Source organism: Euprymna scolopes, chromosome 42, assembly GCF_053919585.1.
Source record: "Euprymna scolopes isolate OS-2025 chromosome 42, ASM5391958v1, whole genome shotgun sequence".
Lineage (NCBI taxonomy): Eukaryota > Metazoa > Mollusca > Cephalopoda > Sepiida > Sepiolidae > Euprymna > Euprymna scolopes.
This window is the reverse complement of record NC_136523.1, coordinates 59,108,189-59,252,367: the sequence shown is the minus strand read 5'-3', so window position 1 is coordinate 59,252,367 and position 144,179 is coordinate 59,108,189. Positions and strand designations below refer to the sequence as shown.

The 144,179-nt window shown below is 33.7% G+C and overlaps 1 protein-coding gene across 1 annotated transcript; it reads left to right on the top strand.

Annotated features, from left to right (window-relative positions):
• The first annotated feature begins 100,108 nt into the window (after positions 1 to 100,108).
• Positions 100,109 to 101,592, top strand: LOC145267220 (uncharacterized). The gene is made up of 2 exons (XM_080123284.1): positions 100,109 to 100,976; positions 101,329 to 101,592. Exons 1-2 carry the CDS (start codon positions 100,515 to 100,517, stop codon positions 101,398 to 101,400), a joined length of 534 nt encoding a protein of 177 aa, XP_079979410.1. The 5' UTR covers positions 100,109 to 100,514; the 3' UTR covers positions 101,401 to 101,592.
• Positions 101,593 to 144,179: the final 42,587 nt, after the last annotated feature.

Genomic DNA, 144,179 nt, shown 5'->3' with positions numbered 1-144,179 from the left:
AACTTAAGACAAAATTAGCCCCCATACTTACAAAGCTATTTTAAGCGTTGTTTGCTTCTCAACAGTATGCATCGCATTAAAAAATTCAGGTAATCGGTTATCTCCCTCTTAGTACCGACCAATAAGCCTTCTTTACGTCACGAGTAAGTTGCTGAGATCTGTGTTAAATAGAGAAGTAGTAAACCACCTCACAAATAATAAACTCTTCAGTGATATGCAATATGATTTCTGTTCTGCTAGGCCTACAGCAGTTATATTTTGTAGGATTAGCAACTCTCTCGACCGGGGCTTCCTTTTTAGGGCAATTTTATTTGACATATCAAAGACCTTTGATAAGGTATGCCATACCGGTCTACTCTACAGATATCAAGCTACGATATTATTGGGCATGTCTTCTAAATCATTAAATCATTTCTGTCTGATAGGTTCATAAGAGAAGTGGTTGATGGGCAGAAATCAGTAGCTCGCTGTATTAATGCTGATGACTTTAACTGGGCCCGACTCATTTCCGGATTTTCATCAATAGTCTCCTAAATCACGTCTTAAGATCATTCGTTGACATTTATGCTGACGACACGACCATCTATTACAACACTGCAAAATTCTCTCTGATCTTAAACACGTGGTGCAATGGGGAAATATTAATTGCTAATTTTAATGCATCCAAAATTAAGCTTCTATCGTTACATCATCAATGCTCTGACCCCCACTTGGGATCAATGAATGACTCTTATCTTGTGGAGGCTCTATTATTTGACAAGCTTTTGGGTCTAAATTTTACTTATAATCTGAACACGTACATCAAATCACGTCGTTGGAATTCTCTACCTGTATAAAAGTCAAGTACGCCCTAGAATTGAGTCTGTTGCCACATCTGGGCAGGGGTTGCTAGAAACTCCCCATCCTTCCTTGACAGAATTAAAAATATACTTGGTAACCTAATGGGGGATGTCATTTACTTGTCCCGTCAACCTCTGTCCCACAGTTACGAGCCTGTCTCTTCTCTACAATTATTTTCATGGCAAGTGCTCATCTGAGGTGCAATCTATTGCCCCCCTCGCTAAACTTTCTTTTTCCACTACTTCAGGGCAACTCGTCTTGCTAGAACCACTATCAATAATTTTCACCATTCTTTATCTGTGCCTAACTCTAAACGTAGATTCCATGAACAAAGCTTCTTTCTTACAACTGCCTATGGAACTCTCTTCCGTTTTCCTCCTTTCTAGCTGACTACAATATCGTTGTCTTCAAGCCCAACATAAACAAGTTCTTGATTATTCGTTCCTCTTAAGTAATCCAATTTACCTAATTTCCACTACTAACGATTACTACAATATTGTCCCATTGACTACCGTATACTCATTAACCTAATCCTGGGGTGGCTCCGGGCTTTGATAAAGGGTGACTACTTTGCTATACGATATCTATATTTAAAAGCAAATGAGAACGCTCTGAAAAAGTCCGCTACTCCTTAAAAATGAAACTATACGTTTCAAGCGATTAGACAATTTAAAATGGCAATAAGTAATTGTATCGGAATCAGGAATAAATATTTTCTATCGGAATAGGAATTTTAGAACGGAATTACAAAGTTTTATCAGGATAAAGTATTCAGAACATAACTTATCATTTTTATTGGAATCGGAAATATAGAACAGAATTAATCATTTTTATGCTGGTCAAAAATAATGCTTGAATTGTTTTGTCACTAGCTCTGAAACCGCAAATTCACGCGTAGTGTCATGCGTAGATATCGTGGATGGTGTTTGATTGAACTTCAATCTTTGGTTTCTCTTTGTAAGACATCTATCGCACGAACTCTCCCTCCTACCACAAGTGAAAAACATTTGCTCTGATTTACTTCATCTTCCTTGCGTTTAGGGAATTTCAATGGGCAGAGCTTCGTTATAAATAATCTTTGTTTGTGGAACACATTCCAAAGAAGCTGTTTCATTGAAGACTACAACATATTATCTTCAAATTCAATGCCATAACGCAATGCTCGTAAATTATCCTGTTCTTTTTATTTAAAGGGCAGTTGCTTGTGTTCATGTGGTTTTTATGTCCAGCTAAATGTAAAATACTATAAAACAAAGATCCACAAAGTTGGTTTATATTTAATCAGTGATATCATTAAATGAATAATATCTAAAAATTATGAAAAAATATAAATTCTCTGCGCGTCAACAGAGCTAGGTTTAGTTGAGAGTGATTTGTAGCCATTTTATTAACTAATTTGGAAAAAAATAATGGCATATTCTTTCAGGAAGCTACTATTATCTAAAAGTCGCCATGTGTGTGAGAGTTCTTTCGCCTAGTTTCCGAAACGGTTGATGCTATTTTATAATTTATATTTCTAGCAGTGTTTTTAGATTTATTTCGTACAAAAATTCATCCGTTTAAATCGCTCTGGAACTAGGCAAGGACATTAATGAATGCGAAACTATGAAAGAAGCTTATGTAAAACAAATATTGCCAGCGTAAGCAAGCACGCCTAAAGTTGACTGCAACCATCTATTTTAACGGTTACTTATACCACTGTTATTAGACGGAGGACCATACATGAGTGCGTAACTCAAATTAGGCTACTACAATGAAATTATTATTGTATGTAAACAAATACTTTTTGTAACACGACCAACTAAAGTCGAATATAATTGACGAATCAATGTTGGCAATAGCTAAAAAGCTATGCCGATGAAAAAGCTAGAGCATATAATGTTATACCTCATATATGAGATATACTAAAATTGTGTTTTAGTTGGTATTTTTCTTTACAGCATGTAAAATAATTCAGATCGATTTATAGATGAAACAATATGCGTTAAAAAAAATTCTACCCCAAAACAAAGCATATTAAACCTGGACGTGAAGGGCTATTAATCGAAATCATGTCTACGTGGGACCATTTGAGAAAATGGGCAGAGAAATATGATATATATAAGAAATATGGCTGTCATGCTTTAACCTACTAAAATTAAAGACAAGTCAAATTGTATTAAAGTTACGAAAATATATCTTTAAAAATAAAGTATCTATTTAAGTTGAAAACTCTTCAATGATTTGCTTTAATTATTTTCTATCCGTTACATTTTCGAATTGTATTGCTTTCTAGAAAATTCATTTTTTATATACACTTTAGCAAGTCTTCATACAAATTACATTACCATCTTATTACTTTGTCTGATCCAGACAAGGTTAATTACAGACAAAAAGTTGTTCTAACTTTCTGAAAATTTGCAAGAGACGCTAATCAGATTAATTTCCTCAAACACTGCTTTAAACAAACCGTCATACCGTACACCATAAGAAATATACCCGGCCGACATGCTTTAATTTACCTAAACAAAACACTAATTCGTATGGCTAATTTACCTAAAGAACAACACACACTCTCACATGAGTATAGATAACCAACGGCATAATTACAAACAGAATACAGCAACTTACCTAGTACATTTCTTAAAATTTAGTAACACAAGACATATCAATAACACAACAAAACTCAGCATGAAAGCAGTTTTGCAGGACAGCATACCTCATCAAATCGTTGGCTGCCATCGATCACGCCACACACGACAGCGTCATAGTTGAATTCACTTTATATTCACTTGATCACTCATTACATTCGCCACCGGAAAACCGCTAACTAGATCTGAAATTCATGAACATATTCTACATTATACAACAAGAAAAAGCCTATATACACTTAATTTGCCAAATATCTAAGAGTAAAAGAACACATCTTTCTTACTCCTTGATAAAGTGAACGGATTTTATGTTATCTTACGTGCTAAATATGACGCACTTGAATCTACCCACCTTAACAATAACATACTATACACACCAGTTTCCAACATCTCCTCTGAACATATTGAACACCACCGAAGCCTAGCTTGGACTCACTTGCAAAAGGAGAAACATCCTTAGTAACCATAGACACAACCTTACTATGAGAAATACATTCTACCACATCACCAAGACTGGCACCACCACTCCATTTAGATTCATAATATCAAGCGTAGAGTTACCGTTCTATAAAATTTACTGACTGAAGTCCTATCTTTTAAACCCCGATTCTTTCAACATTCCCCGAACACGAGCGTCTCAGAAAAAAGTCCCCGAACACGAGCATCTCAGAACAAGTCATCCGCAAATTACATTTATTATCACCAGGATGACTCAAACACAATCAGCATTAATACTGTCGCCCCCTACAATCTGCCCCTGGCCAAACGGCAATAAACATAATTATTGACTGTATTTCCTCCAGTGACCTCTATTGCTTCGGTCTCTTTTCTCTTGAAATCAGGAGCTCCTAAAAGAGAATAAATACATACCAAAACCCATACAAACAAATAGCAAAACTTTCTATGGAACCAAACATATCGGGATTGCTCGCTATCGCATTCATGGAAAAATTAGAACAACATACCCTTATCTTCTATATTCGTACATCTTTTTTTTTTAGCAAATACCTGTACGACGTATATAAATGAGTTACGCCCAAGAAGCAGGCGAACTCAATTTGCAACACACACACACACACACACACACACACACACACACACACACACACACACATATATATATATAACACAAACCCGCATATTGAGATCACTATTGATAGTTGAAGATCTTTTGCACTTCTAGACTTCAGTCCTTGTATCGCTTATCAAGATAAGATAAAACTAAATTCCATAGAATGTCCGTCTTTAGAGACATTTTCATACATTACAGATCGACCTTTCCCCGTAATGTGATATAAGCGATGCAAAGAACGAGTTGACGATCAACCAAAATGAATGCAAAATAAAAAAAAAAAAAACGCTGTCAAAACTACTTGTAGCAATAAATTCTGTTAGGTTCTAGAGACTAACAAATGCTCTAAACAAACTATTGGAAACTTCGACGAATCTCGAAAACGGACACGGCATACGCTTTCTAATATTTGCTTTTTAAAGCTGCCGCACAGGATCACTAGAACTATCCGTAAGGTCATGCGTATGAAGGATCTAGATATGCAACTAGTAAACACTGAATTCAAATTGTGGAAACAACTAACAAAACCTAACACGCATCACAACAATACAACCTTCATCCTAGAAAACCCTCACATAAACACCAATAGTTTATGCAACACACAAACATTGTATATCGCATAAAATGCACTACATGAAATAAATCATACATCAATAGAACAGTAGGCTCATGCACATTTGGATCAAAGAACACATGCAAACACATAATTGTTCACTTAACATGAACAACCACACTTGCAACAACAATTACAAGACTATTAAAGTGGATATAGACAGAGAAAAGGAATGTTGGTAACCTTGGAATGGGAAATCCATTTTGATAACAAAATTACATCATGAAATAAATCGTCGACGCTAATTAGTATTCAAATGTTTAGTTGAATATACACAGCTACACATAACTTGAAAATTAAAGAAAATATTTACAAACAAATAAATATGAAATATAAGAAAAACAAAAATATAAATTTAAAAAAAAATGACAGAAACTAATAAATCAAGAGCATCAATAGCATAAAACAGTCAAATAATCGAATGCCAAGGGAACACCTTCAAAAAACTGAAACAAAAATAAAAAATGTTTTATGTTTTGAGAGATTTTGTTATCATTGGTTTGTTTTTATTTTAAGTCATACTAAAGTTTTAGAAATAAGGAATCAAGAAATCATTGCACTAACACTTGCACTCTCTTAATCTCTCTCCCTACTTTCTCTCCTCTTTTTATACATCCAGATGTTCAACAAAATTGTTTCATACCTTTGAAATTTGATAGCTAGTGAAGAAGTAAAAATCAATTATTATCCTCTTTTGAATTCCCTAAATTTATATGTGATAGAATATATTTTTTTTGTTTCAGCATCTTATCAGATTCTAGGATAAGAATCTTTCTACTGTAATTAAGTATCTGTTAGTTGAAGTAAAATCACTAGAAGATGGTTTTAGCCAATGGATTGACATCTTACTTAGGATTCGATTGCAATGTTATTTGGAATGTTTATTTACAGTTTTCTTTTGTAGTGAAGTGTCTTCATATCAGGTCTCCTGACAGAATTCTGTACAGAGAAACCGAAGACACCCCAGAAAGACGACTAGTAATGCATTAAAAATATTTTACCCAGTCTAAAGAGCGTTCCTCATCCATATATTTCTGGATCATTTTTTTTCAGAAAATACTTAGCATGGACTGGTTTGCTCATTCTTCCAGTTTGTTTATATAATGGAAGGTCTTAGTGCATTAGGCAACTTTGGGAGTTATTTTCAAAGCAAGATGTTTTGTGTATCTATCTTATTTAAAGGACAGTATTGTCTAAAATATTTTGCTAGTTTTGTGATAGAAATTGTTATGTGAGCTCTTGTTTCTTGATGTTGATATCCTAATATGATGTTTGAAGTTTGGTATTTCATCATGTATTGACCCGTGCTCGTAGTGTTAATGATCGATTTCTGAGAAGCCCGATACACGCTACTCATTTTGGGACATACTGCCTAGGAAAGCTAAATCATTAAACTCAAGGTTGAGGATTTGAACTTTTAAAATAATGAACTTGCATCACCTGATGAGATCTTTCAGTTTGTTATGACTAAGTAATCGAAACATTACCATGATCCTGCAGCGACATTAAAATAATACGTATTTGAATATAAACAATAGTATGCTTAGCTCTATTAATTGTTGATCACTATTATGTAAGCCTCGTTTAATACTTTGATTTTATTTCCCATATGATTAATTCTGATTTGTATATATATATATATATATATATATATATATATATATATGTGTGTGTGTGTGTGCGTGTGTGTCTCTCTCTCTCTCTCTCTCTATATATATATATATATATATATATATATATATATATATATTTGGGTAGAGCACTGTCTTAAATAATCTCACCCGCTACTTAATTGGCTAAAAATGCGAAGCTCGTTGTTTGTTTTTTTACGAACAGACGATTTGAGCACGATAAAAGTGGTAGCGGGTGTGTATTTAAATAGACATTCCGACGAGTTATTTACGGGTGTCGATTCCATGGTCGAGTGGGAGAACTGCCGACCGTCAACACGACGTTTTTAGGTTCAATCCATGGCTTGGGAGAGATGCTAGTCTAGCGGCACTGATGAGTTGTGATACAACGAAACAGGACTGTATGTCGATAACTATATATATATATGTATATATATATATATATATATATATATATATATATATATATATATATATATATATATAGATGTTCCATTAGACAACAGGGATAATTTCTGTTAGTTTCCCTTGCGACTTGTCTTTTTCCTATTTGTCAGGCCAGTGTTCAACGTTCGGTTCGTGTGTAAAAGGAAATTCGCCAGATCCGCGAACGTTTTCAACTCTGATTAGTCTGTTTCAAGTTCGTGATGATCACTTAAACTATTAATCAACTATTAATCAAGTTCGTGATGACTTAAACTATTAATCAAATTTCGAGTTTTACTTTTACGGATGACTTTAGTCAGCCGTTATAAGTATTTAACAGAAATAACTTGCATTTATAGCTTAGATTTGATACCGCCTGAAAACGGGATTACAAATAATTAATTAATAGTAAATATTTACTAGTTATCATTTACATTAATATATGTTTTTTTTTCACGCAGAGCTCCATCAATTGCCATCTGAGACTCGAAAACTAGCTAATATTACTGGAAATCCTATTAAAAAAAACACAAAAAAAAACAGCACGTATTTTTTTAAATCGGATTTGAATTAATGTGTGTGTACATTATTCAGCCGTACTGGAGCAGCGAAACGTATCTTTTCAAACGCACTTACACCAAGAAACAATGGTCTACGTGTGTGCCAGGGTTAAGATGATAAATGTCAACGATGTGTTTATTGTGACCTACGTGCCCTTGATACGTTTACTGACCTCGACCAAGTATTACAAAAGGTCAGTTTGTTTCACAGTACACTCTGTTTACTCTAGAAGATAAGAATGCGTCGATTTAGTTTGTGCGTTTATCACTGAAAATACAATATAAAACAAATCAGTGGAGAACTAATTAAAACATTATTGAACATTTAAAAAACTTACAGTATATTTTAAATGCAAAAAAATGTGGCCTTTTAAAAGAAGTGTTAATTAGTATCGTGATTCTTCCGACAACGGTTCTCATTTTGATTGTTATTTTTCACAACAGTTTGACTGCTTTAACCTCTGACGTCCTTTATGTGTATTTAATCAAACTCGGGAATCTTTTTTAATTAAGAAATCTTTCTGCCATGGAAAGTGAAGATAACACTAATAATCGTACGAATACTACGAAAATATCTATATACAAAGAATGCATAAAAATGTGAGACGGATTGAAGACTGAGATAGTACAAGAACAAGCAACGACGGAATCATTAGTAAAACTCTGTAATACAGAAACCAACTCACATAAACTGCTGACGCAAACCAGGTGTTTGGATTCCGCAACAGAAAGAACATGATCATAAGGAAGCAAGAAGATTGGAACAGCAAAATACAGTGCCTTCTACCCCACCATAAAATACAGTGCCTTCTACCCCACCATAAAATATAGTGCCTTGTACCCACCATAAAATACAGTGCCTTGTACCCCACCATAAAATACAGTGCCTTCTACCCCACCATAAAATACAGTGCCTTGTACCCCACCATAAAATACAGTGCCTTCTACCCCACCATAAAATACAGTGCCTTCTACCCCACCATAAAATACAGTGCCTTCTACTCCACCATAAAATACAGTGCCTTGTACCCACCATAAAATACAGTGCCTTCTACCCCAGCATAAAATAAAGTGCCTTCTACCCCACCATGAAATACAGTGCCTTCTAACCCACCATAAAATACAGTGCCTTCTACCCCACCATAAAATACAGTGCCTTCTTACCACCATAAAATACAGTGCCTTCTACCCACCATAAAATACAGTGCCTTCTACCCCACCATAAAATACAGTGCTTTCTACCCCACCATAAAATACAATGCCTTCTACCCCACCATAAAATACAGTGCCTTGTACCCCACCATAAAATACAGTGCCTTCTACCCCACCATAAAATACAGTGCCTTCTACCCCACCATAAAATACAGTCCCTTCTACCCCAGCATAAAATACAGTGCCTTGTATCCCACCATAAAATACAGTGCCTTCTACCCCACCATAAAATACAGTGCCTTGTACCCACCATAAAATACAGTGCCTTGTACCCCACCATAAAATACAGTGCATTCTACCCCACCATAAAATACAGTGCCTTGTACCCCACCATAAAATACAGTGCCTTCTACCCCACCATAAAATACAGTGCCTTCTACCCCACCATAAAATACAGTGCCTTCTACTCCACCAAAAATACAGTGCCTTCTTCCCCACCATAAAATACCGTGCCTTGTACCCCACCATAAAATAAAGTGCCTTCTACCCCACCATAAAATACAGTGCCGTCTAACCCACCATAAAATACAGTGCCTTCTACCCCACCATAAAATACAGTGCCTTCTTACCCACCATAAAATACAGTGCCTTGTACCCCACCACAAAATACAGTGCCTTCTACCCCACCATAAAATACAGTGCCTTCTACCCCACCATAAAATACAGTGGTTTCTACCCCACCATAAAATACAGTGCCTTCTACCCCAGCATAAAATACAGTGCCTTGTATCCCACCATAAAATACAGTGCCTTCTACCCCACCATACAATACAGTGCCTTGTACCCACCATAAAATACAGTGCCTTGTACCCACCATAAAATACAGTGCCTTGTACCCCACCATAAAATACAGTGCCTTGTACCCCACCATAAAATACAGTGCCTTGTACCCCACCATAAAATACAGTGCCTTCTACCCCACCATAAAATACAGTGCCTTCTACTCCACCAAAAATACAGTGCCTTCTACCCCACCATAAAATACCGTGCCTTGTACCCCACCATAAAATACAGTGCCGTCTAACCCACCATAAAATACAGTGCCTTCTACCCCACCATAAAATACAGTGCCTTCTTACCCACCATAAAATACAGTGCCTTGTACCCCACCACAAAATACAGTGCCTTCTAGCCCACCATAAAATACAGTGCCTTCTAGCCCACCATAAAATACAGTGCCTTCTACCCCACAATAAAATACAGTGGTTTCTACCCACCATAAAATACAGTGCCTTCTACCCCACAATAAAAAACAGTGCCTTGTACCTCACCATAAAATACAGTGCCTTGTACCCCACCATATAATACAGTGCCTTCTACCCCACCATAAAATACAGTGCCTTCTACCCCACCATAAAATACAGTGCATTCTACCCCACCATAAAATACAGTGCCTTGTACCCCACCATAAAATACAGTGCCTTCTACCCCACCATAAAATACAGTGCCTTCTACCCCACCATAAAATACAGTGCCTTGTACCCCACCATAAAATACAGTTCCTTGTACCCCACCATAAAATAAAGTGTCTTGTACCCCACCATAAAATAAAGTGTCTTGTACCCCACCATAAAATACAGTGCCTTCCACCCCACAATAAAATACAGTGTCTTGTACCCCACCATAAAATTTAGTGCCTTGTACCCCACTATAAAATACAGTGCCTTGTACCCCACCATAAAATAAAGTGTCTTGTACCCCACCATAAAATACAGTGCCTTCCACCCCACCATAAAATACAGTGCCTTGTATCCCACCATAAAATACAGTGCCTTCTACCCCACCATAAAATACAGTGCCTTCCACCCCACTATAAAATACCGTGCCTTGTACCCCACCATAAAATAAAGTGTCTTGTACCCCACCATAAAATAAAGTGTCTTGTACCCCACCATGAAATACAGTGCCTTCTACCCCACCATAAAATACAGTGCCTTCCACCCCACCATAAAATACAGTGCCTTGTACCCCACCATAAAATACAGTGCCTTCTACCCCACCATAAAATAAAGTGTCTTGTACCCCACCATAAAATACAGTGCCTTCTACCCCACCATAAAATGCAGTGCCTTGTACCCCACCACAAAAACGAAAAAATAACGCAATGGTGGCGTTTACATTTGATGACGTCACATGTTATGAACGGTCCGGGAGGACCAAACAGGAGAAGACTAGCGATATATCGACTGGGCGAGTATGAACAGCACTGGGGCTTTGAGGAGTCTGTTTGGCACTTTAACACCGGGGAATACCAACCGCCGTTGCTAACGAGAAATAAAAAATAAGCGACGGTTTAGATAACGTGAAGTCACCTTTTGATGTGGAGAGTACTGGATTTATGTGAATACATGTTGTCACTCTGACCCCATGGATCATTACAGCTTTTGTAATGAGTTATAGTTGTTGATGTCCTGTGTGAAAACTCTTTGTGACTACTACTACTACTACTACTACTGTTACTACTACTACTACTGTTACTACTACTACTACTAATAATAATAATAATAGTAATACTAATAATAATAATATTTTTTCTTATTGCTTTACTTTTGTTTGTCCTGATTTATCAAGAAAGAATAAGTTGTACATTTCAAGAAGGTTAATTTAACATTTCTGTCCTTGATATAGCCTAAATAACATCTTTACTTTTAATCCCCAACAAAAAATAACAGGTTAAACAATACTTTTAAAAAGTCAACATATTATCTCCCCATAGAAGTAAAATTAGAAGTGTTTCCTGTCATATATCTAGCTGTAAATAAAATTCTATAAGAACAAAAAATTTCTTCCCTCAAACGATAACACATATAAGAAGCTACCCCCTCCAAAAAAAAGGTGCAGTTTTTCATCCAAGTCTCTACTATATATTGATAATCATCAACTATCAAGGGCAGACTTTTTAAGTTAGCTCTAGTGACTGTTCGACTATCACAGTGTGTATGCCTTAGGAATGGATGGTCACCTCCAATATTATTGACAAAGACGATTCTAGTGATAGAATGGGCGATTTCCGTAAGCACGCATAAGAGATTTTTTCTAATTTTTTTCTCTTGTTTTTTTTTTTTGTCCTAATTAATCACAAAAATCAAGTAAGAAATACGCTGCTTATTTAAGGCAGATTAATTTAATTTGTTCCCTTTGGTGTTACCACTAAGATCTACAGTTTTATCTATGTATAAGGACAAGACAGTAACTTCCTATATCAAATCTTATTTTAGTTATTTACGAATCACTATAATTTAGGAAAACAGCCTTTCTACCACTAAATTACTATAATTATTTCCTATTTGTATACTATGTGAGAAAAAGAAAGGAATATTAATTTATATATATATAAAAGTGAAAATGTCTGTGTGCATATGTGTATATTTCCCTAGCTAATAACTCTGTCAATTTTCGGTTTAGAGACCCGAGATTTGACATAAGGTGTATTGAGATTTGGGAAAATATTATTATTCGGTTTGCGACGATAAATTTTGCTGTCATGGGGTCATAGTTCAACGATTTGACCTTTGAAAACTCTACCAAACTTCTCCGCCAATTTTGGGGTTAAATATTTGAAATATTAAATGTAGGTTACTTGGACATGGATCAAACTTTTAATTTGATTTGAGTCCAAAACAATAATGGATAAGGGGTCAAAATTGGGGTCAAAGTAAAAAATAATTTGACCTCTGAAGTCTGTACCAAATTACTCAGCAAATTCTTGCTCTAAACATTTGAAATTTTACATAAAAGGTATTCAGAGATAGGGCAAACTTTTTAATCGGTTTGGGTCGAAAATTTGAGTTGCCAAAGGATTCAAGTTCAAAGAGTTTACCTTTTGCGGTGTCTAGCAAACTACTCCGCCAAGTTTTTATCTTAACATTTGAAATTTATACATAACGGGTATTCAGACATGCAAACATTTTAATCAGTTTTGGGGCTAAATTTTAGCTTCCAAAAGGTCAAAGTTGAAATTTGCCGATTCTACAACATTCTTCCGCCAATATAAGACCTAAAAATTTTAGATGTACGTAACTTGGAAATGGGTAAAACTTTGATCTCTGCGGTCTCTACAAAATTACTAAGAAACATTTTTATCTAAATATTTGAAAGCTTACAGAAAGTGTAATAACACGTAGGGTAACTTGTGAACAGTACATAGGGCCCGAGAAATCCGGGCTAAATTACTAGTAAGTAAAAATTTTAAAAAAAAATGGAAACAAAATAAAGACTAAAGCAATAAAGCTCTTCTCTAACAGCGACTACGCACACCTGTGTAAGGAAGACCTATCTTCACAGAGCATAGATTTCGACTAAATAAATATTTAGTTTTGTTATGTCTCGTTTTTTTTATTTTTTACATGGAGGTCACCACTTATCAAGGTCAAGAAGCCACTCGAGGATAAGAGTTATTTTGTGTACAGAAATACACAATCGGATAGTGCTGCAGTATTCATTAGTATTGGAGATTTGATAAAGTGTCATTACTTAAGGGGGCGGTTCATCAGGAATTTGTTTATGTTGGACTTGAAGAAATCCAGGTTGAAGTCAGGAGGGAGACAGACATGCGGTATGGAGTTTCATATGCGTGGACTTCTAATAAATAAGGTTTGTTCATGGAATCTACGTTTTGATTTAGGCACAGATAAAGAGTGGGGAAAATTATTAACAATGGTTTCAGCTAGACGGATGTTTATCGTGAAAGATTGGCTGGGAGGGGGCAGAGATTGGAGCCCAGAGGAGCACCTGCCATGGAAATAACGACAAAACAAAGATAGGCTCGCAACGTCTCTTCTGTGGGAGAGTGGTTGCCCCTGCAGAGAAAAGACACCCCCCCACTAAACCACGAAGTCTATTTTGTACTCTGTTAAGGCAGGATAGGCTGTTTTTAGCAGCTCCTGCCCAGATGTGGCAGCAGTATTCCATCCTTGGACGTACTTGGCTTTTATATAGATAGAGAATTGCATCAGTAGTGAGATATCTTCTAGAGCGGTTTGTACGGCCTGTTCATGTTCTTTATGTACGTGTGATAATGTATAATGCCGCTCACCTACGTGACAGGCAAAAATATCCCTGTGACAGACCAGCAGGTAAAAGAATTCTTGGCTTGGTGTTGCCACAAACACCACGCAATTAAATATGCCGATCACAGATAATTCGCAACGTGGAACTCAGAACAGCATGTGCCCCCTCAATGTCCAGCATAGGGGGCTTGGTCGTCATCTTGTTAATGTCGACGTCTCTTCTAATTTCAGAAACAATATACCCCGACACAGAACATGTAAGTATCCCTTCTAATTTCAGGTACCAAAACAAATTAGATAAGACACAAAGTAACCAACACCGACTCAAAAACCGAAGGGAGAAGTGGACAAAAAAAAAAAAAAGAAGAGAATAGACTGGTAATGGAACGCTATAAGAGTAGTCACAAACGGATGAAATAGTTATGGGGCATATCCAGTGACTACCATACACGAGAACAAATAATTGCAGACCAAGCAAAACTTATCCTAAACTAAGGCTGGCTTTCAAATTTAGAACTGAATGAAATACAAAAAAAAAACCCAAAAACAAATGATGGAACGGATGAAGAAACGCCCTTGAGGAAACCCCAAACTCAGGAACTAAAGATGCAAAAGAACTGCAAATCTAAGATACAAGAAACATTGAGAGCGAGACATATGAAACAACAGAACTTAGCGAAAATGAATTAGCTGAAGTAGAAAATATCACGAAACTTATAAGGAAAAAACAAAACTCATATTTTTAAGAAATCAAGAGTTGATAAATAACCTTAAAACTGAAACACAGAAGGTGAACAAACACCTCCCAGATATCCCAACAGATCTAAACAATTTAATCTTTGCAGTAATGCCAAAACAGTAAGTATCAAGTTTAAAGAAAAAAGACTGAGAAAGAAAAAAATGCCAACAAAACCTGGATTTAAATTGAGGTTAAACCTCAGATGAACAAACTAAAAAATAATTCAAAGCAATAAACAAGATGCAAACAACTAGAAGAGGATGGAAAAGCATAAGTGCGATCAGCAATGGTAGGCTAATCAAGAAAAAGGAATATGTAAAGGAAAAGTAGCAGCAAAAGAAGCGAAATTTAGACGATACCGATACAAATCGTAACAGTGCAAGCAAAACAGGACATTTGAAAATAATGAAAGCCAATTTTACCAAAAATGTAAATGCACGAAAAACAAAAACAGAACAACTGGACCCAGTGGAAGCAAAACGCTACTGGGGCCAGATATGGGAAGAACAAAAGGATCATGATTGAAAAGCGGAATGGTTGAAAGAAATGAAAGCAGAATCACAGCAAATCGAAAGAAACAGAGAATGTAATCAGCAAAGAAATCCTAAAAAAATCTTACGATAAATTGCCAACTGGAGAGCACTAAGTCATGACGGACTCGGTTTAAGAAATTCACAACACTATATGAAAAGCTAGTTTGGCAACTGAAAAGATCCAGCCATGAAACACAAGCACCCAAATTGATGACCAAATATAGACGCACACTGGTGCAAAAACACTCATCAACAACAGACCTATAACCTGATTTCTTACAACATGAAAAATACTTACTGCACAACTGTGAGAACAAATTTATCAGTACCTTCATAACCGCGGAACAGAGGTACAAAATGGATGGCAAAAAAGTAAAAGAGGAATACATGACTTATTATGCATAGACCAAAGGAATCTGAAGGAGGTCAAAAGTAGAAAAATAACTTAGCAATGGCATGAATAGACTATATAATAAAGCATATGATAGAACCCTGCAAGTATGAATTATAGCATGCCTGAGAATGTTCAAAATACCAAGTAATATAACCAATCTGGTAGAAAATGCAATTAGAACATGAAAACTTTAACTGACAGCTGATGAACAATGATATAACTGAAATCAAGATACAAAGAGAGATCTTCCAAGGTAATTCCCTATCACAATTACAATTCACTATAGCCATGATACCCTTTAACAACATCCGAAGAAAATACCAAACCGGATACAAGTTCAAAAACACAGAAGAAAGAATGAATCACCTAATGTGCATGGATTACCTAAAACTGTTTGAAAACCATAGACAGAACAAGAAGCACTAACAAACACAACCAGAATCCAAATTGATTCGATATGAAAAAGTGTACACTATTGACAATGAGGATGAGAAAACTAGAAGTAACTGAAGATGTACCACTGCCAAATCATATAGAAATAAGAGCACTACATGACAGCTACAATTTGTTTCAATCTTCATCCCAAACAAGGCAAGTGCCACTTTGAAGTAGCGGGCTACTATCGGGGACAATTTGCGGGGGCATTATGAAGGGAGATGAGTAGAAAAATGTTTGTTCACATTACACTTGCACTTCTGCATATCAGTACAGTTCGGGAAAGTAGTATCCCGGAAGGGAGTTACAAACACTTGCATTTCTGGGGAAGAAACTATTGGAGTAAAAGGCTCTCTTACACCTAGGGATCTCTACTGTAAAGTGATGGGACTTAGCTGCTTGTCGAGTACGTCGGGGGTAGTCATGTCGAGGAGGTACAAGTGCTTGCAGTTCGTCAGAGCAGCCACCATTAAAGCATTTGTAGAACAGGCAGAGGGATGCAACATTTCGTCGATGGGACAGAGGCTGAAGCTTAGATGACAGGTCAGGACCTATCAGGTTGGCTACTCTCTTTTGAACCCTGTCCAGGAGTGAGAGACAATCAGCAGATACACCAGTTCAAATGTGATAGCAATACTCCATACATGGGCGAATGATGGCCTTATAGAGGTGCAGGATACTTTCAGGCGTAAGTAATTTTCTGGTACGGTAGAGAGAGCCTACCTTTTTGCAGCTGCCTTGGCAATGCCCTCAATGTATATATTCCAGTTCATGTTCCCTGTAAACGTTAGGCCGAGGAGTTTAAAGGAAGTAATTTCAGGCAGTGTATTCTAAGCCATTGCTATTGGTGATAGAAAAGGTTTCTTGTAGTTATTGAAGGAAGCAAGCTTAGTTTTGATAGCATTGAATGTGATCATCCATTTTTGCCCCCATTCCACTACAGATTGGAGGTCATCCTCTAGTGATTCTGCCATTTCCTTAGATATGTGTTCATTTGTTTTCCCTTCATCTCTGTTATAGAGGGTGGTGTCATCGGCAAATATACCCATCTCCGAAACAATTTTATCAGGGAGGTCATTTATGAATATCAGGAAAATTAAAGGTCTAAGGATAGACCCCTGGAGTACTTCCGCATTTGTATCATATTGTTTAGATGTACGACCGTCGAGGAGTTTTCTCTTACTTAAGAAGGATTTAATTATATTGTATATTCTTCCAGTGATACCATATGATCTAATCTTCCTTAGAAACCATCGTGCCACACCCTGTCAAAAGCCTTAGATATAGCAAGAGCTAACGCTCTACCATCCCCTGTTTTGTCCAGTGAACGGTATATACGTTCAGAGACTACAGTTAAGATATCTGCTGTTGAACGAGCTTGCCTGAATCCATATTATTTGTCGGTCAGGAGTTTAGCATCTCTTAGGTGTTGGACTAGGGCTTGATTAACTAAGGATTTACATATTTTGGCGAAAAGTGGGAGGAGGCAAATGGGGCGATAATTTAATGGGTCAGTTCTTTCACTAGAATTCTTGGAGACTGGTACCACAGAAGTTGTTTTCCAGCAGTCGGGAAAGCAAGATTCGCTAAGGCATTTGTTTGGAGAGAACTGGAGCAATCTCATTTATTAGCACAGCCGAGATGAGATCTGGTTAACATGGTTTTGAGGTGTCTATGTTTTTTTATGATGCCATGCACCTGAGATGGGAGTTATTTTCAAATCGTCTAGTGTGGCGTCTGTCCGCAAAGGAAAGTCGGTGAGATACTGGAGAGTGCTGGAAGCGGACGCTATCAAAGCAACGTAAATGAAAAAAAAATAGGAAAAGAACAGCTCAGAAGTACAAGAAAACTCGAAACAAAATTAAATAGTTGAAACCTAATTAAAAGAATAAACACGTGGATACTCTGCGCCGTTTATAAGCTGAACCCCCCCCCCCCCCAAAAAAAAAAGAACTAAGGATTCTCGACCAGCAGACAAGCAAATTCAAAACGAAGAACAATGCATTACACCCGATGGACGATACTGACAAATTACATGTAAGAAGTAACCACGGAGAAAGAGGACTGGTCAATATAGAAGAGTGTGTACATAACACGAAAAAAGAATTAGAAAAATACGTAATGCACAACACCGAAAGAATAATTACTGCAGTAAGAGACACGGAAGAAACCAAACAAGATAGAAAAAAAAGACGATGAATCAGATAAAGAAAAGAAGAATGGGAAGAGAAACAGCTTCATAGACAATTCATAATGATGACAAAAGAAGAGACTAACGGATACACTTGGAAATGGCCACAAAAAAGAAAACCTAAATAGAGGAACTTAACTAATAACAACTGCATAAGATAAATCAATTAGAACCAACCGCATCAAAGCAAGGATCGACAAGTCGCAAGAAAACAGCAAATGCAGACTCTAGAGACAAAGATGCGAAACAATTAACTATATAATAAATGAATGCAGCAAAGTAGCCCAAAAAGAATACACAGATAGATACGATTTACTGGGGAAGACATTACATTGACAAATATGCAAACAATTGCATAGTGAACACACAGTCAAATAGTACAAACAGAAAGCCGCAGCATTAGTGTAAAAAGAAAATTGCCAGATCCTATGGGACATGGAAAAAATAACGGATAAACCCATCCAAACAGGAAACCGCGTATCAAAATAGTTAACGAGAAGGAAAAGTCCTGCCAGATCGTAGATTTTGCGGTTCGAGCAGAGGAAGGAGACTGAAAAGCGGAGGAAATACACGGAACTGGGCAGACAGCTCTAAGGGATCTTGAAAATGAAGAAAATAAAGATAACACCACTAACCGTAGGAGCCCTAGGACCGACACGGGAAGACTTTTAAAAAAGAATGTGAGAAATTGGAATCAGAGGGATAGCAGAGAAGATACAAAGAATACCAATAATGAAAACTGCAGAAATATAAAGGAAACCCCTTTACTGTGGAGACTAACGCCACATATAAACTACACACAAAGTGGACAAAGAAATGGCTACAGGTGCAAACACAAAGGAACATCACATGGAATAATGAAAACTGAAATTGTAAGACTGTAATATACCGCCTCCCCCTACTTTTTGGTGAATGTCACCATAAACGGGCACCACACCAAAGAATGAGGTTCATGGAAGATGGAAAGACAGAGGAGAAAAAGCACTAACCAGACCTCTGCTGGATGTGTGCATAGAAGACTGGAACCTCGGGAGGCTTATTGCCACATAAATTTGGAATAAAGACGAATGGTCGCCGCAAATGAGAAAACGATAAGAAGCTGTTGGGATAACGCAAATTCTTTTGCAAAAAAGGTGGACAATTCTGGAAATCTGGGGAGCCTTGTTTTTATTCACATTCCAGGGAACACCGCAAGTTGTTTTCTAAGAGCAATCTTTGATGATGGCTTGTATGACTACTTCTAATGAATAAAATAGTAATAAATGCAATAATAATAATAATAATAATAATAATAATAATAATAATAAATGCAATAATAATAATAATAATAATAATAACAACAACAACAACCACACTTATAAGAGGTTAAAGAGTTTACTTAAAGCATTGTCTAATGCATTTAAGAAATAATTTAAATGTATACAAGGCAAAACAAGGCAAAAGTGTGATGGATAGACTCAAACTGACGCAAATTAAGATGTAATTGTGGAACCAGCGATACCGTTTGACTTCTATTGATTCAATTCAGATGTATACGCATAACCATATATATATATATATATATATATATATATATATATATATATATATATATATATATATATATATATATATAAATATATATATACATATACATATATATATATATATATTGTTTTTAAAATATAATTATCCACTGACACGTGTTTCCTTGTCTACGACTCATTCTCACTAGACTCAGTCTCTCTGATGAGTCATAGACGACGAAACACGTGTCAGTGGATAATTGCATTTTAAAAACAATATATATATATATATATATATATATATATATATATATATATACACCGCTCCCCTTGGTTAAAGGGAAAATTATTCGGAACTCGCATTTAGGTAAAAATGCACTTTCGAAAATAATGGAATTCATTTAAAACGTATCTCAAACACACAGACACACACACACTCACACACACACACTCACACACACACACACGCGCACACACACACACACACATATATATATAATATTTTACATATAGGATATATTACTTGCGTCAGATGGTCAGATGGTGTGTCCGTGATACTATATTTCGGGTGTCTTCCCATTCTTTAGGCGTGTGTTCAACTTTCGAAGGTGAATGGTAGGTTTTAATGTAGATGGAGCAAGTTAACATAAATTGGAAATTAATTTATCTGTTTCAGAAGCATAATTTATTAATATCGGACGTGTGTTAGTACTCGATATTGTTATTAGGAAGTTTATTTTAAACATTTTTTCGTAATTACTTATCTTTAACTAGTATTTGTTGCTTTATTTTATGTATTTGTTTGCTTGTTTTTCTGTGGCTCTTCTTGTATCGTTGGGCATTTTCATTTCAATTTTCTTTTATATTTGTTTATGATTATCGTGTTTTTGCATTCGATAAAATTTATATTTTTAATTAATATTTTACCTTAATTACTTTTTATTATTAGCTAGTCTTTATTCATTTATTTTATTTATTTATTTCTTAATCATTTTCTGCGGTTCTTTTTTTTATTTTTTCTGCGGTTCTTTTTAGGTGTTTAGTGTACTAACGTCACCATCACTACTACTACTCTTAATACTATTATTAAAAATAATATCAATAACGACGGCAACGACGACGATGACAATAATAATAAGATTAATAATAATAATTACTATTATTATTATTATTATTATTATTATTACTACAACAACAACAGCAACAGCAGCAGCAACAACAACAGCAACAGCAGCAGCAACAACAACAACAATAACAATAACAATAACAACAACAATAATAATAATAATAATAATAATAATAATAATAATAATAATAATAATAATACACGCTGTTTTTGACATAGAGTGAAAACTGGTCGGATGAATAGCAAAATATGGTTTAATTTCATTTAAGATTTAAGTTTAATATATGCGAACAATAATAAAAACGACATTTCAAATTGTAACGGGACATACATCCTGAATACGTGGCCTTCGGGACAAGATCAAAGTGTAGTATCTGTTCCGGCAGATACTGCAAGCTATGACTAGCTATGACTAGCAAAGACCAGATGTGGGGGCAACCCCACATGTCTGACCTTTAACCAGCTCCCATTTCCCACCTCTCAGGAGCTGGTCCCCTTTTCCCCTTCCCCCTCCCTTCACTCCTCACATTAAAAATCGGCCTTGTGCCTTATTTGCTCGGTGGGGGAGCAAATAAATACCATCTGTTCCGGCAGATGCTGCACTTAAGATAATTTGTACCAGTCAATGGAGGGGAAACCCTCTATACTGGGACAATTATTATTTTTGGTAACCAGAGTGCCCCCTTTTTGCCTACTTTTAGGGGAGCTGGTTTTTACCTCACATTAAAAACGGCCTTGTGCCTAATTTGCTCAGTGGGGGAGCAAATAAATACCATCTGTTCCGGCAGATACTGCAAGCAAAGACCATATGTGGGGGCAACTCCACATATAAGACCTTGGTCAATGTGGGGGCAACCCTTCATACCAATTGTCACTGTCCAGCTCCCCTAGTCCCCGGGGAGTTGGTCCCCATTTCCCCTTCACTCCTCACTTTAAAAATCGGCCTTGTGCCTAATTTGCTCGGTGGGGGAGCAAATAAATACCATCTGTTCTTCAGATGCTGCACTTCAATTTCTTGTTCTCTGTTAGTGGAGGAGAAATCCTTCACGACTGAGATAATTTTTATTTTTGTTCCTTTTCTCAACGTTAAAAAACGACCCTGGTGTCTAACTCTGTCCCGTGGCGAGGCATTGTAAATAGGAACATAATGGTCAACGGCCGACAGACAAAACATTTAAAAGATACGTGGGGACATGTTATAAAAAAGAAAGCAAAAAAAAAAAAAATGATAGTCTAGCAAAGCAGTTTTGAGTTCGTGATTGATAAACTTAGGTCAACGGGTCACAGCAAGTCAAAAGAAGGTCTAATCTAATCGCTCGTGATGTAGTTCTGTTTAGGGACTGAAGTAGTCAAGCCATTGTGACTACAGTTAGAGACATGTGATACATTAAGTGACCCCAAAAGAAAACAAGAAGAAAAAAAGGGAGAAAGAATCACGAAAAGTACACAATGTTTTCTTTATCAATTTGAAATCAAGTCATGACTGATGCTGCTATGATTTCGTACACTTGGGGGAGGGGAGAGGGGTTTTCTGGTTCAGCTGCTGGAAGCTTGTGACTGTATATGTTCACGGCAATCAATTCGACGGAGTCAGTTGACCCTGATCTGTCGCGGTGGGTATGTTCGGCGGCGGCGGGGGGGGGGGACTCAGACAATATAGCAGGGACCAAATATACGTTCTGGAAACGTGGAATGAGCCAAAGGTAGAACCACAAAGGTATGAACACTGAACAATCGAATTTACGTAAAAATGGCACATGTAAAATGGCACGTGCAAAATGGCACATGCAAAATAACACGGTTAAAAATGACACAAGAAAAATAAATCGCACATATATTAATGACACTGGTAAAAATGGGACCAAATAGCATGATGAATATGACACCGGTAAAAATAGCACAAGTTGAAAAATTAAAAAACAAACAATCGCAAACGGGAATAATATTGATGAAAATCTTGCAATAAGTTTATTGCAGTACTAGCAGTTGTGCCCACCTTTGCTCTGACCCTACGTACTGTTCATAGCTTTATGTGCATATATATATATATATATATATATATATATATATATATATATATATATATAAACATGTTTGAGTCATGTCCAGATACCCTACATCTAAAATTTCAAATGTTTAGACCCCAAATCGGCGAAGAAGTTTGCTAGGGTCTGCAAAGGTAAACTCTTTCAACTGTGACATTTTGGCAGCCAAATTTTCGCCTAAAACTGATTTAAAAGCTTGTTACATGTCTGAATACCCTTTATGTAAATTTTCAAATGTTTAGACCAAAAACGTGGATAAATATTTGCTAGGGACCGCAAAGGTAATTTTTTTTTTACTTTTACCTCATGGAAGCTAAATTTTTGGCCAAAAACCGATTAAATCTTTTTGTTTTCTATCGTATCCTTTATAGAGCGATGTGTCAGCAGTAATGCATACTGTACATTAATTAAATGTAATTTCACGCCGTATGAATGAGTCTTCTGACGGTAGTTTCATTTCATAAGCAATAGACATTGATATATCAAAGTCATTTGATAGAGGTTGGCATAAAGGTCTACTTAACAAGTTATCAAAGCTACGGAATATCTAGAAATGTCCTTTCAACCATCAAATCCTTTCTCTCTAATAGGTTTATAATGTAATCATCGATGAGAAGAAGTCTATTGATTGATCGTCGATGGTTAACAGTTATCAAAGTGGTCGCCGATGGGTAGAAGTGCACGTGCGTTGTGGATCCATTCTGGACCTAGCTCTCTTCCTGCTCTGTATCAATGATCTCACAGATAACAGTACAAGCGTATTTGTTGACAATTATGCAGACGACACTATCCTCTAGGTCAACACTTTAATAGCCGGCAATGTTCAAAATAACCCAGTTCGATCTCTTCCAACCTCTTGTGTATGGTGCAATGGGGAAAAGATTGCCGCTTACTTTTAATGTATCTTTAACCAAGCTTCTATGTTGGCACCACTAACATCATCAATTGGCCTCAATCCAAAAATGGTTCTCGTTTTAAGAAAGAACCTTGCAATCAGAAGGTAGAGGGAGTAACTTTTAATCCAGATGTGCAATGAAAGACTTACATCAAATCCATTAGCAAGGTCGGCTCATTCCACTTCTCCGTAGCGTATATCTATCTTCTTTTGTAAGATCCAAATAGGTCGTAAGACGTAAATGAGTTAAGCCCAAGAAGCTAAGAGTACCCTTTCCTGACTCGACATGGTATAAAACCGGCTTCAGAATCTAGTGGGTATGTCCTTTTCGTGTATGATCAACTTCTTTCACGCAAAAGTGAGGATCCGCGTTTCATTTAACTTTACTGTATAATAACAGATACTGTAGTTTATTTAATAATTAATCTTTATAAAAACATGAATCTACGACAGGAGTTTTATTTTATTCGTTGCCTACGGATATCATGGCTTAAATATAAAACGAACACCATCTATTTTTGTTAATTTCTCTCAGAAGACATCAAGTAGAAAAAGGGCAAAACGTTGTTTCCAGACTCTGGTCCGTTGAATTCCTATTTTCATTTAGATTTGAAGTTGTTTCGTTTATTTTTCCTTTTTTTATTACTTTTTTATTTTGTTCGTTTAATTACGGACCACTGCTGAAACAAGGAGTACTAGGGACTGCGCATCCAACCCCGTCATCGTATAATCGATCATGACCACACTACTGAACTTTCTTAGGCATTCCGAAATCGAAATCATCTAGAACTACACTTACGTACGGGTGAACACTTCGGAGTTCTTCAAATTATTCTAAAAAAAAGTTAGCTTACAAAAATTTGGGATTGAATAATCGTCGATCGGCATATCTTTGACGTAGCCCAATAAGTATAAAACTTTTGCAGCAATATTGTCAATGTCTCCAATGTTGTAATTCATATTGCCTGCGAATGTTAAGCCAAGGAGTGTGATAATCGGTGGTTTAAAAGTTTTTTTTTACTGCTTGCACTTGGAACTTTTTTATCTGATATGTTTCCCGATTGCACCAACATACAGAAATCTAAAATATGTTTCTGTGAACTATTAAATCTGGCACCGTATCACAGTATCCATTTTCCTTCAAATTATTGATATGCTGGTGAGTGTTGAATAAATGTAAAATGCACAGAAAGAATTTTGGATAAAATATATGAATTTAAAAATGTGAAAACAAAACAGAAAAAGTCGAAGTGAACTTAGTTAACAACAAAATAAATATATGGAGATCGTGTAGACTCATCTCGAAAGAGGCCCTGTCGCTAAACACGCAAAATCGATGGGCGTATGTTCTTATATTGTTAAATAGACAATTAAAGAGTGGATAAATATCGACTGACAGGTGGTCTACACGCTCGACAAATGGGACACGCGGGAGAGTAAGATACATAGACAAAAAAGAGCATTCTAGAGAAAGAGAGTGAGAAAGAGAGCGAGGAGGCATAGATAGATAAGCAGAAGAAGTCCAGTCTATCACGATTCAAATAAAGGTCAAAGTAAAGATAGGTAGTCTGCGGACATTATATCTCGGATCACAAAGGCAACAGAGATTAGACCAAATCTGTAAATTCCTGATTTCTGTTACTTGTGCCGTAGTATTCATTTTTGTGCAATCCTAGGTGGTCCACATTCCCATGCTTTGCCTTCTCTCCTTGGGGTTAGTTTGTTGCTAATTGGCTGATACTCCATTGGGATGTCCAGACACTTTTCACACAGCGGAGTGTCTCTTCCAGGAGGCGCTGACTTCTAAATCCCACTCCCTGACTCTGGCGTTATTGCAGTGGGAGAGAACTGTAATTTTTCTGTGGACATTATATATACTGGTATATTTGCGCGTGTATGAATACTGTATGGAGAGGAGAAAATGGAGGTTTGGCTTATTTTCGACAGCTTCGTAAATCTCGTATCGCTTCTTTTACCCTTTTAGACTCCACATCCTATAAGTAAGGTTTCTGATAAATGAGGACGTATTGTCATTTTCTGAGGTGATAATCCACATATTTAACCCTAATCGTACATTTTAACTTAATTTTGTAACTTTTAATCTCCTTATATCAGTCACCTTATATCATGCCTGGAGCGAATATTATTTTTTTTTAAAAATGTTTAATTATGAGCAGACAATTGTGACAAATTGCTCTCGACGTACGTTAAAAACCCTAAAAACGAAATAATGCATGGGAGTATGACCATAGTATCGATTAGATTGTCTCGATAAACCTCCAAATAAAATCGTGCAACAAAATTTTATTTCTTATTATTTGGAGCCTTCGGACTAATATTCTTTTGTTATGGTAAAATGGTAATAGTAAAATGGTTATCGTATAATACGATGGATTATTATGTTTTAATTTATGATGATTTATTATTATCGAGTAAATTTTCCATATCATATAGTACTCAATATATATAATATTGATTTCAAAAGTGAAATAAAGAAAATCTGATGAACTATAGAAACCAAAACATTCTAACGTTATTCGCTATCATCTATACTAAGGCAACATGCATATCAAACTTTTACAAAAAATAACTTAAAGATATGAATGCATATTTGCGCATGTGTCAACGATACATACTTACACATACCAAGTTGGGATTTAGAATTAGTTTCATAGTCTCAAATTTCAAGTCTAAAAATGACAGAGTAGTTTGGTAGATACCGTTCCACAAACACACAAATGGACACATACAATAGTTATATATATAGATTTATATATATATATATATATATATATATATATGTATATATATATATATTATATGTATATATATTTATATATATGATTGTGTGTGTTTCAGTGTAATTATATATTTAAAAATAATACTATCTACATACCGGTATACGAATGGGTTTCGTGGTTTTCTCGGTATCATCAGTGTGGGATATAAGTTTATTATTTGTCACATAACCTTAACGTCCGACACAGGTCAACATCTCAGTTCTGTTATAATCTTATATATATATATATATATATATATATATATATATATATATATATATATATATAATATAAAGCTGAATGTCTGTGTGTGTGTGTGTGTGTGTGTCTGGTCACGAATAGGCTCCTATATGGTTGACTATTTTAAAAAACTTATTACATATAATCATAGAAGATGTATCGAGACACAGGAATGGGTATGTTTGATCGGCAGAACAGTGGTTCAATAAAATTGTGGGATCTGCGTTCGCGCCTGGTCCACACAGTATGGAAATAAAAAATTTAAAAATTAAAAAAACAACAACGTTTACAAGTGTTTTTGATATAGATATACATAAGAATATTTTGATAAGTATTTTTTAACTTAAATAGGGATAGTAAAATAAAATTGTGGGGTCTGCATTCGCGCCTGGCTTCCATAGAATGGAAATAGGCACACACTTTAATAAAGACTTTTCATATTTATCTGTGTAAGCATACTTTGATAATTATGTTTCTGTTTGAAGAAATATGGTATAATAAAATTATGGGGTGTTCGTTCGCACCTGACCTCCATAGAACGGAAATACGTCACAAAGTTTTACAAGGTTTTTTAACATAGATCCACAGAATATTGTGATAAGTGTTTCAGTGTGAACAGGTATGGTATAATAAATTATGGGGTTTATTATTTATTATTTTGATTTGGTTTTGATATCCCAAATTCAAACCAAATGTAATCCCTTCCTTTTCATAACCTATCATACTTTCATAAATCAGAGTCCATTTTCTTTATGCTGTTTTTGAACCCAGTCAACGACGGGTACTTTTGCTAGTGTGTATATACTTTTGCTAGTATATATATATATATATATATATATATATATATATATATATATATATATATAACTATTTTTGTTTTTTTTTATTAAATTTACACCCCAAACAAGGCACGTTGCCACTTTGATGTAGGGGGCTACTGTCAGGGACATACGCTACAGGGGTACAATGTAAGGAGTTGGACAGCAAGATGTCGGTTCACATTACACTTACACTTCGGCATGTCAGTACAGTTGGGGAAGCAGGGACCCGGAAGGAAATCCAAACTCTAGCGGTTCTGAGGAAGACTACTACTTGCGTAGACGGCTCTTTTACATCTAGGGATCTCTTCCGTGAAGGGGTGAGATTTAGCTGATTGTCGGGTTTGCCCAGTTATTTGCAGCTCGCCAGAGCAAGCACCGTTAAAGTACTTGAAGAAAATGCAGAGGGATGCAACATTTCGTCGACGGGACAGAGGCTGAAGTTTAGGTGACAGTTCATGACCTATCAGATTGGCGACTCTCTTTTGAACCTTGTCTAGGAGCGAGAGACTAGTAGCAGATACACCAGGCGAAATATGACAACAATACTCCATAGATGGGCGAAGGTGGCCTTATAGAGGTGCAAGATACTTTCGGGCGTTAGTAGCTTTCTAGCACGGCAGAGATAACCTACCTTCTTCGCAGCGGTCCTGGCAATATTCTCAGTGTAATTGTTCATACTCGTGTTTCCTGCGAACGTTAGGCCGAGAAGTTTAAAGGATGTACTTTCAGATAAAGATTCATTGGCCATTGCTATTGGTGGTAGGTAAGGTTTCTGTTAATTATTGAAGGAAACAAGTTTAGTCTTGGCAGCACTGAATGTGACCATCCATTTTTGTCCACATTACACTAAAGATCAGAGGTCATCCTTTAGTGCTTCTGCCATTTCCTTAGATATGGGTTCATTTGTTTTCCTGTCGTGTCTGTTATAAAGCGTGGTGTCATCAGCATATATACCCATCTCACAGACAATGTTTTATGAATATTAGGAATAATAGAAGTCCAAGGATAGACCCTTGAGTCACTCCCGCATTTATATCATATTGTTTAGATGTACGACCATCGAGGGCAACTCTTCTTTCCCAGCATCATAAGTGAAGTATCTCCCTTCTATATATGTTAAAGAACTGAACACATCGTACCTCTCAGTCTCTGTTATAAAAAGTATCATGTCATCTAGCAGACAGAAGAATCTACACACTTGACGATATATACACTCCTCGATATATGCACACCCACATACTTACATACTGAGATATGGTTTCAATATGTCAACACAGGAATATGCACTCTTAATATATGTTCTTAAATATATGTACACAAACATGCATACACATACATGCCCGCATTTATACATTCATAAATACACCCATAAACACACAAGTATATATATATATATATATATATATATATATATATATATATATATATATATATATATACAACGCACAGAACATAGATACGCTTATACATAGACATATACATATATATATATATAAATAACCTACACACACATAAAAAACTACACACACACACACATATATATACATACATACATAGACCCACATAAGGACAATTATATACACAAATACAAATAATAGATGCTACTACCGCTTCCACCACGCCCACCGCCACTACTACTATTACTACTAATAATATTAAATACCTACTTTCTATTGCGTATTTAGCTTTTTTTTTAATTTGGTAAGGATAACATTTTCTACATATAAATACTGTTATTTATATTAGTTTGAAGATTACTATTGCGTATATCAGGTAAACACTACGTCCATTTGATTTCATTATATATATATATATATATATATATATATATATATATATATATATATATATATATATATATATATATATACAATAATAAGCGAGATAAGACACTGATAGAGTTCAGATGAAAAATCCTGATAGATATTACTTGAAGTAATAATTTCAATTTGGACTTCATCAAACAACACACACTCAACGCAACAACGAATAAAACTGCCCCGTATACTTTTCGAAAAATCAATAAGGAGCAATACGCTTTCGCTATATGGGAACATCATTTTCTGCCCACATGGATTTTTAACCCTGAACGACATTGGACTTCTTCCGATAATGGATTACCCAGGTTGTATCAACTTCTCTTTTCGTATAATGCTTTCCGTATAATTATTCACAACCACTCAAAAACTATTTTCAATAATTGTGCTGAAAAGCAAAATTAACTTCCATTCGCAGCTGAAGATTTTGCTAACCGCATTTCATTTCCTCTGATGATATGATCCATTGTTGAAATTCCATGGATTAAGGAAATTAAAATAACCCCTTCTATATACTCCTTTTGTCAAACAATAAATTCTTAAACAGAATATATGTCTCTATACATTGTTTTTTCAGAATTTAAAATTTAACCACGAAAATTTATATATATATATATATAGATAGATAGATAGATAGATAGATATTATTGCAATAGACGGGATAACGATCGTCCGCATTTATCATTTCCTTTTTATTTTAATTTTTATCAGCCGATGAAACAGGCGGCAAATCTTTATCCCGTCTATTGGAATAACTTGTAATGAATTAAGTTAATACACTCGAGGTTTAAATAATGAAAAGAATTCTATTTAGTTCTACAAACGTATTGAGCACTTTCTATCCTTGTTTATTTTTACCAAATATACCCCTTAATATATATATATATATATATGTGTGTGTGTGTGTGTGTGTGTGTGTGTGTGTGTGTGTGTGTGTGTGTGTGTGTGTGATCCATATATTTATACATACTTTCATCCCCAAACTCTGTACGACAAAACTATTTCATTGCCACTTAAAATCAATTCTGAAAAAAAAGTGTCCCACAAGCAAACGGACGTGTTCCTAAGATTATAGAATATAATCATAATTGTTCTCTTAAATATTTTCTCTATATTTACAAACAAAAATGAAAGAAAGTATTCATGATATAATTACTTATATCATGAAGACTTTCTTTTATTTTTGTTTGTGGCGAAACGAAAATAGCACGTTCCAAATATCACGTAAATTTATTAAGTAGTTTTATTTTTCAAATGAAATTACATTTCAATCATTTATGTATATTCGTAGACATTACAACATAAATCTAATAAGTATGAATTAATATTGACTTACCTCCCTTTCATTGCTTAGATTACCTTTTTTTTTTTTTTGAAGTGGAAGGCATCACAGTCAATTCTTGGATACTCATGATTAATTTCTTTTTTTTTTAATAAAACTATTTAATCAATTGACGTTATTTAGCTAATTTGATATTTTCGTTTCGTCACGGATACGTGCATCATACAGATCTTTCTTATTTTCATTTTCTAATATAAAGTGGGATTTTGGAGCAGAGCCTAATAATTTATATACAAACCATAGAATCACCGACGTAATTTTATGATTATAGATGAGAATTAATGCGAAGACTGTCAACGCAATTCATCTGTCTGTCATTTTGGACTGAATCGTGCACTCGCTTTATATATGTATGGAGATATAGGGAGAGTATAATAGAGAAAGAGAGAGAGAGAGAGAGAGAGAGAAATAGATAGATAGATAGATATATAGAGAGAAAGAGAGAGAGCGTTAGTTTTTAGAGCGGGTATGGGAGAGTTTTATGTTAGGGTTCAATTAAAGTTAAAAAAGAATTGACTTGAGAGGTAGTGGCTCTGCGAAGTAGAGACAGTTTGAATTACGAAGATAAACTTACCGTTGCACTGCGACGAGGTATGGAGTGGACTTATATACAGAGTTGCTGGTATTAGTGCGATGAGAATATTAGCTCCAGCTCACCTAAAACCGAAAAATATACAAAAAAAGGGGGATTTATTTAAAAGCAACATCAGTAAAACCTATATTTTTGTATATGAAAATATATATTTGTTTGTATCGAAATTGCAATTTATTCTTTTCTCGATCTCGAACTAATTAATTTTAAGCATTTTTCCCTTATCTGTCTCCCCCTCCTCCTCTCTCTATAACTTCCCTTCTCCTTCTCCTTCTCCTTCTCCCTCTGTATATATATATATATATATATATATATATATATATTCATGAGAAGAAGGCTATATTCCAAATTTCAAATCTATCTTACCTTATATTTCTTTTAGCATATTAAAATGTTCAATTCTTGATAGCAGCTGTTTCATAACACAGAATTGTTCATACAGTACAATATATATATATATATATATATATATATATATATACATATATATATATTGTACTATAAAATTAAATAAAATAGACGTTTTTTTTTGTTTATTAATTTAGTTAAAATTCAACAATTACTGATCATCACGACTTTGTTACTCCGTCTATTTGACACTCGTTAATACTTCCCCTCGAGTGGCCTTTTAGATTTGATAATCTATTACCCGGAAAAAAAGAACGTTATACAAAAAAAAAATCATCAAATATACCCCAGTTTAAATTTTTTCGAATAAAAGCAAAATGGAATAAATAATAAAAGTGGTTAGTGCCCAACTGTCCACGAATATATCTACTAACACCATAAGACACAAAACATCATCCATTTTACCATTGTTACGTAATATAATGTTTCATTAGGTTTTAATAAAGTTTCATGCACATGAAGCCAACACAATAGACTTGATTTTTATTGATAGTGAAAGGTTTTCTTTTCCCAAAAATATGTGTATATCTTGCATAGATTTTATTTAAAAGCTAATAAAGGTTATTTATAAGCATTGAAATTTGTTAAACAAACATTGGAATGGGAGAAAGTTGTTGATATAGAAGAAATCTAATAAAGTTTAGATTACAAAAACATTACAAAAACATAAACATGAAGTAAAAATGTAAGATTTATGTTTCTCTGTTTTGAGCCTCGTGATTAAATGTAAAAGATGGCGGACAAAAAAGGTGGGAATAAAGCGGGAAAAGGGATGATGGCGGAAAAAGTGTAGATGGCGAGAAAAATAGAATATGGCGGGGAATAAATGAAATGGCAGCGAAGACGTAGAAAAAGAAATGAAAACATAACAAAAGCGATAGAAAAGAATACAAAACTAATATTGAAAAAAAAATGAAATTCTTATAGTTATGAAGCAAAACTGTTTATTATTTCTTTGTTTCAGTTTATGTATATTCCTTTCTGCCTTCCATGTTTATGGCGGAGAATATGTATATGAGAGTCGTATAAAAAGTACACAGACACAGACACACACACACACGTATATGCACATAGTCAATATATATATATATATATATATATATATATATATATATATATCTGCAATTTCCGTTTTAGTCTTTACATAGTCCTATCTATCTAATATGTCAATCTACCTACACATTCATATCCTGCATGTATATTTACTTATATTTTATATATGCATTTACTTACATACTTATTGCTTTATACGGAATTTGCAGATATCGGCCATTCTCTTCCCTTAATTTGTTTTATTTTTTATTTTATATATATATTTAATAATTTATTGTTTATGAATTTATTTATTAATTTATTTTATTTTTTCATAACTCTTACTGACATTTTCTTAAGTAATAACCTGTACATTACAGTTGACCTCTTTTTTGCCAAATATTTTTCGCGCCTTTTAACGTCATTTTGTCTGAGTCATTTTGACATTTGCTTTTCTATTTTATATTTAATTCTGTCACCATTTATTTTTTTACCGTCTTCTTCACTGATTTTTTCTCATCTTATTCTCAGTTTTATTAATTACACTTCGTCTCAGCAGTTGTGTCAAACGCATATCTTATTTTCCTTTTATTAATATTATTGGAATTTTCTTCTTTTCCTTGTACATATTTGTTAATTATTCCACGGATTTCGGCCTTTTGGATTATTTTGGACCATCTTCCAATTACGTGATTTCCTTGGATTTGACTTGTGCGAATTGAAATTTAATTAACTTTCTTGGTTTTATATTTTTGGATTTTACCGTCATTTGATAATTTACCTTTCACCAGACTATCCATTCACGTGAAATCACCTTTTTCTTCACCATATTCCCCCTGCTCCACTTTTTGTTATCAAGTAAGATCTTTGACTTACTCGCAGTTTCATCAAATACTTATGTATGCAAAATCTGATCCCGAATTTTGCTTATTCCTATCCCTGATGAGAAGGGAAGTATTCCTTTGAAACTCCGCGGATTAAGGACTATCCACTAATTAAGTGTTTCCTTTTCAGATTAAATATGCTTTTAATTCTTTTTCAAAGTGTTTTAACATGTTTTATTAACTATTTACCCTTATGTGTGTATATATAAATATTCAATATAAATATTCGTTCATTTTTAATTCATAAAAAACATACACATATGGACTGATACTAAAATTGCATGCGGACACTATGAAACTGCATTAAATGTACATGTGTACATATATTATACGTTAATGTTGTTTTATTGTCCATTTTTTCATTGTTTTCGCCCAACCACACACACATGAACCCACACCCACCCACCCACACACACACACACACACACACACATATATATATATATATATATATATATATATATATATATATAGTAATGAAAATATGCATGACAATTAAGCTACACAAATAATTCCGCGTTTCATTCTCGTTATAATTCGTACGGCTTATGCGAAAAGTTGTGGCTATCGGGCGTTTATATGTACGTAACATGCTATTCAATTTTCTAGTAAACCAATTAACTTCCTAGTTGCCACCGCGCTCATCCTAATAAGCTAATAGGTGGGCACTAAAAGGAAAAGCGCACAGTTGATCTTCAATTCACCCCTTATATTTGTGTGCATATGTGAAAGGTAGATATCTTTGTTATAGTAAGCTGGCCTACTTTTAGTCTAGGTTAAATTAGATATGTAATTTGGTGGTAAAGTCTACATTACGGATCATATGTTAGTTTATATATATATATATATATATATATATATATATATATATATATATAGGCTTATTCATAAATATTTATGTTGATTATATTTTATCTTTAGTTTATGCATTTATTTATTTTCTGTTGTTATTGTCGATTTCAAATTTCTTATCCTGGAGTAAAGAATATCCTGTGCACACAGTTGTTCGCTATTTCTCAACTACAGTGTAATATATGTTGCGATTCTTTAAAAATAAGATATCACATGTTTCGTTCAGGCATAATCTAAATGGATCATCTTGGTCCCCACATGTACTTGCCTGTCTTACTATTTTCCAATCGATTATCGGCGAATGTCCACTTCCTTTGAGTTTCCAGTATTGGTTTGCCAGTGTTGTTTTCATTCTGTTCTATGTTTTTTGTTTTTGAACGTATTTTATTGTCATAATAGCAAATTTTGAAATCTAAGCCTGTCATACCTACGTAATATTTCTTATTATTCGTGATTTCTTTTCTAATATCGTGGCGTGGTAAACTATGTTTTTAGTTTGAAATTTATTTTAAAGTGGGCAGATTACGTAGGAGCTGCAGTTGCATTTACCTTGTTCAATAAGTATATTTTTATTTCTATTAAATTTGTTGTTTATCTTTGGTTTATTATTATTATATTTTTATTAGTTACATTATTGTTTATTGTGTTAGATTTATTTTTATCACGTTAAATTTTTTATTTAGTTTGTTATTGTTTTCATTGCTCTGATTAAGTATTTTGTTATTATGTGTTTTCATTATATCTCCAAATTTTCGCAGCAGCTGTATGATTACTTTGGGTTATTTTTATTGAAGATTTAGTAACGGATATTTGTTACGGGGAAGTGCTTTTCGATGAGGTTTAGACATTTCCTGCTAAGTTTTGTTTTTAACATTTGATTGTATGGCGGCGTATACCGGATTATATTTCTTTTTGTTCTATTTTTAATTTTATTATAGTGACAGGTTTTTTATCGGTATATTTTTGTACCCACTATTTTAAACGTTGTGTCGTAGATGTTGATTTATTTATTAAATGCGGTTATATCATTTGAATTATTGCTGAGTCTACTTACGATCTATTTTATAATTGATGGCTAGTGATTTGACTTGGGGTTTACATGCATTGGATTTGCGTTTTTTTTTAAAGTAGGATTCGTATCTATTTTTATATAAATTTAACTTGACGTCAAGTAAATTTGATATTTTTATGCTGGCTAGTACGTTTTCTTTTAGGCATGAATTTTCATTTCTTTGTATATGCTTTTCTTAAAGTTTTCTCTCTTGCAAGATTCTTTTTCTTTCTTGCATATCTATATAGGCCGATATCTGTAGTATCAAATAGACTTGTGGGGGAATATAGAATGAACAATACCACAAGATATGTCAAGTCAAAGAGTTTCTCACCATTGTTTTTTTATCCATTGGTGATTGTTATTTACTAGAGCTTTAATTATGTGGATTTCTTCCGAGCAATTATCGGTATATACTTTGGCAAACTCCACGGCAATGTTGCAAAGTTCTTCGGATACCGACGGATAGAAATCCATGATGTTGAATTGTAAAAACGTACATTTTTTTCTATTTTGTTAAACAAAGTGATTGCTTAGGTAGTATTTGCCCACTTGTTTGATTCTAGGTCTTGTTTCATTTGTTTGTTTACCCTAGAAAGTATTGTTTTACTAATTCTACACATTTCTGGCTTATATACATACATACATACATACATATATAAATACATACATACATGAATACATACATACATACATATATACATACATACATACATACATGCATACATACATACATACATACATACATACAGCCTTTGAGACTTTACATGACCGGTCGCCACAGTCAATTGAAAATTTTTGGGGCGAAATCACTCGCCCGCCAGGCGATAAAATTTCTTTAAATAAGAAACGGGAAAACCCCATTTAATTTATGACCCTCAAATATGCGGTTACTTAGAATGGCCTATTTCTCACCATTTTGTTAATTTTCATCTTTAGCTGTGAGACCGTTAGAATATCATATTAAAAAAGAGTGGCCACGCTAAATGTCAACAAGAGGTCAAATTTACACATTCGGCGTGTAGTCAAAATGTTGCGTTCATTAACCTGCCTGATTTTTAAATTCATTGTTAAAAAATATTCTTCGACCCGGCAACTACATACACTTCATGCTTACAAAAGTAAAGACGAACACTTGAAAGATGGGGAACACGCGTCGTTCCGGCAAGCATGCGAAGAAATGATTCTTATTTCTATGGAACAATATAGGCACCGCCAAAACTGGGGGGGCAGGTCAGTACTTTTTGACGGACCGTCTTTTTAAAAATCTACCAAAAATCAGGTAATTATCCGATCAATACGAAATTTTCAGCGATTATTAGGAGAAGAATGAACTTTATAACAGTGTACTTATTTTTCATAAACGATATTTATATATATATTTTTTTTTGCTTACAAAACCCCCCCTTGTTTTGAAGTGGGAACAAATATGCTTAAAATAATCATCTGAAACTGAACAAAACATATTGTGTTGTTGTAAGGGACAGAATTATAGATTAAAAAAAAAAAAAAAAAAATTGTTTGCATACCTTATTTTGACGTCTGAATATCAGAACTTCGATTGTGTTTAATTATCCCGCTTTTGAGTTTTGAAGTGTGAAATTCGGTGAATATGTTAAGTAAAATAATTAATTTAAGTTAAGCAAAACAAAAAAAAAATTTTTTTTATATTAATACGAAAAAAGCCATTTTAAAATTTTTGATAAATAAATTAACAATTTTTTTTTAGCGAGCCGAATAATGCATGACCATTATTAAACAGAGCATGCTTTGAATAATCGATACAAAAAAAAAAATCGATAAATATTGTGCCCTTTGTGTTAAAAATAGCATCATTTTTTTCGATCTCGTTTGAAAACGTTTGCCGCCTTTCGACTACGGTGGACCAAACGCGCTGAAATAATTTTTTTTTATTCTGCTTTAAATTGCCCCTCCCCCCATTTTTGGGAGCCTGGCCCCCACACACATACACATTAAAAACCAAACTCATACAAATGGTCACCCATCTGGTACTGGCCAGCCTCAGCTTAATAATACATTGAAATTTTCGTCACTGAAAAATAAGTTTTTTTGGCCTGTTTAGTCTTCTATAGTTTTCGTCTCATCGAAAGAAAACGTAAACAGAGTCGATCTGAACTCTTCGGCGACGCGAAATATCTGGTTACATATATGAATAAGTGGAATTATTTGAAATTCAGGTACTAATATTATAATATTTTTGCATATTCTCTTAGAAAATCATCCTAAATCTTAGTTAGACAATAAATGAATAAATAAATTATTTCAAAAACCCTTTTTTTTAAATATTTAAGTACGTTTTTTGTGCAAGACAAAAAATAACAATTGTTAACTTTTTGGGAAAATTTAACATTTAAAATTGGATTAAAAATAGTAGAAAAAGTTTTACATTATTCTGTTTTCTATATGATAAAATTCAGGGTTTTATCTTTCTGAAAAAAAAAAGTTACTCAGAAATAATGGATTTTAATAAATGTAATTTAGTTTTAAAAAACAACAACAACTTGATTTTGCGGCCATTTTTGGCGGTGCCTAGAACAATAGTATGACTGATGCTATATTAGTCCTCACACGAAAGAGCGGGACACAAAATGTTACAAATAATAATAATAATAATAATAATAATAATAATAATAATAATAATAATAATAATAAAGTCTTTCACTCGCGAGAACTACTATTGAGCGTAACCAGTTATACGGTCCTTTTTGAAATTTTCATCTCTATTTTTCTCGTTATCTACTGAATATTTTTAATGAAATCTATATGAATATGTTCCTTATTAAATTGTAAAGATTTTCTATTCTGAAAGAAGTTAGAAAAAATTAATCTAAAAAAGTTATTTTAAAGTTTTTGTTAAAAAAATTCAGACTTTCTTATTACTCAGACATGTATGACAAAGAGGAATTGCAAAAAAGAGTTGTGGTGTGAGGAGAAATACAAACTGAAACAGAGAGAATATTCAGACCTGCAATAATACAAAGAGGGGGTTGCAAAAATGAGTTGTGGTGTGGGTAGAAATACTAACGGAAGTAGAGAGTAGGATAATTTTTATAAATACATGCAAAATCACATTCATTTTTTCAAAATACAAATTAATAAATTAAATAAAATATAGTCTTAAAAAGATACGATACAAGTTAGAAAAGCATTTAATCCAAGGCATGAAAATTGTTAAACAAAATGTTTTTACTATAGGCTTGAAAAATATAAGTACAAGATTCAATTTGAAATTTATTTATCCTACAAAGTGCACTTTTATACATTTTACAAAGTAGGGCATTACATTTTTAGACCTAACTTTGTAAAATTTATGGAAGTGCACTTTGAAGATAAATAAATTTCAAATTGAATAGTGTACCTATATTTTTCAAGCCTATAGTAAAAACATTTTGTTTAACAAAATGTTCATGCCTTGGACGAAATGCTTTTGTTTAACACAATTTTCATGCCTTGGATGGAATGCTTTTCTAACTGTATTTTAACGTTTTGTTGAATATTTACTGAAATGTTTGTAGTAATAAAATAGTTGATTTACTAGAGTTAAACAAACATTTTCTTGTTAGATCATACCCTCGGTAATTTCCTGAATTGTTGTAAAATTATTTACTATTATTAACTGAAACAAAGACATAAAGTCGGACGAGTAAAAATATTTTGGGCCGAGTAAATTTCCCCTCACACTCGACCGGTGGTCGAGTGATTTTTTTTTTCAAATCTCAAAGGCTTTATACATACATACATACATACATACATACATACATACATACATACATACACATAAATATATGTGTGTGCGCGTATATATATATATGTGTGTATGTATTTAAGTCGAATATAAACGTAGGCTTAAAACTTTGTCTTTTATTTTATTACGACGCAATTCCAGTTGCAGTAGTGATGTAACTCTTTCATTTATATTTTAAGATAAAGTAACATACACACACACACACACACACACATATATATGCATATATATACATATGATTATACATATATATATATATATTAAAACATATCACAATTAATATGTACATGAATGCAAGTAATATATGTTAAAATGCACATGAGCATGTATATTTGCATATATATATGTTTGTATGTATATATGCATTTATAAACACACACACTCACACACACACACATACACACACACACCCACACACACACACCCATATATATATATATATATATATATATATATATATATATATATATATATATATACAAGCACACATGTGTAATGTGTAAAAAGGATAATAGATTCTTAGCACAACCTATATGTAAACATGTATCGTATTCTTCTGAGAATACGTATGGGAAAATGGATGTCAATACATTTATATTTTATTAATAAAGGAAAACACACGAACTTTCGTTGAAAATTGAAATATTTTGCTTTATTTTGTATATTTGCACAAATACAAATAAACCAGCTCTTTTCGCAAGAAGACAATAAAAAATTATGCATATGCATTCTTTTCTAGATGAAACTATATGTAACCATATAAATATATATAATTATATATATATATATACTTATTATATTATATATATGCACATATCTACATATATATGCATATACGTATGCGTATATATATATATATATATATATATATATATATATATATATATGCAACGTAGATCTACTTTGTTTTATTTAAATCTGTCTTCGAGCATTGATGTAAACAATATCGTTTGATTACTTAATATATTATAAATAAAATGCGGATTTTATTTTAAAATATGTGATTCAATAAAGGCTTCATATTTCAAGGACGCGAACAAAGATATGTATATGCATATATATACACACACATACATATATATGTATATGTACGTGTGTGTATATATATATATATACATACATACACTCCTATATATATATATATATATATATATATGCATATGTGTGTGTATATGTGTGTATCAATAAATTATATAGAAATTGTAAAGAGTCTACACGGATCTATCAACGTTTTCACAGTTTCTTGTCTCGTCAGAACTCCACAATTGAATTTCACAGTCAGCAAATTAAAATAAACAATTTCCAGGAAGTCCCACAAAAAAAGCGTAAATAGTGATCCTACCGTTATCTACCATCTGACTTCATTACGTGAAATGTGTGAAATTGAGCACTTTGAAGAAATATCATTTTTTAGTTTATGTTAATGTGTGTGTTTGTGCGTGCGTGTGTGTGTTTGTGTGTTTTACATGAGATCAAAACCATCTCGGTATCGTTACTTTCCAATCTAAACAAAGTGGGCCAATATATGACCGCATATGTCGTACTCTCTTCGGCGCCCTTTTATGATCTGTCTCTTTAAAATTTATTGAATTAACAAGGGAGATAACTACAAATTTTGAAAATTAAACTAAAAATGAAAAAAAGACTTTTATTGATTAACGAGAGATACTTTCTAAGTATTTTAGGGATTAAATATTTATTATTATAACTCTTAATATTGTTAATTCAGTAAATTTGCAATTTTGGCGTCACAACGATAAAAACTGATCAACCGTACATTAGAACAGCGTTTTAAAGTAATATAAACGATGAGTAATTATTCTAATTAGAAGACAGAATATAATAGCGCGCCAAAATATAGACTTATTCAAATTTAAACAGATTTTATAATGGAGATAAAAAAGGGTATATAATATATATATATATATATATATATATATATATATATATATATATATATATTTAAAACATTTTTTTCTTTTAACCTCATTCATAATTTTCTATTTTACTTTATTTTAATTCATTTATTTATCAACATAAAATTAACAACTTAGTTTTTATTGTATTTTATTTAATTTTAATTTAATTTTTTAAATATTTCCAGGAATATCTGCCATACACACGACTAAAATGCTCGTTTTATTTTGGTGTCTTCAACTACACCTCTCCCTCCCTATTTTTTGCTGATGAGGAGCCTTTGTTTTAAAGGACGAAACTTTTGTCAAATTATTGTCAATTTTTATTGTTAATTCAAATAAAATGAACATCGTTTCGAAAACGATCGTACGATCTAGTGGATTTTGTTTGTTTTCCTTTCTAACCAGATTAAAAATTATGAATCATTATACTCAATATATATATATATATATATATACATATATATATATATATATATATATATATATATACATACATACGCATGTGTGTGTTGTGTTTGTGTGTGTGTGTGTGTGTGTGTGTGTGTGTGTGTGTAAGGACGTTACATTAGTTGGATTTATATCAGTGCTTTCGGTGTCACGGGACACTGGAAAGTCAATACCGAATGTTCAAGATATAAGACCTGTGCAAGCCATAACTTACGTTCCGATACTAGATATGTATACTTGTTTCATCTGGCTTGTCGCATTGGGTGTTATTATGTATTCGTAGACAACAAATCTAACAACGCATTCAATGAGCTTTCCTTATTTCTAATGTAGAGACCGGGAGCTGCTGGATGTGATTTATTGTTCAATATTAATTTTGATTTCATAGATGATATGCATGAGTAGTTTATTTTAATTGAGTTTCTGTTGAATTGATTGTGGGGTTTATTGTGTGGCAAATACTGGTTGCGTTAAGAATCTTTTGTCTTTGTGAGATTTGTGAGAGTTGAAGGTGGATAGCTTTCATTTTTAGTTGGGTTTGCTTTAATATTATTGTTGCATGTTTTACTATATATATATATATATATATACATACATATAAAACTACTTACTTTACTCACATAAAATTAATATACGAAAGTATAGATTTATGCGTAAACATACATACATTATATACATTATATACATATATTATATACACGCATATATATATATATAAATATTTATGCGTAAATTTTTAAAAAGTATAGATATATGCGTAAACTTTAAGTATTTACTTTAAAAGTGCTCAATACGTAGGTAGAGCTAGTTAGTAATCCATAAAATATATATTTTATAAATTACTATATATATATATATATATATATATATATATATATATATATATATATATATATATAATTCCTGTTTGCTTGTTTGTTTGTTTACAATTTTGTTAATATATACAAAAACTTCATTACTTTAATATTTCATTTATTTCTATATATAGTATTGTTCTTTCAAAATATACGATTAAGAGGTCACCCTATTTGCATATATATTAAATAACGATTTTATTAAATAGCTATATGTTAGTTTAAGTTTCTAGCGAGAGAGTTATTTTATAAGTTTTATTTAACATTGTTATTTCAACTTTAAATAATAATTATATTGATAATATATTTAAATTTATTTGGAATTATTGTTTCCGCCATCGATTTTTTAGAAACGGATTGAGTTATTTTCCCTGACAAGGTTTTTTTATATGTTCCGAAGTTCGAAAGATAAAAAAAGAAACTCTTCCCCATAAAAAATAATTTAATAATCGCAATAAGTTTCTAGCGTAAAAAATGACACCGTATAGACTGAAAGATGTTGTGCTTTTTTTTTTAAATATTTAATAAATAAATAAATAAATAAAACACTTACGAAATAACAAAAATATCTCATTTGTTTGTTTTTATTATTCTTGAAACGACTATAGAAAATCGTTCAGCGTTCCTGGAATTGAACTCCACATTCGAAAATTTCTTTTATTTACAAAAAAAGCCTGTCAGTGAAACAAAAACAACACCAAAAAACAAAAAACAAAACAAGCCAATAAAAGTAATTCCATTTTGTTCTTAAACTTTTAAAATGGCTTTAATGTATAATAACTTTATTATTTCTAGAGTGGGGAAATTAGCTTTTCCCTTTATTCGCTTTTCAGGTTAGTGTCTGCCTACACGGCTATTTTTTTCGGTCGTTCCGGCACTCGCTGCTATTTATATTGAAACAAAAGTTGTTTTGATTTATTTATTTTTCTTTTATATATTTATTTATTTATTTTATCTATTCATTTATTTATTTTTTTACAGTGGTGGGGTCCAGGGAAGGAGCAAAGATAGTTGCTCAATATCTGGAGAATAGCTTTTCTCCGGCGAAAGGGCATACCACATTTCTTTAACTTTTGTCCAAAGTTCTTCCTAATTTGAATGTTAACCTCTTGACATTGCCAGCTTTGTAAATGGGAGCATTATCCTGCATGAAGATGGGATTATCATCCAAATTCCTACCAAAGTGGATAGAAAATGCTCAGTCAACATATTAATCTACTTGGTCGAATTAATTCGCCCTTGCAAGCGAACTATAGGCCTTGGACTATTGGTACTTATAATGCCCCACACAAAAAATTGAACCTCCACCACCTTGCAGCGTTGAAACTGTGCACCTAGGGTTAAATTCGTCGTCTTTCCTCCGACACTGGCTAGACTATTGAACTTGCTTTCGTCGCTAAAAAGCACTTTTGACCAATATGAAGATTCATGATGATCATTGCATCTGACGAAGTCCAGACGGCGCTTTCTGTTCTGTACAGAAATCATTCGCTTGCGTCTTGCAACATATCTCGCAAATTAAATTCCTTTAATCTGTTCTAGAAAGTAGAAAGAGAGAACTTTTAACAAGATTGCACTGTTGTGTGATTTGGAAAGCCGTTTCAAATTTGTTTCTTGGGCTGCGGATCTTGATAGCATTATCTTCCATGTTAGAAGTAACTCTAGTACGACCAGATTTGGGGGCATCACGAACACCGCCCGTGTTTTTGGTGCTTTTGCAGTCACATTTAAATCTGCGGCCGATTTCTCTATTGGAGAAACCAGAAAGGTGGAGATTAATGAGCACTTGACGATCACTAAGAGAAAGTCGTGGCATATGGACAAAATGTTACATTGTATAACCTGGAACAACAACATTTACGATAAGAGATCCTTTGTTGCCTGTTAGTGGATATTTTAAACTGATTTAGGGGGAATAATTTAAGCTGGTTTTAAGTAAATTAGTTTTGTTTTTGTTTTTTTTACATAGGCATCAGCACATTATCAAGGCCAAGATTCCACTCAAGGATAAAGGTTAAAGAGTGTACAGTAGAAATTGGACAATATAGTAGTCATTAGTAATGAAAATTTGGTAAATTTGATAACTTATATGGAACGGCTCATCAAGAACTTATTTACGTTAGACTTGAAGACAACCATATTGTAGTCAGCCGGAAAGCAGGAAAACGGAAGACAAAAGCAGGAAAATGGAAGACAATTCCACAGGCAACCAACCCGTGTGCCCGACAATGACGGCCAGTATGCGAGCCTACTAGACCTTTTTCTCATACCTTGCCCTGGACTATGTTCAGTTTCTGTTCTGTCGCCTCTTGGATCTTCTGACCACTCTGTTGTATCAATTAAGATTAAAATGAAATGTAATAAGTCCCCAGACGTACCTCTCCATCGTACAGTATATCGATACACTAAGGCTAACTGGGATAGCTTCCGTACATTTATATCTGATCGACCTCTGCATTCCATGTTTAAAAAGAATGTGTCCTCTATAGTATTAGACCTGACGGAATGGTTAATTGTAGGTATTGACCGTTTCATACCCTCGAAAAGGTTTCAGCAAAAACCTAACAGCCAGCCATGGTTCTCTCCAGAATGTGCTGCTGCTATTGCGCACAGAAATCACTTTTTCCACTGTTTCCAACGTAATAGATGTATGAAAACTAAAGCCGCTTTCAGTACTGCCAGCAACCATTGTAAGAAAGTAATAAAGAATGCAAGAGAGTTGTATGCTCAATCTGTTAAGTCCAAAGTAGCTGAACAGCGGCTTGGTTCCCACCAGTTTTGGCAAATAGCAAACAGAATCCTGAACAGAAGCGTATGCTCAATCCCAACTATTATCAATGGACCTGAGGTAATCTCGTCAGTATCAGACAAAGCCAAACTCTTTGTCAAGAACTTTGCAGCTAATTCTACCCTTTGCGATCAAGGCCGCCAACCCCCAATATTTCCTCCTTTATCAGAAAACACGCTATGTGATATACAAATATCTGTACGTGATGTTGCCAAGCTAATCAAAAACCTTGATTCCAGTAAACAACTGGCCCTGACGGTATTCCAATTATAGTACTCAAAAAACTTTGACCTGAATTAGCGCCTATACTTACAAAACTGTTTAAACGTTGTCTTAAGGAGAATAGTTTCCCATCTCCCTGGAAAATCTCATCAGTATCCCCTGTATTTAAGAATTCAGGTGATCGCTCATCCCCCTCTCAGTACAGGCCAATAAGTCTCCTGTGCGTCATGAGTAAGTTGCTGGAAGCTGTGTTAAATACAGAAGTAATCAACCATCTCAACAAAAATAACCTTCTTAGTGACACTCAATATGGTTTCCGTTCTGCTAGGTCTACAGCAGATGTGCTTACAGTTATATCTCATAGGATTAGCAAATCTCTCGACGGAGGCAATCTTTCTAGGGCAATTGCTCTTGACATATCTAAAGCCTTTGATAGGGTATGGCATAAAGGTTTACTTCATAAGATCTCTAGCTATGGTATTGCTGGAAATGTCTTCTCAATTATTAAATCATTTCTTTCTGATAGGTTCATAAGAGTAGTAGTTGAGGGGCAAAAATCAGAAGCCCACAGTATTAATGCCGGTGTCCCTCAGGGGTCAATCCTGGGCCCAACTCTTTTCCTGATCTACATTAATGATTTTCCAAATCACATCCTTACATCATTTGTAGACATTTATGCTGACGAAACTACCATTTATGGTAGCACATCTAAGACAGTAAACGATCAAGTTCTCTCCAATTCTCTCTCCTCTGATCTTGAGCACGTAGTACAATGGGGTAAGGAGTGGTTGGTTACTTTTAATGCATCTAAAACCAAGCTTCTCTCTTTACATCATCTACATTCTGATCCACATCTGGCATCAATTGAAATGAATGGCTCTCGTCTTCAGGAGGCCTCAAGTTTTGACAAGCTTCTTGGCTTGACCATTACTCCTGATCTTAAATTGAACACGTACATCAAATCTGTTGCCAATGCCGCTGGAAAAATGGTGGGATCTTTCTATCGATCCGGTAGATATCTCACTGCTGATGCTATTCTCTATCTATATAAGAGCCAGGTACGTCCAAGGATGGAATACTGTTGCCACATATGGGCAGGAGCTGCTAGAAAGGAATTGGCCTGCCTTGATAGAGTTCAAAATAGACTTCGTAGCCTCGTAGATGTCCTTTTCTCTTCCTTGCAACCTCTATCTTACAGAAGAGATGTTGCGAGTTTGTCTCTGATGTATCGTTATTTTCATGGAAAGTGTTCGACTGAGCTTCAATCTATGGTCCCCCCTCACCAAACTTTCACAAGAAACACTCGTCTAGCTGTAAACACTGTCAATAATCCCCCACTCTTTATCTGTGCCTAAACCTAAACGTAGATTCCATGAACAAAGATTCTTTCTTAGTTGCTGCGGGTTTTCTTTTAACCTCCTCAATTTGAAGTTTTTTTTTTTAAATTCATGTGAACACTAGAATATTTCAATTAAAAGTCATATATGAATATGTGAAATTATAGAGGAATAAAAGTCGAATCGCATGAGTTATAGGTTGTTTAAACAGTTACATTAAATTTAGCTTAATTTGCAGTTTTTGAAAAAAAATAACAAGTGCGGACTTACTTTTTGCCGGCAATATATATATATATATATATATATATATGTGTGTGTGTGTGTGTGTGTGTGTGTGTGTGTGTGTGTGTGTGTGTGTGTTTTAGGACGATTAATCGGAATCGGAAAAATCTACAAATTTGGGGTATCATAATCGAAAAAATTGGTTCCTATTTTTCGATGCCAAAACGACTTTTTAATTTTCTTTTTTATTTGATTTATTTCAAGCAAATCTTCCATTGCTGGTAACAATGATAAAATAAAAATATGTATTGATTTTATAATACCAGTAAAGCTACAATCGATAGATGCTTCTCCACTCATGTAATTAGATGTTCAGGACAATATCTGCACATTTAACATGTGTTTTTACATAAATCAGAAAAAAATAAAACTTTTCTTTATTGTCTTGCGGGAAATAATTCCTACAAAGTGCTCGATTACAAGGAAAAGATTCTTCAATATAAGAGCGTTATATTTATTTATTTAAAATAGTACAGAAGGTCAGAAAAACATGTTAGGCTTGAAACCGACGGCACCAATGTTTTTTTTTACCGCGATTTAAAAATATATATTTATCTATATATCTATAAAATTGTAAAGTGTCTGTATGTCTGTGTGTGCCTGTCTGTGTATATTTTCCTACACAATTTTCAGGCTACAGATTCGAAATTTGATTGAGATTTGGGAAAATCTTTGTGATCGGTTTTCGGCAAGGAATTTGGCTGTTAAGGGGTCCAAGGTCAACGATTTGACCTTTGAGAACTCTATCAAACTCCACCACCAATTTTGGATCTCAACAATTGAAATGCTGGATATAGGTTCCTTGGACTTGGATCTAACTTAATCACTTGATATGAGCCCAAAAACAATAAATGTTAAGGGGTCATAATAGAGGCCAATTAAAATAAAATTGACTTCTGGGTTCTCTACCAAATTGCTCAGACATTTGCAACTTTACATAAAGGTTATTCACAGATAGGGCAAGCTTTTTAATCGGTTTGGGTCGAAAATTTTAGCTACCAATATATAAATGTATGTATGTATGTTTTCATTCCTGCCTAACACTTTCGACAGAGGTGACGAATTTTCACAATGTTGGTATCGTTTTGAAGCTCGACCTTTCAGAAGACAAATATCGAAAAATTGGCTAAAAACATTAATGTCTTCACTCTCAACTGGATACTTTTCTATAGGGATGGGTCGCTTTTTTGCACCGAGGTTTTGTAAAGTCATTCACTCTTTTCAATTGTCTTGCTTTAATTTAAACCTACGCCACTTCCAGTTTTGCGGTGGTCGTAACAGCAAAGGCGTCACGTTTTCCCCCGTTCTTTTCCTCCTTCGCGGTAGGTGTTCGGACCTGTCTTCCTACTACCACTTTTTTTTTTGCTCAACGCCACCTCCAAACACCCGGACAACGCCGGGAACCAATGCTAGTATATCTATAAAATTGAAAGTGTCTGTCTCTGTGTGTGTCTGTCTGTGTGTCTGTCTGTTTATATTTCCCTAGACAATAACTCAATTTTAAGTCTACAGACTCGAAATTTGATATACATGATATTGAGATTTGGAAAAATCTTTGTAATCCGTTTTAAGCTAGAAATTTGGCTGTTAAGGGGGCCAAGGTCAACGATTTGACCTTTGATAACTCTACCAATCTCCTCCGCCATCTTTGGGTATAAACAATTGAAATTGTAGATATAGGTTCCTTGGACATGAATCTAACTTAAGACCATGGATTTTACCCCAAAACAATAAATGCTAAGGAGCTATAATAGGGGTCAAATGTTTAAAAGATTTAACCTCTGCGGTCTCTACAAAAATACTCAGACAATTTCTGGTCTTAAACATTTGAAATTTTACATAAAAGGTATTGAGATAAAGCGCAAGCATTTTAATCGGTTTGGGACGAAAATTTGAGCTACCAGTATATAAATATATGTATGTTGGCATGCCTGCCTAAAACTTCCGACTGAAGCAATGGATTTTCAGCAGATAAATATCGTTTTGAAGCTCGACCCTTCGGATGACAAATACCGAAACATTGGCTAAAAACATTTATTTCTTGATCTTCAACTGGACACTTTTCTAAAGGGAGGGGTCGCTTTTTTCGCCGATATTTTCGAAAATCATCCCCTCTTTTCGAGTGCCTTTCCTTAATTTAAACCTACGTCACTTCCGGTTTGGCGGTTGTCGTACCAGCAAAGACGTTATATTTTCCCCGTTCTTTTACTCCTTTGCGGTAAGGGTTCGAGCCTGCCTTCCTACTACCACTTTTTTTCTTCAACACGCACCTCCAAACACTTTGGCAACGCCGGGCACCCAGCTAGTATATATATATATATATATATATATATATATATATATATATATATATATATATATATACATATATATATATATATAACATTTATTAACAAAATATGAGTTATATATATATATATATATATATATATATATATAAGTAGGTTGTAGTTTGCTTGAAGCATTGTTGAAGAAAATTATAAGATAAAATTAAAAGCCAAGAACAATGCGAGATTTTTTTTTTATATAGAGTTAAATTTTAAATATATTGAGATTTACAACACCATTGAATACAACAGAAAAAACAAATTACTGTTGTTTAGAGTTAAAATTTGTGTGAAAAAGAAAAAACAAACAACAACAAAAAAAAAGAAACTTATTTCTTTTGTTTGCATTTAATTTTACTCTATATAAAAAAAAATCTCGCATTGTTCTTGGCTTTTAATTTTATCTTATAATATATATATATATATATATATATATATATATATATATATATATATATATGTTTAGGCATTTAATGCGCGTATGGTTTTAATTACTTTTACCTTTCATGGATTCCTTTATAATCATATAAGTCCTGTTTTTATTTAAAAGCTGCAGACCCCAGATAAATATATTAATCATACAAATATGTTGTCGATTTTACCTATTAATTCTTGGCTTTTAAAATTTAAATACAATTCTAAGGATATGACTTCATGGCTCGCGTGTATATGGTGTGATCTAAATATTCGGTTTTCACAAACTCTTTGCAATAAATTAGGCTGTATTTCAGCAAGAACGCGTTTTATGTTGTTTCCAAGCGGACTATTTTGCCTGCTTCATTAGCTTAGGCATGTGATTTTTCAGATCCCAAACGGAATTAATCTAATTAGGTTAAATGCCACAGACGAGGTGTGCATTGACATAACTATTCCCTTAAATTATTCGTTCATGTTTATGTGAATTTAAAAAAAAATATTCAATTGGCAATTAGCAGCTTGTTTGTCAAACTCATGATGATGAATAACTAAACTAAGCTGAATACAAAATAACCGATAGTTGATAAATCTGCAATTAAATAGAGTTAGCAATTTTACGTTCATCTTCTCTAAAACACCCTAAAATATATAAATGAATAGATACTACTGCATATAATATATGTTGACATTAATTTTACAAGGTGGTTCAACTTTCTATAGACGAATGATATAAACACAAGTAGAAGAAAAAACAAACACTTGAGACCAATGACAAGCTTACTTTTGTAGAAACTCGGACAAGTATTAATCTGCGATTAGTCTAAATGATTTATTTTGTTAGACGTTTTTATTTATTTCGTCTTTCCCAATTATCTTTTTGTCCTTAGTCTGAAAAAAAAAAAAAACTGGAAATGCCTTTACACATGAAATTCAACGCTTTATTTTATTTTTGCATGTCATATTTTGTTAATAAATGTTATATGGCAACCTAAAATTCTTATATCACTATTAAAAAGGAAAAAAGAAAAAAAAAACATCACAGTATGTTTCTCAAATGGTCGAAGAAGACTCATACTATTTACTAAACATGTAACTGAGTTACACTGATAGTTCTCTGTAATTTTGGTCATTTACATTCTAGAATCAGGTGTTTGCCTATCTATTAATCTACCCGTCCACACACAAACACACCCCAACACACACACATACATATATGTATATATATATATATATATATATATATATATTGTATTTTGTGTACAGAAAGTTGTTAGATAGATGAGTATTGGCTGAAGAGAACTTGGTATGGATATCTGAAACGATCCTAATTATCGGGCTTGAAACCGACGGTACCAATGACTTTTCTCATCAAACTACTTTCTGTACACAAAATACAGAATATAAATACGCTCTTATTTTCCGGATTTCCCTCATAATTTAGCACTCTGCTGAATTTCTTTTTCCAAAAAAAACTAATCATAATTATATATATATATATATATATATATATATATATATATATATATATATATACACCGTAAATAGCTGTATGTGTGTTACCCCCCCCACCCCAAAAAAAGTACTTCAACTATTGGTCACATTGAAATTTGCAGAAATAGGATTGTTTTAACGATGAAAATCCTTCTTTGGATGGATAAATAATATGTATAGAAATATGTCGGCAAGTTAAAATGCAAAATCTTTCGTTCAGCTCGTCTTACTATGTTTATTAGTTTTACGCATGCGCAAATTCATAGCCATTATATTCATAGCGAGAACACATTTATTTTAGAATATTTATTCCCTCTATATCGGGTGAGCTACAAACGGTAGGCAGCGCGGTTGAAGCGCAAAATGGTTTGGTTTCGAGTCTAGCTGATGTAAATCAAGTCAATAATATCTAATTTTTGAAATCAGTAATGCATATTAAGTACAATATAATATCCGAAAGAGTGTTGGCTCCGTTATAATAAATAAAAAAATGTGCATTAATATATTAGTATTTTACGACCGGTAAGATCGAGGGCTTCCCTGAAATAAAAATCGTTATGTAAGATTTAGAATTTAGGAGGAAGTTTATTTAATAATTGTCTTCTACTTCTTGGGGGAAGACTCATATTTGACGCATTACTCTTGTGATTAATTCTTGGTTATGGTGATATAGAAAATAAACAATGCAATGCACTTGCAATTTGAATCAATCCCTTTTAAATTTGCCTGATATTAAGTTTTATAAAAATAACAATTGTATATATATATATATATATATATATATATATATATATATATATATATATATATATATATATATATATATGAGAAATTGAATGCGGTGTTTACCTGATACGAGCAAGGGTAAACTTCAATCTAGTATAAATACCAGTATTTATATATTACTGCCAATCAAATAAAAAGGCTCAATACCGCCACAATAGAGGGTAGATTAAGTGAGAGAAAAAATACAAAATGTAAATTAAAAGTCCTTATACCGCGAGGTGTCAACGAATGCTGGTCTTGCTATTCTTCTCATCAGAGGACAAAAAGAAATTAACAAATTATTATTGTAGCTATGCTAGAATTCTCTGATTGAGGCATGAGATGAAACTACAATGTATGATCGTCATAATTGCAAAATATCCATGTCTGTTAAGAAACCTATAAAATGTGAACAAAATGTGGGAAATGTTAAAAATAACAAAAACAAACCGGGTAAAACATTCCTGCTTATTTGAAGACTCTTTCAATGATAAACCGAAAAAAGAAAAGTAACTTTTCAAAAGGAATCCAACAGTTAGAATTTAAAATCCATTGGTAATATAATACGGTAGGAAAAAATGATAAATTCAATTCTAATTGATAAAAATTTTTCAGTCAATCAGTATAATTCAGCAAGGTTGATCTTCAGTTAAATAGAACAGAGTAAAATAGAGATAAAAAACCAACAGGTCTTCTTCCATCGTTGGTTAAGAAATGCACACACACACACACACACACACACCACAAATATATATATATATATATATATATATATATATATATATATATATATATATATATATATATATATATATATATATATATATACTGTAGGGTGAAAAAATATTCGTACACAGAGGAAATTGTATTTTAATGTACGTAAAACACTTAACTGAAATAAAATTCGATAAATTTATATAAATAAATACATACACCTAAATTTTACCTTTAAAATCTTCTCGTAAGACTAGCAATTTAAGGAAATCTCTGATAATAATATACTATGGTTATTTATAACATTACTCAAACATTTTACCACCCTTAAATATTCCTTAAAATTTATTTGTACGAATACTCTTTTTCAATCCTTAAAATGAAAGCAATGCATTAATTTCTGTTAAAATAAGAATAAGTTTATTTTTATATTTTAGTAATGTGTATTTTTATATCTGTACTTATATTAAATGTATCGAATTTTATTTTGATTAAGGGTTTTACATACATCGAACTGCAATTTAATTTTTAACTAATAATTTCACTGTCCACGGTCGTTTATCTAAAAAACAATTCTCAGTAAAATATGTTTTACAAGAAATGAAATATTTATTCGATTTATTTATTATAACAATTCATCTTTTGAATAAATATTTTTTTTAAACTTAAAATTTGTCAGATAAACATCCGTTCAATAAATCATAACCTAACATAATATTTATGTTGGAGATGGTATAAGAATTTTATTCTTCGCGTCTTATTCAATTTTAAAACGATGGATATTCAAGGAGGTAAAATAAAATTGTCCGTGTATAGCAATAGCAGAAATTAATATATATATAATATAAAGCTAAATGTGTGTGTGTGTGTGTCTGGTCACGACTAGGCAACTATATGGTTGACTATTTAAAAAAAAACTTGTTACATATAATGATAGAATATGTATCGACACACAGGAATGGGTATGTTTGATCTGGCAGAACAGTGGTTCATTAAAATTGTGGGGTCTGCGTTCGCGCCTGGTCCACAAAGTATTGAAATAAAAAAAAATTAAAAATGAAAAAAACTTTTAACAAGTGTTTTTTTTTATATATAGATGCACATAATAATACTTTGATAAGTATGTTTTAACTTAAATAGGGATGGTATAATAACATTGTGGGGTCTGCGTTCGCGCCTAGCCTCACAAGAATGGAAATAGAGCAAAACTTTAATAAAGACTTTTCATATCTATCAGCGTAAGTATACTTTGATAATTATGTTTCAGTTTGAAGAAATATGGTATAATAAAATTATGGGGTGTTCGTTCGCGCCTGACCTCCATAGAATGGAAATATGTCACAAAGTTTAACAAGATTTTTTAATATAGATCCAAAGAATAGTGTGATAAGTGTTTCAGTGTGAACATTTATGGTATAATAAATTATGGGGTTTCTCTATTTTATTTTTACTTTCATCATTTTGTGCTTTGGTTTTGATACTCACAAATTCGAAGGTATCTCTTTACAACCCTTCCTTTTTATAACCTATCATACTTTCATAAATCAGAGTCCATTTTCTGAAGGCTTTTGAACCCAGTCAACGACGGGTACTTTTGCTAGTATATATATATATATATATATATATATATATATATATATATATATATATATGTATATATATGTATATATATATATATATATATATATATATATATATATATATCCACGGCCAAACAACGTCGAAGCCTACAAAAGCCATGACAGCCAACAAAAAACCAAAAATTATATATATGTATATATATATATGTATATATATGTATATATATATATAACACATAATATGTATATATATGTGTGTGTGTGTGTGTGTGTGTCTATGTGTGTATGTGTGTGTGTCTTTCATCTTTTGCTCGACGATCACATATTAAAAAATAATTTTTCTTCGTACTAATTATTATCGTCTCTTAAGATTCAGAAATACACCTTCTTTATTAAAATTCCGTTTTGTTCGTTGATACAAGAGGAGAGAAACGAAATTCTTTGGTGTGATTATACGAGTATCTGAAATTGTGTTTGTTGAACACACACGAACACGCATGTGTAAGACGACGATGTCGCTATGTGTTCCCATGTCGACACGCGCTTTTTTTATTTAACTATATATTCTATTTTTATTGAATGCCATATTAATATACAAATTACAACGACGATAGAGTTCACTTATTGCAATAAAACAAGAATCATTCTACTAAAAAATTTTGCAATGCATTCAAAAATTACTTGCTAACATTATAGTAGAATACATACAAAATGGTTTAAATCAAAAATTAAAAAAAAAACTATTATAGAATAAATTATTATTGCATTATATGCCCATGTTTAAAAAAGTAGCGTCCACTGCTCACAATAGATAACTAGATATATATTATCATTTATTAGCGCAATTTGTATGCAGCCTAAAGTATTTAACATTATGGCATATTTACGAGGGGCGTGCAATAAGTAATGCCCCTGACCCACTTTCAGTTGTCTGATCTAGCTGAAATTTTGCATATGCACTGATTTATATCCCTACGGATTATGTGGAAAACTACAGCTCTGAACTAATTGTGGTTTCTGCTTTACAGGTGTTTGAACTGAGTCAGGTGTGAAATGGAGCCTGTTGAATGTCGAGCAGTGATCTCGTTTTCGTATTTGAAAGGACGCACACCACAGAAGACTTTTGATGAAATGAAACAAATTTATGGTGATAATACCCCATCATATGACCTTGTAAAGTGCTGGCATCGTAAATCCAAACATGGCCGAAAATCTGTGGAAACAGCTTCCATACCTCGTCGCCCCCTTCTACCATTCATGAGGCATCTGTCCTTCAAGTTGAGGCCGCCATTTTGGAAAATCGGCGCATTACTATTCGCCAAATAACTCAAGATGTCACAGTTAGTACAGGGTCTGTGGAAACTATCATTCATGACCATTTGCATATGCATACGGTGTCTGCCGGATGGATTGCTACGTTGCTTACACCATTCCAGAAGCGAGAACGCGTCGAGTGCTCGAGGATGAATTTGGTGATTTATCGAAAAGATGAGTCAAAGTTTTTCAAAAGACTAATTAGAGAGAATGAATCCTGGGTCCATCACTTTGATCCAGAGACCAAAACCTCGTCAATGAAGTGGAAGCTCTTGGACTCACTACCTCCAAAGAAGACAAGGGAGCAGCCATCCGCTTGCAAGGTCATGCTCACAGTCTTCTGGGACCAGGACGGAGTAGTGATGACAGATTTTCTGGAAAAGGGTACCACAATTACAGGAGTCTATCATGCTTCACTTTTGAGGAAATTAAGGGAAGCTATCAAAATCAAGAAACGGGGCCAGATCAGCAAAGGTACCCCCGACTGCTGGACAACGCTCCGGTCCGCAACTCGCATGACACCAGATCAGAAGCACGGACGTGTGGTAATGAAATTCTGCCCATTGTCCCTACTCTCCTGACCTTGCACCCTCTGACTTTCACTTCTTCCCAGCCATGAAGTTGTTTTTGAAAGAAAAGCGTTTATCAGATGATGCAGCCCTGATTTCTGAAGTCACGTCGTGGTTGAAGGACCAACCTGGGGTGTTCTACAAAACGGTCACCAGAGCTGCATCAAACGATGGGAGAAATGTATAACTCTGAGTGGTTCCTATGTAGAGAAAAACTAATAACTGTGCCAAGTTTCATTGGTCTACTGCTATGGAAAGTGCGTCAGAGGCGTTACTTACTGCACGCCCCTTGTATGTATATATATATATATATATATATATATATATATATATATATATATATATATATATATGGATATATATATATAAATAGTTGAAAGTAAACACTTTATACACACATTTAAAAATAAGAGGACATCTTTTTAGAACTCTGTCGACTATTATCTAATCAAATGTGTGTTCAAATGTGTGTATATATATATGTGCGTGTATAATAGATATCCGAAAATATTGATGAAACTTTTATAACAAAATAAATAAGTATATAGATATATATATATTTACACACCCACACATATATTTGTATATATATATATATATATATATATATATATATATATATATATACATATGTAGGTTTCCTTAATAAAATTTATCCAGAGGAAGTCTCGAAATAAAGACGAAACATTGATGAACACATAACTCAGTTTGTTCCTTTGTATTTCTCTATATACATATACCTATGCATACATATATATATATATATATAAATATATATATATATATATGTATATATATACATATATATACATATATGCATATATATATAACTATATGTATCTATGTATTTTTGTGTGTGTATTCGTTTACGTTAAAACAAGATCATTCAGAGATAAATGGTGACTGCTCTATTGATATTCGTGGTGAAACACTATATACCTAATTTAATTATCGTATTCATGAACAATAAATCCACGCGCGCACATACACATATATATGCTTTTTGATTATATATATATATATATATATATATATATATATATATGTACATATATATATATATATATAGATTATAGACTTATATGTAATTATACTGAGTTTGTGAAATTCAGTAAATTTTCATATACCACTGAGTTTTAAGCCAACATTGTTGACTTAAAGACTAAGCTACAAAATTATCAAAACAATTAAACACAAGGTTTCGGTGGCAATTGTTTACATGTCCAGTTCGACAATTTCAAACAATATGTCGTTTGAAATTATTGAAACCAGAATTTCTTCAGACTTGATGAATTAGCACACTTTTGGCAATGAAGCATTTTTAAAAAAAATTAAATGGGATTTTCCGTAACCACAACAAAGGTAGATGTTTCTCGCATGCCTTTCTAGCTAGGGATTCCTCTTCCGTCCTTCCCTTTAAAAAATGCTCCGTTGTCAAAAGTGTAATTATTCATAACGTCTGAAGAAATGCTGGTTTTGAAAATTTTTAAACGACACAATGCTTGAAATTGTCGAACTGGACATGGAAACAATTGTAACGTAAATTGAAATACACTTTTTGTTGCCACTGACACCTTGTTTTGAAGGCTTGTTTTTGCTTACACAGTATATATATATATATATATATATATATATATATATATATATATATATATATATATATAGTGAGAGAGAGAGAGAGGATGGGTCACTAACCTTGTATATTTTGTAACAATATTTTATTATTCCGTGTTTTGGTTTTTCATTGAAAATTATGTGTAGAGCATTGTAATAATGTTTTTAAATCATTGACATCGTTTTTAACGCGTTTCAGACACTCTGTGAAGCGTCATCTTCAGAAAGTATTTAAAATATAAAATATGTAGAAAATACTCAAGATGTGTTTAAAATGAAGAAATAAGAATATTTTCGTAGTTCATTTGAAATGTTACCGAGCGGTGAATTATTCTACTTTTCATTCGTATGTTCAATTTTTATTACTGGTTCGTTGGGGTGGACCGTGGTCACTGCTGTCTGGTGTTTCTCTCTTTTTCTCTCTCTGCTTGTGTTTCTATTTATCTTTCTTCATTTTTTCTCATTTTTTTCCTTTTTTACTCTTACTGGAGTGGAGGTGAGAGACCCATTGGTACTTGGTTAACTGGGTGAATATGGTAGGGCATGCGTGTGTGTGTGTTTGTGAGTGTATGTGTTTTCTTGTATTGGTTTGAAGAATGTGTGTTCTGTTTTATAGTATTATAAAGTTATTTGCTTCCCTAGAAAGGCAACTGTGATCCAAGTCGGTACTAATGTGTGTGTGACGAGATGGCGACCAGCTCCTCTGAAACAAGGGTAGGGGTGTTTTCATTCAATTTTGATATTTATTTTTTGGGTTCTTAGATTTTAGTATCTTGATTTTTCGTTTTAGTCTTAGACTGTTCGGGCATTCTTAATATTATGTTTGTTTAGATAAAGAGGTGTATTTATACGTAGGGGATTTTTTAATGTTTCTATTTACTTGTCTCCCCCTGTAAGTATGGCCAGATCCAGCATCGGTTCTTAGTGAGGGGTATAGGTATTGGAGGAAGGATGATAGTTATCTCAGTCATGGAGGATTTCTCCTCCACTGACTGAGGGGGTGCGAGGTGTTAGAACAGGTACTACGCTATGGTTTTAGGTGTTTCCTAGTGTCGTTGGGATTCGAGGTAAAGTAGAGTTGGTATTGTTCAATGTGTTGTATTAAAGATAGGGGGGTTATGTCTGCGTGTGGCTGTATGCGTGTGTGTCTCTGTGTGTGTGTTTTAATGCGTCGGTTCTGATTTATGTGTGGGCGTGTATATGTATATGTACGTGCATGCGAGTGTGCCTTGCATTTCATGTTTTTGTGTGTTGATATTAGGCTCTGCTTAGTTCGGGAGTGAATCTTATGATATCTTTTTCCTGTGTAAGTATATATATATATATATATATATATATATATATATATATGTATGTATGTATATATATGCAAATGTAATATAAGACAAGCGTATTTTCTCGTTTCGCATTTCTTTTAATTACTGTGCCAACTAGGTGAACAAGTTTTTTGATCTCCGGTGCTTGTTCATAGCATAAAGAAACGCGAGTTTAATCAAGCGCTTTCGATCGTCTCTATAGGTTGTTTCCATTATTTTTCACTTTGTACTTTTTGTTGTCGTGTATTTTTAATTAATTTCCCGGCAGTTTTGATATAATAATAAAAAGAGGGTATTATGGTGCTTAATGTGTTTGGCCTGGTTACTTGTTCGAAGAGATTAAATCAACTACTATGAATTTTTGCGAGGGTTACATTAATACAGGATAACCTAGGACAATCTTAAGAAAAATATACCTAGTTAATGTGCTGTGATTGAAGAGATGGTCAAAAGTTTACTACTAAAACAAAATGTGCTAAAATTTAGGAGTTTGAATATAGGAGGTAATGACGTCACGCAATCTTAGAAAGAAACAAAAGAAGTTTTAAAAGTAAATATGGAAATGTGAGATCGACACAATGCGTCCGACTATGTTGCAAGAATCTAAGCGAATATTATATCAATGTCTGCCCATTTGTGCCTCTAAAATTTCATCTTTAAATTTTTTTAATAACATTTTCAAGGTAAATATTAATGAATTAATTGATCATATTGATTTCTCATCCTGTTTATAATATTTCTCTTAATAAAACTTTTAAAACTCAGTAAGTTGACATTGTGTTTTCCCCTTAACTAAACAGCAGATTAACAACCACTAGACGATGCAACCACAAAGAAATTGCCAGTCATTATCCGTGGTATAAAATCACGAGTTAATGATGCCACACTTCCAACATAACGTTCTGCTATCAAGAACTTTCCAACTGCAAAACACAACATCTAACACAACTCACAACTTCAGTAGTCAAATTCAGAATCCGCTTGCAAGACTCAACGCATTGCTGACACAACTCAAATAGTTAAATAGTCGTCCAAAATGTAACTGCAAAAGACACAACCGACACAACTTGCCATTGCAAAGTCCAAAATCTACTCACTCTGAAGAATCAGGATCTTGTTTTATATTCAATCGGAAGCGTCTCATTTCGTCTTGTTGCTCATTATCCCTCTCATTCGCTGTATGTCCCCCAATCAAGCTAATGTGAAGAAAATGCATTGATACACCGTCCACCTCGATATTGTTATGGGACTAGTAACTAGTTATTGGTAACCGTATCATTTGTCCATTTTGTTGTGCAGCGGGCCCCAGACCGTTTAACCCAAACATTCTTTCCAATTCGTATGGACTTTGACCCGTCAGTTTTTCTATAAACACTCTAATACTAGGGTGTGGCTATTGGTACTTAAATCTCGACCTATGTGTTACTGTTCCCTCTAGCTATCCAGATTTAGGGGTGCTATTGAGCCAAAACACTGCTTCTGAAAATGATATTCCCTTCCCCTCGAATATGGTCTTTATAGTTACACTAGCGGGCATACCCGGCGTTGCTCGGGACCATATAAACAATGAGAAAATTGAATTTGATTTTGAACATATTTGTTATTCTTAGGAGAGAGGAATTTTTAATGTCTATCTGTCATTTGCTATTTCAAGAAAAAGAATATTTTACCTAGCTAGGACGGGTATATGAAATAATTGTATCTTACTAGGGTAGATAATTTGCTGCATGTATATGAAAAAAATCTTACCTTTGCAAGGAGGGTGAATATACAACACAAATTTAAAATAATTTTACCTACACTAATATGGGTAATTTAAATACATATATGAAACAATTTCACATACTTTTTTTAAACCTCAAAACGGATATTACTTTCTCAACCCCAACCACCAAAAGAAAATTTAAAAATCTTGTTTCTACCCACCTCTCCAACTCTCACATCATGCCCGGATTATAACATTTTTTTTTTTAAATATAGATCACCCACTATAGAAACTGGCCTAGTAAACTTTCATAGTAAATCAACAATATATATGTATTAATCTAATTTTGAGATCGTAAACTGTTTAAGCCATATCCGGAATCGACTTCACAAATAAAGTAATTTTGAGATAGAACATTGTTTAAGCCATTTCTGGTACAAACTTCATATTCTACCACACTAATTTAATCCAGAGTAACGCTAATTATTCTGCTGGTATAAATCTGCCCCTATTTCATTCAATACGGGGCAATGCATGGAATTCAGCTAATAGATATTTCCAGCAATATCCTTCAAATCGGGGCGACGCCGGGGATATTGCTAGTATATTTTCTCACCTATCTCATTCAACCTTGATCGATGCCGGGTATTCTGCTAGTGTATATGTGCAGCAATCTTATACAATCCCGAACGACGCCGAGTATTGGTCTATTCCGTATTTGTACCTATCTTATTCCATCCCAGGCGATGCCAAGTATTCTGTTAGTATTTATTTGAACCTGCCTTATAAAATCTCGGGCGACGCCTGATATTCTGCTTCTATATATTTCCACCTATCTTATTCAATCCAGAGCGATGCAGGGTATTCTGCTAATATATATTTCTACATATCTTATTCAATCCAGAGCGATGCTGAGTATTTTACTAGTATATATTCTAACCTACATTGTTCAATCCAGGGCAACGTCGGGTATTCTGCTAGTATATATCTCCATAAATCTCTTTAAATCCTGGGCGACGCAAGGAATTCTGCTAGTATATATTTCAATCAATCTCATTCAATCCCAGACAATGCCAGGTATTCTGCTCGTATACATTTGCATCTATCTCATTCAATCTCAAGCTCCCTTGTATTCTGTTAGCATATATTTGGGTCTATCTCGTTGAATCCTATAATTCTTGGAGACTTTACTAATTTTGACAATCATTTTTCATGATTTAACCCACATTATCACCCCGCTCTTACTAAAATAAAGACTTCCATACATTGTCTGAACTGTTTATTTTATTACACACTCACCAATAAAATAACTCACATTTCATTTTTTTTTTATTATTCTAGGATATGTTATTAATTTCTACCATCATTTTTAATGATTTAATCCACATTATCGCCCCCTATTACTAAAATAATAACTTTGAGACATTATCTGGGGTGTTTATTTCCTTAAAAACACACCAATCATATAACTCACATTTCATAATTTTTCTAAATTCTTGAAGATGTTACTAATTTCGACAACCATTTCTAATGATTTAATCCACATTATTGCCCCCCCTCTTACTAAAATAATAACTTTGATACATTGTTTGGGCTGTTTATTTCATTGCAAACACACTAATCAAATAAGTCGCATTTCATTATTTTTTCATTACAAACACACCAATCAATAGTCATGTTTACTCGTTAACGGTTTCTGCGATTTCCAGGTCTGTCTTCATATCCCTCAATCCACTGTTAAAAATATACATGAAATATTCCCAAGTAGTTACCCATCTGATAATGACCAAGTTCATTGTTGCTTAACTTTGTTGATCTATATAAAGCATTTTCATCACTCGCATTTTATGAAAATGATTTATATTAATCTAATGCTATTCGACAACGAAGCTACATCCAAGGCAGGTCACTCGCATATTATAACAATGATTGTATATTATTCTAATGGTATTTGACAACAAAGCTACATCCAAGGGAGGTCATTTACATATAATAACAATGATTGTATATTATACTAATGGTGTTCGACAATAAAGCTACATCCAAGGGAGGTCACTCGCATATTATAACAGTGATTGTATATTATTCTAATGGTATTCGACAATACAGCTTTCCAAGGGATGTAACTCGCATATTATAACAACGATTCTATATTAATCTAATGGTATTCGAAAACTAAGCTACATCCAAGGGATATCACTCGCATATTATAACAATGATTGCACATTAATCTAATGGTATTCAACAACAAAGCTACATTAAAGGGAGGTCACTTGCATATTATGACAATGATTGTATATTATTCTTATGGTATTCGAAACTGAAGCTACATACAAGGGAGGTCACTCGCATATTATGACTGATTATATATTAATCTTATGGTATTTGACAATGAAGCTACATCAAAGGGGGTCACTTACATATTGTAACGATGATTTTATATTATTCTAATGGTATTCAACAACGAAGCTACCCCCAAGGAAGGTCATTCGCACATTATAACAATGATTATATATTAATCTAATGTTATTTGACAACGAAGCTGTATCCAAGGGAGGTCACTCGCATATTATAACAATGAGTGTATATTAATCTAATGGTATTCGACAATGAAGCTACATCAGAAGGAGTTCACTTGCATATTATAACAATGATTGTATATATGTTCTGATGACATTCGACAATGAAGCTACACCCTCGGCAGATCATCCGCATATTATAACTATGTATATTAATCTTATGGTATTCGACCCCATTTATCGTAGTTAGCAACTGAGCGACGTTTATATCATGTGATTCACATTTCTTTCTTACCCATGCTGCATCGTTGAGTATCACACCTTACGCTAGTGGCCATGCTATTTGCACATACACACTCGGGCAAAAGTACACACACGCACACAAAAAACACAAACACGCACCGCACGCACATAAACACACGCAAGAACACACAAATGCACAGTCAAAACGAACTCACGCAGACACGAAAAAAGCACACGTACTCACAAAATAAACACAACCACATGGACGCACACACGCACAACCAAACTCATGCATACACGCACAAACAACGTCACGCACACACACACACATACACGCGCACAGACACGCACCCAAACACACACACCCTCACGTAAACAGTTTAAAGGCTTTAAAATCACACATGAGGATATTTTGAAGTACGTTAAATGTCAATTTACGGTTATGATGACATGTTAGAGTCAAGCAATATAGTTAACGTGTAAAGAAAAAAAAACAGATTATAGCATTCCCGAGTGTTTGAAAAGGATACTCGAAATAAGAAAAAGAAACAATGCTAATCGTGAATGTTAGTGTTTTAGGGATTGTATGGAATTAATTCAAAGTAAAAAACAAAATTTAAAAACGGAAAAGTTAACGTCCCATTACAAAACAAACTAAAATAAAAAAGCAAAAAAAAAAATAATCATAATAAAAAATAAAAAATGAATAATAATAATAATAATAATAATAATAATAATAATCGTAGACTTTGCTGCCGCAGCTGACCACACGATTAGTATGAAAAAAAGGAGAAACGAAGCAAATACACAGAGCTAGCCATAGAGTTAAAAGGGATTTGGATGATGAAGAAAATCAAAATAGTAACAATAATAGTAGGAGCACTAGGAACAATTCCGAAAAACTTCAGAAAAAGAATGGCAGAAATTGGAATCAGGGGAATAACTGCAAAAGTACAATGACTAATGATAATGAAAACGACTTAAATATTAAGGAAAACCCTCGAATGCGAAGAATAATACAAGAAGACAATATAACGTATAAGCGTCACAGGGAATGAAGAACACCGAAGCTGCATATTTACAAGTTCTACACCCCCGTCATGCATTCCCCCATTGTTTCATCACCACTCCCCCAATAAAAAGTGATACCAAAGAGCCGAAAAGGGTCAAGAAGGACTGAAAGACAAAGGAGATAACGCTAGCCAGACCTCAGCTGGACAAGCACAAAGAGAACTGGGACCTTGGGGAGGCTGATTGCCACTCAAATTCCAGTATAAACCAATGTCCACTGCCAGCGAGAAATCAATGGTAAGATGTTGTTGCGAAGATGCAAATTCATTTGCAAATGTTATCGAAGGAGGTGGAGAGAGCTGGACGTCTGGGGAGATTTGTTGTCACTCAACTTCCAGAGAACACCAGGGTTTCCAATCAGATCGTTTGTTGACCTGTGTGAAAGCTCCATGTGGGCCAACAATAATAATAATAATAATAATAATAATAATAATAATAATAATAATAATAAATAATAATAATAATAATAATAATAATAATAATAATAGCATTGCTGACTGTTTGGTACGAAACATCGAAGAAAAAAATCAAAGCAAAGTATAAATGTTAATTATGAGTCAGATTTTTTACGGGAGTTAGTTTCGTTGTGACAATGTCTGCATTGTAAGCGGTAAAGGTATTAATACGTAAAATTACGATTATTAGCGGTTAAGTCTTTTGTAGTTGGTTTGATATTCATAAAACGATAGCTTCGTGTAAAGAGAGACGCAATGTTTGTGATAGGGCTATGCGTTCGCTCTTTTAAAATAAGTTGTTTATTCCCGAATAATGGATCTTTCAGCTCTCAGCCAATAAGAGAAGCTGGGAGTTTCGAAGGGAGAAATTATTTTGTAATCAATAACTGGAAGGTAATGTATTGTATATGAGTGTATGAACCAGTTACAAAGGTTGCCAGGGAAAATATGTATAAGGTGTGCATATAGTCCATGTGATCAGTGGAGGCGGTAAAAGACTGTAGGTTTAGAGGGAAAAACATAAGAACTATCTCGAAAAAGCTCTTGCGATTGTGATCATGTTGTTCCTAGCATGTAATGTAGTATTTTATTATAACGACCAAATGTGTTTAAAATTATGTTCTAAAGTTACAGAAGATAGGGTCTAATAATCTAGGCATAATCAATTTGTATTGAGCATATGTTGTTACAAACCTGCGGTATTTTGGTCCAGAGGAGAATTTCTGCAATCATGTTATTGTATAGTGGATATATACATATTATTATAGTATATTTATTTTAGTTAGCCTGTGTTCTGTTCAACTTTTTTCTCGGAAACTGCTAATTTTGAATAGCGGGTGTACATATCGGAGGTATATAACCGAAGCTGTGACATTTATATAAGGCGTATAAAGCGACAACATTGACAATAACAACTACTTGTTGTGTGCATTATTTGTAGCAGAAGGGACATGTATGTGAGAGTGGACTGTTCTTTAAAAAATGGAGACTGGAATTCATTATGGTTGATGAGGGTAGACAGTTACTCTTTTAGATTGTGTTTCATATAAATTTCATTTTACAAAGACGATAGACAAAATTATAATACCTTTTTAGATAGATGAGAAAGGAAGACAAAAGGCTTAGTTATAACGTAGCGACATTTATTCCAAATATGATGATGATAAGGTATTCGATTGCCTTGCAGAATTACATTATCTTCTCTCCCGTTCTGGGTCGCTTCTAAAAGAGCTTAACAAACTCAACTTTCTTCTCTCCCGAGTCTCCTAGCTACGACTCTCAGCTGTGTCTCTGAATGCTGATTGATTTCGAACCTTCTTAACTGACTATATTGAATTTATCTTTCTTTGTGACGTCAAAACGTGCTCAGACACGTGCATATTTCTCAAACGAAGACACAGCTTATAAATTACATGATGATATTTATTATTCCAGCTGGATCAGATGGTCATTATACAGACAGTTACACTTTTAGAGAGAGTTTCTTAGAATGTTTATTTTACAAAGACGATAGACAAAATAGCATGCCCTTTCGGTGGATGACAAACGAAGACAAAGCTTACAAATTACATAATATTTATTATTCCAACTGGATGAGATGATCAGGGATTCGATTGCCTTGCAGAATTACATTGTCTTCTCTCCCTTTCTGGTTCGCTTCTAAAAGGGGTTAACTAACTCAACTTTCTCCTCTCCTGAGTCTCCTACCTGTGACTCTTAGCCGTGTCTCTGAATTCTGACTGATTTCAACCCTCTAAACTGACTATATTGAATTTATCTTTCTTTGCGACGTCAAAACGTTCTCAGACACGGGAATATTTTTCTTGTGAATTTTGCATATTACGAATGTTTGAAACATGCTTTTTGCCAACACAAAGAAAATTCCTAAATTGATGGTTATTGTCCCAATTCTGACCTCTAGTTGTATCGTTATTCTATGCTCAACATTCCTGGGTTGTATTTAAATTGCAATATGTAATCTTTTTAACTTTTTATTTAGGTCCGATTCTATCCTCTTCCTTAATTAAAATGTTTTTTTCAAATATATTTACGCTGTTTCTCTAATTACTGGGATTTACACAACACTAACAAATACATATATCTACATGAATTTATTTGTTGTTTTTTAAATTTTATTATATGATTAAAGATTAATATTTATTTATAAATTTCTTTTATTATTTCTTTCACTTATTGTTAAGCATATATTGCATTAATAAGATGAATTTGCATGGCTTATTTCACCATTAATACGATATTTGCTTCTGTTTGTGTCTATCAGGTACACATCAGAATTTTATCGTTTTTATTAATTTACATTTTCTTTTATATACACTGAAATGCTTTAAGCAAACTACATTGAATTGATATATGTATATATATATATATATTATATATATATATATATATGTATATTTAGAGAGAGAGGGAGAATTGATATATATATATATATATATATATATATATATATATATATTTAGAGAGAGAGGGAGACAGAGAGAGAAAGAGAGTGACAGAGAGCAAGAGAGAGCAACAGAGACACAGAGAGAGGGATGGAAGATTGATAGATACATACACGTGTATGCATATAATTGTGTATGGATAATTCGATTAGCATTATTTTTTGTAAAAATCAATTACTAAAAGTTTATTCACCAACTGAACTTGTTTACCCTCTCATTTTTAGGATAGCAAAGACATATCATTTATTCACAATTTCTTTTACATTGCAACGTTTTTTTTTTCCATTTTTTTCAAATGTGAGTTTACAAAAACTACGCACTCAATCGTTCGCAAACAACAACTACAACAACAAAATAAACTGGTTCGAAGCAAAGCAATTTTAAAAGTAATATTTCAAATAAAATATACTATTAAATACTCATATTGAAAAATGCAGAAAAAATAATGGCAGAACGAAAATCTTTAATGGCTGTCGCATCGGAAATATATTGGAAAGGTTTCAGAAACTAGATCTAACAAATAATAAGATTTTTTTCGTCTACGAATAAATCGAATATTTAGTGCACTAATGCAGGAACTGTTTGGAATTACAAAAATGTTGGCCCATGGCACAACGGATATGATTTTGCTATTATGACTGGGATATGATATTCCCAAATTGGAAAGTTCTATTTATAGGCACTGCTGAAAGGATTTGACATATCAAATAAAGCCACGCTCTCCACGCAGCAATCAGGAACTAAAATTACTAAAAATAACTCAAGAAAATGCTGGATTTTTTTATAATTCCCGCACATGATTTTTAGTGTCCACCACGAGAGGGAATTTGTTCTCCGTCTGAAGATTTTTAAAATCCGACACTTGTACAGATCGATTACCCAACGGAAAATAATATTCTTCATGTTCCTTGGTTTTGACGACTGTCATTTTGATTGGAACGAGATTGATTCGGTTTTCTTTTTTTCTAAAACAAAAAAATGGCTTTCAATTAAAAATAAGTGTTTAATAATAACCAAGTCTAAATTAAAGAACGAAATTAGGCATTTTCGTTTTTATTATTATTATTTATAATAATAATAATAATAATAATAATAATAATTATTATTATTATTATTTTGTTATATATTTTAACTGTATTAAACGAACAGACTACACATGTTTAAAGTAATTATTCATTTTAATAATTCATTTAAATCAAAACTTTTTGCGTAATAGTAAGACGAGAGAAATTATTAAAAAAATTGTTTTTATACAAGTTCTCCAGAATAAGTATAAGATGCCTAGTATTTTTCTATGGAGCCCTTAAAAGATTTCTTGAGTTTTAACGATCTCTTACATAATGTATATGGATTGGGCCAAACATCCAAATATATACGGATCGTACGAAGCCTCAAATAATATATATTTTTTGTTAAGTTTTGATCAATCCCAATATAATATTATATAAATGTTACATACTAGTGGTGTCTAGAGATATTGATTACAACTTTATTATAAATAATAAAAAGTGTGAAAAGAAAACAATCAATGAAGTTAAAAAGAAAAGAAAATTTACTGAAAATAAAAGTAAAAGTAATGAAAACTATTTTGCAGTAAACAGTGTGATCTAAGGTGGATAATTAATGTTTTTTTCCGACAATTACTCCAAGTCAAAGATACTTAAATAACATTCACAGATATATTTACTTTGGTCAATATCAAAATTCAGAAAAATCTATATGTTGCCCGTTGTGGTTTGTTTCAAGAGTGTTTTTATTTAATACTAATTTCATAATAAGTCAGTATCAGAAAACCGGTTTTTAGAGGGAAACAGTGATTGCAGAATACCAAGCAATTGTCCGTTGGATGGCAAATGCTTAACTTAAGAAATAGTGTACAAATGTGAGATAAAGGCTGAATATAATAAGAAAATATATCTTGGAGACACGGAATGCGTCTTTAAGGAAAGATTCAGAAACCATATTGCATCCTTCAAAAATGAACCGAGGAATGAAACTAATAGAGAAACTGATAATGATAGAAGGGGAGATGGAACATTAGAAAAAAATAGGAACACAACTGCATTAGGTGATTAGGTTAGGGAACTTAATAAAAACAAAATATTTTGAATTAAAATGGTTAACAGTAGATAAGGATAGAAAGTATACACCTGGTAAATCAGAAAGATGCAACCTGTGTTTACTGGGCGCTTACTACATAGTGAATTCTAAGGAAGAAATCTCTTCTTTCTCTCTATCTAACTTCTTCTATTCTTTCTATTCTATCTATTTCTATCTTCTTCTATCTATCTTCTATCTTCTCTTCTCTCTCTCTCTTCTATCTATCTATCTTCTATCTTCTTCTATTCTATCTTTTCTATCTTCTTTTATTCTATCTTCTTCTATCTATATTCTTTCAATAAATCTATCTATCTTCTATTTATCTTCTTCTATCATCTTCTATTCTATCTTTTCTATCTTCTTTTATTCTATCTTCTATTCTATCCTCTATCTCCCTTCTATATTCTATTTATCTTCTAACTATTTATTTTCTTCTTATATATATATATATATATATATATATATATATATATATATATATATATATATAATGAACTCACTTTTTCACCTCCGAGTTTGACCGTAATAGAATTAAAAACCATGACATTACATGCAAATGTAAAGCGTACAGACTGTAGCACATTATCTAAGGTTTGCTATAGGCCTATTACCTCTACAGTTCCTCGACAATGGTACATTCCTATATTTTTTCCGGTTAGAGTCCTCTGTCAAAAACGCTTAGATTCAATGGAAGTTGCAAATTCTTTTCTCTCAATTAGATTCCTTCTTCCCCTTTCCTCATTTACACCGCAGCGGATGCGTTCAAAAGGAATAGTAGGAGGAAACACACCGGTTTGGAATCGTACTAGGTTACTTATTCCGTATTTTTACAAAAATCTTTTTACCCTGATTTATGCGTTCTGTTTTTTTTTTTCATAATAAGAACAAAAAAAAATTAACAAAAAATTGAGAAAACGCGATTACTATTATTGTTTTCTTTTTGCTTTTTTTTTCGTTAGACGCAATCTGCGAAATTAACCAGATTTTACTTCCGGTTTTAAGGACTCTAACCGTGAAATCTTACTATGACCTTTATTTATTAGTACTTTCAACTCAACATTTATTTTTACACAAAGATTACAACGCAACGATATCATGAATTCACTTGCATTACACTTACATTAAATTTAAAACAAATAAATTCATTTAGAATTCGAGAAAGCAAAAACATTCATTTAGAATTCGAGTGTGATGTAACTACTGAAGCTAAACCAAAAAAAAACTTCACTGCGGAATTGATGTTTGACCTAATTCACTTTTTAGTTAATTCACCGCGTTTTTTTTTCCTTTGGCGCTTTCAGTCTTAATGATTCGAGTTTGACCCCCCCCTTTTCAAATTATATGGGATTTTTCAAACACACGGGCACCGCTGGACCGTTCCTATTGCAACACGTTATTTTTTTTAATTGTTTTTTTTTTACACGATTTTTAAAAATATTTTTACCATTGTTTGTTTTTATAATATTTAAACAGGGGTATGACTTCGCTTTGCTTTCATTTTACCACCAGCCCCAACCACACACGCCTCTAAAAACCAGGGTAACGCTGGGCAACGGCGGACCCCCCCCCCCACCGCTAGTATTAAATAGAAGGCTGGATGCTATACAGGGATTTCCTCATAGTAATAGATTGTTGCTATCACGTCTAAAAGGTAACTGAGAGGGGAAAAAGTTAAAATAGAGTTAAATAGTTAAAATTGGAGTAAAATAGATGTGATAAATGATTTAAATTTAGTAAGCAAATCTGAAATATAAAACTCAACACTAGAAACACATTATAAGATAATATTAGAATTAAGAATGGTGAACTATTAGATACATACTTTAGAGCAATAAAACAGCTCAACAACGATTAGTAATTATAATTCAACACTAGAAAAACAATATTAGTAATAAATAATGGAGACTAATGCATACCGTTTTTACATCAGTAAAATTTCAAAACTCCTAGCTTATTACACAATATTTTTGTTTTGAATTGTTAAATTCAAAAACCAAGGTGGACCTCCACTTTCATTGGAGTAAACTGTAGTGAAGCTAAATAATATATTTATTAACAGAATACTTATGAATAGGATGAAAGAACTTAAATCCCGAATTAATATTACTGGCATGAGAAAAAATTATCTATCTGCAACCTCAGAAAATTATGGCCTTGTGGCAAACTTAGGTTAAAACTCTTGAAATAAATCAGAATCCCGGTAAAGATAGTATAAAAAGCATTAACATTTCGAACTTATAGAGTCACCTCTATTTCAACGTCAAAACTAACAGATAACCGTAATCAAAATGGATTGGAACGAAAGAAAATCAAAAATAAAAACATTTAAATCCAAAATTTAAAATGAAAAATGCGATTGCATTGAATAAAGAGTTATATGGAATAAATTTAAACAACGACCATTTTTTGAAATTACACAAATAAGTATTTCGATATATTTGTAAATAAACAAAACACATTCTAGATACGAAACTAACATAGAATCAAAACAATATGGCAGGAACATAGTTGATTAGTCCGTGAGTAGAAAAAATAAATGAAATAATAAAAAAAATTAATTTAATAAATTAATGAAATATATTAGTAAAATATATTAAGTGAACATAAGTAGCAGTAGCAGTAAGTGAACATTAGTAGCAACGTTAAATGATAATCAATTGAAGAAATACGAAAATAGGTAAATAAAAAAATCTTTAACAAACAGAAAACAAAACATTGGAAGGAAGAGATGCAGGTAAAAAAGTTTTCCTTAAAACATAAATGGATTCCATATTGTTCATTGTAAAATGTTTTTTCACAACGTCTGATGATAGTCTGTTGTGAAAATTTTCGAACGATATAGGGTTAAATTAAATTCTCCAAATAGTCTTGAAACAATTGTAATGAACGATGAAATACACTATTTATTACAATCAATCCATTCTTTGATGTATTAGCATATGCATACGGTGTCTGTCAAATTGATTCCCAGGTTGCTTACACCATTCCAGAAATGAGAACGCGTCGAGTACTCGAGAATGGATTTGGAGATGTATCAAGAAGATGAGTCAAAGTTTTTCGAAAGACTGATTAACCTGCGTCCATCACCATGATCCAGAGACCAAAGCCCAGTCAATGCAGTGGAAAGACTTGGACTCACCACCTCCAAAGAAGACAAGGGTTCAGCCCTCTGCTGGCAAGGTCATGCTCATAGTCGTCTGGGACCAGGACGGAGTAGTGATGACATATATCCTGGCAAAGGGTACCGCACTTACAGGAGCCTATTATGCTTGACTTTTGAGGAAATTAAGTGAAGCTATCAAAATCAAGGAACGGGGCAAGATCAGCATAGGTACGCTCCTCCAGCAGGAAAAAGCTTCGGTCCACAACTCGCATGTCACCAGATCAGAAGCACGGGCGTGTGGTTATGAAATCCAACCCCATCCTCCCTACTCTCCTGACCTTGCACCCTCTAACTTTCACCTATTTCAAGCCTAAGTTGTTTTTGAAAGGAAAGCGTTTCCCAGATGATGCAACCTTGATTTCTGAAATCACGTCGTGGGTGGAGAACCAACCGTGGGTGTTCTACAAAAACGGTCTCCAGAGCTGCATCAAACGATGAGAGAAATGCATAACTCTAGGTGGTTCCTATGTAGAGAAATACTAATAACTGTGCCAAGTTTCGTTGCTCTACTCCTATGGAAAGAAGGCCAGGGGCATTATTTATTACACGACCCTCGTATATATATATATATATATATATATATATATATATATATATATATAGTATTTGAATTTTTTAACCTTTAAAACTATACAAAAAATTATTTTATATCATTCGTTAGAAAACCATCTAGTCAGTAAGTCATTTAATCACCTGCAATCACTGCATCAACTCGCTCTCGAATTTACTATAATACCAATATTTTATTTTTCAAGGGATCATCAGTTGTTTACCATGAAACACTGTTTCGGGGATTTATGCATATATATATATATATATATATATATATATATATATATATATATATACATTAGAAGGTAAAAGCGCGTGTAAACTATGTCGCTACACATTCATAAGCATGTTTTGGTCACTCAGACCAACCATAACTAACTATATTGCTTATACCTAGTCAGTCATTTGTAGCGAAATATTAATTCCTATGTAACACCAATAATATATATCTTGCCCTACTTCTTTATTGAGCACTCCTACATTAACCTCGTTGAAACTTCATTGGTTCCTGCATCTTTAAAAATATTGCCCTATAATTAAATTATATATATATATATATATATATATATATATATATATATATATATATATATATATATATATATATATATTAAATACCTACAGACACTAGCGTTTCATCCTTTGGTGAATCATCAGTGTAGAGTGTCACGATTAGAGCCAATCAAGAGATTCGAACCCCGTCAACTGAAGTCAGTAGAAAGGAACCGGACCACTAGGCTACCGCAAACCGCGAGAGATACAGTTGAAATTAAACATTTATTTTTATTAAATGTTTTTAGCCTCATTCAGAGTGATCTTATCATTATATGACGATCTGCGCGTATTAACTGAGTTGACAGACTTTATTATAACTGAAAGTGCTCAACGATAAGAAACAAGTTTCTTAAAGGGGGTGATATTATTATTTGCTATGATAATTGTTATCTATATTATCTATATAATATATTATGTACTTTATATTATATATATATATAAATATATATATATATATATATATATATATATATATATATATATATATATATATAGTAATTTATAAATTAAATATGGGGCGATTAAGCTAGACTGAATATTCTGCGTTTCATCCACTATAGGATTCGTCAGGCTTATGCGCATAAGCCTGACGAATCCTATAGTGGATGAAACGCAGAATATTCAGTCTAGCTTAATCGCCATATATATTTTATAAATTACTAACTAGCTCTACCTACGTATTGAGCACTTTTGAAGTAAATACTTAAAGTTTACGCATAAATCTATACTGTCGTATATTAAATTTATGTGAGTAAATGAACTAGTTATATATATATATATATATATATATATATATATATATATATATATATATATATATATATGCGACGTACCTTAATAAATTCCAAACGTTTTGTACAGGCGTTTACAATTATCCTAGACTCTTGAAAATTCAGTATATTATTGCTATACATTTTATGAGATAACCGACTAATTTGTATGATTTAAGATTTAAACGAACATCAATAGTAAGAATTGGAATGAACCATACTAAAGCCTGATTGTCATGACTGGTGAATTTCAAATATGCAATCTCAGCTTGAGGAACATTTAGAAGAACGATAGGAAATAAAATTTTGTACAAAATGCGACAGGAACCTATGGATGCTATAAACTTTTTTTTTTACATAGGCATCAGCACTTATCAAGGCCAAGAGACCACTCAAGGATAATGTTAAAGAGTGTACAGTAGACATTGGACAATATAGTAATCATTAGTAATGAAAATTTGGTAAATTTGATAATTTATATAGAACGGCTCATCAAGAACTTATTTACGTTAGACTTGAACACAAAGATATTGTAGTCAGCCGGAAAGCAGGAGTGCAATTCTAAGAAAGAAGGTTTGTTCATGGAATCTACGTTTAGGTTTAGGCACAGATAAAGAGTGGGGGAATTATTGATAGTGTGTACAGCTAGACGAGTGTTTCTTGTGAAAGTTTGGCGAGGGGGGGGACAATAGATTGAAGCTCAGTTGAACACCTTCCATGAAAATAACGATACATCAGAGACAAACTCGCAACATCTCTTCTGTAAGATAGAGGTTGCAAGAAAGAGAAAAGGACAGCTCCTACGAGGCTACGAAGTCTATTTTGAACTCTATCAAGGCAGGACGTCCTTTCTAGCAACTCCTGCCCAGATGTGGCAACAATATTCCATCCTTGGACGTACCTGGCTCTTATATAGATAGAGAATAGCATCAGCAGTGAGATATTTACCGAGTAATTACCGAGATATATTGGCCGAGTAATTTGGAAGAAAAAAAGGAAGTTTCAGGAACTCTACAAAGAATAATTTGAAAGTCTTACAAATCGTCATCGACACATGCGGAGAACTTACTCTGCAAAGGCTGAAGTGGCGAAAGCGTGTACGTGAAAGTTGTTATGCTCTAGAGAAAATAAAGCAGGGCCACAGAAATCTGAAGCGAGAGCTTCGCAAAGGTTTAATTGACGGTCTTAACCATGGCACACAGAGCTGGAAATGCGACACGTGAACGAGTGCTTTTGTCAAAAGCTGGCTACGTCAACCACCTTAAGTCGCACAAAACTCCTGTTCGGGTTAGCTTTACGCCGATTAGTTCGAACCAAACGATTTGTTTTACATGCAGCAAAGTTTGCAAGTCTACTACTGGTTTCAGAAGATATTTCATTGTTCATAGGAATACCCTTCAACCTCCAGAGGAAGTCAACTCGATGGAAATTGCTAAATTTGTACGTCACATCTGTTTCAAGATGTGCAAATCTCCGTTTAATTGGTACTAACCAGACTCAACGTTGCTTAACTTCGGTTATCTGACGAGAACTAGCGTCTAAACTTTCATGCCGTACACACACACACGCACAGACACACATATATATACACACATGTATATATATATATATATATATATATATGTGTGTGTGTGTGTGTGTGTGTGTGTGTGTGTGTGTGTGTGTGTGTGTGTGCGTGCGGTCTCATGTAAGCATTAGCCGGGAAAAATTCGATTTGTTGAAAATCAGTTAAATAAAAATGAAAAATATTCAACTTCATGTTGCGCATGCGTACATAAACAAATAATCAACGCGACAATAAAACGTATTTTACTGTGTAAGTTTTCAGCGTCACAATTGTTTTGGTTTTTTTGCGTTTAAATTATCTAAATAAACAATTGTTAATACTGTCTGCATTTTTTTACGTCGTTCATTTCCATATTACGTTTAAGTTATTTTAACGCAATTTTCTTACAAATAAATCTACTTAACCCGTTGACAACCATAAGAGCAGTTTACAACGGCGATTTCATTTTTATTTAATTTATTCTCCATTTTTTAATACAGGTTTCTTAAAAAAACATTTATACATTTTCTTCTACACTAACAACATGAATAAATAACTCCGAAAATATGTTTTTTTTAATTTGCGTTACAAATTTCGATATATCTATCAACTCGACAATAAAACGTATTGTTTTACTGTGTACGTTTTCAGCGTTCCAATTGTTTTTTTTTTCGCGTTTAAATTAAAATATATATCAAAATTTGAATTTAACTTTAAGTATTATGGTATCTGTTCCGTGCACATTTTCCTATAAGTATGGCAAACCACTTATAATTCAATGGCTGTAAGTTTTTTTTTAATAAAATAAACAATTATAAACAGAATACCTCATAGAAATCTTTTTATATTCTGTTTTCATTTTAATATTCTTTCAAAGAAATGTTTCTAATATGTCACAAAAAAAACTATTTTCTTTACGTCACAAGTGTCACCCTTATACATTAATTCCATAGCTAATATAACATACGGACCCAACGGATCACGGGTAGTATATATATATATATATATATATATATATATATATATATATATATATATATACAAATAGAATTCTATAAAAGGTTGTTTTGTTGCTATTTCATGAGCACGTTTATTATATGTGACATTTTCTGTTGATTGCCATTATCATAGAAAGGCAATACACTGCAAGAAAACTGATTGGGATGGGATTTGCAGTTTCCTATACGATGTTTCATGGGTCCTATCTCGGATGATACGGATGATGTTGCTTAGGAGAGAGGTTACTGGTTGGCTTCTTTTTAAAATTGACATTTTCATTCCTCATCGCAAATTCCAAACCAAACCTAATCTGTTCGTGCTACTGCCATTCCTCCCGCCAATAAGTATCCTCAGAATGCTCCCGAGGCTTACAGATAAACATACAAAAAAAACCTGGCAACTTTTGTAAGAGAAAACTTTTTGTCGTTAACTTTAGCTATTTGTAAAGACCTCTATCTCATACTAAAAGACTGCCTCTTATTATATTTGGATATATACCAAAGTGTCATGTTTGCTATTCCCCTCTTTTTAATCCGCAGAGAAGACTGATATATTTGCTCGCCTTTACCTGATAATTTTTCTCTTGTGTTGTCATTCCTTTTTTTTTCTCTTAATACTTATCATCCTTTTGATTCCGTTGTAACAAAACGCTAACGGCTCTCTGTAAATACCGAGCCGTGAGCCAAATGACTTAACAGTAAAGAAAAAATAAGACTATAAAAAAGAAGAGCGAGCGGAAGTACGTAAGAAAAAACAATCACATTCGAGACGTAGTTCACGTACGAGAGCACGTTTGAGAAGATCATCACGTGGGTGACGTCACAGCCGTAACACGGTCACACTTAGCGGGAGAGTGAAGAGATAAACTTTATTGTTACGAAAAGAGTTATTATTTGAATAATTATTGTCTGCTCTCTCTTTTGCGACTGAGTGTGCAAAGTGTGGGTCCCGGGTGTAATCGTGTACAGTGTTACACTGTTATTACCGCTTCCAAGATGGTTGTTATTTCTAATTTTAATTAGTCTAAGAATTCTAATTCTTATTCAATTTCGGTTTTCCTTCTCAATCTCAGTTTCTGTCTATCTACTGATCTTTGAACTGTTGTAAGTGAATCTATCAGTTTAATAGATAATTCGGGAGAGGGTAGCACCATTGAGATTTACTTGTCGAAGAGGTTAAACAGAGTGTGCAATTCTGGTTTCCTGCACAAAGGGTTAAGGTATTAGTGGTATATTGACATTATAATGTTGTTGTTTTTTTTCTTATCGAACGTTGCTAGTATCTCTGGATGGAGTCCTTTCATTCTCTATTCTTATCAAGTTTGGTGTTCCACCAGGCTATATTTTTATTCTGACACTGTTTTTATTTTATATCAATGATTTTTCAGTGAATATTACTCAGAAGATTAGCAGCTATAATGATGATATCACTTTTTATTCTCATGTTGTTTTTCACCGTCTTTTCATAATTTTTATCGGATCAAAACATGAAACATGCAGCTGATCTAAAAATGGCGCTTCGTTCAGATGTGGATTGATATAAAAATTAAATAGATCTGTTTTTTTTAATTCTGCCAAGTCTCAGCCGATGTTTTTCAGTCCCTTTTCGTTCTGAAATATTCATAAAGGTCTCTGCTCTTTAGGTGAAATCGCTTTTAAAACGGTTTTTGTCTTTCTTTCTCATGAAATCTTTATTTCGGTTCATACGTTTCATCCCCTGCTTTTTCTGATTCTCGTAAAATCTGTTCTCTATCGCTCCATACAATTTCCAACACCTGAGGCTATTCTCCATTCATATAAATTTTCTATGTATCCACATATCGGGTATTGCTGTCATATTTGGTCTACTGAATCTATGTTCCATTTGAGGGTTCTTTATGAGATGTAAAAATATATTTGTAACTAAATTACCTCACCCTTTCTTCATTCTTTACCCTCTCAATAACAAATGTGATGTTGCTAGTCTCAGTTTTTTCTATTATTATGGCTTTAGAACCGAAGTTTACCCTTCGGTGTCTAAAATAAAAATGCGTAAACTCATTTGTGCGCACATCGTCTGCGCATACACTATCCTGAATAAAAACAGTTCTATTTTAGACCAATAGGAAAATTGATCCTTTTCGGAGTAAATTTTATCTCTTAAAAAACCAGCGTTCATCAATATACCAGTTGACTCGAAATCCACGCACCGGCTCCCTCGATTTTTTTTCCGTCATGCATATTGAAAAAACAAAACAAAAAAAAAACACTACACACAACAACAACAAAAAACTAAAATAAATATGAAAAATATTAATTTCAAATTTTAACTCTAACTAATGACAATGCTTAACACCATTTTTGTCGCAGTTTTTGTTAATTTATTTATTTATTTTATTTTTCATGAAAACATCCTGAAAATTCTTACACCTGTCGTTATATCTCTTTCCAGTAAAAAAAATACAATAATTAAATGTCTACAGACATTGGAGTTTTCCATATAAAGCATTTGGTCCTCTTTAAGAAAGGGCATTCGGAGCCCGTCAACCTTACTCACGGATCAGAGGGCTATATGAAGCCCACTTTTGGCACCTATGCTTAAAACAAACGTCTCCGACTTTTTCAATATGTCAACTAATGAATTTTCTTTGTTTTACAAGGAAATATTCACGAGCATTCTATGTTTTCCAATTTGCTGTAAACTTCCATTTTAACATACATGAAATATCTTGTGAATATATGCCTTCTGCAATAGTAATCTGTTTTGTTTGTCGCATAAAATGCCTCTCGTTTTTCTCACAATTAATTATAAACCTCGATTTTTTTTCACTGAAAATATTTCCTCGAACCCTGCTCATTGTAAAAATACATCCACCAAATTAAAACACGTTAAGAAACCTTTAATTCCTTTAAATGTCTTCATCAGAAAACTTTATTAAATGAAAATCATCGTTAATTGCCTTAGACGTCCTTGCCCCATAAGCATGCACTTTTTGTGGGACATGGTACCCTACCTCTGCATCCATTTGTTTTTTATCTCCATTTCGCGACGTTGTGCCACATTGCCATATGGGTCTGAGAAGGGTCATTCCGCATATATGTAAAGAATAAGAATAAGAAGAGAAAAAAAGAAGACGAAGAAGAAGAAGAAGAATGTGTATTCAACGTATACCATACTCCCAAGATGAAGTTAGTCACTAGAACTGTTTGTAAAAGAAGACATCATTGAAAATCAAAGTTCTTTTCGTTTGAAGAAAAAACAAACACTTTTAACACGATATTCTTTCAAGTTTTTTTGTGGAGGTCACATTTTCAAAGCACGAATGTCTATTGTCGGAGCCTCACTCTGAAAGCACGAAGTTTGTGGCCAGCTCATTTCTATTAAAGCACGAACTCTCTTTTCGACATCGTGTTAAAATAAATGTAACAAAAACAAAACACAGGAAGAAAAAGAAAAATACAATGGCAAACTTTTGAAATATTCATTTATTAATTGTATACTCCTAGCAGTTAACATGTTCTATGAAACTGAAGCGTGACAGACCAACGAAAATTGTATCTAAGCTTATATCTGGCAGACTAGGGATGCGCCCATTTGAACAGAATATGGAAAACCAACTAAAATTCGATTTCGAATTTGCTACGGAGAAACTGAATAAACCGTTAATTTCAATGTAAATCTGGAAAACCAACGAATAAATATTTAAAACTTGAGCATGAAGGACCTAAGAAGCCTTATTTATAGCAAACTAGCAGGGTTACTAGATGTTACCTGGGATAGAATTATGAGCAATCAATTTGTCAAAATCCCATACTTTTATTGTAAACAGAATCGGTGAACTCGTCTATACTTCAATCAAATCGATTAATTGCCTGCACAAGTTGGGGTACCATCGCGGTGCACCGGGAGGGAGCCCCAAATTTCTCTAGCAATGACTTAGCCCACAATAGATTGTAGTCTACATTCTATTGTACAGAATACTGTTGATTTCATAAAATTATTTTATATATACAGAGTGAAACGATAAAAGTGTCGCTCTAAGAAAGACTACATGATTTAATATTCGTTTGATGAAAACGGGTTTACTTTTTTTATTGGAGACGATCTACTAGTTGGCCAGTGGTGTACAAATTCCAAGAGCGATAGGAGCCTTCTGAAAGTGATACAATGTTCAACGAGCAAGATCAGAAATGCGCTGCTGTCCAAATCATCCTCTCTACCGATCCAAGATAAAACAACAGGACAATTGCTAGCACTTTCTAAATGCAAATCCAGAGGGTTCAACGTTTGGCGGCACAGCTTAACGCATAGGACGACACACGGTTATGGTCTTTAATGTGGTTTCAAGTGAGGGCAACGCAATGCCACTTTACATTTCCGAAGTCGGCTTGCAAATCGACATCAAAGTGTACCTAGATTTGCTGAAAAGTATGCCGACGCCCTGGTGCAAGCAGGACTCGGCGTCTGTCTGCAAGTCCAAAGAGACCCAGTCATGGCTTCAGAAGGAGTGCTACGAATTTGTACGATTCTCTCACTGCTCCCCTCCTCCTTCAATCTGAACACGCTGGACAACTTCGTTTGGCCATACGTCGTGAATATCACCAACATGACCTCCCACAACACCAAAGCTAGCCTGAGCGCTGCCATCCGCCGAGTATTCGCCGAGCACGCTTACATTTGTGAAAAAAACATACTCCCAGTTCCGGACCCGTATCCAGGCGGTGATTAAGATTGAATAGATGTCAGCTTTACTACATAAATTTACCTGAATTGATTTTTCAATCAAAGTTTTAAAATAAATTTGCAGTGTTGTTTTCTTTTGGGCGACAATTTTATCGCTTCATTCTGTATATATAATTATTTTCATATATAATGGCTTAAATGAAAGTTTAAAATGTAAAAGTTAAGTATCATTGTTCAACTGTGCTCTAAACAGAAAAATAATCATTTCGAATGCCCCGCTATCAAATCAAAAATCCTACTGTTGATTTTACATGCCGGGCCGTACCGCTTGTGTGGTAATAAAACTTCTCAAATGCATTTGTGATGTTAGGTTGTATTAGGTGTTTACTTTGGTCCAAATGGCCCGTTTTTCCTTTGCACAGATTTCTTTCGATTATCGATTATCGATATTTATCGAAAGCTATTCCGATAGAAACCCTATCTAAGAATGCTGCCAGTCAAATGATGTAAATTAGCGTGAAATTTTATTAAAATTAACCCAGTCGTTTAGGAGTCCATAGGAAATGAACTCACACACTTACAAGCAAACTCTTTGTATATTACAGTAGAGATCAACGAAAATACTATTGTAAACTTGAACTTGACTGAGATAAACGTTATTAAACGCTTAAATTTGATAAATCGATAGCAATGCATATAGCATATGTTAAGATGACAAATCGACGAAAGCGTTTGTTCAAACTTTGATGGGGTAAATGAAGGACTTATACCAACAGAAGGAGTATTTCAAACGAAACGAACAGGCGGGTAATATATTGAGATTCGTGAGAAACGTCTATTTAATCTGAGTAAAACGACATTTAAAATTCAAGTTCCAGTCAGGCAGAAATTACGAGGAGAGTTACAAAAGTAATGTTTCTTATTTTTATTCCGCCCGAATGGATCAGTGGTGATTGAACATTTCATTGCTATGGTGACTGGACGTATGCATTAATGACCTGAAAGTTTCGTCTCTTTGTTGCAGATATTGTCGGTGTGAGATTCTAACAAAGGAATTCCTCAAGAAGAAGAAGAAGAAGAAGAAGAAGAAGAAGAAGAAGAAGAAGAAGAGATACGCCATTGAAATCCTTCCTGCATAAAAATTGAACCGATCAACGTTCACGGCATTTGTTGAACATTTACGAATCCAATGCAATTGATATCAACACAGTTAGGAGATAGATTCGTCGATTTCAGACTGGCAACAGAGATCTGAGAGAAAAAACGCGCTCCGAGCATTCTTGCACATCAATCACCTCATTGCTGGCAAAAGTGTATTAAAATTTGGTAGAGAATATATATAAAATTATATGATGGATAAGAAAATTTCACTCGTTTTAGTGGTAGCGCTCCTGTTTTCGTAGCTCTTAAACTTTTTAGTTAAAGTATAGCATGCGTTATTTTTTAGAATGACCCTCGTATCATTTAAAACTTATGTGTGCTCGACCGATAAAAGTGTTATTTCAAAATAATGTGTGACAGACCAACGAATATACTATTTTAAACATGCCTCTGCTAGACCGAGTAGAATTCAAAATCAGATTGTGAAAGATCAACAAAAATAACATTTTACACTTATGTGTAACAGACTGACGACATTTTCTATTAAATTTATGCAATGAATTTAGACTATTCGGACTAGTATTCTTATTTTGAAAATAAAATTTACAAAGTGTTGGCTGATATAATACCCGATATTCTTGAGGTTATTCTAATCGAACTCAGTAATCTCTACGCAATTTTATACAGAAACCTTTATTTTATCTTGAAAGGGTAATATTAAGAATATATTATGACATTATTTAACGCTTCTATCCGACCACGGTTGATTGAAAGGCAACAAAATGTATGTATTATTTTAATATTTTACCGTTTTATTCTTAACTGGGAGCAAAGATTCACTTTGTTTATCCAAAAAGTTCGTTTATTGACGACATATATTTACTTATATAATCAATAAAAAAAGTTTTTTGGACGATCATAATGAGATCCTGGTTATAGTAGAAAAATAAAGCGCTAAAATTATAAAATAATTCAATAATATTGCACTATATCTATATCTATACATACATATATATATATATATATATATATACACAAGCATTTCAGCCCGGCGTTGCCTGGGTGTTTGGATGTGTGTTTTGAGGGGGGAAAAGTGGTAGTAGGAACGCAAGCTCGAGCCCGTACCGCGAAGGAGGAAAAGAACGGCAGAAAATACCTGACGTCTTTACGGTTACGACCACCGCCAAATCTGAAGTGACTTATGTTTAAATTAAGAATAGACAATAGAAAGGAGAGGATAACTTTCACAAATATCGGGGGAAAAGCGCCCCTCCCCCTGCGTAGAAAAGTGCCTAGTTGAAGGTAAAGATATTAATGTTTTTAGCCAATTTTTCGATGTGTCGTCTGAAAGGTCGATCTTAAAAACGATACTGATCTTGATAAAATCCGTTGCCTCTGTCGCAAGTTTTAGACCTACATACATTTATATATTGGTAACTAAAAATTTTCGACCAAACCGATAAAAAAAAATTCCCTATTTCTGAATACCCTTTATTTAAAATTTCAAATGTTTAGACCAGAAATTGTCTGAGTGATTTGGTAGAGACCGCAGAGGTCATTTTTTTTTTAACTTTGACCTCTATTATGACCCCTTTCCATTTATTATTTTGGGCTTAAATCCAGTTATTAAGTTAGATACATGTTCAAGAAACCTATATCTAAAATTTCAAGTTTTTATATTCAAAATTGTCGGAGGAGTTTGGTAGAGTTCTCAAAGGTCAAATCGTTGAACTTTGACCCCATAGCAGCCAAATTTCTGGCCGAAAACCGATCATATAGATTTTTCCGAATCTGAGTACCCTGTATATTAAATTTGTGTAGACTATAAAATTGACAGAGTTATTGCGTAGGGAAATGTACACAGACAGACAGACAGACAGACAGACAGATGCAGAGATTTATAGATATACTTGCATGGGTGCCCAGCGTTGCTCAAGTCTTTGTAAGTGTATGCTGAACAAAAAATAAAAAATAAAAAGAAAAAAAACGGGTAATTTTTAAAAATTTAATCCCTATTATGACCCTTAAAATTTATTATTTTGGGCTCCAATCACGTTCTTAAGTTAGATCCATGTTCAAGGAAACAGTACCTACAATTTCAAGTGTTTAGACTCAAAATTATCCAAGGAGTTTGGCAGAGTTCTCAAAGGTCAAATCGTTGAATTTTGACCCCTTAACAGCCAAATTTCTGTCCGAAAACAAATCACATAGATTTTCCCAAATCTCAGTACCACGTATATAAAATTTCGAGTCTGTAGACTGAACATTATTGCGAAGGAAAATGTACACAGACACACAACCAAACAGACAGACACACAAACACGTTCACTTTTATATATATATATATATATATATATATATATATATATATATATATATATATATATATATATACGAAAAGATTCTTAAATTGTCGGTATATTTCCCTAACCAATAACGCTGTCAATGTTTAGCCTAAAGACTCGCAATTTGATATACAGGGTACTGAGATTTGGGAAAATCTATGTGATCGGTTTTCGCCCAAAAATTTCGCCAAAAATTTGGGTGTAGAGGGGTCAAGGTTCAACGATATGACCCTTGAGAACTCTACCATACTCCTCCGACAATATTAGGTCTAAACACTTGAACTTTTAGAGAAAGGTTCCTTGGACATGGATCTAACATAATAACTTGATTTAAGCCCAAAACAATAACTTTTAAAGGGTAAAATAGGGGTCAAAATTTATAAAAAAATTACCGTTTTTTTTTTTTTGCTCCAAACCACCGGGTAAGGCCGGGCACCCATGCTAGTCTATTTATATATCCATAAAAGTGAACGTGTATGTGTGTATGTGTGTCTGTGTGTCTGTCTGTGTGTCTGTGTACATTTTCATTTGCAATAACTTTTTAATCTTCAGTCTACAGACTCAAAATTTTATTTGGGAAAATCTACGCAATCGGTTTTCGGCCAAAAATTTCACTGTTAAGGGGTCACAGTTCAACGATTTGACCTGTTAGAATTCTACCAAACTCCTCCGAATATTTTGGGTCTAAACACTTCCAATTGTAGATAGAGGTGATCGTGTCTGTGTATCTGTTTGTCTGTCTGTGTTTGTACATTTCCCTACAAAAGAACTCTGCAGTCTACAGACTCGGAATTTTATATACAGGGTAATGAGATTTGGGAGAATCGATGTGATCGGTTTTCGGCCAAAAATTTGTCGATTAAGGGGTCACAGTTCAACGATTTGACTTTTGAGAACTCTACCAAACTCCTCCGACAATTTTGGGTGTAAACAGGGTACTGAGATTTGGGAGAATCGATGTGATCGGTTTTCGGCCAAAAATTTTAACTTTAAGAGATAGGTTCCTTGGACATGGATCTAACTTAATAACTAATTTGAGCCTAAAACAATAAATGTTAAGGGGCCATAATAGGGGTCAAAGTTTTTAAAAATTGACCCTTTTTTTTTCAACATGCAGCTCCAAACAGCCGGGCAACGCCGAGCTGAAATGCTAGTATATCTAAAAAGTGAACGTGTCTGTGTGTCTGTGTGTCTGTGTGTCTGTTTGTGTGTCTCTGTACATTTTTTTACGAAATAACTTTGTTTACAGGGTACCGAGATTTCGGAAAATCGATGTGATTTGTTTTCGGCCAGAAATTTGGCGATTAAGGGGTCAAAGTTCAACAATTTGACCTTTCGGAACTCTACAAAACTCCTCCGACAATTTTGGGACTAAACACTTGAAATTTTATATATAGGCTCATTCGACATGGATCTAACTTAATAACTTGATTGGAGCCCGAATCCATAAATTTTAAGGGGACATAATAGGGGTTTATATTTAAAAAAAAAAATTAACCGCTTTTTTTTTTTTGCTCAACATATACCTACAAATCCCCGGGCAACACCGGACACCCATGCTAGTATATCTATAAAAATGAACGTGTTTGTCTGTCTGTGTACATTTTCCTACGCAATAACTCTGCCAATTTTTAGTCTACTGACTCGAAATTTAATATACAGGGTACTGAGATTCGGGAAAATCTATGTGATCGGTTTTCGACCAGAAATTTGGCTATTGAGGAGTCAAAGTTCAACGATTTAACCTTTGAGAACTTACAAACTCCTGCGCCAATTTTGGGTCGAAAAACGTGAAATTTTAGATATAGGTTTCTTGAACATGTATCTAACTTAATAACTTGATTTGATTCCGACGCAATAAATGTTAAGGTGTCATAATAGGGGTCAAAGAAATTGACTGTTTTTTTTGTGTTTTTGCTCAGACTACACCGTCAAACACCCGGGCAACGCCGGGCACCCATGACAGTACACACACACACACATATATATATATAAATAAAAAAAAATGAAAAATTAAAAAAAAAGTTTTTAAGTATTTTTGATATAGATGTACATAATAATACTTTCATAATATGTGTTAACTTAAATAGGGATAGTATAATAAAATTGTGGGGTCTTCGTTCGCGCCTGGCCTCCATAGAATGGATTTAATAAAGACTTTTCATATCTATCTGCTTAAGTATACTTTGATAATTAGGTTTCAGTTTGAAGAAATATGGTATAATAAAATTATGGGGTGTTCGTTCGCGCCTGACCTCCATAGAATAGAAATATGTCACAAAGTTTAACAATGTTTTTTAATATAGATCCACAGAATGTTGTGATAAGTGTTTCAGTGTGGACAGGTATGGCATATTAAATTATGGGGTTTATCTATTTTATTGTTTCTTTCATCATATTTTGCTTTGGTTTTGATACCCCCAAATTCGAAGCTATCTCTTTACAACCCTTCCTTTTCATAACATATCGTACTTTAATAAATCAGAGTCCATTTTCTGTAGGGTGTTTTTGAACCCAGTCAACAACGGGTACTTTTGCTAGTGTATATATATATATATATATATATATATATATATATATATATATATATATATATATATATCCACGAACTGTTTAAGAAACTCTTGGTATTAAACAAATACTGTGTAAATTCTGTACGCGTAGTAAGTTTTCATATGCGTGGATGCTTTTCCCATTCCATCTTAGTGGGTCTATTCGCTTAGGAGAGTGATTGAACTTTGTCTGACACTTGTAGGCACCACCATAAATTTGACAGCTATTAAATAATACATAATATATGTGACAGCCTTCAAAAATAAACACCAACAGAAACGCTCGTCAAATCTACCAAAGTATAACCCTTTCACTTTTCACATATGGATCTGCACTTATCCTGTCTTTTCCTTGCCAACGCCTATTTATTCAACCACTAGATCCATCCTCTGCCTTTCTTGAATAAAAAATAACACGACATAACGAACAGGTTTTTAACCAACTATTCTGCTTAATCTTATCCATTCCAGAGCTACTTTCAGCCTCACCCATTTTCATTACAATGCCCCGTTATTGCTCTTACATAGATGCGAAATTTGGACACATTTCTAATATAAACTCATTACCTAGTTTGCTATCAGTATGATAATATACTAATGGGACTTGTGGAAATTCCACAAGGGACTCATTTACATGTGATATATTGATGTTGGCATACTGTAGATGTTCAGTGCAAATGGAGACGCTCTGATATTATGTTAGCTTTTTTGTTAAAACTGCAAAAGTATTTATAAAAAATAGCACGAACGTTCGGTAAAGTTCGGTCGTCAAGTACGCTTAAATGCGATACTTTACTTCTTGCAGATTTCGTATATATTATTATAGTGTTAATGTTCTATCGATTTTTATATGTTATAAAGTTGCGATTTCCAAAGAAAAAGACACCCTATATCCGTATGGCTTGGGTGCATTAGCTTGAATCGAAACCGTAATAAAAAACTTATGAAATATATATATATATATATATATATATATATATATATATATATATATATATATATATATATATATATATATAACTTAAGCTCCTTCAGCCATAATTGAAACCGAAACCAAAACTTATGAAAATTGTTGATAAAATTATTCAGAAAAAAAAATAGATTAGTTAAATGTCATCAGTTATAGTTGAAACGAACCCCCAGACTTATGAAGAATTCTTGGTAAAATTATTTATGACAAGAAATAGAAGAACATAACAATTAAACGACCCGGATGTAAGCGTAACACAAAAGAACACACACGCTATCGTATTAATATATAAATAAGCGACTTTTTACAGACTGTATTTGCCTATAATATTAAAAAGGAGTATAAAAAAGAGCACCACCATAAGTTAGAAATGTGATTATGATATGCCCTGCGAAACGGGTATATATCGTTGCCTACAGTTCGAGTAATGAATCTGGTAACTCACTAAGCGAGTGTTCGTAGTTGACGCCAGTGTTATTATTGTGATAGCTTGCATACCTTTCGATATCTGTGCTACGAGACGATACTTCTATCTAAACAGCAATCACAATCTTGGAAAAAAAAACCCAAGAAACAAACAAAAAAAAATAAATAAATAAAAACCCAGATGTACACTCTTCGTGTTTCATATTACTGTAAAGTTCCATTTAAAACATACACTGCTTATTTTAAGGATAGACCCAAAACTCTTCCGACTTATAGTTACTAATACGACAATCTAAAAGGTTATGGTAACAAGAGGCTGCATTCAAAAAATTTATTTTTAAAATTTACATTTTTATTAAATTAGGCTTTTTACACATGATCAAAATTATGAGACCAGAGACAAAAATTCTATTTAATTGTACAAAAACGGTGTGAAAAGTGTATGAAAACATTCAACGATCAAACTTAATAGTGAGTTCTACCTTCACTTCTTTTGATGACTTCAAAAATTTCTTTGGGGCATGCTAGAAATAAGGGTTTTCATTAAAGTGCGGAGGATCCTGCTCCAGTTTCTGAAGATGGCTTCACGATATTCGTTTTTTGTTGAATATTGTTTGCCATTTCGATAAACCTCTCTTGTCAGCCATCTCCAAACATTTTCAATTGGGTTCAAGTCCAGTGAGATAGTAGGATGTCTCAAGAGATGGACTCAATTTTCTTGTAGAAAGCTCAAAGTCTATCTTTCAGTGTGGATTGCAGCATTATCCTGTTAGAATAATCCATCCCCACACAAACGATAATCCTTCATCATAAAATATGCTTTTTGTAGCATGCTAACATAACCAGCTTCTGTCTGACGATCCTGCCCCACCTGGAGCTCCATCGTCCCTTTGTAAGAAAAGCCACCCATACTATAACCGAACCTCCACCACTATGACGCGTGAAAAAAGAATTCGAAAGGCATGTTTTTGTCATGCCAATATTGCTGGAAGCCATCAGGACCATCTAAATTGAATTTTTCTTATCAGAAAACAGGACTTTCTTCCACTTCTCAATTTTCCAGGTTTGGTATTAACGACCAAATCTTAAGCAGTCCACTTTGTGACGTGGAAGCAACCGGAGAATTTGTTTACGCTTTTTATTTACCATGCCTTTTTGTTGTAGGTGTCGTCTGATGGTTATTGGATTGCAATCAGCATCTGTGACCACCTTAATTTGACTATAAGGAAATCCTCTGTCATTCATAACAACCCGTCTGATTCTCCTACTCAATGCAAGAGAAATTTGGGGGGCCTACCAAAGGATTTTGCTTTTCCATAATTCTCAATATTCTTTAGAAAGTTTCAAATAACAGTTTTACTGCGACCGTAGCTGCTATCGCTCGCTGTGGCAAACCTTGCTTATGGAATTCTAGAATTCGAGAGCGCTCAACTTCGGTTAGTTTCTTGCTTTAGGCATGGTAACACATTTACACCCTGATTGCTGATACTAACTAAACTAAAAACATTAGAATTACCATAAATGTAACAATTTATACCCTTGGTCTTATCATTTTGATCATGTGTAAAAAGCCTAATTTAATAAAAATGCAAATTTTTAAATACAATTTTTGGAATGTACCTTTTTTTTCCATAATCTTTTAGATTGTAGTATTAGTAACCTTAAGTCGGAAGAGTTTAAAATCTATCCTTAAAAAGGTTTCTTTTAAAGATTTGTAAGTGGTTTAAAATTTTTGATCATCAGTGTATATCATGTGAACCCATAAGTTATGTCCCATTTACGAATAAAGGAAAAAAGTGACGCAATGTTACCTTTTATTAAAGATTAAATAATCAGAATACATCCCCTGATTATCTCTTTTTTTTACACAGTGATCCCCACTAATCAAGGCCCGGAAGCCACTTAGGAATAAGGGTTATTGCAAGTACATTACGTTAGTGTGGAGATTTGATGAAGTGTTTACTTAAGGGGGCGGTTTATTAGGAACTTGTTAACGTTGGTCTTGAACACATCCAAGTTGTAGTCCGGTGGGAAGCAGGCAGACGGAACAGAGTTCCACAGGCGTGCAGTTCTAAGAAAGAAGCTTTGTTCATGGAATCCGCGTTTTGATTTAGGCACAGATATAGAGTGGGGGAAATTTTTCACAGTGGATTAAGCTAGACAGGTGTTTTTCGTGAAAGATTGGCGAGGGGGGACCAGAGATTGGAGTTCCGACGAGCACCTGCCATGGAAATAACGATAAAACAAGGATAGGCTCGCAAAGTCTCTTCTGTGGGAGAGAGGTTGCAGGGTAGAGAAAAGGGCATCCCCCACTATGCCACGAAGTCTATTTTGTACTCTGTCAAGGCAGGATAGGCTGTTTTTAGCAGCTCCTGCCCAGATATGGCAACAGTATTCCATCCTTGGACGTACTTGGCTTTTATATAGATAGAGAATTGCATCAGCAGTGAGATATCTTCTGGAGCGGTAGAAAGACCCCACCATCTTTCCAGCGACCTTGGCAACAGACTTGATGTACGTGTTCCACTTCAGATCAGGAGTAAAGGTCAAACCCAGAAGCTTGTCAAAACACGGGGCCTCACCCAGACGAGAGCCATCCATCACAATTGATGCCAGATGGGGATCAGAGCGTTGATGATGTAAGGATAGGAGTTTGGTTTTCGATACATTAAAGGTAACCAGCCACATCTTCCCCCACTGAACCACGCGCTCGAGATCAGAAGAGAGAGAATCAGAGAGAACTTTGTCATTTACAGCCTTTGATGTGTTGCCGTAAATGGTCGTGTCATCAGCATAGATGCCAACGAATGATTTAAGTAGGTGTTTAGGGAGGTCATTGATGTAGATCAGGAAGAGAGTTGGGCCCAGGATTGACCCCTGAGGGACTCCAGCATTTATATTTCAGGCCTCCGATTTTTGTCCATCTACCACTACTCTTATGAGCCTATCGGAGAGAAATGATTTAATGATTGAGAAAACATTTCCAGTCATACCGTAGCTGGAAATATTGTGAGGTAGACCCTTATGCCATACCTTGTCGAAGGCCTTTGATATGTCAAGAGCAATTGCCCTAGAAAGGAAGCCTTTGTCAAGAGATTCACTAATCCTGTGGCATATAACCGTCACCATATCTGCGGTAGATCTTGCAGAGCGGAAACCATATTGTGTGTCACTAAGAAGGTTATTCCTGCTAAGGTGGTTGACTATTTCTCTATTTAATATGGATTCCAGCAACTTACACATAACACACAGGAGACTTATTGGTCTGTACTGAGAGGGAGATGACTTATCACCTGAATTCTTAGATACATGGCAAACTGATGAGGTCTTCAAGGGATTCGGAAAGCACTTCTCCTTAAGGCAGCGCTTAAATAGTTTCGTAAGTATGGGAGCAAGTTCTGGTTGAAGCTTTTTAACACTATAATTGGGATGCCATCGGGGCCAGTTGCTTTACTGGAATCTAGGTTCTTTATTAGCTTGGCGACCTCATGCACGGATATTTGTATGTTACCTAGCTTGTTCTGTGTTATAGGGGGAAATATGGGGAGTTGATGGCCTTCGTCGCATGGGGTAGAATTAGCTGAAAAGTTCTTGACAAAAAGTTTGGCCTTGTCTGACGCTGACGAGATGACCTCTGGTCCATTGATAATGGTTGGGATAGAACGCACACTTCTGTTCAGGATCCTATTTTTTATTTGCGAAGACTGGTGGGAACCAAGCCGCTGATCAGCTACCTTGGATTTAACAGACTGGGCATATAGCTCTCTTGCATTTTTTTATTACTCTTTTACAGTGGTTGCTGGCAGTCCTGAAAACAGCTTTAGTCTCAGTGCATCTATTACGTTGGTAGCTATGGAAAAAGTGATTTCTTTGCGCGATAGCAGCAGCACATTCTGGGGAGAACGATGGCTGGCTGTTAGGTTTTTGTTGGAATTTTTAAGATAGTATGAATTGGTCTATGCCTACAATTAACCATTCGGTCAGATCTGATACTATAGACGACACTTCCTTTTTAAACATGGAGTGCAGAGGTAAATCAGATATGAATGTACGGAAGCTATCCCAGTCAGTAAAGTATCGGTATACAGTACGGTGGAGGGGTACGTCTGGGGGCTTCTTACATTTCGTTTTTATCTTAACTGATACGACGGAGTGGTCGGAGGATCCTAGAGGAGAATGAACGGAACATGAACATAGCTCAGGGGAAGTTGAGAGAAAAAGGTCTAGGAGGCTTGCATATTGACCGGGTGTATCGGGCACACTGGTGGGTTCGCGAACAATCTGAGTGAGGTCATAAGACATGGCAAAATCATGACAAAACCTTCCCTCATCATCTGTCTTATTTGAATGGATCATCCATTCCACGTTATCGACGTTGAAGTCACCACATATGTGGATGTTAGCCGAGGGATGTGAAGACAGTATGTTGTCTATTTTCTCAGATATGCTCTTAAAGATAGTAACTCCGCTGTTGTGGGGCCTATAGAGGGAAAATATAAATGCAGTGGTGTTAGCAAGTGCAACCCTGAAGCACATATAGGGTAAATTAGGATCTTATCTAGAGATATCCCTGCCACACGGGAAGTCATCCTTAATGTAGGCACATATTCCATGCCCATGGCGATCTTGGGTGTCAGATTTAGCTGTTAAATTAGAGTATCCGTTAATTATGAACTCATCTAGGGAAGTGGTCGGCCCTATTCCAGTTTCACTTAGAAATAATATGTCCGGTTTCGTCTCCTGTAATTGGGTTTCAACCTCTGGAAGGTTGGAACGTAGACGCCTGATGTTGGAGAAGGAGACCTGGTAGTAGGTGTCTACGTTGGAAGATGGGGTTCTAGGTTTAATCGAGTTTTTATTCTGGAGATATTTCATGTTGAGGTTTTGGGATTTGTGGAATAGGTCGGCATACTTGGTTAGAGCAGTACATAGAGGGAAAGTAAGAGAGAAAAAGACAGGAATTTTTTTTTGTAGCACACAAAAATTAACTCTAACTGCCTTCCATCTATTAACAAGCTTATTAATATCATCACTGTAAAATCCTCTTGGCTTGACTCACAAATGTCAAGTTTCAACATGTTTCTACAGAGCAGAAGGAGAAGGGAGAGACAGATACTGTGAACGAAGAGTGGAAAAGGAACGAGAAAAGAAAGCTCATGTACGAGAAAGGGCGGAGAGAGAAAAGATAGAGAGAAATAAACCGTAGAGAGAGATTGACCGTATATATAGAGAGACTATAGAGAAAGAGAGAGAGATCGTGTAGACAAGCGACAAGACGTAAGTCAGCGAAGGTCGGGGTGGCGAAGCCGGCGAAAGGCGACGGCAGTGTTGTAGCAGCGTCGCGGAGGTAAATATCAACGACTTAAGCCGATGTTGGCGCGACGGCAAAAACCTGTTTTGATCAGCGGTCAAAGTTAGAATATTGACTGAGTAAAAGGATGAACCCAGCGAATGAAGGATCCATGGAGCAATGAGATTTTCATTATAAATCAAGGGCTTTGATGAGCTTCGGAAACAAATACTTGCAGCAATTAACACGCACGCGTGTAATCAAACATAAATACTCCGAAGGACAAAAATAGGAAAATTAACCTGTGCGCGCGTAATCAAAGATGAACAATTTACAGGAAAGAAATATATATAAAAAATAGACAAAAGAAAGGTCACATTTCAAAGGACATTTAGTGATTTTTTTTCAACCAAAACTTTAATTTCTCCTACATCTCTCTCTTACCCTAGAACGTGTATCTAATTCAGCAGAGGATTTTTTGTTTTATGTGAACATTGACTGTTGATATATTTTTCTCTCGGTAGAATTTGAATCATTAAATCGTTTCATTTAGTTAGGCATATTTAATTTTCTTTTCTTGAATTGAATTTTATTGTATTTTTATGCAAATAAAAGTTTGTAAACTTTTCGATGATATTTGCTCTCGTTATTTCTCATGTGATTTCGTTGTCCAGTACATTTCATTTTATTGTTGTCTTCGGGACGGTTGCCCCATTCCCATAACAACGCATTATCAAGGAACCTGGGAAACTTCATTTTTTTATATATTTCGTAACGTCACCCATCTCTACCGTGCCCAGTAGGACTGGGATACGTCGTAACAATGCATATATGCATGTATTTGCAAGTTCAATAAGAAAACATATCACTGGGGAGAAGTGTTTTCTATGCTCTTTCTCATGCTTCTCATCAGAAGAGATGATCGGAGCTTAATTGCAGATATAGTGAAAGAGAGTGAGAGAGTCGCTGTGTTGAGTCTATCCGATGCCGAGTTTCTGTTAGACTAAAGAAAATAGTATGAAACAAAAATGATCGGAGCTGAATTGTAGATATAGTGAAAATGAGATATCTAGCTGAGGGTGAGGGTAAGAAGAAAACGCATTGAAATAAACAGGAAAATAAGCTAAAAGAAGTGTAAAATGTAAAAGATTATTAAAAAATATTCTATAAATATAAAAATATAAACAATAAATAAAAAGTAAATGAAATAGAAATAAGGGTAAAAACAAACATTAATAAATATGAAATGAAAATATGTGAGGTAAAGAGTAGATAGAAGTTGCTTATGTATAGGTAAAGTGTTATTTGGAGGGTGGGCTGAATTGGTGACTAAGATAGGAAAGCAGATGATGAAAGTAATTTTAAACTAATTTCAATAATTATTGATCCATCAAATTCAAAGAAGAAATTAGAATCATAAGCTAATCCTTAATCCATGCAGTTTACAAAAATACGCGCCTTTCGCCATGCAACAAACATTATTCAAAACTGCACTACATGTAACTATAAACTAAAATAATATGTATAAATAAATGACAAAGAATTTTAACAGCCATATTCTACGGGACATCAGCTTGTAGAAACATATTTGTGCAGTAAAAAGTGGTCCTTCCCGCAAAAAGCCAAACTCGGATTTACTGCTAACGAAATAATCCGCATCCAGGGCATGTACAGTATTTTAACAAAAACTAAATAATGTAAAAAATTTCTTTCTCACACATCTCAATTTCCTCCCTGCAAATTAATTCCACAAACAAAAGACATACGTTTAAAATCAAAATTTATTTACAAATAACAGCAATGAAAGTTCTTTGGTTCTGGTATAGTCATTTTGCAAAACGGTGGCCCGATTGGCACCCATACGCATGGAGCCTTTAGTTCGAATTCCTATTGTTAGAATGTTAGTTCGTTGTTCATTTTGAAGAATCCATGAATGTTCATGGTAAACTCGGCGGGAATGATGGCGCCTGTAATCAGGCATATGTGAGTCCCGTGTGACTCTAGCTGAAATGAGCTAAGATTCAATATTTGGAAAATAAGCATGCAGAACCGTTCTTGTATGTCATCCGCAATTAGGATAAATACAATAATATAAGTTGTCTCTGCTTGTAGAGATGTTCACAAACAGTTTGGTGTTCATGAAGGAATTGCCTTGGCTCCCTCGCGAGAGAGAGACATTGTGTTGAGTCTATTCGATGCCGAGTTTCTGTTAGACTAAAGAAAATAGTATGATACAAAAAGCGCCCCGAGTCAAATCACCTGGCACATTCAATTTTAAACCAATCACAGATCGGCTACTAGAACTGTGTAGCCGGCCTAAACAAGAAAGATGGCGGTTGTATATGGGATTTTTCACAACAAATAAATAAATAAATAAAGACTGTACTCCGTTGTGAAACACCTCAGGAATCCTAAAAAAGAGTTTTAAATTCTACAGAATATTTTACATCCAACAAGATGTTTTACATCCAACACTTACTTCAACGACAAAAATCATGCCCCCCATCCGCAATGATATAGTGAAAGAGAACCATAATACACAAATTGCCCATCCAAGTCCATCTCGGAGGTAGCAGCTAGTCACACGTAAACGCCAAAATAACACTACTCAGTGCACGTTGGCCAACTGTCCAATGAACACAAAAATTTATCACCGCACACATACAGTCTACATTAGAATGCGTCAAATTTTTTTAAAAGAGCATCACCACTAAGAAAGATCTGAAGGCCACTCGAGGTGAATGATTACCGGGAAACAGCATAGTAATCGTTAGTGATGGAAATTAAGAATAATTTTATAATTTAAGAGGGCAGCCCAACAAGAAATTGTTTATATTGGGCATAACACCAACCATATTTTAATTATGCGGAAAGGAAGCAAAAGAAACAGAACTTCATAGGCGGACAGTTCTAGCTTTGCTTGTGAAATCTGCGTTTACATTTTTGCACATGTAGAGAGTGAAGGTCATTGTTAATATTGGTTGTAGTAAGGCGAGTGTTTTTTGTAAAAGCTTGTCAGTGGGGTCATAGATTTGAACTTAAACTAGCACTTGTCATAAAACGATAGAGCAGAAACCGGTTCGCAACACCTCCTCTGTAGTTAAGAGGCTGCATGGAAGAAAAAATGCCATCACCAACTAGGTTTCGAATCCGATTTTAAACTCTGTAAGTGTGTAACGTTATCGAATATGGTGTAGCTTTAGCCGCAAAGTAGACAAAGAATAGGACAGAACTTCAACGAGCTTACTTCCGTTGTAAGAACGGTATTTATTTTCTCATTCTCCCACCATGCGTGACTTATTTTCACGGTTATGACATCACTCACGTAACTAACCTAATGGTCTTCTCTCATTTTTATAGTTTACTTTTTCCTTGGTGTGACGTTATTTCGCTCAGGGCTCGGTATTTGCTTTAATTTTCCCTTTATTTTTCCGCGTAATAAATTTATTCCGTTCCTCCTCTTTTTTAATTTTTTTCTTTCTATTTAACAAGAAAGAAAAGGAATTCCAACGTATTTCTCTCAATACCCCTATTATTACCCCTTAACATTTATTGTTTAGGGCTCAAATCAAGTTATAAAGTTCGATCCATATCCAAGGAACCCTATCTAAAATTTGAAGTGTTTAGATCCAAAATTGTCGGAGGAGTTTGGTAGAGTTCTCATCGTTGAACTTTGACCCATTAACAGCCAAATTTCTGGCCGAAACCCGATTACATAGATTTTCCCAAATCTCAGTACCCTGTATATCAAATTTCGAGTCTGTAGACTATAAATTGGCTGAGTTATTGCGTAGGGAAATGTACACAGACAGACACACAGACTGACAGACAGATACACAGACACGTTCACTTTTATAGATATATAGATACGGGTACCTCAAGGTGACAATTTTATAAAAATTGCCGCCTCGATTTACCCTTAAATGCATTCAATAAATAATTGAGTCAAAATCAACGAAAGAGCTAACATCTATTTTGTTTCAGCCCTCCTGGCGGATTTTGATCCGGCTTGTGATCGCTATCTTTACTCACGCATACGCAGAGTCATAAGAAAACACATGATGGAACTATCGCACACACATACACGCGATTCATTGACTTTTCTCATTATCTTTTGCTCATCAACAGCAAATCTATAAATTCATTTACTTAAATATCCCTAACTATTCTCGCTGAACATTCTCCAATCAGAAAAAGAAATGTCTATTTATAATGAGTTTTAATTCAATGTAATTTGCATAAGTGAGCTATGAAATTTTGATTACGATTTTTTAAATCCGTGAACAAGTCAGTAAATTATCGACCCAGATTAATTGAAGAAATAATAACAATATTCTTCATGTTGGTAATAAGAATATATGATCAACAACTTTTGATAATGTGGTGATATTATTTTCTTATAAAACCCTTTAAGATTAATTTTAAAGTAAAAAAAAAAAAAAACTTTATACAATTAACAAATTGTTAAAATTAGAATTAAGGTTCTAAACATAATGTTTGGTAGGAAAACATATTTTTAATCTATTTAAGGCAATATAAATAGCGTAAAACGTTTCTGTTCGTAACTTATAGCAGGTTGCACTCCTGGAAGTTGCTACACGCAGTCAGAGTTTATAACCCAATACCAATCTGTGTAATATTTTACCTGTAGTCCTAGTTTGTCGGTAAGTCACTCTTAGTTCAGAAATATGACTTTTTTATTTACTACCTTATTTTTATTTCAGATAGCATTTTAAGAGTTTACCTCTTAATCTATTCACTTATCTATTTTCCTAACCTTAAACTATTTCATTTATTTCACTTGGTGTTTAGATGGATTAACATACAAAAGAATCACATTGACAACGCTGTTCCCGTTAGATCACCACAGTATAGGGGCGTCGAGCCTGGCCATTACCAGATGATTACAATTTAGGAACACCAGATACCTATATAGGAGGACGCCGACATCTCCCTATAAAAACTGAAAAACCTAACGTCGTCATCTCTCCTGACCAGTATATTACGCTTGTAAAATTGATATGCTCATGAAATTTTCTTATACGACGGAGCCGCGTCAAACAAAGATTAAAAATGTACAAACATTGAGTCTATAACGAACAAACAAATAGCAGTTTTAATCAAAATTGGCTTAACATTATCACGGGAAACTATGAATTGTACTTTAAAAATGTTATCATAATGCGCATCTGTGTACGAAAAATGCAGATATTATGACATCATGAGCTGGTTTGATTAGAAAACGCCATTGTATTTGTACAGCGTGTTTTGTAGTGTATCCAAATAAACATATGCTATACACATTAATATTCCCTAAGAGAATATATATTGTTTGCAAAACAAGATATGTTGTATGCTAGCTATTCGTTTTGGTTAGTTGCTAGTCAAGCTTTCTACTCTCAATCATTCTCGGAGCGAGTGTTACATAAGTTTTTTTCTTAAGCCCATTCTAAAAATGCATGCTCATTTTGCCAGTATCACTGCGATACTATTTTAACACCCGAGCATAATCGATTTTTCAATAAGGATTCATTTCACATCAACTATTTGATTCCGTCCACAGCCACTTATTTACTTACGCAACTTTCTATTCGCCTTAAAGAAAACAGAAGGAAACAAAAGCAAACAGTCATGGCAAGTCATTTTCACAGTCACCCCCAGACTTTACCAAGTGTAGAGGAACCAGAACGCGTTATACCAGTTATTGAAGTTGGATCGATCATAGGTACAAAACATATTGCTCAAACCAATGTCGACAATTTCCAAGCACATCAAAAATCGAGCCATACTATTGAAGATAGTAGACTGCACCATAGCAAACGCAGCAGCACGCTGAGAGATTTATCTGTTCGTAAATCGTTGCTTCAGCCCCCCACCGCAAGAGATCCGCAGAGGGGGAAAACCCACATTCTTTACGGTCGTTATACATCCACCGATGAAAAGATAACGGTCACTGATGATAGGGTGCATACTATACTTCGCAACGCGCAACCGGTGTATATAATGCCCGCTACACACATCAGTCCTATGAAAATAAAGAAACTGCGGAATTACATTCTTCAAATAGTGTTTATATTTATACTATTCCTTACGGTGAGTTTGAGCGCGTTTTTTTCGCTATCACGACAACCAGGACTTTTGTTTCCCTGTGGTTTACTTATAGATGCTCTTCTCGGCTGGCTGCTGTTTGATTATGTCCGCAAACATCAAGTGGAACATTCCAAAATTATATTTTCTTGTCCATTTTCGAAGATATGCGCGACATGCATTGAATAAAGGTTGTCTGTCTCTAATTTTGTCAGAAATATTTTTTTTTATGTTTTTATATCGTTTTTTTTTTCACTCGAAACAATGTAATGAGTGTGGAATAATAAAATTATCGCCTCAGTAAAACGACATGGTTACATTTTCGTGTTATCAAAACCGGTTTTCTTTCTTGTTGCAGACCATCTACTGGTTGACCAGTTGTGTAGAAATCACTGGAGCGATAGGAGCCTTCTATTATCTTGGAAAGTGATACAATATTCGGTACTCTTGCATAATTTGACCCGGGTTCTCCTGAATTCGCGTCAAGCATGGATCGGGCGAGACCGGCAATTATCGGCGTCTGCTGAGCGTCGTAACAGACACAGACTAATGAAAAAAAAAACAAAAGAAAAACGGAAAAAATTAAAATGTAAAAAACAAAAAAAAAACTACCTTGAAAAATGAAAATATGTTTATTTCATTTTAGTATTTAATTTTTTTTTATCAACAGAAAGTTTTTTTTTCTCTACGAAAAGATTTTTTAACCGTATAATTGTTAGGTGTAAGTACAAGTTTTTGTTTTGTTTTCTTTTTTGTAAACGTATTTTTTTCTTGTTTTTTTTTTTCAAAAACTTGTTGTTCAGTCAAGTTCTTTTGGTGGCACTGTCCATTTGTACATACCCAGGAGAAACCATCCTTTACACACGATCTCTTTTTACGTAAACATTTATGTTTACAATTGTTGCGGTTTCACCTCATTTTTGGGGAGCAGCAATTTCTTCTAACAATATGAGAACTCCTGCATCGATGTTTTCATTTCTTTTTCTAACATGTATAGATTTATTTTCTTGCCTGCCATTTTTCTGTTTGGCGAGTTTGAAAATATATTTGTTTCTCAGCTTTTCTTTTCTTTTATTTTTGTTGGTTTAGTCGCTTTCTTCCAATTCGAATGTCGTCTGCGTCCATGTAGATATCGCTTTTTCTTTGACTAGTCAAACTCCCAAAAATTCAATTGAAAAATAATAAATAAATAATAAATAAGTAACTAATCAGAAAAATAAAAAGTCACTCCCACCCCTTAATATCACCTTAAAAATACTAAAAACATAGCAGAAAAAAATTAAATAGATAAAATAAATAAAATAAAAAGTCGAGTTAGCGTTTCAACATTTGAACAACGCTCGGCTGACACTGATGATTGCCGGTCTCGCCCGATCCATGATTGACGGGAATTCAGGAGAATTCGGATCAAATTATGCAAGAGTACCCAATATTCAATAAGCGAAATCGGAGATGCGACGCTGTACAACTCATGATCTCTACTGATCCATGTTATAAGAACAGGGCCATTGGCAGCACCTTCAACATACACATCTGGACGGTTTAACGATTAATAGTGTACCCAGGGTGATGAAAACAGTTTTCGGTCAGGATTATGGTCTTTGGTTTGGTTTCAAGTGAGGGCAACATCATGTCACCTCCCATCTTTGAAGACGGCTTATAAGTAAACACCGAAGTGCACCTGGATATACTGAAGAGTGTGATGTAATAAGAGTTGCTGCATTGCCATTTGGTGATTATAATCTGGCCCATGCAGGAAACTGCCACGGCTTTTCATTATAATGGTTTAGAAAGTCTTTTTGTTCTTCAATCCTTTCTTTCGTCCCTATTCTCCCCCCCCCTCTCTCTCTCTCTCTCTCTCTCTCTCTTTCTCGTATTTCCAATTTGCTCTCCTCTTAACAACTTTACTGATCTCTTCGAAAATTTCAAAACCTCACCATGAAAAAGTTCAACAAAAACAACTCAAGCAAAAATTCAGTGCCACAACATCCAACACCGACTATAAGGTTGTTTCTCTATCATCAGAGGCCTATGTTCCAATATTCCAGAGATTGAAATGCTATTATTTGAGACTAACCCTCACGTGTAATTTTTAGGTCAACTGGCATCATCATTGGAACGCTGCCTTTTCGACTATGGACAAAAAGCAAAATGATAGTTGATTGGAAATTTTCTTTTTAGACGTCGGTTTTAGTAGGAAGATTTTTGAAAAGGGCCGATTTTATGAAAAGTTTATAAGTGAAAAGAATTCACTTTTTAATTGACCCTAATAATACTTTAATGTATACAAAAATGGATGCAGTAATAAATAAGGTGTACGAAAATTGTAAATCTGCTAATTTACTCCAAGTATATTAAAATGTCTATAATTGTTAAAATCAATAACATATGATGACCAACAGAATCATACTCAGTTGTGGCAGTGTAACGATTTACATAAATGACGAATGACGCGAGAAAATATCGACGATATTGCGCATTCGCAAATTCAGAATCCGGGCAACACCAAATTTTAAATCAGATTGCTGCTGGAGGACGTCAACACTACATTTCGATCGAAGAGTTGCGTCATGAAAAAAATGAGCGAAGTATAGAAACAATGGTATAACGTACATTTGAACCTACATTCGAATTGCAAAACCGCAAATCAATAAAACAATAGAAATCCCAGCTAATAAGAATGGCAAAATAAGTGAACAATAAAATTCTGGAATATGAAATGTAAGTATAACACATAAAGGACGAAGAGATATAAGATTAGTGAGGGTCAGTGACTTAGAGAGTGAATGAGATTTCTACCGTCGCCCCGCACAAATACACCTACTACACCACCAAACTTATCTCTCTCTCTCTCTCTCTCTCTCTCTCTCTCTCTCTCTCTATATATATATATATATATATATATATATATATATATATATATATATCTTGCAATATGCTTTCAGTTAAATTGTAAATCAAACTTGTATTGTTGACTTTACAAATTCGTTTGTGTTTTGATTTTAAAAAGCACGGTGAGAAAATAAGTACGTGTGTTAAATTTCGCATACGTTTAATAAAAGTGCAACCAATAAATCATATAGACCGACTATTTAACAAACGGATCCTCCTGACACTCTCACATCAATTCGCTCTAATCTCAGTTATATATCGTAGCTTTTCATTGTCAGTGTTCTGTTAGTTGCTTAGAGGTACCCGGCTCTATGAAATTTACCCCTGAGACACATCCCTGTTTTGGCATATAGAAAAAAAACATCGCTGAATATTTAACGTTTTTTTTTTCGTTTGAAGATTGTAATGCTGTGTATGGGGCAGCTAAACCAGCTGCCAACATTGCCCCGCTTTTCATTGAAACCAACCGAGAGCTCTTTTTAGTATCCTCGCTGTTCCCTTAGGTGCAATTGTCTGGATCTCTTTTGCACTTGGTTCACCAGGAATATTAGTAAGGTAGGACTTCAGGTTCTTCTTCATAAGCCCTGTGGCACCTATGATAACTGGTATGATTGATATCCCCTTTAGGTTCCAGTTTCTTTTCATATCATACATGAGACCTTGGTATTTGGTCTGTTTCTCTCTTTCAGCTCTATTCAGATAGCCATCATTAGGAACACTCACTTCAATCAAGGTTGCAACTCTCTCTGACTTATTCAATACTAGCGGGGGTACCCGGCGTTGCCCGAGTGTTTGTTTCCGGGACGGGGGGGAGTTTTAAAAAATGTTATGGTAGGTAAGTAGGAAGGATCAAACCTGGAGTCATGAGTAAAAGTAGGAAAATAAAGTGTGAAAAAAAAAACCCCAAACATCTGCAACGTTAACAGTTCGGCCACCAAGAAAAGTCCATTCCAGTTGTTTAGGAAAAAAAAAAAAAAAAAAAAAACGACTACGGTAGGTCGGCGCGAACGTGAAAATATAATGTGAATTGTCCAGCACGCTAACCATACGCCACAGAGCACTGCAGCTAAGTTTAGTGATTTTAAATAACTTCACATGACAGAACTACGAAGCCAAACCGGTGTTCTCTTCTCAACTGTTCCTTGTGAACGATCCCCAAACGGTGTTTAGTGGTGGCAGGGGGAGGAGGAATTTATTAGAGAGAAAATATTTTACAACTTCCATTGATCTTAACCGATTTTGGCCGTGACTTCTCAGCAGAAAAAGTATAGAAATCTAAGATTATCTAGGAATTTGAGAAATAATAAGCCTATAACACACCTCAGATATTGTTCTGCCGGTTGTGCATATTATATTTGCATGAAATATCTTGATTTTTAATCCTAATAATGTCAAAATCAGACGGGAAAAAATGAGTTCATTTTATTTATATATATATATATATATATATATAATAATAAATAGAAGATAGAAGATAGAATAGAAGAAGAGATAACTATGTCAGGTTTCACAGCAGCATTTTCAAGGTAAGTGGCTGTAGGGATTACATGGTCGTAATGTATGTTATATAAGTCATTTCCAACTGTTCTTTCAGGTTGATGTTTCCAGGACTTGCTGCTACACATGATGTTTATTTTTTACAGATGGTCCAGTGGCGGTACTTGCATACTCCATCATGTCTCGCAACTTGATATCAGCATTTGATTTCACCATTATCCATCCAGCAGTGACTAAATAATCTGGTTGTCCTCGGCGTGTTCGCTAAGTTACACTCTGAAGAGTCTCCATTCGACTTTAAGAGCAGCTTCTAGCATTCTAGTGTTAACGCCATAAATATCATTTGGTGAAGGTCCAGTTTATACTTTCATATACAAGAACCGACGTAACAATGGTTGCAAAAATCGCATATTATCTTTGTTGGAAGCTTTCACTTCCAGGTCGCTTTTATTTTGTCTAGTCAAGGCATTGTTAATTCGCATCTCTAGTTCATTCTCTATAAAATTCTAATTTACAACCTTACTAACAAGAGTAGTAAACTTGTCGATAATTTTTAGATCAGGAAAGATATATCTCCTGCTGGTTTAGAGGTATGTGCTCTGCTTTATTTGTGTTAACATAAAGTTTAGTGTACTAGATATTCTGCTTGTAAAATTATCCCATAAGCATAGCCTGCGTCAGTAATTTCGTCCGCAGAAGGCCTTCTTCTCCTACAGTTCTCGAAGATGGTGCATCAAAACTGTATGGCCTGCATAAAGTCCTCATTATTGGTCGTCATATCGTAGGTGTATATATCCAACACCGAGAACAGCAAAGTTTTGTAATGGAGATCCAATTAATCTAATTTCTATCAGTTTCGGTTCTCTTGAGTTCATTTTAAGTTCTTTTCTTTTTCTTTTTCTTCATCTTACCTATGATCCTCCACCGCTTATAAGCTACAAGAACTGGCCGTCTCATTTGAGCGAATTTTGCAGAATTAAGGCAGTTTTCTTTATTGTAGTGAATCGCATGATCTCAGTCTTTCATCTGATTCCAATTTCGCATAATTTCCCTTCCAATTTGTTGAGAATATTCCAGATGCACATATAACTGTTGGTACTATATTTATTTTCTCGTTTCCCGAATTCGTTAAAGTTTTCTGATAAGTTACATATGTTTGCATCGTCTTCTGTCCCATTTTTTCAAAAAGGAACAAATGAATATTAAATGATTTTCCTCCCTTTTTCCTATTTTTCTCTTTTTCTTCTTCATCTTCTTCGTCTTTTTGTCTTCTTTTCTTTTTCTTTCTTTTTCCTCTTTCTTCTTCTTCTTCTACTTCTCATTATTATTATTATTATTATTATTATTATTGACAGCTCTCTAACACATATTGTAATTTACTACGACAGGTTTTGCCATAAGCGATAGATATGATTTAAAGTCGGCGTCAATCTGACCGTAATTTTCATGTCATAAATGACAGGAAATATATTCATTCTTTTTATGCAGATGGGAATAATTATATGTTTGCCTTAAAAACAAACGCCGGATATTCTTCAGATGAGTCCAATGAAATTGTACTTTAACAGTGAAGATCTGATTTCAAGCATAACTCAGACAGACCATATAAAATGCTATTCCGAACCATAACACTAAATGATTATAACAAAACTTATTTTAAACATAACTCTGATAAACAATATAAAATGCTATTTGAAATAGACCATATAAAATTATATAACTCTAGCATTATAAAAACAGGCCATATAAAATGTTATTTCCAGCTTATTTCCTTACAGATCATATAAAATTTTATTTTAAGCATCATCCTAACCGACCATACAAAATGCCATTTAAAACATATCCCTGAAATATGATATGAAATGAGAAAGACAAAGCATATAATTTTTTTTAAAAACATAACTGTATTATGTATCGCCTTCACATATAATCGTGTTTAGGTGCGTCTTCTTATTCCGTGCGTTTGTGGGAAGTTGTGATGGTCTAATGGCCCCTTTGTAATCGTCTCTTCAAGCTCGCCCGCGTGCATCTGTTCTTATTACATTATATACAAGTCATATATAAAATGTATATACATCTATACAGTCTGGTGTGTATACACGCGGTCGAGAAATGACGACGTGGTTTGAAGAGAAGACAAAGGAGAAAGAGACCAAACCACACATTGGCGGGGGGGGGTCAGCAGTTGTTGTTGAAAGGAGGACCACATGATTTTGTCACAAAGATGTGGATAGAGACAGCTTTTGTTTAATTTATCTTTTCCCACCGGTTTATTTTTCTTTCTCTTCATCATTGTAAACTGTATCATTTAGACTACCTTTGTCATCATGGATGTTATTCTAACAACGCTTCAATCAATGTAACATTTCAGTTTCCTCAGATGCACCTGTTATGTATTGACTTCTATATAAACTTTTTTTTATCTATGTCTTGCTCTTACGTATGTGTGGGGAGTATTCTAATGGCCTCTATGAGATTGTCTCTTCAAACTAGTCTACATGTATCTGTTCCTATTTCATTATATACAAGTCTTTTATATATATAGTTTATATACATTTATACAGTATGGTGTGTATGCGCGCCGTCGAACTCCGTTTTAGGGCCCCTAAGTTGTGTATCCATCTGATGTATTATTCTTGGTATTTCTTAACAGTGCGTGTGCGCGCGTATGTGTATGCGTGCATATATACGTGTCACCATACCCTTGTTTTATTCCTTTGTCTTTCCAAGCGCGGTTCTTCCTCTCACTAGTCGATGATCTATAAAGAAGCATTAAAGAAGAAAACACGACGCCGATCTTCTGGCAAGGATCTATTTATTCGTCTCTGAGTGAAGCCGGGGCCCGTTGCATTTCTGACTTAAGCTTTTCTTGCGTTTTTGTCGACGCATCTTTTTCTAACTATATCTCAGATCATGTCTGACTGATTACCAAGGTTCGACTCTAAATTCGACTGTCTACTCAAAATATGTTGCGCGTTTGTATTTATAGCAGGGTTTATTTGTAGGGGCGTGGCAACCCCCGTTAAGCGGCCTGCAACTGAAACTCACCGATCCACTTCTAGCAACATAGGTATACGTTTTGTCAATGGAAGTCCCTTATAAACAATATAAAATCCGATTTCAAACATAACCCCAACTAACTATATAAACAGATTTTTTAACGCATAACTAGGTCAAACAATTTTTTAAAATGCTATTTTTAACATAGCCGTGACACCCAATTTGTCAGTCCGCGTTGTAAACTGCTTAGATCCGTTACTTCCCTAAAATATAATAGTGAATTGTTTTTAAATAAAAACCGCTTCTGAATTTCCGGTTTCAGAAATGGCAGCTATAAAGAAGTTGATAATTTCTATTTTACCGAAAAAAAAATTTAACCAAGCGCTCTAGACGGACAAATGCCAATAATACTAAAACTGAGTTCATAAGCGTTTGCTCCACTACGGTTTTGTCTTTTTTCCACAAGAGGATCATCATTTATAAACGCATAAAGCAGGCCAGCGGAATAGTGATCTACAGACGAACAGTTCTAAGAAAAAGTTTTGTTCATGGAATCTGCGTTTAGATTTACGTGCAGGTAAAGAATGTAGGAAATTGTTGATAGTGGTTGTAGCTAATTGAGTGGTATTTTTTTGTAAAAGTTTGACAAGGGAAGAAGCTATAACGAGCACTTGTCATGAAAATAATGTTAAACTTTAATAAAACGTATCTTTATAAAACTCAATCTGATGCTTGTGTAGTTCCTATAGGAAGGTTAGATAATCGCTATAAAGTCTAAAAATGCATGTTTATATAAAATTCATACAAGACACTGGAGTGTTCTAGAATCTCTATATGAGATATAAGAAAGTCAGCCAATAAGTCAGACTTAAGTGTAGAACAAAAAAATAAAAACAAAACAAAAACAGTCGTTTTCAAGTCAAACATCAATAGACACTTGTGTCGTCTTTTCTTTTACGTAATTCGCCTTTGTTCATTCAACTAATGGCATTGCACGTCATCCAACTGACCATTTCTTTATAACAAACATAGTTGTCTGAAAATATTGACTTCATGGCTTAAAATGTAGCAAACATTAACGTTATTTTTTTCTATCGACTCAACTTCAAGGTATGGTACTTCCTCCTATAAAACATTCACAACCAATACTCATCAACTTACAGCCAATCTCAATAATTTCCTCTACCGTTGAGCTGTGTCTAAAACTAGATAGAAATTCCATAGGAAATGTTTCTTTCCTAACACTATCCGCCAATGGAAACACAATACTGCTGGACTGCTTCCTAACTGGCTGGTCGTTTCACATCTAATAGGAAAACGTTTTGTTAAGCAAGTTCAATCCAATTTCTACCACTACTAACCTTTACGCTGCTGTCTTATCGGTCACTTAGGACTCATTAATAATTATCCTCAGGTGGCCTTTGAGCTTCGATAAATGGCGACTCCCATATAAAAATGGGCAAGATTAGAGTTTTTTTACAGTTAATTTTAAATTAGACAAATTATTTATTTCGCTGCTACGCGGGAAGATGTGATTGAATTGAAGAGCCAGCGTCTTCCTTGCTTCCAGCCATTCTGGCCTGCAAGAAATGCATGAACGTCCCCGTCTGCATTCCCCGGTCGAGGCGCCTTAGCAATAACTACTCTCATTCTCAAAGAGAAAAGCAAATCTTGGGAGGATGGCTCTCCTAGAACGGCAAAAGGCTAACAATTTACCAACACGAATTATTCATTCAAGCTCTTCCGTTTAACGCGAGGTGGTCGAGTGTTGAGATGTGTCACCTAATTTGAGACGCTATACGATTTTTTTTTATTTGTTGAAACCGTATTTGTCTTTGATGACAAATTCATTCACAAAGTCGACGTGATTTTGGACTTATCAGCGAGTAAGGCTTTTCCTTGTTTTGATTCCAACGAGCGACCCTTTATGATTGGAGACCACCCGCGACTTTAATTACATTTGTAATACGTGGATATCATCTTCCCATCTTTTTATTAGATCTTTGCCCGAACGTTTATACGAATAGGACTCCATTAAGGTACAGATCAGGGCAACGCGATACATTACTCGGGGACGTATTAATCTTTCTTCCATATCATTTTTTCAATTCTATAACAGGATTTGATTGTGTTTATCTACTTATTTTGACAGCAATCGATCTAGAAATATCATATGTGTATCAATACGATAGCATGTGTGTTATTTTCCGTGTTAGGCTTATCCGGATCGTTTAATTGTTATCTACTTCCATTCTTTGTCATATAGAATTATATCACGAATTCGTCATAAGTTTCGGTTTCGATTTCGATTATAGCTGATGGCACTTAATCATCTTTTTTTTTATATAAATAATTTTATCAAGAATTCTCCATGGGTTTTTGTTTCGGTTTCGATTATGGCTGAAGGAACTCAAGTTATATGTATAACAAAATTTTCTTCATAAGTTTTTTGCTTCGGTTTCAATTCAAGCTAATGCACCGAAGTCATATTGATATATTTTTTTAATTTTTGAAATTGCAACTTTCTAATATGTAAAAATCGATAGAACATTTTCTCTATAAGAATATATACAGAATCTACAAGAATTAAAATATCATATTTAAGCGTACTTTACGACCGAGTTTTGCGTTTGTGCTAGCTTAGATAAATACTTTTGCATGTTTGAACATAAAATCTACAGTATTAAAGCGTCTCCATTTACACTGAACATATACAGAATGCCAATATCAATATATTCTATATGAATGAGTCCCCTGTGGAATTTCTACAGGTCCCGTTAGTAAGATTACTAAGACGCTAACGAAAACTAAAGATGCTTATTGCAAAGATTGGAGATGATCTTAACGTTGAATAGAGTAATGCTATAAATAGAAGGAATACATATAACAGGAAGAGATTCTCAAAAGCCTGCAGCTTGTGACGATATTGGAATATGTCAATATCGTATAAATAAATAAATTTAATGGTTAAAATTCCGAGACGCAAATGAATTAAAACGACGACGGACACGATGACAGCGACGGGTAAAAAAGATAATAAAAACGCTGATATATTTAAAATTCAGAAAAATGTGATCAGCGTTTCTTTCGAAGAAATTTAACTGTTAAGAATTTAGAACACAAGTTAGTTGCAGGAAAGGTTTCAAGAAGGATAGACGATTATGCAATTCCACTGATAAAAAAAAACAACACCACGGGAAATTTGAACACGAAAACCATATTTGTTGTCAACCAGCGTTAACTAAAGGTTGGTTTATCTTTTACTCTTCTCATTTGTCAGTTATAAAGATATATATATATATATATATATATATATATACATATATATATATTTATATATATATCGAACCAAGTTGAGAGAAACTATTAAATGTCAACAACTCAGAAGTCTCGCTAGAGTTCGATAAAAAAATCGCCCGAAAGAAATAAAAAACAACATAATAAACAAAACAGAAAATAAACAGGAGTAGTCTCCCTTATTCTATTACAAATAACATAAAAGGAGAATATTGGTGTAAGGTGCATAACCCTGTAACTTATTTCTGTTATGAATTTGTCCTCCAAATGACACAAAGGGGAACGACTCTGCAAGTTAGTGTTGTTGTGAATTCGTCTTGTTCTTTTTGTTGTTGGGAGTTAAAAATAATAGAAAGAAAAAAGGAAAAAGAAAAGAAAGACTTATGAACTTATAGATGCATTATCACCTTTTGAAATTTGGATATATTACCTAGTCCTTCTTTGATTCTGTTCATTAAAATAAAAAAGGAATATATATATACATGTTGAATTGATTATCTTTTTATGTTAATAGTATATGCTGAAACTTCTCTGATCTACCATTTCTTACAGCGACAGACAGCCGATTGCTAAATACATCTATATTTTCATCTGATATCTATTGTATATAGCTTACAAGCATATAGTCTTTGTTTAAGTCGAGAAGGGCAGATAATTGTTGCCGTCATTTAAAATGCTCTTTTTTGATAGAGGAAGTCAATTAAATATAGACTGCTGCGTAGCATACTCGCGTCCTTACACCCAACCTGAGGATTTTTTTTAAAAATAAATTTATCATAATCGGATAATAAAGCTAACCTCACAAAGGACGTCACAAGTTCTTGATAAAAAGCTATTGGAAAAGGACACAATTTGATACCGAAAAACGACACTTGCTGGTGTATGTTGATAAAATAATGCCCAGTTATTTGCATTAAACCTTAAACCTTACTAAGCAGCAGAGTGTTGGTACAAGTTTAAACGGTCTGTTACATCTTTGTTAGAAAAACATGCACCATTGTGCCCCCACTAGAGCGAAAGATAACGCAAAATCGATACCTTAGATTAAAGCGAAGAAAATCTTTATTTCAAACTTATTTTAATGATGTATTTTTTTCTCTTGAAAATTGCTCCCAACAAGACATGAAACCAATTAATGTAAAGGAGCAAAGAAGAAGTAAAGATGATTATCGTGATGACAGGAGGTGCTTATAGTGTTACATGATAAGGGCTGTCCCCTTTTCATGTAAGTAAAACAAAAGAGAGATTAAGTTAAATGAAAAAATGAAATAGAATAGACGAACTTCGAACCTCGTAATTTAGGTTTAGAAATAGATTACGAGAGAGAATTAGAAAATGGAATTAAAAGCAAACCATTGTTTAGCTTAGAGATAAAATAGTTTTAAGAAAAGGAATGCGCATTTGTCAATTCTGTTATAAAATTGAATGAGGAATGCGACTATAGGATAATTTAATAAACATGTTTTTAACATATTTGAAATATAGGTACTGGAAATATAGGTTAAAATTCCTTTTGCAAGCAAAGGAAAATGTATTGGACATGCATTTCCAGAACACGTGAAAGAAGAATCATGTTTTAACATGTGTATGACGTCATGGAAAATGGGAAGTTCTCGATATAGTTAGAAACTTTAGAGGTAAGCAGAGGGAGTCTGAGGGATAGACGACAGTCTGGAGTCGAGAGATGGACAGTCGAATGTCTGAAAGCGAGACGGTCACCTTTGAAACATAGAATGTAAAACTTTGAATTCCTGACTAAGAAAACCACCGACCAGTCCATGGAAATAAACGCGTCATGTGTTTTTATAAACGTCGTCTTTGTGTTGTAATTCTACCAAATGGTAAAGTGAAATTGTCATTATATGCCTTATATATCCTGTGTTTTAAAATGTCTTCACATATACAAGGTCTCTACATCTCATATCTACAATGTGAACACTAAGACTGTCTCAACTGTTTCCTCACTCTAAGAGCTTCTACTACACTTCTAAGTATGAACATGTTATATATATATATGAATCTCTTCATAACACGAACACAGAACGCAACATTTCTCTTAATAAGACTCTCTAAGACTCACTTTTAATAAGCCTTCATAACAACAACAACAACAACAACAACAAGAATACTACTACTACTACTACTACTACTACCACTACTAATAATAATAATAATACAAATGAAACTATATATAACAATAGGACTTAATTCTGAAAATACAAAGGTTATATGTAGGAGGAAAATATTCACCAGTAAACGCGTCCGGCGATCCTGCTTGAGGAAGCGAGCAATTTCCGGTTAGATTGAAATCGGCGGAGTACTAAACAAACGTGGATAACATAAAGGTGTAACAATATCTTAAAAAATTGAATTAATATCAAGTCAGATTTACATGTACCGAAAGGATAATGTAATAAACATCTGTACAATTATACCTGTCTGGGTGTGCCTGTGTGCGTACGAGTTCATTCTCCATGGACTCGAAAACGGCTGAGCCTAGTTTATAAAATGTAACAAGAAGATGATCTATGCGATTGGCAGTGTTCTTATAAAGTCACAAAATCCGAAGTAAGAAGACACATGCGATTTTTACCAAAGTTAACATCTTACACAGCCTAACATGACGAGTACATTTGCGAAATTTTATCACTACACAAGCCGAAAGACCCGATACATGAAATCAACAGTATTTGTTTTGATATGACATGAGCGTGTTCGAAATGAGTGTTTCTGTTTGAAGCACAATTGCACTATGATACTTATTTTTTTATTTTAAATTAAAATCAAGACCATTATCACCGCACAAGCAGTAATGACAAGCATATTACATCAACAGTAGGTTCTTTGATATGAAAAATGAATGTTTCGGTGTAGAACACAATTGAGACAGGGTACTTGACGTTTAAATTTTAAACTTGAATTCAAACCATTATTTAAAATAATTTTATAAAATCAACAGTATGTTCTCTACGGGGCAATGTAGACTACAATATATTGTGGACTAAGTCACTGCGGGAAGCCATGTGATATTTTCGCCCGGCGCACCCCAACAAAAGCAGTCAATTAATCAATTTGATTGAAAAATGATTGATTTTATCGATTTCGATGACAATAAAAGTATGCGAATGCTAGTATACATACATATACGATTTACTTCTAGAAACTTGATATTTGTACGGCACCAGGTTTCTCTGCTGTATTTTAAACAAACACAAGACTTAAATATCTTGTAATGGCATGATAAGCCACGTTTAATCTCCATTTTAGCTAAAATGTGAACAGAGATTTGCTCTAACCCCCTTCTCTAGAAACTTAAGACTACCGTCCACCCCAAATCAAAGTACCGACACTAAAGTTAAAATACAAACGCCCCGATACTACGTAACAAATAAAAAAGTAGAAAAATAGTTGTATTGAAAGGCTGACACCTGCATCGTGTCGATTAAGTTGATAAGAGTATTTTGTGTTCTTTTTTAAATTGCTTGCGATGGTTATTATTGAAAACCGACTCCTTTCAGAGGTCACGTACGCTTAATTGAGCAAACATATAGCTCTATCATCACACTAAATTGCTTAAACTTCCCAAAGTCGAACAGGAATTTAAAATATCTTCAAAGGACGTCAACTGTTCAACTTTGAAATATAAGATCGCTGAAAAGTTGAGCAAACTCAATCCTACTTATTCTACACATCGTGCGTCTATTTACTTCCTTTTTAGCAATGGCATGTTAAGACACAACGGTGATTTTTATTTGTGGAAATTTCAGCTCTCGAAAAAGAGGTTGTTATTATTGATCCCTACGTCAAATATTGAATACAATGAAATCACCTTTCCTTCTATATTGTCTACATATATTTGTCTCTTCACGAGAGCCGAGTTAGACAGAAAAATTAATATGGTAAAATCCAGTTCTCTCAAAAGAAGCATCCATTCTTTCCCCCCCTACCACCAAACAGTAAATATCGTCGCATGTAAAATATCTTATATTTTATACTTTAATGATGTTCCCTTTAAATTAAAGTAAACGAAACATATAATCAACGGCAAAAAATGTAGGGTATCTCATTCACTTCACGATAACACCCTATTATCCTGCTACTTAATATAGAAAGCTTATATATAATACAGTTTAGTCTATAATGTCTAAAATCTAACATTAAATATATATATATATATATATATATATATATATATATATATATACGAGAAAACAGTTAATAAAACATGTTAAAAAACACTTTGAAATGATTTAAAATCATATTTAATCTGAAAAAGAACACTAGATAAGTGGATAGCCCTTAATCCGCGGAGTTTCGAAGAAATACTTTCCTTCTCATCAGAGAGTAGGAATTAGCAAAATGCGGGATCGGATTTTGCATGCAAAAGTATTTGATGAAACATCAAGTAAGTCAAAGATCTTACTTGATAACCAAATAGTGTAGCAGAGGGAATATGGTGAAAAAAGGTGATTACACATGAATGGATAGTCTGGTGGAAGATAAATAATCCAGTGAGGTAAAATCCAAATATATAACTTCAAGAAAGTTAATTGAATTTCCATTTGCAATCCAAGGAAATCCCGTAATTGGAAGAAGATGGTCCATAATAATCCAAAGGCCGAAATTCATGGAACAATTCACAAAAATGTGTACAAGGAAAAAAGGGAAAATCCAATAATGTTTATTAAATAAAATAAAGATATGCTTTTCACTCAACTGCCGGAACATAAATATAAATAAGAAAGATAAGAGAAGACAAAGAGGTGACAAAACAAAAACAAAGAGGAGAAAAATGTTGACAGAGTTAACTATAAAATAAAAAATGAAAAAATAGAGAAACAAATGTCAAAATGCCCCAGACAGGAAATTTTAAAGGCGCGAAAAAACATATATGGCAAAATAATATAGGTCAACTGAAATGCACAGGTCACTACTTTAAAATGTCAGCAAGTGTTGTTAGAAGATACTAAATGGAAAATGAATGAATAAATAGAAAATAAATAATAAAAAGAATAAATAAATACATAAAAAATAAAGTAAAAAATAAAAAAAATTATATAAGGGGAGAGGATGGCCGGTATCTGCAAATTCAGGAAAAAGCAAGAAAAAAGTAAGTAAATGCATATAATAAAATATAAGTAAATATACATACATGATATGAAAGTGTGGGTAGATTGATATATTAGATAGATAGGAAAGTTCAAAGTATAAAGCAGAAAATGCAGATAAAAAACCGGCCATGCAAAGAAGAAATAGAGAATTAAAATATAGGATTATTTAATTATAAAGTATTAAGAAGTATGTAGAAAAGCGATAAAGTTAAAGAGATGTTTTTTATATATCTATATAAAAGGTAAAAGTAATAACTATGTAATTTCAAAATTGCCATAATTAAATTTGGACTTATGTTTACAGAGAGAGATCAGTTCATTTTTAGAATTTATTATATTTTTACTTTGAACAGAAGTGATTATAGATATAGCTTCGGTTGTGCAGAGACGACATGACTTAGAGCCTGGCGTATAAGACTTAACTCTTTTTTATGATGGATCATTTGATTGAGAAGGGGGTATTATTAAAGTTAAGTTTTTTTTAATTAAAGTGGTTAGAGAAGTTCTTTGGTTATTATTAGAATTATGGTTGGTAAAAGAAGAAATGTGGTTTGATATTCCTTTCTTAATTAATGTTGAAGTAGCGCCGATATATGTATGTACTTTATTAAAAGCTCGAGGTATGGTATTAATATTAATTTGCTGAGTTGTATTAGTTACATGGTTTGAATTTTGTTCATAGTGTTCAACAAATGGTGGGACAATGTCTGTATGAGGACTATTTTGGAGGGGATAATGAGTGTTGTTAGTGTTAGGATGACTGTTAGGAGGAATATTATTATCTCATTATTATTATTATTATTATTATTATTATTATTTTTATTTTTATTACTAGTTTTATGATTGTAGATGGACGGGCTGCTCGAGTGGTGTATTTGATTAGTAACTATAGCAGATGGAGCATGGAAAGAAGAATGACTTGAAAACGAAATATTAGTGTCTGCTATGGAAGGATTGCGTGGGAGCTCAGTAATAGTGCAAGAATATATAACATCTTTATGGATGCAATCCTTATTGAGTGGGCAAAGATGTTTGCTATTACAATTACAGTTAGTTCTGGGGTTTATTGGAAAAGGAATCTTTTGGGCTGATTTAATTTTTTGTTATTAGATGTTAAGATTCTTTGTGCTAAATTGGGCATTGTTGAATAAAAAAATCCTGATTGAATTTTTATTGAAAATAGAACTATATCTTTGTGGGTATTTGAAAGAGTTTTGTACAATGTTAAAAAATTCCTTAGGTGTATTAGTTTTGACATTTAGGCTAAATGGAGGATTGAACCAAATATTTTTCTTTCTCCTGACGCAACTGGGTGGGTTAGAGGCATTGCGATTAGTATTTTGGTTTGGATTATGAATGTAGACTAGTTCATTGTTATTGATAGCGGCAGATCTTGTTATTTGAACTGGTTTCTTACGAGTCATATTGTGTGCGATTACAGATTTAAGGCGGCCTGCAGGAGGAGCATAATTGTTGTATTTAATCTTTTCCTTGTGTCCTGAGTTCGATAAGTCATTATTGAAGAAAGTAGTATTTTGATTAAATTTTTTTTTTTATTCGCAGAAAGAGCAGAAATTCTTCTAGAGACGGATGGTACTATAGATTTTATAATTGAGTTGGAATGGTTAGAATATTTATTTTATTATACATATATACATACATACATACATATATAATAGAAGTCATATCTGGCTTCATTAGCCAGGACACAAACCGTCAACCGCGAAAAATACGGTTGAGATTTTAACATTTATTCTTTTTTTAAAAAATGCTTTTAACGTAAGTGAGAGTGATCTAATCATTATATGACGATCTGCGCATATGAGCTAAGTTGACCGACTTATTTCAACTAAAAGTGCTCAACAGTAAGAAATAAGTTTCTTAAAGAGGCTGAAATACCTACAGACACTAGAGTTTCATCCTTTTGGGAATCATCAGTGCAAGGTGCCACGATTAACACCAGGCGAAAGATTCGAACCCGGCAACACTTGCCTCTTCACAAGCGCAGAGAAAAACATAAAATCATTTGTAAATGTAAAGAAATGCAATTTCCTAAACATGATCACTCTGGATAAGGACCTAAAAATGGCTCAGTTTGAATGATTTTTCAAAAATTGAGCAAATATAGAATTATGAACTTATCAGACCATATGTCATGCTATAATATTTATAACAGTAGAACCCCGGGATACGACATAACACATTAGTAACAAAATACAGTACAGTATATAATAAACATGTATATAATCAATATTTGATTAATGTTCATTTTTAAAATATGCAAAAGAAGAAATGATTTGCGGCGATTTTAAATCGTACCTCTTTTTTTCAACATAAATTGAACTAATTAAAATAGAATGGCGAAGTAAATTCCTGCTGATTTCGCTGAGATTTCATTATCTCTTTTGGTCGGTGTAACGTAAAATATTCTCCTGTAAAAATTTTGCTCTTTATCTATAAAAGAGAAAAGTTATTTTAAGATCGGATTTTTTCGATTTTCAATACTTATCGGATGGATTTTTATACAAAACATACCTTAGAACATTGCCAGATATATGAATTAGTATTGTGTGAAATTTGTTAAAAGATAGGCTCTGCCGTTTCGGAACATATGAGGAAAGAACTAACACACAAAGTGACTTTTATGTAATAGGAACGATAAATACATAAAATATAGTAAAAAAACAAGTGAAGCATGCATGATCTCTCATGAGTACATAGTGAACGAGGCATAACAAAATGACTTCAGCATTTGCCCCCCCCCCCCGATATAGCACCACCAAAAGACCCCAGGGGATGTCAAATTCTGGTGAAAATGAGCAAACAGTGCAGTTTAAGACCTTAACATATGTGTATTTGAGTTCTGTACCATGCAAAAAAAGAAATGACGAACTCCATCATTTGCGCCCCCCCAAAAAAAAATCTCCCCAAGGCTTAACATATTAAAATTTCAGTTTAGCACCATGCGAAACTGCTAAATAAACATACACAGAAAATTTTGAAAACACATGGTAAAATAGTCCCCAAAATAGAGTGTTTTTATTAGCCTTAGAAGAGCCTCTGCGGCATACCCAAGCATTATCGCGAATATAGACAAACAAAATTATATAGAAATCACTTTGTTACAGTTTTTAATAAATTTTATAAAATCCAAGGCGTCAATTGTTTTTTAATAAGACCAAAAATGTAAACGTTAGCCATATTAACTCGAAAAACACCCCGGGTGGGGGGGGGCAACCGGAGTTTTCCCGGAAAATCCGTTCTGCTAATATTTTTACTCATATAACGTTTAATGTTTATGCAACAGGCGAACGGACAAGGGTGAATTTACAGGTCCATCCTCCTTTTGTCGGAGGACCAGAAATTACTTTTCTGTTTTGGAGACAAGTAGGTATGACTCAAATAAGGAAGACGTTTTTGTATAGCATGAATAGTTCAGTTTAATGACTCTGGAGAAAAAAATATCCAATATCGAAAACATTTTTGTTTTTGTTAGTAATGTATGCGGTGGTTCATTAACACATCTGAGAGCCATGATTTAATACACTGTTTTGTTTTTAACTAAAAAAAACAATGTTTCATGGAAAACAAGTAAAACTCAATTGAAAGACATTGAGATTAATACGGAGTCATGAAAACTAATAAATTCCACGATTGCAGAAAGTTATTGCACTTATTGGCAAAATAATTTTTCTACTGATGAATTAAAAAGAAACATAATTTTTATATAGTTTTAAAAGTTTAAAAAAATTTATATATAATTTATTTTAAAAAGTTAAAATGTATTCTACAAAAATGATTTTCCGAAAGTGCTCAATATACGTCAATATACTATTTTTAAAGTAGAATCATATAAAAACAAAAAAAAAAACGGGTGATGTGTATATCTTTTACATTTCGACGTTTAACCTCTCATCAGGAGTTGAATAATATTCATTATCGCATGCATTCACACGCATATATATATATATATATATATATATATATATATATATATATATATATATATATTATTTGTTTTTGTTTTTGCGATACGTTTTAAATTAATTTAAGGATTACGAAAGTGCATTTTTACCTAAATGCGAGTTGGGAATAATTTTCCATCTAACCAATTTGGCATCCCCACATGGAGAGCGGTATATACATTATTTTAAAAACATAATTATCCACTGACACGTGTTTCGTCGTCTACGACTCATCAGAGTGGCTGAATCTTGCGAGATTCGAAATAGGGACCCCACGGTAATGAGCCTGACATCTTTACCCGCTGGCCAATCTCGTCGACTGTTAGGATGTATCGCGATTTATTTAGATGTTATTTGTTTTTGTTTTTGCGATAGGTTTTGAATTAATTCAATTATTTAGGAAAGTGCAATTTTACCTAAATGCGAGTTTGGAATAATTTTCCCTTTAAGCAATTTGGTACCCCCACATGAGGAGCTGTATATATATATATATATATATATATATATATATATATATATATAGACGACTTACATAAATTAATATACGAAATAGTATTTTATGAGTTAATTTTCAGTATTTACTTCATCCACGCTCAATACTAAGATAGAGTAGTAAGTAATGAAAATATATATGGTAATTAAGTTACACAGATAATTCTGAAGCAAGACCAATTCTAGCCAGAATTATACGTGGAATATTCTGTGTAGCCTAATTGCCATATATATTTTTATAACTTACTGCATTTATATATATATATATATATATATATATATATATATATATATATATATAAATAAATATTTACTGTTTAAAAAATAAATAAAAAGATAATAAATAAATAAATAAAAATGTTATATATACGTCCAAACAAATTATGGCCGATTTCCTAATAAATATGAGCCGAAGTCAATATTAACCGTATTCATCGTTTGAAAAAAGACAAAAAACAAACAAACAAATATATATATATATATATATATATATATATATATATATATATATATATATATAATTTAAAGGAGATTAGAACAATAGTCTAAGTGTATTTTAATGTAACAGTGAAATTACTATATATATATATATATATATATATATAAACTTGCATATTGATAGACGATAAAGTTTTTTCAATTAATTATTTTATTTGAAAATTGATGACGTCATAAAGTATAAATGACAGCTTTGTGCAAATTTGGAAAATGAGTTCATTCTTTGACGTCATATACTTTAAAGTAAATATGTAACCTTGCAGTTACAAACAAATAAAAGAAAGAAAGAAAAATCCAGGTCGGTATTTTATCTCTTTTAATAAAAAACAATATTACCCGTTCGTCTCCCGTCTCCAAACAACTTGAAAAGTGTCTCGCTGCCACATGTCTTTCTAGCCTAGATGCCTTTTCTTTCTTCCGATCGCATGTCCACTACAGCCGGCCCATTCTTGTCCTCAACTTTATACATGTATTTTTCTACGCGAACGATGCTTCTCCGATCATATGGTGAAGTTTTTTCTTTTCTTTTCCTTTTTCTTCTCGCGCAGACTTCCTAATTTGCATATGATCGTTTTTTGGCTTCTGCTGCTGCTAATCTCTCCGAAGCCAGCTATCTTTCACTGCTGCTGATATTTTCACTTCTGATCATATGCACTATATTACAAATATATGGTCGAATCTTGATCATGTTCGTACCCGTTTACTTTTTTCCTGACTATTTCTCTAACTCTCTTCTCTTTTCTTCTTCTCTTTTAGTTTTCCTATATTCTATCTCCTCCTCTTTCTTTCTCTTACTCATTTTCGTCGTTTGTCACCAATCAATATTTTTATCTTTATGAACCCAGTATTTAAACATTCAATCGCAAGAGGCATATAGTGGAGACGCGGTGCTTGTGCAATCCTTTAACGCACGTTATTTGAACATGGATTGCTTGAGTCTACTCCTAGGGATGAGATTGGAATGACTTGAATCAATTACGGAATAAGCACAAAAATACTGATGTAATTAACGAATATTATCCTCCAATATTAGTTGCACAACCAAAGCCGTGAAATACCTTCAGATGTAACGTATGGCAGCGGCTGTGACAGAAATTGAAACGGAACGAACCCACATCCCGCACGTATTACATTACGCCAATTCTATTATAGAAATGAGCCCCAAATCGAACACATATAACGGAACAAGCTGTGTATAATTAAAGATATTCCCTTTTCTTGAACTGAAATGTTCTTTGTGTAAACAGAGAAAGCTTTCCGCATTCGAAAAGTTTTGCCATTTCGATTACTCTCATCACTGGATGGATTGCAAGTGTTTAGTAATGTTGACTATCGTCTACACTTTAGAGTATCGGCCATACTGAAATATGTATGCATATATATATGCTACTGGTACCATGTTATCCAGTACTACCTGCCTCATGGTCGGGTCATCGGCGACTAAACTGCTTCCACCACCAGACTTGTTTGGTAAGGAGGATGGCTAATCTGCCTGAAGGATTAAAAACAAGACCTTCCAAAGGGCGAATGAACACTTTTTCGGGTTCAACGGCCAACTAGTACCGTGTGTGTTTGCGTGTATGTATATGTGTGTTGGGGTGGAGAGGGCTCCTGCAAGCTGTGGTGAAGGCAACCTTTCTAGGAGAAGCAAACCTCTGATTTAGAAAACCATAAAGCGGGAGATTAGTACCCGCATTAAGCTAGCCTGCAGTTTAACTTGTTGCTAGCTATCTTGCTCTTGCTTGTTGCTGGATGTCAACATTTTGAACCTAGAGAGAGACTTAGCTGTCGTACAAAGCTAAGACTCTGTAACATCAACTGTGTATAGATACTCCCTCAGGCATTTGTCTATAAGAAATGGTCCTGTGGCGATGGAAAACTTGTGACGCGTGGAGGCTTTAAATGCTGGAAGCATGTAATAATTGATCTCAATGACCGTCTTCAGTGTCATGCCTGCTTGAGCGTGTGAATTCACCGGTAGGACTAAAGAAAAAAAAACGTAATTGTTGGGCTAATGGACTTAAAGTGTCTGAGGGAGTGGCCCTTGTCTGACAAGACGTTGCAATCATCATATATATATATATATATATATATATATATGATGATTGCAGCATTTCACAGGGAGACAAATAAATAGAAACATTAAAAAATCCCCTATACATATTTTTAAATACACCCCTCTATCTAAACAAACATAATATAAAGAATATCCGAACAGTCTAAGACTGAAACGAAAAATCACAATACTAAAATCTAAGAATCCAAAAAATAAAAAGCAAAATAGAATGAAAGCACCCCTACCCTTATTTCAGGATAGCTGGTCCCCCCTCCTAATACATACATATTAGTAACAACCTTGGATTACAGTCACCTTCCTAGGGAAACGAATAACCTCATAATACTATAAAACAGTACACACATTTTCAAACCAATAAAAGAAACCACACACACATCCTACCCTAAAGGAAAAGAAAAAAACACAAACAGAAAGAGAGAGTGAGAGATAGAGTGAGAGAGAGAAAAACAAAACAGGAGTGACCACAGCCCAATAAAAGAGTAATAAACATTGAACATTCCAATGAATAGTAGACACTTACACGTTTCCACCTCTTGGAAACACTTCGAATGAACTACAAAAATGCTATTTTTACATCTCCAACATCTTTTGAAAATAATTTCTGAAGAGGACGCTTCACAGAACGTGTGAAACGCGTTAAAAACGATTTCAATGATTAAAAAACATTATAACAATGATCTAAACATAATTCTCAATGAAAAACCAAGAAACGGAATAATAAAATAATGTTAAAAAATACACATTGTTGGTGACTACCCCCTTATATATATATATATATATATATATATATATATATATATATATAGAGAGAGAGAGAGAGAGAGAGAGAGAGAGAGAGAGAGGAGAGAGAGAGTGAGATAGATAGATAGATTTAAAAAAAATTATATTGGAACTTTATTACATTATCAAGCCAATAAAGATTACAGAAAAAAGAAATAAGGGAGACATGATATTTCAAAACTAAATGCTATTTTTCAGTAGAGGAGAAAAAGCCGTGACCTAATAAGGTTCCTCCCTGCCTTTTATTTCTTTAATCCTCATTGAGTTAATAATGTAATGAAGTTTTTATGTGACTATACTTCTGATTTTCTTAGTATGCACGTATAAATCATGTAGAATAGCTGCATGAATATAATTACACGTAATAGTTATGTAAATCAGTATCAGACCTGGCGTAATGGTTAATTGTAGGTATAGACTATTTCATACCCTCGAAAAAGTTCTAGCAAACACCTAACATCCAGCCATGGTTTTCTCCAGAATGTGCTGCTGCTATTGCGCACAGAAATCACTTTTTCCACTGCTTCAAACGTAATAGATGTATGGAAACTAAAGACGCTTTCAGGACTGCCAGCAACCATTGTAAGAAAGTAATAAAGACCGCAAGAGAGTTGTATGCTCAGTCCGTCAAGTCCAAAGTAGCTGAACAGCGGCTTGGTTCCCACCAGTTTTGGCAAATAGCAAACAGAATCCTGAACAGAAGTGTATGCTCTATCCCAACTATCATCAATGGACCCAAGTTAATCTCGTCAGCATCAGACAAAGCCAAACTCGTTGCCAAGAACTTTGCAGCTAATTCTACCCTTTGCGACCAAGGCCGCCAACCCCCAATATTTCCTCCTGTATCAGAAAACACGCTATGTGATATACAAATGTCTGTACGTGATGTTGCCAAGCTAATCAGAAAACTTGATTCCAGTAAAGCAACCGACCCTGACGGTATTCCAATTATAGCACTCAAAAAACTTCAACCAGAACTAGCGCCTATACTTACAAAACTGTTTAAACGTTGTCTTAAGGAGAATTGCTCCCATCATCCTGGAAAATCTCCTCAGTATGTCCTGTATTTAAGAATTCAGGTGATCGTTTATCCCCCTCTCAGTACAGGCCAATAAGTCTCCTCTTCGTCATGAGTAAGTTGCAGGAATCTGTGTTAAATAGAGAAGTAATCAACCATCTCAGCAACAATAACCTTCTTAGTGACACACAATATGGTTTCTATTCTGCTAGATCTACAGCAGATGTGCTTACATTTATATCTCATAGGATTAGCGAATCTCTCGACAGAGGCAACCTTTCTAGGGCAATTGCTCTTGACGTATCAAAAACCTTTGATAGGGTATGGCATAAAGGTTTACTTCACAAGATCTCCAGCTATGGTATAGCTGGAAATGTCTTCTCAATTATTAAATCATTTCTCTCTGATAGGTTCATAAGAGTAGTAGTTGATGGGCAAAAGTCAGAAGCTCACAGTATAAATGCTGGAGTCCCTCAGGGGTCCATCCTGGGCCCAACCCTTTTCCTGATCTACATTTTTGATCTTCCAAATCACATCCTTACATCATTCGTAGACATTTCTGCTGACGACACTACCATCTACGGTAGCACATCTAAGACAGTAAACGACCAAGTTCTCTCCGATTCTCTCTCTTCTGGTTTTGATCACGTTGTACAATGGGGAAATAAGTGGCTGGTTACTTTTAATGCATCTAAAACCAAGGTTCTATCTTTACATCATCAACGTTCTGATCCCCTTCTGGCATCAATTAAAATGAATGCCTCTCGTATTGGGGAGGCCTCAAGTTTTGACAGGCTTCTGGGCTTGACCATTACTCCTGATCTTAAATGGAATACGTACATAATATATGTTGCGAAGGCCGTTGGAAAAATGGTGGGTCCCTTCGGTCGATCCAGTAGATATCTTACTACTGATGTAATTCTCTATCTATATAGTAGCCAGATACGTCCAAGGATGGAATACTGTTGTCACATATTGGCAGGAGCTGCTAGAAAAGACTTGTCCTGCCTTGATAGGGTGAAAAATAGACTTCGTGGTGTGGTGAAAGATCCTCTTTTTCTCTTCGCTGCAACCTCTATCTCACAGAAGAGATGTTGCGAGTTTGTCTCTGCTTTATCGTTATTTTGGAAAGTGTTCGACTGAGCTTCAATCTATAGTCCCCTCTCGCCAAACTTTCACAAAAAACACTCGACCAGCTGAAAACACTATCAATACTTCCCCCACTCTTTATCTGTGACTAAACCTAAACATAGATTCCATGATCAAAGCTTCTTTCTTAGAACTGCACGGCTGTGAAATTGTCTTCCGTTTTCCTGCTTTCCAGCTGTCTATAATATGGTTGTCTTCAAGTCGAACTTGAACAAGTTTCTGATGAGTCGTTCCACTTAAGTTAACAAATTTACCGGACTTCCATTACTATCGATTACTATATTGTCCTTTTGACTACTATACTCTCTTTAACACTTATCCTTCAGTAGCCTATCGGCCTGGATAAGTGGTGACCCTATGTAAAAAAAAAGAAATATGATCATCCCACAACAAAATCGAAAACAACTAATAGGAAATTAATAAAAATCAATGTTAAAAGGAATATGCACGTTAGCCACGAGATCTTTTGCACATGAACTCAATTCCATGAGCCATATATAACAAAACTATATTTTTATAAATAAATAGAAAATGGGATTTTAATTTGAATATCAATACACAATTAAACAATTATAGGAGTATATATATATATATATATATATATATATATATATATATATATATATATATATATATATATATATATCAGAATAAAATAATCTAACAATCAACTGGTATAGAAACCTATGATTATAAGTCTTACAATATATTACTGGAGTAATATTCTATAAGTACTATCCCACTTTAATAAGAGGTGTTTGATATTCAAGATAGAGCAAATAAATAAAATGTTAGTCATTCAATGAATTTAAAAATTTATGGCGTGAAATGTTTGAATTTCAAATCAAAGATTTTTTATTATTCTATGTAAGACAAAGAATACATTTGAAATATTATAACTCCTTATCCTATAGGATTTCGATATCTACCATCTCTTCAGAGGAGAAAATATGGGCAAATAATTATAATGGTTTACACCTTATTTGCTAAAGTCCGTGAGTCATGGAAGGCCACAATTAAAAGTTGTTTATTTAAATGTCATTATGTAAGGGAAGTTAATGAAAAGAATATTAAATTCAAACATTTCACGACCATTGAATGACTAAAATTTGATACTTATATATGTATATATGTATATATATATATATATATATATATATATATATATATATATATATATGTATATATAAATATAAGTTTGTAATATTCCGAATTTTACTGGGTTTGTATAATTCAGTTAATTTTCATATACCAATGAATTTTAAGCCAAAGAGAGATGACTTAAATTGTAAGCTACAAAATTATCATATTTCATAATTGAGCATTCATATACTGTATTTACAAAAAACAAGATTAAAAAAAAAAGAATTAATAGCAACAAAAAGTGTATTACATTTTTAGTTACAATTGTTTCAAGACTAATTGGACAAATTCAAACATTATTGCGTTTGTAAATTTTCACATAAATAGCCTTTTTTTAAAATGCCACCGAAACTTACAGAATGCTTCAGACAGCTTACATGAATCATACATCAGTTTTCAAATGGCATAAGGGATTCAAAGAAGGCAGAGTGTGCGTTAGATATGATTAGGCATGTGAAAGAAGTAATGAAGTCAACCGACCAGAGTTGATTAGCCAAATAAAGATTTTTGTGGATAAGAACCGTCGATGTTATGTCAGTGGGTTTGCTGTACACAGGATTATTCACGAGGAACTGAAGATGCTGAAGATTTGCCCAAATTTTATTTTAATGGTGCAGTCTGTAACGCCACATTTGTCACCGACAATTGGACCAACCTGGGCATCAAGACAGTTCTCCACCCACCCTATAGTTCTGAATTTGTTCCCTTTGACTTTTGCTTATTCCCAAAGCTCAGGGAAAACCTTAGAAGCTGTCTTTATGAGACATTTGAGGAGATAAAAGAGATTGTGACGATGGTCATTAATATGCTCACACAAGAGAACTTCTATGGACCTTCCAAAAGTTGTGGAAAGGTATAACAATTGCAATGCAACCGTGAAATTGTTTCGAGGGGACCTGAATTTCGTGTGGTTATACTGTAATAAAGGTGCTTACACTAAAAACGTCTGAAAACTTATTGAAAGCACTTTTTAAGCTGTCAAAACAAAAAAAAGTTAAACTTGGCAGGAGTAATCGAATGAAGCTGTTTCCTTTACTGTTTTTTTTTTGTGCATGGGTAGATGTTGACTCCTTTTCTGCTTGGACAAAAATCGGTCTACTTTTCCGCTCAGACAAAAAATTGAACTACTTTTTAAAATTCCAAAAAATAAAAAACATCAAATTATTTATTTTCATGTAACTAATGTTTACAAACTTCCCTTTAAATTAATGTTTACACAATTCCCGTTTTTTTCAAAAACTTTTATTTAATTTAACCATTTCTTTTCAATAATTTGAATAATAATAATAAGTATGTAAACATTAATCTGAAAGGAATTACATAAAAGTTAATACGAAACAAACAAAAAATATAAAAAAAAACGTATAATTTAAATTATAAAAAAATGTTAAATAAACTTAATTGGTTACACAAACAAATGTAATAATACATTTAAATGAGAACATTTGAAAACCTGAAAATGTTATAAAATAAAAAAAAAATCAGTTTTATTTACTTTTTGTTGTTGTTAAAATTTTTGAAAGAATTTTCAAAAAAAAAAAAACATGGCTGTGCCAAATAGAGAATAATCCGATGTAGTTTTATTGTTTTTTTCTTCATAATGTTATTATTAAGTGGTCGAGTCAATATTTTTGGAACATGTAAATCAACTGCTTCTTTAAAAGAGTACCTAGAGAATTTATGTAACTTTTTATAAACTTTGTTTTACAAATAAAATAAATTTACGTCGTATTTTTATGTTATTATCATTTTAGATTTAGTGATGAGTTAAAAACAATAAATGTTTATCAATAATGAAAAATTAAATAAAAAATTAAAACAATCGGTTTTGGAATCGTAAATTAGGGGCACATTTTTCCGATTCCGATACCTCCAAAAGTTCCGATTTTTTTACAACCTATTCGGTATAAAATTTCCAATTTTTTGTTAGTTTTTATTATTTATTATTTATTTTTTATTTTCTATTTTTCTCAACACAAAATGCGGCCCCTGGTATTTGCCGCTCGTAAAATAGGGACACATTTTTCCGATTCCAATACCTCTAAAATTCTGATTTCTTGAAACTTTTGGGTATAAAATTAAGGATATTTTCTTAGCTTATATTTATTATTTATTTTTATTTATTTGTTCTATTTTCTTTGTTTACCGCCTCAAATTCCTGCCCCCTAACATCGGCCGCTCGTAAAATAGAGGCACATTTTTCTGATTCCGATACCTCCAAATGGTCGATACTTTACATTTTCAGGAAAAAATTCAAATTTTTTGTGAGCTTTTATTTATTTCTATTTATTTTTTCTATTTTCTGTTTTTAACCTCTCAAAACGACGTCCCTCCCTGACATGTGCCGCTCCTACAATAGGAGCACGTTTTTTCGATTCCAATACCTCCAAAAGTTCCGATTTTTTCAAAACTTTTCAGTATAAAATTTAAGATATTTTGTTAGCTTTTATTTATTTATATTGATTTTTTCTATTTTCTATTTTTAACCCATCAAAATGCTACCGCTCACTTACATGAGCCGCTCTTAAAATAGGAGCATATTTTTCTAATTCCGACACCTCAAAATTTTCCGATTTTTTACAACATTTTCAGTAAAAAAATTCGGATTTTTTTAGCTTTTATTTGTGTTTTCTATTTTCTATTTTTAACCTCTAAAAGTGTCGCCCCTGACGTGCGCCGCTCAAAAAATATGGAAACCTTTTTCTGATTCCGATACCTCCAAATGCTCCGATTTTTTTACAACCTTTTCGGTAAATAAATTCCAATTCTTTTAGCTTTTATTTATTTTTTATATTTCGTATTTTAAGCCTCTAAAAATGCCGCCCCTGACGTGTGCCGCTCATAAAATGAGACATTTATCTGATTCCGATATCTCTAAAAGTCCCGATGTGTTACAACCATTTTCGGCATAAAATTTCAGTGTTTTTTTTCTGGCTTTCATTTAATTATAATTTATTTTTACCCTCTCTAATACGGCCCCATTGAACCTGCCGCCCGGAGCGGACCACTTGCCGCTCCGCCCTTGCTAGCCACTACATATATATATATATATATATATATATATATATATATATATATATATAAATGAGTGTATATATATATTTATATATATATATATATATATGTTTTATTTTTTATTACCGTATCTTTCTGTTGAGTAACATTATTGTTTCAGCTACCCGGCCGTTTTTTGGGGCCGTCTTTAGCTTCCTCAGACTTTTACAGAAACTTTTTTTATTTATTTTAGAGACATCGGAATTTGTAAAAGTCTGAGGAAGCTACAGACGGCCCCCCAAAAAACGGCCAGATAGCTGAAACAATAATGTAACTTAACAGAAAGATGCGGTAATAAAAAAATAAAACGCATATTTGCTCTAAAACAGTATTGAACACTTTGTTCAGTTTTTATTAATTACCATTTCTACTAAATACATAAATATATATATATATATATATATATTCATATTTATATATATATATATATATATATTGATACAGTCAAACTGTTTGAATCGTTATTCATGTTATCTATTTTAATATATTGGAGTCTTAAAATGACAACTTAGAATTCTGGTTATTTTTCATTTCGGAGAGTCTTACCAATTTCGTCCACTCTTATTTGCTCATCTCTCTCTCTCTCTCTCTCTCTCTCTCTCTCTCTCTCTCTCTTCGTATATATATTTATATATATCTGCACGTGTTTGTGTGGTGTTTGTGTACGGTGTATGTGGATGAGTTGTTTTGTATAGGTTGGAGTGGTTAATATATGTACAGTTTTCTGGGGGCTTAGTCAGATGAGGAATGGGAACATGGCTAATCGAGCCTGTAGTACGTCTGGGAATGTAAGAGTATTTATGTTCACTTCGCACGGGCCCGGTTAGAGGGGAAGGTTGGTTTCACTTCGCTACTGATCTATCTCATGGGGTAATGGAAGGAACGTATAACCCTCGGACAAAGCTGTACGACGACTGCCTATCTAATATAAGCTATGAGTTCCAGTGTCAAGGTTGAAAGGGTCCAGACGTGTGGGCACACGTGGAAATAATAAACATTACTCGTCAGTGCTTTTATAAGTAGTCAATGTAGATGAGGGTTTTAAAGGAAGCACAGACACGTACAAACACACACGCACACACATATATACATGTATACATGTATAAATGACTAAAAGTAAAAATGCTTACATCTTTTCTCAATATTTTTTCACACAATCTCTTAAAAAATATTTTCCTAAAATAACATTATTTTGGTTGTTTCGTAAGCCTTCTCCATTATATATATTGTATACTTTGTGGACCAGGCGCGAACGCAGATCCCACAATTTTAATGAACCACTGTTCTGCGAGGTTTTTAATATAGATACACAGCATATTGTGATAAGTGTTTCAATGTGAACAGGTATGGTATAATAAATTATAAGCTAATCCAAACCAGCTTTAAATTATATAATTAAAAGTATAATATTACCCAAAAACAATAGATATAAACTATTTATGAAAAATAAATTCACAAAAGTAATATATAGGGTATTTTTAGTGTTTATTATAACAATACTAGCAAGGTCACCCGGCGTTGCTCGGGACAGTATAAGACAATGAGAAAAATTTTGAACATGCCTGTTATTCTTAGGATAGAGGAATTTTAGATGTCTATGTATCATTTGCCATCTTGAGCAAAGGAATATTTTACCTATCCTAGAACGGGTATTAAACAACATATGTGTGGAATAATGTTACTTTCATTGAACAGGAAATTTACAACACGTATATGAAAAAAATCTTATCTAGGGTTGGTTATGTACAACACATATTTTTTTTACTATTAAAACTATTTAATTTTTATAATTTTTATCATTTGTTGGAAAACAATTTAGTCGGTAAGTCATTTAATTACCTGCAGCCACCGCATCAATTTGCTTTCTCGAATTCACAATAGTCCTAATGTTAATTCAAGGGATCATCGGTTGTTTGCCATTTCGGGGATTTAAAAACAAAACACTATATTGAATCATGGATCCTCAGCAGTGTTGATCAACAACACTTCCCTTAACCATAAGAACGATTCCAGATATTGGATCTAGTTACCTACTCATGATTAATGTGGTTAACTTATTGATGCTATAAAACGACTTTCTTACCTGTGACATTCGTCGCTGTCTCCAACTAAAATGGACATATTTTTAATTTAATAATATTGTATTTATAAGATAAGGGGTTAATCCATCACCCCTACTATTATTATAACTTTATATATTTACATTCTTATTTATTGCGTCCAGCGTAATAGACATACTGAAATTAAAGCCGCTTTCAGAACTGCCAGCAACCACTGTAAAAAAAAGTAATAAAGAACCCGAGAGAGTTGTATGCTAAGTCTCTCAAGTCCGAAGTAGCTAATCAGCGACTTGGTTCCCACCAGTTTTGGCAAATAGCAAACAGAATTCTGCACAGAAGCGTGTGCTCTATCTCAACTATCATCAATGGACCTGAGGTAATCTTGTCAGCATCAAACAAAGCCAAACTCTTTGCCAATAAATTTTCAGCTAATTCTACCCATTGCGATCAAGGCCGCCAGCCCCTAATAGTTCCTCCTGTATCAGAAAACAAGCTATGTGACATACAAATATATGTACGTGAAGTTGCCGAGCTTATAAAAAATCTTTGATTCCATTAAAGCAGCAGGCCCTGGCGGTATTCCAATTATAGTGCTAAAAAATCTTTAACCAGAACTAGCGCCCATACTTACAAAACTGTTTTAGCGTTATCTAAAAGGAATTGCTTCCCATCACCCTGGAAAATCTTCTCAGTATGCCCTGTATTTAAGAATTCAGATGATCGGTCATCTCCCTCTTAGTACAGGCCAATAAGTCTCCTGTATGTCAGTAGTAAGTTGCGGAGATATGTGTTAAATAGAGAAGTAAATAACCATCCAAGCAAAAATATTCTTCTTTGTGGCATTCTATATGGTTTCCATTCTTCTACATCTACAGCAAGTATGCTTAGAGTTATATCTCATAGGATTAGTGACTCTCTCGACGGAATCTACCTTTTTATGGCAATAGCACTTGACATATCAAAGGCGTTTGATAGTATACTATAAGGTTTACTTTACAAGATCTCCAGCTATGGTATAGCTAGAAATGTCTTCTCTATTATTAAATCATTTCTCTCTGATAGGTTCATAAGAGTATTGGTTGATGGGCAGAAATCAGAAGCTCAAAGAATTAAGGCTAAATTCCCTCTGGGGTCCACCCTGGGCCCATCTCTTTTCCTGGTCTATATTAATGATCTTCCGAACCACACCTTATATCATTCGTAGGCATTTCCGTTCCGTTCGAGTTCCAAACTTTTGCCCATCCATCAGGACGGTCAAGAGTAGCATGGGTCTCATCTGTAAATAGGGCACGTTGGACATCCATTTTCATTTAATTCTGTGCCCAAGCCATTTGTTTTCCCCTATATTGTTTACTCAAAGAGGCCTTGGAATAGTGTTGATGTTCCTTACCATCTCATTCAGCACATTACATCGGGCCTGCCTGGATCTGGAGCGATTCCAGCTCTTGTAAAAATAGAAGCACTGGTGCTGTTTGAGTTTCGGTTGATTTTCCTACAAATTTTCCGAATATCACGACGTGAAAGGTTTCTCCTGATGCCCTTATCCTTTCTGGATTTGGTGTTAGGGTTGTTCATGAATGACGCCAAAAATTTTGGACCCCTTACCAGCTCAATAGCTAAATCTTTGATCAACAATCCTTCTGCGAGTTCAGCAACAATCGTTTCCTTTTCGATAACCATTAATCGCCCCTTTTTACGGCATTTTAAAGGCCGGCAATAAAGGGATGGCCAGTATAAATTACTTGATAATAATAAAATGTCCTAACTTTGTCAATATCGCATGGATTTAAATAAAATTTTGGGAAATAACTAACCTTGAAACAGTCATTTGATAATACAATTTTTGATTTTTTTTTGTAGGGTATATTTAGTGAAATATTAATATTTACTAATCTGCTATAAAACGATTGACGCAGTTTATATATATATATATATATATATATATATATATATATATATATATATATATATATAAAATCATTACAATAATAATGTTTCAATGCCTAAAAACACTAGTGTTTCATCGTTTCGGCAATCACCAGTGCAGGGTGACACGAGTGTCGGGAGATTTGAATCCGGCTACGAAACCATCTCTGTTTCCATTAGCAAGGAGCACATTTCACGGGCAATCTCAACCGCAGGATATATATATATATATATATATATATATATGTGTGTGTGTGTGTGTGTGTGTGTGTGTTTATTACTATTATTACACAGTTTTATATACGCTGTGATTTTAGATCGATAATTTGTTTACATACTAACGAAAACGCTATTTCAAACTTAAAGCTCGTAGATGAACGTAAGCGTAATTTCAGAGTGGCAGATGAACAAAAATCCTGTTCGAACGGTATGCCTAATTAAAGGCCAATAAATATGTTGGTGTAAGCATGGCAATCCAACAGAAACGTTATCTCAACTCTTATTGTAGCATTTAAATCCCAACCTTGACAAACCAACGAAAAGTTTATTTCAAATGTTAGATATTTCAAATCAGCGAAAATTATATTTGAAAATAAAAGGTATCGTATAAATGAAAATGTTATTCCAAACATGTTACAATGCTCAACCTCACAAATTTGCATTCCCGTTTTGGCGATGTAGAAGAATTGATCAAGCGGAAATTCAGAAAACCTCTAAATTCCTTCTGATCACATTGATTGATCACTCTTAGTTTAAAACCCTGTACACTGCTAAAAATTGGTGGACATCATTGAAGACCCCACTTTGCGTCTCCCAGGTTTTGCTACAAATAGGAAGTAGTGTGTAGCCGCAAACCAGATCAGAACGAGACACTGCAGGACAGCATTAAACAAACACACGTGACAATAAATGAACTTCCGAATCTGCCCAACGTGCAAGGAAGCCGTCCAGGACACAGACCACCTGATTCTACAGCAACCCGACTGGAAGGAGGCTATGCGATATCGCATCTATCTAAAGACATTTCTCACAACAGCGGTATAAAGGTCCAACCCATACGGTACTACTACTACTACTACTACTACTACTACTACTACTACTAAGAATTATAATAATAATACCTCACAGATACTCTCCTCAATATACATACCGGGAGAAAATCTCCTTTCGCGGTAATGCCCGAGTATTGCACGCACTGTTCGTTTGTGCTTGCTTTTCTGTTCAATGTATTTTGTTTTCCCTAATTACCGAAATTTTGTTTGCCTTTCTAACCATTACAGATCAAAACAAATGTAAATAGTGACACTCTATCAGAAATGTATTATACCAAGTGATATAACAAGAATGTAGACAGACGAACAGCTTGTCTTTTAGAAAGTTTAGAAACACTAGAAATTAAAATTTCCATGGTATGTTGATTAAACGGCAATTGCTAAGCAAATGCAGAAATTGATCTAAAGGGGTCGAAAATACCGTTATAATTATGAGAAATATCGGAAAAATTCATTAAACGAATGTAAACCGCGGAAAACACGGAAAAATATCTCTGTTGGCAACATATCAATTTTACGAACAATTTTTTACATTTTTGAAACTAATAATTTCCGGCGCCTCTACTGACCTTTCCACTATTTCTTCGTTAGTTTCCGGTCATTTTATGTATTTTGTAAAACTTAAACATTTTTTTTTTACTTATTTTTCGAATCTGCCTTATTGCTACAAGTTGCTGAATTATTAAAAGCAATATTTGTTATATTTTATCTAGCGTGTGAACGAAAGGAAATGTTATTTCAAACTGAAGTGTGAGACCACATGAGAAATTCTGTATCATACCACGTTATAAACTATGGTCAATTGTATTCCAAACTTGACTGACGTACGGCAAGATTATCTGTTAGAAAAGCTTAGACGCAACTTAAATAGCGATAGAAATTCCCTTTTATATTGAACTATAACATAACATGCCAAAACTATTTTAAACTAAAATCTGGCAGACTAACCAAAACGGAATTTTATAAATAAACATGAAAGAACAAGGTAAATGGTATTTCAAACTTTAGCCTTGCAGACACGCAAATATCATTTTAAACTTAAGCCTGACAAAATAACGCAAATGTCATTTAATATTATGCCTGGAAGACTAATGCAAATACTAGTTGAAACTTTAACAACGCAGATGTCATTTTACAAAGAAACACTCGATTACCTACAACCACTATAAACAATATCCTCCACTCTCTGTCTATGACTGAATCTAAAATTGGATTCCATGAACTACTCGCCTGTGAAACATTGTTCAACTGGCCTGCTTTCCGGTCGAATACAATATGTTGCCTTCAAGTCCAATGTAAACAAGTTCTTGTTGAACCCTCCTCTTAAATAATCAAAATTATCTCCAATCTACATAAATGACGACTACTACACTACCACCTTGCATGCATTAACTTTATGCTCGAGTGGCCTTCGGGCCTTGACAAGTGGCACTTCGAGAACATTATTTTGGAGGATCTTTTATGATGACTGTAATCTCTTTTATTACAAATTTGAAATCTTGCAGAGGCGAACCGATTGAAAAACAGTCAATGAATAACATTTTTGTAAAGCTGTCAGCCAAAAAATTGAAAATGACCCCGATTGTTTGGATTTGATTTTCTTTAGTGTTGAGACTCACCATAAGATGAATGGGCATATCAACAAGCAAAATGTGCTTCTCTGGGTCCAGGTGTTGCCCCATGAACATATCTATCGGATATTTAGTAGTTATGTGTTAACCAGTTGTCATGGACAGGGAATGTTTATTATTAAGGACAGACCGCTAATAAGGTGCCAATTTCAACCATATTTTACTGATACAATTTCCGATTATTTAGCAATTTTTTTGCGTAACTAATGTTTAAAAAAATCTCAGCTGCGTGGAAAAAATTGAAATTAAACGGTTTATTTTGGACCATTTTGAATAGGATTTAAACTTTACATTTACACACAAACGAAAATGTTATTTCATTGTTAAACCTGATAGATTAATGGAAATTTGATTTCAAACTTAAATGTGGTATACGAAAGGAAATACTTGTTCAAACTTAAGAGTATCACTCTATCAGAAATGCTGCATCATACATAGTGATGGACGAGGAAACATTATATTTAAAACTAGGAAAGACAGATAGCTCCCTGTTTTTTTTTTAATGCTTGGATGCCCATTAAATAAGATAAACGTATATTGAGACAAATATTCATTTCAATTAGATAACAATTACTTAATACGTAATAATTATGCTTTTACAAAGGTAGAGAGTCGATTTCGGTGCAATTACAACAATTATCTACGACATTTAAAAAAAAAAGAAGTCACCACTTATCAATGGCCGGAGGCCACTGGAGGATAAGACTAATGAGTGTAGAGTGGTCAGAAGGAGCATGTCGTAGTAATTGTTTGTAGTGGAATTTTGGTAAATTGGATTAATTAAAGGGTTGGCTCATCAAGAATTTGTTAACGTTGGACTTGAAGACAACCATATTGTAGTCAGTAGGAAAGCAGGAAAATGTGTCACCAAAGTCTATCTGTTGCTTTAGCCCAGAAATCCTAATGGTTTGTTGATGGAAGAGGGCAGCGGTCACAAGAATTAGTCAGTATTTTCGGACATATATTCTCTGACAAAAATATCACATTTACTGCATGGGTTAATCCTACTTAGGTTATTCTCAATTTTTTTTTTATTAATATTTAATTCACAATAAAGTTTATTAACACAACTCATCTTGGTTAGACGGACAGTGTTTATAATATGTACAAAGGATAGAAAATTCTAGATCAGTAAGGTTCTGTGAACCATCTGCTAAATATAGTCGTTTTCCGATTACCCAGAAAACCCCCTAAATGGGAGCTAAGTGATTTATACAAAATGAAACACATCGAAGTGAACTGTACAGATGAATATTATAACAAATCTATGTGTAAATAAAACGTGACGAACTCGTATAGTGACCGACGGATGTAGCCTCTTAGAGGACCGCTTAGCCGCATCAAAATGAGAAAATCTAACGCATATTCCCAGAGAATACATATTCACGTCAGCTGAAGATTTTTATCTCAATTGCTGGGACAAGGAGGCTGCGGCCTTCAACCGAATAAGTAGCAGCAAAAATAAATAAAATAGAAACTAAAAAAAAAGGGCAAGACTTCTATTCAACTTCATTGGCCGTCGATGACACTTAAGCGAAGAGAGCAGCGTCGAATAACACATGTTGAGCTTTTGACTTATATTTCAAATTGATTGCCGTCTTGACCTTGAGCTTTTTTTTTTGTTAGTTTTGACCTTGTTTTGTTGCTGCTGTTATTTTCTTCTCGCGTGTAGGATGGCAATACTTACATAATTTGTGGGAGGAAAATAAAAACATTAAAATCAAAGTATGAAATTTAAAAAAAATATATGTTTATGATGCTGCTCGGTCTGATGCATGAAAGGTAAGCCTTCTCGACCTGGCCAGAAATTTTCTCATACATTTTAGTATCTTATATTTCTACAAACCACAATTCAACGCACAAGGAACATTATTGTTACATCTGGGCAGATGCAGGAAGTAATAACCACTACATCTCCGTCTCCGTCATCCTCTCTCTCACACCCTTTCTTATCCTCTTAAATTAAGAACAAGTTTAAAATTATGACTTAATAATTCCTGTACACGCTGCGAAGTTTCGATTTCAGTTATATCCCTGCAGAACTGCACCTCTGTACTTGTTTTAATAGTATTTTCATTAAGCTTTCTGCTATTGTACGTCCTTAACAAAATTTCCCTGACCTCACTGGCGACCAGCGAAGTCGCACTACTTCAATGAAAAGATCCCTATAAGTCGAAAACGTTCCACTCTTATCAATATTTTCAGGGTCACTTGCCTTTGGAATTTCCTGTCCGCTCACTATTTCCTTGACAATACTAACATGCATATGATTAAATGATGCGTAAACAGATATTTCCCTGTCTAACTCTAAAGAAAACGATACTCTTCAGTGACAGTATGTCTCGTTGAAGGTAACTGAAAGTTTAATAAAAAAAAAAACTAATATATAAAATTAATGTGGTGGGAGCAATGCCCTTCTTAACGTGCTGATAGCGAAAATAATCTACATAAGATATATTTCTTGATTAACTGTATGTTTTGCTCTGTCTGTTTTTTTTTTGTTTTTTTTTAAATAATTTTAATACTTACTAGATGTTGCAACCCCGTAGATATATAACAACATCAGAACGCTGGTAAAATCACGAAATGTTTATATAAGTCTATTCATAACGCTCTACTTTATATTGTGTAATTTTGAAAAAAAGGTTATCGATTTAAGGTTCATTTAATTAATATATTTGAACTCATATATATACACAAGTAAATATACCTGCGATTGCGCGGGATTTGATGTACGCAATTCCAGAATTTGATCTTGAACCATAGTGTGCACCATCCCAACGTCCAACACAATCGTCCTGTCAGGTTTGGTCATGATCGGTCCAGTAATGTGGGTTGTTAAAAAAGTATATATACATAGGTTATAACCTTAATCTCCTCTGTGCAAAATGGAGTGTAACATTCCTTGGTTGACCATCATCATGCCAGGTTTCCTCCTGATCAGTCCACTGCTGTGGGCTGTAAAAGAGTATATATACAGGTTATGCCCTTGATCTTTGATCTTAATCTTGAAAAATGGTTTGCATCATACGTAGATGGAGACCAACATCGTGCCAAGTTTGATCATGATTTGTAAACTGTTGGGAGCTGTAGAAGAGTCATACGCACGGACACACACACACACACACACACACACACACACACTATATATATATATATATATATATATATATACATATATATATATATATATATATACTAACTAGCTCTACCTACGTATTGAGCACTTTTGAAGTAAATACTTAAAGTTTACGCATAAATCTATACTTTCGTATATTAATTTATATGAGTAAATGAAGTAGTTATATATATATATATATATATATATATATATATGAGCATCTCTTTTTATAAATATGTATTATAAAATATTATAGTAAATTTATGTTAATATTTTTTAATTCTTATCAGTTCTAATAGCTTTTCTCTTTTCAGACTAAACTTTTTTGCACGAGCACTTTCTAATCCGTCCGGATCAACCATCGGAGGTGGTTATCAGTGAAAGTGCTAGGATATTTATTGGAATATTTTTTCTTTGTCATAAAAACTATGTTACAAACTACATAAATGGATTATATATATATATATATACATATATATATATATATATATATATATATATATATATATATATACATATATAAGGATACAGACGAATATAATTATTTCCGCGTTAAATTCTACGCATTTATGCAGAATGTAGAAACTATATAAACATAATTCAGTGTAATAGTGAAATGAAATTAATCTATTCATTAGAACTTGTGAAAAAATATAATGTAATAAACATTCCTTTCTCATAAAAAAAATTGTAAATTAGCTACCTATCATGTAGTTGCTCGCATGTCTATCACTGAATATATTAGAAATTGTTTTTAATAATTTTTAGATAAAAATGTAGGTTTTGATCAATGTTTCAATGGTACAAACCTCAACTTATAGCAATACAATATATATATATATATATATATATATATATATATATATATATGTGTGTGTGTGTGTGTGTATATATATATAAAGATATATATATATATATCTTTATATATATATACACACATAATTATAATTTATAATTATAATTATATTTTAAAACAAAATATAATCATACACACACAGACATATATATATATATATATATATATATATATATATGTCTGTGTGTGTATGATGTATATTTTGTTTTAAAATATAATTATCCACTGACGACTTATCAGAGTAGTTGAATCTAGCGAGAATTATCCACTCTGATGAATCGTAGACGACGAAACACGTGTCAGCGGATAATTATATTTAAAAAAGACTATATGTATGCCGTTCCTCATATGATAGTATCAAATTGGTTAAAGGGAAAATTATTCCCAACTCGTATTTAGGTAATAAATACACTTTCGTAAATAATTGAATTCATTCAAAACGTATCGCAAAAACAAAAACAAATAACATTTCTCTCTTTTCTCTTTCTCTCTCTCTCTCTCTCTCTCTCTCTCTCTCTCTTTATATATATATATATATATATATATATATATATATATATATATATATATATATGGTATTAAGTTATAAACATATATAAGGCAATATATTTTTGCACCAAGAGTATTTGATTTTCTCGAATAAATCATCTTGCTTCGTGCATTTCCTGAATCGGGGTGCTTCACGCATAAATGGGCATTTATTTTTTTATTCCAAACTTTTTCTATTGCACACTTTCCTTTTTTTAGTTTTGTACGACGTTTTAAATCATCGTCTAAAATCAGATCAATTTTTCACTGAAAACCTCTCGGGCTGAATTACCAGTTTTTCTTTGAAACAAATAAATCCGGCGGTATTAATATACGATCAAACTAATGTATACTATCTATGAAATAATATATATAAGTTACAGATACATTCTAAGTTAGAGTACCGTTATATGATCTAAGAAGATCCCACGAACAGCAAATTTCGTTGCCTAAACAGAGTTCCCAATTACCGAGGAAATGAAATATTTCACAGAAAGTACGTTACTAATCCCTCCATACTTTATCTGTATTTACATAGACTGTGGTTGACTCAGCATCAGTTTCAGTTTCTTTTTATTTTTTTGTTTTTTTATTATGACGTTGGGTATGGGGCAGCCAAACCAGCTACCAGCATTGCCCTGCTTTTTATTGAAACCAACAGAGAGCTCTTTTTAGTATCCTTGCTGTTCTCTTAATTGCCATTGTCTAGATTTCTCTTGCACGTGGTTCACCAGGAATATTAGTAAGTTAGGATTTCAGGTTCTTTTTTCATAAGCCCTGTAGCACCTATAATAACTGGTATGATTGATATCTCCCTCGGATTCAAGTTTATTTTCATATCATACATGAGACCTTGATATTTGGTCTATTTCTTCCTTTCCGCTCTGTTCACTCACTTCAGCCAAGGTTTCAACTCTCTCTGACTTATTCCACATAACTATGTCAGGTTTCACAGCAGCATTTCCAGAGAAACAAAAACAATTTCCAATTTGTCCTCCACCCTCTTTGCACCAGGCAAAATATTCAAAATTCATCTGTGAAACATATTGTATTAGAACTGCTTTCTTGTAGATTATTTCGTAATCGTCTTCAAATCGAATGGTAATAGTCTTGTCCTAAACTGTCTTGTTAATTAATCTTAGTTCACTACGTTATATTCGATCGCTGCATTAGGTTGTCATCTTTTCAGTAGCTGTTATTCCATCTTTTTAACGATTATCCTCGCTTGACCTTCGACTTTTATAAGTGGTGACCCTTCAATAAATTGGGATAAAAATGAAATACAAGCCGGTTGGGCAATGCAAATAGCAAATAGAAAAAAAAAAGACAAAAAAAGACGCATAGATCAATAGAAATATAATTGAACGTAAAGAATGAGATAGCAAAAAAAAAATAAATAAATAAATAAAAAGAATGAGTCAGTATAGAAAAGATAAAAGTCGATTCTGCAAATATGCGGCCAACATTCAGGTCATTATGACCACCTTTCTGCAACTTTCTCAGCGAAAATTCCCTTACGGCCACCTCGTTTTTATCAATTTATTGTGACACGGGCAATTTCTATTGGAGGGCAAGCTATAATTATAAACTGGACATGTGAACAAATAATGAATTGTAAGTGACGATATACGAGATATGAATGCCAAAAAGGCTTATAATACAGAAAGTGATATTTTTGTAGGCAATGCGCGGACTGGTTCTTGCGATTGAAAGATATAAGTAATATAAAAGTAGGCGTTTTCTTTTAGTACAAATAATAGTGCCAAGAATCTGATGAAATGAGGTAAATAAAAGTATATATATATATATATATATATATATATATATATATATATATATATATATATATATATATATATATATATATTTCATTAAGTCCTCGCATTCCATGTGCAATTTTCTGAAAAAAAAAGAAGTATTGCTATTTTTCGGTGTGTGGATCTTAGGTTTTAACTTTGAAGTGGTATTTCATATCTCCTTACATCACGTGACTTTATGGATTGTCTATAGCAATTATATATATATATATATATATATATATATATATATATATATATATATA

What these genes read in the sequence shown, in the direction of transcription:
- LOC145267220 (XM_080123284.1), top strand. Translation starts at nt 100,515, where the DNA reads ATGGCAAGTCATTTTCACAGTCACCCCCAGACTTTACCAAGTGTAGAG. An exon ending in TATTTATACTATTCCTTACG is followed by an intron (nt 100,977 to 101,328) that starts GTGAGTTTGAGC and finishes TTCTTGTTGCAG; the next exon opens with ACCATCTACTGGTTGACCAG.